General features: G+C 38.1%; 9 protein-coding genes, 1 non-coding gene and 3 pseudogenes across 10 annotated transcripts; 4 read left to right on the forward strand and 9 right to left on the reverse strand.

The window, feature by feature from the left end:
* Window positions 1-23991: 23991 nt before the first annotated feature.
* LOC116128869 lies at window positions 23992-26928 on the forward strand (annotated as a pseudogene).
* Window positions 26929-31209: 4281 nt separating this feature from the next.
* Window positions 31210-35293, forward strand: LOC116128807 (ubiquitin-like modifier-activating enzyme atg7). Its single transcript, XM_031414564.1, has 14 exons — window positions 31210-31345; window positions 31600-31817; window positions 31991-32182; window positions 32277-32331; window positions 32411-32505; window positions 32662-32851; window positions 32965-33070; window positions 33147-33291; window positions 33366-33524; window positions 33627-33815; window positions 33990-34190; window positions 34276-34391; window positions 34534-34693; window positions 35028-35293. Exons 1-14 carry the CDS (start codon window positions 31210-31212, stop codon window positions 35208-35210), a joined length of 2145 nt encoding a protein of 714 aa, XP_031270424.1. The 3' UTR covers window positions 35211-35293.
* Window positions 35294-35567: 274 nt separating this feature from the next.
* On the forward strand, window positions 35568-35638 carry TRNAG-GCC. The gene has a single exon. It is a non-coding gene; the product is annotated as a tRNA-Gly (tRNA).
* A 2652-nt stretch (window positions 35639-38290) lies between these two features.
* Window positions 38291-45876, forward strand: LOC116128870 (L-type lectin-domain containing receptor kinase I.8-like). The gene is made up of 3 exons (XM_031414641.1): window positions 38291-39109; window positions 42883-42892; window positions 43733-45876. The coding sequence occupies exons 1-3, from the start codon at window positions 38297-38299 to the stop codon at window positions 45739-45741; spliced, it is 2832 nt and encodes a 943-aa protein (XP_031270501.1). The 5' UTR covers window positions 38291-38296; the 3' UTR covers window positions 45742-45876.
* A 16308-nt stretch (window positions 45877-62184) lies between these two features.
* LOC116128871 (UDP-glycosyltransferase 76E2-like) lies at window positions 62185-62676 on the reverse strand. The gene has a single exon (XM_031414642.1). It carries the CDS (start codon window positions 62674-62676, stop codon window positions 62185-62187), a length of 492 nt encoding a protein of 163 aa, XP_031270502.1.
* Window positions 62677-62720: 44 nt separating this feature from the next.
* Window positions 62721-63698, reverse strand: LOC116128872 (UDP-glycosyltransferase 76E1-like). Its single transcript, XM_031414643.1, has 2 exons — window positions 63260-63698; window positions 62721-63046 (listed from the first exon to the last, which is right to left on the reverse strand). Exons 1-2 carry the CDS (start codon window positions 63696-63698, stop codon window positions 62721-62723), a joined length of 765 nt encoding a protein of 254 aa, XP_031270503.1.
* Window positions 63699-63710: 12 nt separating this feature from the next.
* LOC116128845 (APO protein 3, mitochondrial-like) lies at window positions 63711-67680 on the reverse strand. Its single transcript, XM_031414612.1, is given in 3 exon segments — window positions 63711-64996; window positions 65826-66209; window positions 67252-67680. Coding segments are annotated over 2 exon segments (1164 nt in total). The 5' UTR covers window positions 66206-66209; window positions 67252-67680; the 3' UTR covers window positions 63711-64212.
* Window positions 67681-67819: 139 nt separating this feature from the next.
* Window positions 67820-68570, reverse strand: LOC116128806 (18.2 kDa class I heat shock protein-like). The gene has a single exon (XM_031414563.1). The coding sequence runs from the start codon at window positions 68474-68476 to the stop codon at window positions 68012-68014; it is 465 nt and encodes a 154-aa protein (XP_031270423.1). The 5' UTR covers window positions 68477-68570; the 3' UTR covers window positions 67820-68011.
* Window positions 68571-79376: 10806 nt separating this feature from the next.
* Window positions 79377-79895, reverse strand: LOC116128816 (18.2 kDa class I heat shock protein-like). Its single transcript, XM_031414579.1, has one exon. The coding sequence runs from the start codon at window positions 79893-79895 to the stop codon at window positions 79431-79433; it is 465 nt and encodes a 154-aa protein (XP_031270439.1). The 3' UTR covers window positions 79377-79430.
* A 1157-nt stretch (window positions 79896-81052) lies between these two features.
* Window positions 81053-81513, reverse strand: LOC116128873 (annotated as a pseudogene).
* A 3038-nt stretch (window positions 81514-84551) lies between these two features.
* Window positions 84552-86024, reverse strand: LOC116128874 (UDP-glycosyltransferase 76E2-like). Its single transcript, XM_031414644.1, is given in 2 exon segments — window positions 84552-85429; window positions 85544-86024. Coding segments are annotated over 2 exon segments (1359 nt in total).
* A 10474-nt stretch (window positions 86025-96498) lies between these two features.
* Window positions 96499-96963, reverse strand: LOC116128817 (18.2 kDa class I heat shock protein-like). The gene has a single exon (XM_031414580.1). The coding sequence runs from the start codon at window positions 96961-96963 to the stop codon at window positions 96499-96501; it is 465 nt and encodes a 154-aa protein (XP_031270440.1).
* A 1170-nt stretch (window positions 96964-98133) lies between these two features.
* Window positions 98134-100614, reverse strand: LOC116128875 (annotated as a pseudogene).
* Window positions 100615-112075: the final 11461 nt, after the last annotated feature.

A 112075-nucleotide genomic window follows, 5' to 3' on the forward strand; every position in this document is an offset into this window, starting at 1 on the left:
TGACAAGGACAAAGGAAGGTATGCCATCACCTTGAGACATGATCAAATTCACCTAGTGACATGTCTCAAGTTGAGTGATAAGAAGTGGAAAGAGAACTTCTTCTTCTTGAAAGGCAAGAGAGTTTTAGGTGAGAGAGGGCAAGGCGACATACCTTTCACTTGGAGAGCCATAGGTGAGTAACTTTTTGCTTGTCTTGGTGCTTTAATGACTAAGTCTTGTTTTCCATGCCTTTTGTAGATCTCTCGTTCAACCAAGTCGAGCAGAGTGGTGACGGATTGGATGAAACCACAAGGGAAGTTCTCGCCATACTGAAAGAAGAGCGAGATTGGAGGTTGGTGTTGCAAGAGATGAACCTAAAGGGGAGTCATCTTTAAGCCGGAGTCAAAGCTATCCGAGAGGTATCATTTTCCCCTTGTTGAAGTGAGTGTGGCACATGATGTTGATTCGCTACTGCAATCACCTACTCTTTCAACACTCGTTTCTTCATCTTCTAACACTCGAAGAGTTTACCATTGTAGAAAGACTGATGAAGAAAGGGATCAACATCAGGATCCTGAGCGTGAGTTAGACAGTCGCTCAACGTCGAGCCAAATGGAATAGAGAGTTATTGTCGAAGGAAAAGGTTCTAGATGAGGAGACCTTTTTTATCCACCAACTAGACTAACATCGGTTGGGGCCAGGTCATTGTAGAATGTCCAGATTGATGAAACGAGTGATAAGCTAACTATCACCCTTCCAACCATGGCCTCCATCTATTCCGACGCAGCCGAGATGGGGAACCTGGCCAACTCCTTCTTTTTCCCAATAGACGAGAGTCGACTGACTTAGATGGTAGTGACAACTACAGTCGATTAGGAAGTCTCGTGGCAACTTCAGGTATAACTTGATTGTCACACCTTATGATTATGTTAGGTTGTAGATTAACTAACCAAGTGTTCATGTGCAGACTTTGTGCGGGAGCCTATTTGTGAGGAAGGTTGCGACTGCCTAGGAGGTGCGGATTTAGGAGCTGACTAAGTCCAATACAAACCTCTGCACGTGAGAGGCTGCAACCTAGAAGTTGGTGAAGGAGAGCACCTCCATGTTAGTGTATGCCCTAGGAACCAATCGTGTTGTCAGTTTAAGGACATTATATTTTGTAAATGTATGAATAAAAGAAAGTGTTCTTATTTCAAATGTTGATTTACTTCTTCATTTATATTATAATTAATATTGCATGTGAAATGTCCAGATGATACCAATCTTTAGAAGATCAGATCATCGAAGAATTCCCTATGCAAGTAATGTTAATTGGGCAATAACATTGCATAGTAGGCATGCTGAATGTCTCTATTGAATATCATGTGATGGTATTAGTGTAGGTGATCATAACAGGTATGTCACTAAGACATTAGCATAGATAAACGGTTAGTGAACTATTTATCGAAAACGACTGATTATGATGAATCACATGGACGTGGTCAATGATGCATTGTAGGATCGTGCTAGTGTACCACTGATCCTTAGACCTGAGACATCACAGTTGAATTCAACATAGGCTGTTAGGAAACGATCAAGTCATGGCAGTGGAAAACAAAAATATATAACAGTAGATCGTTCCCTTAGAATCAAGATCAGGGCACAAGTTTTCAGTTTATACGATAAATCAAAATCTGCAAAAAAATCAGATTAGAGTTAATAATTCATACACACATTTGGAGGCTCCTTCAACCTTGTCTCTAAATGGGTTTCGCTACCGATCCAAGAGTAAGATCAAACTAGTTGTAGTCCACATGAAGGTAACCCCAAGGAACTAAAGAGGGATTTACTAGATCCTCTTTAGCCTTAAGAACCAAGAACAAGAATCAAGTGAAATATTTGATTCAACCAAATGTAAAGTGGCGTGGGAAGAGAGAAAAAGGGGGCTAGAATTTTTAATCAAAAGTGATTGAATGAATTATTGTTTAATTCACAAAAATCTTGCACTTATATAGTGCACACAATGCCCTGTTCCATCATGGAATAGGCTTGGGCACCAACCCAAGCAACCCCTCTGTCCAAACAGCCCCATTTATATATTTTTATTTTTATTATTATTATTTCAATTCAATTCAATTAATATATATAAAATATATTAACATTTAACAATAACAATAATTCATTTAACTATATGCGTACACATATTTAAATATAATCTCATTTATTTAATTTTTAATGTCAAATTAAATAAAGACAACCTCAACAAATTAGATTGCACTGTGAGATTACCAAAATACCCTTTCGCCTAAAAAAATGAAAATGCCCTTCTCATAAACTGATTCTTAAATTATCTTCTATGTATGTGACCTGTAGCCTCCTCTTCATATCGACAGTGTATAGTATCGTGATTAACACCAATTAATCATCTCACTACACACAGACCAAGATTGGCCGCTAGAAAGGCATCATGGCCACCCGATAGATTCGGATTCAGCGAAGCAACTACCTGTCAATGATATGGTTACTATACAATCATATCCTTTCATTATCTGTTATCTCATCGAGATTGTGGCACAGAAATAGTGTCAACTTCAGTTACTCTCAATATGTTTGTATTCAGTTACTAGACCAATGACCGGAATAATTAATTGGATTGAGCAACAACTCAATCCCACTGTGATCACAGATTTACTGTTATTGTCATTAACTGAATTGCATCATGAGATAACTTCTCTCGTACCCGGGAGTGATGAATCTTCTTTCGATCCACCATAGTCTTGATACACTCCTCGATGAAGCCAATCACTACCATATTGACAGCTCTAAATAGAACTGTGTTGGGCTAGTGTCAAACAACACCAATCGGTGCACAAGGCGCTTTGGTGATCTTAAGTCTAAGGATGACATGCACCATCATTCATTAGAGGATTTTTTCCATAGACACTAGGGTTACCATTCATATGGAATCCTCTAGTGGGCTAGTCTAGTGAACTTACCTATAGCAAGCACTCATGTGTTGCACTAAGTTGTCACCAAACAACCTTGACAAGTGAGATTAGTCGCTGCCTTTTGATAGGGTCGTTCAACACTATGATACCCTTACCGTATTATATGTGCCCTTACTTCAGAATAATATTGGGGCTACGGACGTTTCTAGAATGACCACCATATATGCTCATAGGGTTTTCACTATCAAGATTTGAAACACCTGATACCCTCGTCACGGTTCTACCATTCTACGAACATGTATCAATATATATAACTATCGTTTACATGATATAGTAGATAATGTCTTTTATTGATTAATAAACATTACTATAAATAGTTAATTCCACAATAATTGATTGGCTCTAAGACACCTACTCCAACATAGGATGCATATGGTTCATATGGTGTATAAGCACGAGACTAGTCATGTCTTGTGTAATAAGCCGATTTGGTCATATGTTATTCATGTGTGAGGACGAGTGATGGTCAAGATGGGATTCGTTAACTCAAAATATTCCAATCTCGACTTCCTAGACAAAAGTCAATAAACATTGGATAAAGGAAATCTCTGGCCAGAGTATAATGAATGTCAGATGAAAAGTAATTTCATGTTGACAAGTTCCATTGTATCGATTGACAATTCGATTAAAGATTAAGTTAAGTGTTTTGACATACCATGGGCCATTCTTAATTGGGATTAGATGACGGAGGGATTTTACTACACGATACGTACGATTATAAATGGTTCATTGGAGTTTACACTTCATTTTGGTTTATGGGTTATGGAACATTTCTAGATGTCTACCATAATCAGTGGGAGTTTCGATTATAAAGAGTTATAACGAAACATATATTGGGCCCATGGGTAGATCACAGTGAACCAAAATGGTTACACATAAAACCAAGCTCAAGGAAAGAGAGTAATACATATCATTAATCAGATTAATGATGTTCGGACGTAAACAGTTGCATTCGAATTAACGTATTGGTGAGAAATGATTATCCATGGATAGCTCGCACTAACCAAGGGTAATAAGGATTTATTAAATATTATTATTGAATCGGATTCAATAATGGGGACAAAAGTGCATTGGTTTTATTCTAAAGAGTTAGAATATTTAATGGGATTAAAATATGGGCTAATTATGAATTAACCATAAAACCAAGGACTTGACATAAATGCTCTTTTCCAAGATTAATTTTAAATTGTTTGAGGACTTTCCAAGACAATTTAAAATTATACTTTGTGCCCATGGTATATAAACCAAATGTTATACCATTTTCAAAGAATCGAATCAGTTGAAACAAAATCACTCTCTCATTCTCTCTCACTCTCTTGGCTCTCTCTTCCTTGACTTGTGTGGATCACATTTTGAGGTTCTTCAAGTTCACTTGAAGAACTAAGATTTCAAGAAAGATGATTCAAGTGTTGAATAGCAAAGGAGTAGGTAATATTCCATCCTTACCTTGAAATTTTTTGGGCTTATCTGTTATGTTTGTGTTCTACCTTGCATCTATCATCTTGTTCATCCATTTTAGACCATTTCCATGTCCAAAATGCATGAATCCCAACACTCCAAGTTGCGGATGGTCAACGCAGAGTTGGAGGAGATGAAGATGAAGTTGGCCAAACAAGAGGAGGAATCGGCCTCTCTTAACGAGAGTGCAACTCTCAGAGAGCGATGTATGTCCATTGCCAAGGATGCTATCATCAAGGCCCATGCCAAACTGATGATGGACTTCAAGGTTGGGAATACATCTCATTAGAAGCTCGATGAAGACATTGAACTCTGGAGAAAGATCAAAGCTGAGTCGGCCAGAGAGGGAGGTCGATCGAACCAGATGATGGATTTTGCTTGGAATCAGGAGGGTACTCCCGCAGGGTAAACTGAACGTGAGATGGGTCCCGAGTGATGTTGCACCTCAAGATGAGTCAACTGGAAGGCGGTTTGCCAAGGGAGGAAAGACTCAGGAGGAGTCGGCTCGTGATGGTGATGATTTGGAGCATGATGCTCCTTGATATGTTTCTTAGTGTGTTGGACATTTTCCCTTTCAGTTATAAATTTTTGTACTTGTATTTTTAAGGCACATGATGTCTTTGTACATTGTATTTTGATTCAGCCAATGTGGCTTTTATATGAACTATCGATGTTTTCCATACTTATCTTTTTTCTAAGTGTGATGTTTCATAGTAGATGTGTGAAAGGTTTGACCCTTGTTAACCCTATTGTTGATGTTTTATGTTTTCAAGTTTTAATCATGGTAGTGAATCAAAGTCAAGATGAGCCGATTGACAATGAAGGGTTGAGTACCCTTAGGTTTAGTCGGGTGATGCTGAGTTAGAGTGAACCGACTGGGTGTGAGAAGGGTCAAGTGTCCTTAGGCCGAGTCAAACTAATCCAACTAATGGTGTAGAGTTTGAATTGCATTCAAACATAAGGTCTAGTGGCTGAATCAGTATGAATCGATTGAATTTGAGGGGTTTGAATGTATTGTATTTCAAACCCAATGCCTAGTAGTTGAATTGGACTGAACCGATTGAAGGTGAGGGGTTTGAATGTGTTGCATTTCAAACCCAAGGCCTTGTGGCTGAGTCGGTATGAATCGACTAAAGGTGAGGGATTTTGATTGTGTTGCATTTCAAACCTAAGGCCTTATGGCCGAGTCGATATGATCTGACTATAGGTGAATGAGAGTAAATGCTTGGAACTTTTACTGAATAATACTTTTATTAATTGAATAAAACATAAATGCCATAAGGTATAGGCTAACTCAGCCGATTGGCAGTGAAGGGAGTGGACATACCCACTTCCCTTTTGACATTTATTAAAAGAAATAGCTAAGTTTTAGCCCATCAGAAGTGGTAGCGTTTAAGGTAGATGGCATTCCAACTGTTGTTGATGTCTTTGCCTTCTAGAGACTGAAGTCTGTAGGTTCACTTTCCCACAGCTTTGGTGATCTTGTAAGACCCTTCCCATGTAGGAATGAATTTACTAGTGTTGATCTTCTTAGTGTTTTGGACGACTTTGCAAAGTACCCAGTCGCCTTCATTGAATGTTCTCACTCAGACATTAAGGTTGTAATGCCAAGCGATCTACTATTAGTAGATGGCATTTTGGATGTGGGCTTGTACTCAGAGTTCCTCGACGGTGTCAAAATTGTAGCAAAGGTTTTGGCTATTGGACTTCTCATCCAGCCATTGGAGTCTTGCTGATGGGACTGATACCTCGATTGAATGACTACATCCGAACTGTAAGCTAAGGAGAAAGGTGTTTCTTCTATAGATGATCGAGTCATGGTTCAGAAGGACCAAAGGACTTTTGGAAGTTCATTCGCCCATGCACCATTGGCTTTTTTGAGACGCTTTTTCATTATCTGCATGACTGTCTTGTTGGATGACTCGGCCTGGCCGTTTTCTTGGAGATATCATGGAGTTGAGAAGCTGAGCTTGATCCTCCACATCTCACAAAAGTCTATGAATTTGGAGCTGATGAATGGGACCCATTGTCGATGACTATCTCCTTTAGTATGTCAAATTGACAAATAACATTCTTCTAGATGAAGCCTTTTTACCTGTCGGTATCTAACTTAGGCAAATGCTTTAGCCTTAATCCACTTGGTGAAGTGGTCAGTGACCTTGAACATGTAGACTCGCTGACCAGGTGCGGTTGGAAGTTTGCCAACTATAAGGAAACGATCTAACCAACGCAGCGGAAAAAAAAAATTTTAAGCACAGTTTGATTCTTTTAAAACCAAGATCAAAGTACAGATTATATAGTTTATATGTTAAATAAAAACTTTTGCAATAATATGAACGATCAAAGTAAAGATTAGAGTTCATACGCACTTTTGGTAGCTCCTTCAAACTTGTCTCTAACTGGGATTTGCTACCAATTCAAAATAGAATCGAACCAGTGGTAATCCACACGAAGATAACCCGAAGAGCTAAAAAAGGATTTGCTAGATCCTCTTTAGCTTCAAGAACCAAATTGAATCAAAGAAAACTTTGATTTAATAAACCAAGGGTGGCATGAGAGTAGAGAGAAAATGGGAAAGAGGGCTGCTTCCTTTCAATGATTGAATAATCACATAAAATGAAAATTCTCTTTAAATCACAAAACACATGCACTTATATAGTGCATGTGAAATCCTATTCCAATGAGGAATAGGCTTGGGCTCTAACCCAAACATCCCATATGTCTAAACACTCCTAATCACGATATTTTATTTTAATTATTATTATTCTAATTAAAATCAATTAATATATTTATAAAATATATTAACATTTAATAATAATAATAATAATAATAATTCATTTAAATATATGCATACATATATTTAAATATAATCACACTTATTTAATTTTAATATAAAATTTGTTAAAATTAAATATAGGCAACAACCTCAACAAATTTAATTGTATTGTGAGATTACCAAAATACATTTTTGCCCTAAAAAACGAAAACACCTATTGCACAAACTAGTTCTTAAATTATCTTCTATGTGTGTGACCCGTAGGCTCTTCGTCATACCGGTAGTGAGTAGTATTACGATTAACATCAATTAATCGTCTCACTACACACAAACCAAGATTAGCCCCTAGCAAAGCATCATGGCTACCTGATAGATTCGGATTTAGCGAAATTGCTACCTGTCAACGATATGGTTACCGTGCAATCAAATCCTTTTATCATTTGTTATCTCACCGAGACTGAGGTACAGAAATAGTGTCAACCTCAGTTACTCTTGATATGTTTGTATTCAGTTATTGGACCAATGACTGGAATAATAAATTAGATTAAGCAACAACTCAATCACATTGTGGCCACAGTTTTAGTGTCATTGTCATTTACTGAGTTGCATCATGAGATAACTTCTCCCATACCCAACAGTGATGAATCCTTTATCAATCCACCATAGTCTTGATACACTCCTCGATGCAGTCAATCTCTACCGTATTGACAGCTCTGAATAGAATTGTGTTGGGCTAGTGTCAAACTACACCAATCGCCTTGATGATCTCAAGTTTAAGGATCACATGCACCACCATTCGTTATCATCTATATGGAATCCTCTAGTAGATCAGTCTAGTGAACTTGCCTATAGTAAGCACCTATGTGTTGCACCAGGTTGTTAGCAAACAGCCTTGACAAGTGAGATAAGTCACTGCCTTTCGACAGGGTCGTTCAACACTATGATAACCTTACCATATTATCTATGCCTTTGGTCAAAATAATAACCGAGCTATAGACGTTTCTAGAATGGCCACCATATGTGCTCATAAGGTTCTCATTATCAAGATTTGAAACACTTGATACCCTCATCACGGTTCTACCATTCAAAGGACATATATCAATACATATAGATATGATTTACACGATATATAATAAATTGTCTTTTATTGATCAATCAACATTTTTACAAAGAGTCAATATTCTACAATAATTGATTGGTTTTAGGGCACCTACTCTAACACCAACTATGTATATCCCCCGCTTCATGAATGGCCAAAGGGTGAGGATGGGGTTGAGTCGCTCAGGGGAAAGGTGTGATACTTAAGCAAAACTTTACAATTTTTGCATTTCTTCATATGGGAGGCTAAGTCGGATCGGATGGTGGGCCAATAGTAGCTAACTGTGATCACTCGATAGGTAAGGTTGCATCCCCTAACATGATTCCCACACTCGCCTTCATGGAGTTCGACGAGTATAAACTTAGCTTTTTCTAGAGTGATGCACTTGAGGTAAAGGCTGGAGAAAGATTTCTTGAGGAGCTGACCCTCGTGGATGGTGAATCTAGCTGCCTTAGCTCTAAGTCGGTGAGCTTAATTCTTATTAGAAACAAGTTCATCACTTTCTAAGTATTAGAGGATGGGTGTCATCCATGAGTTAGCCGAGTCGATGTCCATTACTTTAGAAGGTTCTTTGGGGGTGAGTGAGTCTTTAGGTTGGGGTTTCTTCCAATCGGCTGGCCCGAGAGAGGGATGGATGCTAAGGACGATCCTTGAAGAGCCTAATTGAGCCGAGATTGGCTAAGCCATCAACATGCGTATTTTTGGTTCTTAGGATCTAGGATCTAGGTGATGGTGAACCCTTCAAAGGCCTATTGGAGTTCCTTAACTAGGTTAAGGTGAGAAATCACCTCGGAGTCTCGAGCTTGGTAGGTGCCTTGGAGTTGATTGACTACGAGCTGGGAGTTAGACATGACTTTCAACTTTGTTATCCCTATGTCTTTGGCAAGCGAGAGACCAGCTATCAAAGCCTCATACTCAGCTTCACTGTTCGTGCACTTGAACCTATATTGGATGGCTCATTGGATGATGTCTCCCTTAGGTGTGATTAGTATTATAGCCAACCCACTTCCATTCATATTACTCGACCTATCTAGCAAGAGAGTCTAGTTTGAAGGTGTGACGCTTGTCATGCATAGTAACTCTCTCTTCACCTGAATGGAAGTGTTAAGTGTGAAGTCGGCTATGAAATCAGCTAACATTTGAGACTTGATAGTGGTGCGTGGCTAGAAAGAGATGTCGAACTCACTCAACTATACTGTCCATTTGGTGAGCCGACCGAGAGCTCTAGTTTGTAGAGTATTTTCTTTAAGAGAAGGTGGTAGGACAACTAGAGAATGGCACTAGAAGTAGGGTCGAAACTTCTTGGATGCATGGATGAGGGCAAGTGCCAATTTTTCCAATTGGTTGTACTGAGTCTTGGCGTCAAAAAGCGACTTGCTTACATAGTAGACCGGAAGTTGTTCCCACTGTCCTCCCAGACAAAGACAACTGAGATGTTGAAGGCTTGGAGAGGAGTGGAGGGGATGTCAAGTACCTTTTTAACTATTGTAGGCTTCTTCACAGGTTAGGGTCCATTAAAACTGCTTAGATTTTCGCAAGGCAACGAAAAAGTGGTGACACTTGTTGGTTGACTAAAAGATGAATCGGTTTAAGGCAACCACTCTTCCAACAAGGCATTAGATATCTTTGATGCATAAAGGTGAAGGGATGCTTAGGACAGCTCGGATTTGAACAGGGTTGGCTTCTATCCCATGCTGAGTCAACCTGTACCCAAGGAACTTTCTAGAGGAGACACCAAATGAACACTTGGCTGGGCTGAGCTTCATGTTATACTTCCTAAGGATAGTGAAGGCTTGATTGAGGTGATCAAGGTGCTACTCGGCTATGAGGGACTTGACGAGCATGTCGTCAATATACATTTCAATTATGTCCCCAAAGTTTTCTACGAACATCTTGATGACGAGCCATTGATAATTGGTCCCATCATTCTTAAGGCCTAATGGCGTCACCTTGTAGCAGTAGATGTCTCTTTCTATGATGAAGACGGTCTTTTCTTGGTTACCTGGATGCATGAGAATCAGATTATAGCCTAAGAAGACACCTATGAAGCTAACCAATTCATGACCGGCGGTGGCATCGACTAGCATGTCAATGTGACGGAATGGGACAGAGTCTTTGAGGCATACTTTCTTTAGATCCGTGAAGTCTATGCAGACTCGTCACTTCATATTCTTCTTCCAGACTACAACCACATTGGCCAACCAGTTGGGGTAGTGCACCTCTTGGACCAACCCATTGTTTAAATACTTGTCAGCTTCCTCATTGATGACTCGGTTGCATTCTGAAGTAAACTTCCTTCTCTTTTGCTTGACTAAGAGATGGTCAGGGTCTACTTGGAGGTGATGGACGATGGTATCAAGGTTGATCCATGTTATGTCCAAGTGGGACCATGCGAAGCAGTCATGGTTTTGCTTGAGGAACTTGACGAGCCATTCTCTTATCTCGGGCCTTAGTTAGGAGCCAACTTAGGTCTTCATGTTAGGATGATCTGGGTGTATTTGGATCTCATCCAACTCTTTCATGGATGGCTAGTTCGACTCTATTGGAAAAATCGAGTGGGACTGTAATTGCTATGAGTCATAGGACTTACCCTTAAAGGCGTTTTTGTAGTAGTCCCTTGAAGTTTTTGGATCACCCTTGATCTCTCTCACACCTCACTTGGTAGGAAATCTAATGGTTTGGTGGAAGGTGGATGGGACGACTCTCATGTCATGGATCTAAGGGCAGCCTAGGATGACATAGTAGGGTGAGGGTAATCTAAGACAAGGAAGATAGTCTAGCGATTTATCCCGTTAGTGTAGACAGGAAGGACGATCTCTCCAATGGTGTACTTCTGTTCAGAGTTGAATCCGACTAGGATGGTTGGATGCTTATTGATGTTCGATTCATCTAACCCCATGGTTTTGATAGCTTCTAGGAATAGGATGTTGGCTGAGGAACCTTCATTCACGAATATTCTCTTGACAAGAATATTCGCAAGTTGTACGGAGATTGAAAGAGCATCATGGTGTAGAGCAGTTAGGATGATTGGTTCATCATCTTCGAACTGGATTATCTATTTTGGTTGGTGTTTGTGAGGGTGAATGAGAAGAGCGGACTTCAGGGTGATGGCTGGCTCAGGCATGTCTTTTGGCTGATGAGTAGCTCACCCCACTGATTTTTGAGTCACCAGAGATGATGGTACAAGTGTCTTTCGGTGTCGGTTCTCAAGGAGAGGGAGACGTTTCTCTATCTTTTCTTCTTTAACTGATTGTGTTCTTGCCCTTGTCGGTCAATAGATCCCAAAGATGTCCCCTTTTCAATAAGGTTACAACCTTTAAACGAAGGGTTATGCAGTCAACAATGTTATGGCCATGATCGTCGTGGAACTCACACCACTTAGAGGTGTCTCCCTTGATCTCAAGATTAAGCTTAGCTGGCCACTTCACTATTGGTCCCATCCCTTTCATGATTGCTATTACTTGGGTCGGCTTTATGTTAAGGTTGTAGTCTAGGACTTTAAATGGGGTAGAATTGGATAGTCGGTTTGCTGGTCGAGTCGACTAACGATCATACGATCTCCAATTGTTTCAGTTGGAGCCGTGTAGTGGAGGTGGATAGTGTGGTTCATACTAGCGAGGTTCAAGATGTATGTCACTCTGCCTTTGATGTCAGTCATCATAAATAAGAGGTGTGTCTAGTTTGGTTCATCTTATAATCTTCCCATCTGATTTGAGTGATGGCTCGGGCTAAAGCATCCTCTATGGTGATACAACCATGTTTGGTAAGGTCCTTGTAGAGCTCTCCGTCAAGGAGTAGCTCTTTCTTGAAAGCGTCCACTACTATTTCAGGATTGCAAGATGGGATGGAGATCTTCTTATTGTTAAACCGACTGACATACTCTCAGAATGACTTTCCCTAATTCTGGTAGACCCTGTATAGGTCGATCGACAACTTTTCAAGTTTCTTGCTGCTAGTGAACCGTTTGATGAAAGTGTCAGTGAGCAGGGCGAATGAGCTTATGGTATTGTGGGGAAGATTGGTGTACCATTGGAGAGTCAGTCCTAAGAGACTAGAGTTGAAGCTTTTACATATGTATGCTTCTCTTAGGTTTCGAGGTATGGAGACGGCAAACATCCACTATTTGTAGGAGGTAATGTGATCATCTGGGTCAGTTATTTAATCATAGGGCTTCATGTTGGGAAAGGTGAACTTGTGGGGCATTTTGGCTAAGGCTATGTTACCCACAAAAGGTGAGTTGACATAATTGTTGGGTAGGCTTTTCTTGGCTAGGATTAGTACTTCGGATATACGCCTCAGCATAACTTCCATCTCAATCAACTTCTTGGCAAATACTTGCTTGAAGGGCGATACAGTGGATAACATGTCCTTATTGATGGTGTGATGGTGAAGTTGTTGACCACTACACACGTTAGGATGAGCCAAGTCAAAAGATGAAGCATGGGGATGATGGCCAGCATGGAGAGTTACCTAGGAGCTGGGGTCTCCATTTATCCTTTCTAGAAAGGTGGGGCTGAGTGTGACCGTTCGCGTGCTTCGGCCAACATGGATGGTGAGAGGGTTAGTTTATGGGCCACTCGACCCTTCATGATGAGTGAAGTTAAGTGGTGTTTGGTGGGTGTAAGTTTGTCCACTAGACCCATGAGGATGAGCCGAGACGAGCTGAGTGGAGTTTGGTGATAAGATGTGTCACTCACACTCACATGGATGGGGTGGCTAATGGTGGCGGATGTTTGTAGCTACAAATTGGGGATAATTTGAGTGATTGGGTCAAGGGTGAGTGATGGGTCAACTGATAGGGGTCATGTTTGCATGGCTAGGTCAGATGTGATTATTATGGTTGGAGTCGAGCCATCCATTAAAGATGACTGGAGTTGCGAAGACTGAGGGTCTGAAGCCAAGGTTCTGGGGTCTGGGGTCATGAGAGGTTGCATGGAATTCACTAGGACTTGAAAGCGGTTCTCTGGTACCTAGTTGAATAGGAAGTTGAGAGAGTAGAATTGAGTTACCTTTTCTCGTAGGGTTTGGTTTTCAGTCCGAATGTTGGCATTCTTGGCTTCAAGTGCCGTGACCTTGTATGTGTGCTACTGCATTAATGCAGTAAAACCTCAACCTTAGCCGCGAGGTCTGTAGAGGTATTGTCTGTAGTTTTAGCCATGATGTGATTCTTTGTAAAGCAAATTGTTGAAGGAAGGTTGATTGTCAGAAGCCTCATGGTGGGTGCCAAACTGTAGACAGCAAAAATCTCTGGTTATGAAGAATGACTGATCTTGTGAGGTTGAGGCCATTGAAGATCCGTTGAACCTACACACAAAGAAAAGAAGCGCAAAGCTTACGTAAAACACCGGCGTGGTGTCTGTCATAGGCACTCGGACATATACAAAGTTTAATCCTTCACAAGTGTACAAGTCGCTATCGCAACATAGTGCACGAGTAAGGGTCAATCCTACAGAGACTATAAGTGCTCTTGCAATCCTAGAAACTATGCCTTACTGAAAGCAACAAGATTGAAATAAAGAAAACATATAAACGACATTAAAGTAAACCTAAATCTAACTATCTACAAAGAATCCTAGGGCTCTAACTCCATCATAATTATCAAGCTACTTGTTCATCATCAACCTATTGTTCTCTCCACTCCATTCTAGGGTTCGTACATCATCGAATTCAACCTAGTACTTTCATCATTCAAACTAGCTAGTGGCATATAGCCTAGTCTAAACAACGAAGGAACCAATTCACATAGACACAAATCATCCATTCACATAACTAATCAAGATAGGCACGACGTCTCTCATTTCTAAGGTATTATTGCAGCCAGTCGGAATAACCTAGTGTTTCCATCAACTAAACTAGCTAGTGGTGTATAACCTAGTCTAGTAACGAAAACCCATTAGCATAAGACGGTCTTAATGATAAAAACCAATCTATACTCAAGCAGGGCTACAAATCAATCATTCCATGCACAATCTTCCTCATACAATCAATTAACTAACATCAAGGTTGATTAAGCCCTAATATCAACTAAAGATTGAATTTAAACACAATGAATGAATCTAGAACACGATTGAGTGGATCAAACAAATAGAATAACAATAAAACACAATCCTTTAATTAGATTACATCAAATCCCTAGAAAAACAAACTACAACAAAAAGGAAAAAAAACTATTACACCTGGAACCATAACCATGAAGAACAAGGGAGGAGGAGAAAGCTCCTCCTTTCCAAGAGCCCTAAGAGTAGATCAATCCCTCAATGTGTATATAAAACCTAAAACTTCCTAAAAAGGAACTAAAGTTGCCTTTATATAATTTTTAGACAAAATGGCAAACTTGTAAATATTGGTTGTCGAAATTAGGGTTGGAAATGTGACATTTTTACATTATGTGCGATTTGCGTTGCGACGTAGTTGAATTATGCCGCAGCACATTTGAATTGCACCGCGCTGCGTTTCTAGGCAATTTCTTTTTCGACAAAAACCATATCACGTCGTGATGTAGTTAAATGGCGCCATAGCGCCATTTGGATTTCACCGACATTGTGCTGCGGTGTCGTCAATCTTCGCTACGGTGTAACTTAGGTTGCATAGATTTGTGCCACGACCCAAGAAATCATGCTGCGGTGCAAGAAATCGTGCTGCGACGTGATTTGCAATTTACTCTTTTTCTTCAAGCCTTAATTTATCTGTACTTAAACAGGTCTAGGATGTCCGAACACCAACACGAGCACGAATAATCCATCTTTTTGCACCTGAACAGCTAAAAATACACACAACACCCGTGATTTCGGAAGATAATGAAACATACAAGGAATCTCATCATAAATCGTGCATTAAACCTTAAATTCCTTACAATTTCACCCTCAAATCACTAAAAAAATAAGTATTTTCAATACTCATCACACTCTAACGCTCAAGTCAGCAAGGCTAAAAGAGGCTATTTAGTGAGGGCTAAGGGGAGGAAGGGTTACCAAAGTTTGATTGGAGACTATAGCTACGGTGAAGGTGTATAGTTCTTAGGAGTAAGAACTTAGGAGGCAATAGGTGGTATTGAATATTGGATGCTTTATGAGAGGCAGGACCTCTCTTTTTATGGTAGTCATAGGATCTTTAAATCCTAATAGGACTCTGAGTCCATAATGGCAGAATTCTAGTGAATAGAAAGGTTTTGATTTACTTGCCTTTGAAGCAGTGAATGTCAATTCACATAAGATACAAGATCTTGGGTGAATTAGGATAAAAAACAAATAGGAAATAGATGTATCAAGGTTTGAGTAGGACTCTTAGAGCCTTAGTGGATATCATGGGCCAACGGGCCTAGGCCTAGACGAGCTAATGTTGAGGCCCAATTTGAGTGGCACAATCTGGAGAGAAGCTAGATTGGTGTCATGGGTATGGCCTATGACATGAACCTTGACGTAGGCCCAACTAGAATTGGACCATGGCCTTGGACCACATAGTAGATATTTCATGCTTAGGCCTGATGAGGCCCAAGACGAATTTTGGCCTATATAGGTACCTATCAGCATCAACAGCAAGGTGTGCTAATCACCTGGCACTATCATTAATAATAAGGTGCGTTGATCACCACCTATGTTATTATTATTATTTTTTTATGATCGGGGGCGTTTAGGCCAACTTACGCATATCTCAACTAATCCTCATGACCTTAGAATTATCGATCGAGTAAGAGCTCCAGTGGCTACATCTATTAACAACCGAGGAAGGACTCAAACTCAGGATCTCTTAAGTAATACGCCGAAAAGTCCCTATTGAACCACTCGGCCACCTAGGAGGTAGTTACCACCTATGTTAATTGCCTAGAATAGTAGGACAACTTGCATGAAATAAAGGGTTATCCAAGTGTGGCAATCGCCCATTGTGTTAACTACCTAAGCTGCATAACTACACATGTTGTAGTTGAGGGATCAAAAAAGGTAATTTAGTTTGTTCGTTGCCCCTTACTAGTAGCCATTATCAGCATTGTGATGATCACTTCGGCGTCACTCCATACTCCAATGGGCTTTCATTGACATATTGTTTGGATCTCAAGGCTCCTCATTTCACTATACATGTGTAATGTTGTTAGAGAGGTTCATTAGGGTTGCCAACTCACTATCTGTACACAACACAACAACATCAGGGAATGTTTGGTAGTCCTACTCTAAAAGGTTTAAAGTGTAACATATCACTAAAACTCTAGCACTATTTAAGAAAAATTGTTTTCCTTGCAAGGTAAGTAATTCAAGGGTTTCCAATTTTGGGTCATTGCGTCTTTGTCTTTATTGAACATTCCATGAAATTTTAGTGCGAAGACTGCACCTCCTTTTCCTCCATCTTTTATCTACTGAGGTCAGTTTTTACTAATCCTTGTTCTAAGCTCTTTGAAGAGCTTCTCCATTGTTCATCAATGTGTTGCTGACTTAAGCGTCGAAGAGTCCACGCTGGCAAAACTCTATGCAATTAAGTTGTTAATTGCTTTTTCATTATTTCTCAACCATTATAGTCATTACTGGAGCTTTTCGAAAGCTTATAGCACTTGAAAAGGTTCTTTGAAGCTTTAGAGAAGAAGGAGGAGATTTACAATTGCATATTCAGAAACCCAGAGTCCTTCCCTATCATCACTGGTTAGTGTTGGGAACTATTTTTTCGGCACAAACAGTAACGCATATAAATTATCTTTTAACAAGCATCAAGCAAGACAAAAATGTTGAATGATTTAAAAATAAACATATAGTACTAAACATTTTTTTTCTTTTTCAAAATGAAAACAACTACAGTGCCTAATTCTACATTCCGCTAGATCAATATAATCCTATATATATGAAAGAACCTTTGGGTTAAAAGTTAAAAACAATGAGCTATATATGTTTCATTCCTTATTCTCTTTTAAAGTTTTAGTTGGGCCCTTGTCTCTTTCTTTTCTTCTGGTAAGGTACAAAAAAGGACATGATATATATGGATCATGATGAGCAATATGGAAGAAAATATTCCATCTTTTTTATGTTTCTTTTTTGTCTGGTTTAATTTTTATCAATTTTTGATAAATGAGCAAAAGTTGAGAGAAAAACAAGACATGTACCAGGGAATATATTAGAATATGCATATATAATTACACATCATTTTAAATAATATGAGTCGGCAACAAAGTATGGGCTCTGCAATTATTGGGCCCATAATTGGAGGGTCTAGTAAATTAATACAATTTGGTTAAGTCTTCTTTTCAAAACATGATCTTACAATTGAAACTCATTCGGAAGTCGTCATTTGGAGTGTTTACCGATCGTTGGAATCAAGAATTCAAGAAATTCAGAAGACGTGACACAATCAGGTATTGCTATAACCCTTGACTATTTAATTAAGTATTTCATACCCTATGCGTTGATCTTGGGAATTGAGATTAAGAACAAATTATGTGATATGCTGTTTGATTGAATGTTGATTGAATTCATATGAAAATATCTACAGATCGATCTCTACCAACTTAATATTGTCTCAGAAGTCTCACTTGTAGACTGCATTGCAGCATCGGAAGGCGATGTGGGCTAAGAAAGAAGAACTTGTAGAGCTAATATCCGTAGCAAATCAAGCAAAATATTAAGAATTTGTTCTGGTTTAGTATTATCTGCGGCAAAGAAGATAATAAATTTGATTATAGATATAACCTGCAAAACTTCTAATATCTCTCCTGCCATATGCCGCTCTCTTAGAAGTTAGCGTGTGTGTTGGAACTTGGAAGATATTTACTTGTGCGCGATGGCTTCTATTGATAAACGCTGATTTTATATTTGTTTTCGTCACCCCCTTTTTCCCCCGCGGCCCCCCCATTACCCCTGTCATCTAATTCACTTTTTTTTGGTTTGTTTGCCTCTCTTTGGCGGGCTACGTATTCCTTTTCCCTTTTTCAGATTTTGGTCCTGTACCTACCACGATTTTCCATCGGGTTCCTGTGATTTCATACGCCCCGCCCCCGTTTCCCTTTCCATATCCATAGATATGTCTACGCCCCCGCCCTACCCTCCCTTCGGTGTCGGTGCCTTGTGCGTTTCCTTCCGACCCCCCCTATGCCGACATTAATGAATATAATCCTGAGCTTTCTCCAAAGTTCCACAGAGTGAATCTGCACAGGTGTCGATGATTTATTAAACAGCTAAACATACTAGTTATCATGAAATATTGGCTGGTTAAAGACGGTGACCACTTGAGCGAGTCGTCGATGACTGAACGATGCCGGAGTTGTAGTGACAATTGGAAGAGAGTGAGTGCACAAGAAAGACCCCATAGCTATTAAAAGAAAACATTCTCCGTAAATAATGGGCATTTGGAGAGAAGCAAGTTTTGTTTTTGCTCCGCTGTTGGAATCTTTAATACGTCAAAGTGTGAAAGGACACCCTAGTTGGCCCCCATGAAGTGATTGAGGGGCAGCTTTTCTGACCTCCAATATTTTTTGTCCTTGGCCTTCCTTGGAAGACAATCAAATATATTATTGCTTGAAATGCTGAGGAGTTGAGATTTCCGAATCGATATCATGGTTTGTGGTTCTAAGAGAGTGTGAACCCAAAAAAGGGATAAATAAATAGAACAACGAAACAGAGGGGCACTGTACGAATTTCGAGCCATATATTAACACATTCCAATTTTGGTCAATATCAAGAAATTCATAATTAATCAGTACTTCCATGTATTTTCCAGTAAATTTTTGACTATATCTCATTTTTGCTTTCACTAATAAATGGAACTCTATAAATTAGAAAGTTTTTTAGTTATTACATACAAGTTATGACTATTTCATGAGATTAATTTTTGAATTATCTTTTTATTTTTGCTTTTATCAACTTGAAATGGAATATTATCTATCCTCTGGATGAGCAGGTTCGATAAAGACTCTTAGTGTATTATTAAGAGTCTTGAGTTTGATCCTTTCTCGGTGCTAATGAGGTAGTCATTAGAACCTTTACCTAATCAGTAGTTCTAAGGTCCCAAAGGATTAGTGAGGTACGCGTAAGTGACTTGGACATCTTTGGTCATATAAAAACAAAATTGAAATGGAACCTTCTAAATTAATGTTTGTTTACACACATAGAGAGTATTCCAATCTCAAGTCAAAATTATGATATTTGAAGAAGAGACCTTAATTGTATTGTATTATAAATGTGAACTCCATTATTGAGTTCTTGGTTATTATTAAGTCTGAGGCCATGATCCATTCGTTTTCACTGAGGAACTTTGATTACATTAGAAAAATTTGATTGCCTGTTTTGAGTTAAATGTTGCGGGCTGCCGCTCTATGATCGAGAGTGGGTGGTTGTGGTTCTCTGCACAATTTTCTGAAAGAAGCTGCTGAATTTGGTCTTTGTCTTGATGAAATTGGTGAGATGATGAGTAGAGCTCGGCATTTGGGACCGGGCCAAAAGCCCAGCTCCAAAAAACCGGTCTAGGACGGTCCTTGGGAGGACGGTCCTAGGAGGCCTGGTCCCAAAACGGGACAGGCCTAAGGAGGAGGGCCCGGGCCTCCACCGGGCCCTCTCCAAGGCCGGGCCTGGGCCCTCCCCAAGGCCGGGCTGGGCCAAACTTTTTTTGTCTTCTATCAATTTAATCCTTTTGTAAAATTATATTAAACCCCTAAAATAGTATAAATTTAGGACATAAATAAAATTTTACAAAATTATTAAAACGTTGGCTGCCAACGGTAACTGACCAACGGTTACATTTATTATTTATATAATATAAGTTTTTTTTTTTTCATTTCCCCCCCCACAAACACACTATAAATACATAAAACCTTAATTTTTTTCAAATCTTCCATCTTATTCTTCTTCTCTCAATCTCTTACTCCAAATCTCAACAATTTCTCATTACAATTTATATTATAATTTTTTTATATTTTATTAATATCAATATTTTTCTTTTCAATTCATCATAATTCTCTATTTATTTTTTCATTTTAATTTTATATTTACAAATTTTAGTCTCCCCAAATGAGTTTCGTTCCACCACTGAGAATGAAGCCTTAACTTCCCTTCAGAGGATGCAGCTTTATTCCACACCAATTCAGCGGGGACGGGTGTCGACCACTTGGCGTATAGTAACCGGTGGCAAGCAACCTTCCCCGATCCGTCAGTACAGAGGGTTGTGTCCTATGTCTGGGATACTTCAACCCTCATATTACGGCCCAATGGAAAATAACTTGTGGTGTAATTTATGGAACCTTTTGACGATAGAGCGACCACCTTCCCTTTTTCCTTAGCTGAGACACCTCGTAAAGGCCCCCCATATTCGACAACATAATCTCCAAAAGTCAACTCCCCAATTAATCTCTACTGTATATTTCATCACCCTCTCCTTTATCGGACTCCTAACTTTCCATCTGGCTTAAATCTCTCTCTATTCAGACCTCTCTTAGTTTTTTCTCCTTTGATTTGGTCGAGAATATGGTTTTACTGAGCCTTTGTAGATTCCGTGTAGGAGGAGACTACAAGTTAGATCAGAGATTCATGACTATAAAATTTTAACAATCTTTAAAAGTTTTTAATACAACCTAAACAGCCATTTCAAAAATTTTAGGAATTATTTGATTTACTAGCTCAGCACATTGGTAGCTGGTGCTATAGATCAAAAAACTTTTCTTTATTTTTTAATGTGTACAGTACATTTCTTAGATCATATTGGGGTGTTACAACAAAAATTGATAGGTTTTAAACCATTATATGAAAAAATAATGTTGAAACATATTATTTTACGATTCTTGAAGTTTGCAAGAATATTTATTAACTGAGAGTTGCAGCGCTAACGCTGATAATGTAGCTGCTAACACCGCGGCAATATCTTTATTTAAAAAGAAATTGGATCGCTTGGTGAAGGCAAATTTTACACAAGAGATGTGCTTGTCACATCATCAATTTGATAGTTAAAGCAGGTTTAGATGCTATACATTCAAGGATTGAGAGGGTGCGTAGAGCTATCGGATTTATCGTCGGCGGTAGCAATAAAAGATGGCAGAAGTACGTCAAATATTGTAAGCACAAGGACCCACCGGTTCGACCTTGAAGTTATGTACAGACATGCCTATCGTTGGAACTTACCTACTTGATGTTGGAAAAAAAGCTTTGCCAACCGCGAAACAAATTACAGATTTCGTCAAACCGGAAGAACTATCCAGAGGAAGTTGTCACTATGATGATTGGGCGGTTTGTGAAACTTTTTTATTCATTTCTTAAAATTTTTATGATGCTACTAATACATTAAGTGGTATTCATTATCCAACTACTAATTAGTGTTGATATTTTAGTTCAAATTGTCTAAACTTTTTACTATAGAAGATAACATTTTTAGTGAAATTGTTTCAAGTATGAAAGAAAAAATAGAAGGTATATGGTTAGTAATTCATTATTTTGGATACGGCCTTTTTCTAGATTCTAGGTTTAAATTATCCGTAGTTAACGGTTGTAATTACGAGTTAGGCCATATTTGGACATGATTATACGTCTTATTGACTTACTTTAAACACAAATTGGAATAGGTTTTTTTCTTATATGAGAACGATACAATGGAAGTAGAAGGAACAGTGTGAAGCGGAGACGGCGGGATAGCCTTGAGCCCATCTCAAGGATGGACAGCAAGTGGCTGATAGTGTGGGACGTGGTGGAAGCTCCAGTTCTAGCTCCAGCTCGTACATACATAGATCAAATGAGGACTCGCTACTACAGGTGGACTTGACCTTTATGACGAGAAGGAGCAACTTGACATGGATATTCTTCAATGGTGGAACCAACAAGAAAGTCAATTCCCCATTATATCCCAAATAGCACGTGACATTTTTTATGTGCCAGTTTTACAATTGCATCCGATGTCAACATTTTCAACGAGTGGTCCGATTGTTGAAGACAGAAGATGTCTTTAACGATGAGATGATTGAAGTGATAACGTGTTTACGGAATTGGACTCATAGAGAAAGAAGACTACAACAGCACCTGAAGATCTCGAATTACTCGAACTCTTTAGGAATACAGATTTGAATAATGTAAACTAGTCTTGGACGATGAAATTGAAGATGAATAATTTAATAAAAAAAATTATTTAATGTTTATGTGTGAAGCGTGAATGTGTGAAATGTGAAAATTATATTTATGTTAAAAATAAAATTAACTATTAATTTATTTTTTTTAAAATTAATTAAATTTTTAGAAACTTAATATATCAACCCCTAAAAAAATACTAAAAACCCCCTATAAAATTTCGTTTGCCCCCAAAATATAAAAAAATTGGGGGGAAAATAAAATTTTCCAAACCCCATGGGACCAGTCCCGACCAGGCCTAAGGCTGGTCCGAATCCTGATTTTTCTCATGGGCCTGGGACCAGTCCCAGGCCATGAGAGACTAGTCCCATTGGGACCAATCCCAAACGGGCCCAGGCCCTTGCCAGGTATAAGATGAGTAAGGAATTTCGTGCCGTAGAGAGGAACCTAGTGAACTAGAGATTATTTGTATTGAAGCAAGGTGACTGGAGAGAAGTGTTTTCACCCCAGGCAGATATGGGAGGATGAGAGTTCTCAATTTGATATAGATTGCGAGGAAAAACAGAGTTTGACTTTGAGGTAAAGATTCAGTTTCAAACCTTTTCTCCATCGGCGGTGGTGAAGGAGAGAAGGAAGAGACTATTCCCCTTACTTAAATGGACTTTTGACCAATTACCCTTCTTATAACAAAAATACTAACAGATTTATATTGTGGGGTGGTAAAAAATTATTTGAAACTTTTTCGGTGGAGAAAGTGTCATTAGGCCAAACCTTCGGTGGGGGAAAAAGTGTTTACTTTAAAATTGTAATATCGATGTCTCATTTTTTTAATATTTTATGTTAGGCATATGTAGCTTTCACTATACTGTAACCAAAACCCTACCTAATGTATTATTTAACATTTTCATATCCAATATAATCGTATTATTTGACTTCATATTTATGAGCTTCGTCAACAAATTAGGTCTAATTGGTGATTGTCAACAGCATAATTCTACTCTGGTTAATTAAATGATCACAAATGATTTATGTTAATCATTTGACTTTAACTTTTATTGTATATAATTTGTTTTCTTTATATGATTTATCTTCATCAACAAATTATATGATTCTCTTGTCTCTTGCAGTTATGAGATATCTTGATCAAAGGGGGTAATTACTACTTTTATAATATGCTCACATATTAAAATATCTTTATTAAGAGATAAAAAGACTTATTAAATGTAATTTTTATCATTAGAAGATAAAACAAAAAGATATAAATATTTTGAAATATTTATGATGTAATTGTTGAAAATAATGCCATATATAAAAGCAACATTGTGAGACACAAAAGTGTCTCAAGTCTCAGGAAAAAAAAAAAAAAAAAAAAAAAAAAAGCCATTTTGCTCATAGAGAAGTCTTACTATCTCTTCAAAAAACTCTTCTGTGAATTCCAATCCCTTTGACCACTAATCTTGTCTCTTTTACCGTGAATATCATCGAAAGGTTCTTGATTCTCTCAAATATTCATCAAACTCTCAAACCAAAGTATCTGTCTTTCTTTAAACACCAAGAATCTCACGTTTACAAAGAGAGAACTAGAAATAATGGAAGAATTCAAGATCATCAAGAAGAAAATGTGGATTTTCTAGTTGATCTTTCTCAAACATCCTTCCAGCCTTGTTTTTTACGTAATGGAAAGATATTACCAAAACAAGAAGAAGAAGAAGATTTACCAACAACATCAAAGTTATTAACCACGCAAAACTTTCCTACTCAAAAACTCTCCTTTTGGTTTGCTCCAACTATTCGTCCTCTGGTCTACTCTTCGTTCGCAAATCCGGCTCTTAAGCAACTCTTTAAAATAAACATTTCTTATGGGCTGCTTATTCTTTTAATGCAAATTCTTCATTCGGGGATGTTTTGGTAAACTATATGATCCAATTATAAGTGGTTTTAATGGAGTTTTGCGAGGGGTGGGTCCTTGTCCAGTCTCAGACTCAGTCTTGGTATGGGATACCGAGAAAGGAGAGCTCGTCAAAGCTCTGCGAAAGAGGGAAAGAAAGAATTATCAGAGGCCAAAGCGATGGCTGCTTTGAAAGTCATAGTGAAGCTGAGAGGAGGAGAAGAGAGAGGATCAATGCTCATCTTGATACACATCGCGGTCTTGTCCCTTGCCATGGAAAGGTTATTTTTTTCATGTAGGTTTGATCAGAATTTTTGGTAGTATTAGTTTAGTTTATGTTTTTTTCTTAATTTGTTTCAGCATGTTGGTTAATTTTTGGAGCCCTTTAATTAAATCGTGGGGTGTAATTAAGCGTTCTCAGCTTTTGATCTGGGTTTTTGAACTTATAGAATTGCTCCCTGATCAATTTTCTCTTAGAAATTTTGTTTTGTGGAGGAACATCATGTTTGGTTGTAAGAATGTTAAAAAAAGAACTAGGATAACAGGAAAGTCGGATTTTTCATCGCTTAAAGCTCATTTAGAAAGAAAAATCTATCACAACTTTAGCTGGAGTAGTGTGGCTATTTGTAGATGACTGATTTTTCAGAAAAACAAACAAAACAGTAAACCTGATATTTAGTTGAATTTTGCCTCAATTTTTATCATATGACATAGTTTTTGGTTATAAACACAAACGGATTCTTGATTCTTATGCTACTTCAGTATGTTTGTCATGGCTCAAATGCATTCACTATTCTCTTATGATGTTTTGAAGAAGCCCTATTTCACCAGACTGTAGCTTGATTATGATATGAAAATTTCTCTGATTTTGCGAAAGAAAATCAAGTTTTCAGGTATACAAAAACTGCAGTTTCTTCTAACTTTTAGTGCATATTATAAGTCAAATCATAATGATGATTTTGTATTTATGGATCTATTTGTGGTAAAGTCAACTGTGATTTGGAAGATAATAAAAGTCAGCTGGGACAAAAAAATTCATTTTGATAATTATATGGATTAGCTTAATGGAAACCAGAATTCCTTCACAAATTAAAACATCAATTGTGGTCCCAAACTTAAAATTTATGAAAGTTAGTAGCATCTTATTGATTTTTGAAGCTGAATTGTATTTGTATGAGCATTACTTAATTAATTATGGGGTGGATATTAATGATTCTGAATGAGTGAAATCTGGTTCCTTGTTTTGAAATCACTCATTCAAGCTTGTGTACAGGATATATCTGGATTGAAAAATGTTTAGAAGTTTACAAAAAGAAAAAGAGAAGGCGGTCAACATGTTTGTGTCTATCCACTGTTAACTGCCTAAGGTAAGTGAAAAATGTGGGGGACAAAAAAGAAACAAAAAAAAAAAAAGAAAGATATGGTGCATGAGTGGTGTACATAATAGAATCTATTTGCGTAGTAGAATACACCGCCTTTGTTATTTTTAATACATTATTTGAAAGAATCCCAAAAAAATATAAAAGATTGCTGCCATAGAAGCTATACTGATGTTTGCTTAATTTTTTATGAAGTCAAAGACACTCTGTATGCTTGAATTGGATCTTGGGGAAGATTTGGACCCTATATATATATATATGTTATCTGCTGTGTCAAAGCTTAAAATTGTAGGAGTGGAAATGAGTATTAAAAAGGAAAGTGATGAAAATGATGGGATTGTGGGGCAACCTGCCAGCTCTTTCTTGTGGATCACTCGTGAGGTTGATGTCTGGTTTATTATAGATATATGGATTTATGGGGTAGAGTTGTCTTGTTTCTGATGAGATGATCAATATTATATTTTATTCTGTTGGAACGTAAGCAAGGAACAAATGGTCCTGATGGTTAAATTAATTTGGTGTTCACAGGTGGACAAAGCCACCTTGCTTGCTGGAGTCATAAACCAAGTGAAAGAACTAAAGAAGAATGCAATTGAAGCCAGCAAAGGTTATCTCATTCCCATGGATGATGATGAAGTGAAAGTTGAACCACATAAGGAAGCAGCAGGAGATGGATCTTTCTTATTCAAGGCATCGATCTGTTGCGACTACCGCCCCGAGCTTCTGTCTGATCTAAAACAAGCTCTCGCTGCTCTCCCACTAAAGATAGTAAATGTTGAAATATCAACATTAGGAGGTCGGTTGAAGAATGTTTTTCTTTTCACCAGCTGCAAAGAAGGGAACATTAATAATGCTGAGGCATCCCATCTTCTTGCAAATGCTGTTCACCAAGCCCTGAGTTCTGTCCTGGATAAAGCGTCTCCATCACCAGAGTACTCACCAAGAACAACACTTCCGAACAAGAGGCAGAGGATCTCTTTTTTCGATTCCTCCAGCTCTTCTTCTTGAGAGCTTAGATCTTGCTGGTGTTGACAGTGTCACAGTGTGACAATGTGCATAATCTATATAGCGGTTGTGTATTTATACGTGGCTGCATGAATTTACTGTTCCATTTAGATACACTTGTATTACATAACTTGAATAATTGCGGACAAATTAAGTTGTTCTGCTAAGACTCTAAAATGGTGATCAACTATTGATCATCATGCTGCCATCATGTATTTCTATGTGTAATGGACTCAGTTGAAGATTGATAAGTTCCCTTTGAATTTCCAATGGGATATAAATGCTCGTGGAGTTTTTATAGCACTATGTAAAAATCAATTAAATTCAGTCCATTCAAGTAATATTGAGGTATATATGAATTTGCAGTAAAATACAAACCATATGGAATGTTTTTTATTTTTATTTTTTATGTCGGGAGTATCCAGGTTAGCTTATACGTACTTCAACTAATCCCTTAAGGTTTTGAAACTATCAATTGGGTAAGAGTTCTAGTACTTACCCTTATTAGTAGGAATCGAGGAACGACTCGAACTTATAACCTTTTGAGTAATATACACCCAAGAGTTTATATTGAATCACTTAATCACCTAGAGATAATTAACCATATGGAAATTAACTTGTTGCTGTATTTTTTTTCATGAATTGATATAAAAATGCCATGGGGTTCTTTCGGCATCTGAGTCAAATAGTAAAAATATAGAAGTAAATGCATTCATCAAATATTATCATATGAAAAAGAAACTTATTACTCAATTATTATTATTATTATTATTATTATTATTATTATTAGAAAGCAAGTTACACTTGCGTAAGTAATGATATTCCATATATGAGAAAATAATTATTTTACCCTTTATTTATATTTTAAAATAGGCTAAAAATCACTAATTGGTAACTCCCTACTTTATTGGAAGTAACACCAATATGGCAACTATTGACATTTTATTAAAGTCCCCCCGAAACTATTAAAAAATGCACCATTCAGACCTCAAATGCCAACTCCGTTAGACTTCCATTGAATAGTTTTGGGAGAGTTTGATTAAAATGGCAATAGTTGCCATATAGGTGATGACTCCAAATAAAGCTTGGGAGGTTAGTGTCTTTTAATTATTTTTGCCCATTTGGAAACCATTGGGTGAGTATTATCAATTTTAGAATTTATGGGTCAAAGTGTTACTACACTAAACTATAAGGGAAAATTTATATCTATATCATAAATTGAAGAGGGAAGAATAATAAATATCAATTTGCCCTTTTTGGGAGAAATAGTCACTTGTTGAAAACATCAAGGTAAAAATTGTAATTATTTTTAACTTCAGAGTTACATTATATTAGAGGTGGGCATTTGGAAATGGGTCCAAAAACCCGGTCCTACCAGGCCTAAGGAGGAGGGCCCAGTCCCTCCACTGGGCCCTCTTCCAAGGCCCGAGGATCTGGGCCCAAATTTTTTTAGACTTTTTCGTTTTAGTCTTTTATATAACTACGTAAAACCCCTTATAAATTTTGAAATAAACATAAATTATAGTGGTTAAAAGGAAATTTTATAAAATTTATAAATAAATAAATTTTACTTTCTTTATAACCATTGGCAGTAGCAAACGTTCACATGACTGTTGGCAGTTCCCCCCCACCCAAATTACACTATAAATAACCCTAAAATCTTTCATTTTTTCTACACCACTCAATCTCTCATTCTTTCATTCTCTCAATCTCTCTACTCCAAATCTCCAATCAAATTCTCATTCAATTTATATTTATATTTATAATTTATTCATATAATTTTTTTATATTATTCAATTTTTTTCTATTTTTCAATATCATCTCTTATTCATATTATTATTTAATTTTTTTTCATTTTATTTATTATTTAATCATAAATTCATAATGGATTCCCAAAATGATGCATTTGGAGAATCATCCCCAAATGAGTTTTACGTTTCATCTACCGAAGAAATGGAAGGGTTCAATCCATTTTCACCCTTTCCTCCAAAGGCAACCACATTCGATCGAGACGAGATATAGCCAAACACATGCGAGCTGCGAGTCAACGAGCATGGGCATAGCCCAACCCCCTCGACCGTCAAAGAGGGTCGTGTCTGATGTATGACGACATTTCACCAAATCAAAACGGCCAAAGACAAATGGGGAAGGGGAAAAATCGTATGAGATATGTAATTTATGTGGAACCATTATTGGCGCTGAGAATGGGACTTCGATGATGCGACGACACGTGGAGAAGAAGCACCCCTAAATAATGCAATTGTCCGGTACATCTTCAACTGGATCAGGTAGACAAATTCAAACTCAACTTAATTTTAATCCACAATCCTCAACTCTCTCAACATGGCAATACAATGCAGATGTTGCATGAGAGAAAATAGCAAAATTCATAGTTGCTACGGACTCTCCCATTTATTTATCTGAAAATCCTTATTTTATTCACATGATTAAAACTGCATTTTGTCCAGCATATACCCTTGTTAGTAGAAGTACAAATAGAAGAGATATACTAAAACTTTATAACAAAATAAATAATAAACTTAAAAACGAATTTCAAAATTTTAGGAATATATCTATTGCACTTACATCAGACATATGGGCTTATAGATCAAAAACCGATTTTTTAACTATCACAGTACATTTCTTAGATCATAATTGGGGTTTACAACAAAAATTGATGGGTTTTAAACCATTATATGAAAAACATAGTGCTGAAACAATTTATTTTACAATTCTTAAAGTTTTGCAAGAATATTTATTAACTGATAGAGTTGTAGCGCTAACGCTTAATAATGCAGCTACTAACAATGCGACAATCTCTTTATTTGAAAAGAGATGGATTCGGGTGGTGAAGGCAATTTTTTTCATTAGAGATGTGCTTGTCACATATTCAATTTGATAGTTAAAGCAGGTTTAGATGTTATACATTCGAAGATGAAGAGGGTGTACGCGGCTATCGGATTTATCGTCGGCGGTAGCAATAAAAGATGGCAGGAGTACGTCAAATATTGTAAGTCAGAGGACCCACCGGTTCGACCTTTGCAGTTATGTACGAACATGTCTATCCGTTGGAACTCCACCTACTTGATGTTGGAAAAAGCTTTGCCAACCGCAAAACAAATTACATATTTCGTCAACCAAAAGCACTATCCATAGGAAGTTGTCAGCTACGATGATTGGGCGGTTTGTAAACTTTTTTATTCATTTCTTAAAATTTTTTATAATTCTACTAATACATTAAGTGGTATTTATTATCCGACTACTAATTTAGTGTTAGATATTTTACTTTAAATTGCTAAAACTTTTGCTAAATATAGATATAATAATGTTTTAAGGGAAATTGTTTTAAAGATGGAAGAAAAATATGAGAAATATTGGTTAGATATTCCATTCTTATATTGATTAGGCCTTAGATCTTAGGTTTAAATTACACGTAGTTAACTGTATAATTACTGAGTTAGGCCAGCATTTAGGACATGATTATACGTCTTATTTGACTGACTTTAAACAAAAATTAGATAGCCTTTTTTCTTTATATGAGAACAGGTACAATGGACGTGGAAGTGGAACGTTCAGGAGAGACAATCAGGACCCTTATGCAGACCTCCATCAAGGATCGAGCAAGTTGACGTATATGGAACCGGAAGTAGCAACTCCAGCTCGTACATACATGGACCAAATGAGTTGAATCGCTACCTACAAGTGGACATGTCCTTTATGACGATGAAGGAGAAACGTGACATGGATATTCTTCAATGGTGGAACCAACATGAAATTCGATTCCCCATTGTAGCCCAAATGGCATGTGACATTTTATCTGTGCCAGATTTTACAATTGCATCCAAGTCAACATTTTCAACGAGTGGCCGGATTGTTGAAGATAGAAGATGTTCTTTAACCGATGAAATGATTGAAGTGATAACGTGTTTACGGGATTGGACTCATGCAGAAAGAAGACTACAACAACACTCTGAAGATCCCGAACTACTCAAACTCTTTAGGAATACAGATTTGAATGATGTAAATATTGTTAACGATGAAGATGAATAATTTAATAAAAAAATTATTTAATTGTTTATTTGTTAAGCGTGAATGTGTTAAATGTGAATATTACATTTATGTTAAAATTAACTATTAATTTATTATTTTTTAAAATTAATTAAATTTTTAAAAACTTACTAATCTACCCTTAAAAAATACTAAAAACCCCTTACAAAATTTTATTTTACCCCTAAAATATATAAAAAGATTAGGGGGAAAATATATTTTTCAGGCCCATAGAACTGATCCTAAGGACTGATCCAGGTTCTAAAATTACTCATGGACCTAGACCGGTCCCAAACCCATAAGTGATGGGACCAGTCCCAAACGGGCGCAGGCCCGGGCCTGCTTGGGACTGGTCCTTGAACAGCTCTACATTATATTAAACTCTTATTTATGCTGACGTGACCAATCTAAAGAGAAGAGTTCTAAACGGAAACGAACCGGACACGAACACGATACCACACTGTTTAAGTTTTAACGATTTTTTTCTGTTGCTTCCACTTGCTCAAATTAAAGTAAACTAGCCTCAAGAACTCAATTTACTTTGAGGACAACGAAGTAAAAGCTACAGGACGATTATGGCTAACCAACAAGCAGGATCTATACTTCAATTCGCGCCGTTTCAGAGCGCTGTCGACGAGGGTTTCTGGCACAGATTGTCTTCTTTAAAGCTCAACAAGCTTGGCATCGACGACTCGCCCATTCCCATCACTGGTACTTTACTTTATTTTGATCCCTTTGATTAGATTTGAAATTTAGGATTTTCTTTTGTTTCTCTCAAGTTTCAATTTTTGTCCAATCAATTGGGGCTCAGCTGCTTTACTTTGTATTATCGTTTGGTTTTTGTTTCATGTATAATTGTTATAATATCAGTTTTTTCTTTCCAGAATTAGTTATTTTTATTTTCTAATTCTTATGGACTTACTTTTTTGTTGATTGTGTAACATACTTATAGCTGATTTTTGCAGGTTTCTATGCACCTTGCTCACATTCCCAAGTTTCCAATCATTTAACTCTTTTGATGGAATCTCTACCATCGGACTCCGATGAGGAGTCATCAGTGACGGCAACAAGTCATGGGAATCGTAATAGATGCTCTGTCCCAGGAACCCTTTACAACACAAATACTCTGGAAAGTTTCCGTGCCATTGATAGAGAAAGCTTGCTAAAGGAAGAAGCAAAAAAGGTAAATCACTTAATGGACTTATTCCTCAATTGCATACATGGGTTGCTTAGTATTTTACTACTAGTTTGTGTGGGTTGTCTTCAGTTTTGTGATTCAAATTGAGATTTATGTTTTAATTTTTATTAATTGACTTGATTTTCTGGCATGACAAGTTTAATATTGTTGATACTTAGATTTGGGAGGACATTCACTCAGGTAAAGCTATAGATGACAGTGCGGTATTGTCGAGGTTCGTGCTTATCTCATTTGCAGACTTGAAGAAGTGGAACTTTCACTATTCGGTTGCATTCCCTGCTCTCGTGCTTAATCCTCCAGCAACCCTGGTTGATTTGAGGCCAGCTTCACAATGGTTTAGCTCACAAGAGGTAATCAGATTTGTGAATCTTTCTGGAAATAAGGCGTTGAATGTATAGACTAATGTTACTCTTTAAATGTTTTGATATTCTCTGCAACATGTAGGCAGAAGCAGTGAGAGCAGCTTGTAATGAATGGCGTAACTCAAGCGCAACAGCTGGTATATTTTCTGTCATCATTTATGTCCTTTTTCCCTTAAATTATTGTTAGGAAAACCTCATCATATGATTCTGCTGCAGATGAGCCATTTTTTCTTGTCAGCATTGACTCAAATTCAAATTCTACTATTAGGCATCTAAAGGATTGGGAAGCCTTCCAGAATGATTGTCAAAAGGTTTGTCCACATAGAACTTCAAGTTCTTTTGAAAAAGTTGACTGTTTTCTGCCTACATAGAGTGATATTCTGGTGTTATCAACAACTAGGACAGTTCATCAGAATATGATAGATGGTTTCTTCTTTCTGAAAGCTACTACATATGGTTATTTGCAGTTGCTATTTGGTTTCTATGACCCGTGTCATCTACAAAATAATCCTGGCTGGCCTCTTCGCAACTTCCTTGCTCTTATTTTTTCGAGATGGAATCTGAAGTCAGTTCACTTTTTTTGCTATAGAGAGAATCGTGGTTTTGCAGATCTGGGTCTATCCCTTGTTGGCGAAGCTCTGATTACAGTTCCACAAGGTAGAGCGGCAGAAATTGGGTAACTGCTCTTTTCTGGTTGATAGTTCATCTCTTAAACAGTTTGAATGCATTTGTGCACTAGGTCATCTGATTAACTGCCAATATCCACTTAGGTTGGAGGGATCATCAATGTGTACCTAATGCCGTGGGATGGGAACTTAACAAACACAGGAAAGTGTATAGGTGTATTAGCCTTGCTAAGTCCATGGATCCTACTAGGTATGTTGTCTGCGTTGTGATTTTATAGTCCATAATACTTTCAGTCTGGTTTATATTAATTGAGTTACTTTTACAGATTGGCTATCTCTGCGGCAGATTTAAATCTAAAGTTAATGAGATGGCGCCAGCTGCCATCTCTGAATCTAAACATCTTATCTTCTATTAAGTGTCTTCTCCTTGGAGCAGGTACACTTGGATGCCAAGTTGCCCGTATGCTTATGGTGAGTGTTCAGAAATTTTTTATTTATGGTTTTCTTTATTCTTCCTATGTGTGCTAAAAAAATGTAATTTTCAGGCTTGGGGTGTCCGAAAAATTACACTACTTGACAATGGTAAGGTGGCAATGTCTAATCCATTGAGGCAGTCCCTGTATACAATGGAGGACTGCCTGAATGGTGGTGAATTTAAAGCAACTGCAGCAGTGAAAAGTCTCCAGCGGATATTTCCAGCCGTGGTAATTGGTTTTACCTGAGGCCTCTATATTCAAAGGCTCATCCAGAAAGAATTATGTTCACTTTCTGATGCTCTGCATCTGATGTGTCATTCCTTTTCTCAGGAAGCAGAAGGTGTTGTGATGGCTATACCTATGCCTGGACATCCAGAAGCTAGCCGAGAAGAGGGTAGTGTGCTTGATGACTGTAGACGCTTCCATGATTTGATTCTTTCTCATGATGTGATTTTCTTATTGACTGATACAAGGGAAAGTCGATGGCTACCTACGCTTCTTTGTGCCAACAATAACAAGGTCAATCTACTTGATCTTCTTGTAGAATTGTTGACATTTTGCACTTCATTTTTAGCCTCAGGCTTGGCACATTGACCATACGTATTTGTTTATTGACTCCACATAGTTTAATTAGGTATTATTTATTTGCCATGTTAATATTGGCTTATTCATTTGGCATTTATCTTTTTGCAGATCACGATAACTGCAGCTCTTGGGTTTGATAGCTTCTTAGTCATGCGCCATGGTCCTGGTCCTTTCAGACCTAACCATGATGTGAAAGCTGTACCTGTAAATGCTTTATCTGCAGATATGGGTAACCTTGGCTTAAATAATACAGATGGGAGGCAGAGATTGGGCTGTTACTTTTGCAATGACGTGGTTGCTCCAACTGATGTAACATTCTAGATTTGAAAGACTTTATGCTTTAGTTTTTTTGACTGTATCAACCTCAGTAATAACTCTTATGCTCTCTATGCAGTCAACTGCTAACCGCACTCTGGACCAGCAATGTACAGTTACACGTCCAGGGCTTGCTCCTATTGCTTCTGCTCTAGCTGTTGAACTGTTAGTCAGTGTCCTCCATCATCCTTATGGGTACACCCTTGAAAACTATATAAACTTCTCTGATTTTTGGAAGATTTTCCATAATCACAATGGTTTTGAGTAAATATATGTATCATTTAGCTTCCTTTATTTATTTGACTTGGCATTTTGGTGTTCAACTTCTAATGTGCAGGATTTATGCTGAAGCTGATTTTGCAAACTCTAGCAGCAGTGGAAGCAGTGAACAACCTCTTGGGATTTTACCGCACCAAATTCGAGGTTCCCTTTCTCAATTTTCTCAGATGACACTAGTCGGTTACTCCTCAAATAGTTGCACAGCTTGTTGCAGCACTGTAAGTATTGAAACTCTCCAATCTTGCATCGACTCAGAATTTTATTTAATCTTGCAGAATTTGTGTTTAGCCAAGTTAAAAGCTTTGCTGATTTTAGGCATGATGGGTTTGTGGATTTGCCTTTATCTCATTTAAATTACCATCAAAGATAAATTAGTTTTTAGTAAAAGTTTCCATTTCAGGATGAATGTGTCAAATTAAACTTTTGAAAGGTTTTGAGTCTTCTTTTGGCACGAGGTTTAATGCTTTTATGGTTCTTATTGTTAAACTTATTCTTTTCTAAATCAATTTTCCAGAATCCAGTTTTTAATTATGATGAGGATAAATATTTCAGGTGGTATCTGAATATCAGAAAAAAGGTACGGAATTCCTACTCCAAGCCATTAACCATCCTACCTATCTGGAGGATCTGACTGGACTAACAGAGTTGAAGAGATCAGCTAATTCTTTCAATCTAGATTGGGACAATGAAACAGATGGTGATGATGATGCTGATGATGATTTTGTTGAAATCTGACAAAGTTCCTCCCTGAATTGCTTCTTTTTCAGTACCTTATCAATTGTACAAAACTAATTCAAATAAATGTCTAAATTATTGTATATTTTTCAGCGTTAGTTTCATGAATTGGTTGTACTTGTACAGCCTTTATATATTGAATTATTTCCTTTTCTTTTCCATCGACATATAGTAATAGTAGAGATGGAGCAGCCTAGCTTGTGCATGGCGGATGCCAACTTGAAAGATTAAGCTGAAGATTTCATTTAAATTCAAGCATGTTATGTAGTACAAACTATTAAAGACCGTGTCGCAGCATCAGGATGATTTCCTTTTTCTTTGTTACACATTTAAATAAAGTTTCCCTTCGATCGCAAAGCACCAGTGGTCTAGTGGTAGAATAGTACCCTGCCACGGTACAGACCCGGGTTCGATTCCCGGCTGGTGCATCATCCTTTTTGCTTTTTAATTTCTATTTTTCTTTGATTCTGTTTAAGGTAATTGTTCACGTTTGATTCTGTTTCTTACTGATTTTCTTCCCAATTATGTTTTTTGACGGTTTTTCTTTATTTCTCTTTAAAGTAATTGTTCAAGTTTGATTCTGTTCTTACTGATTTATTCCTTCCTATGTTTGTTTATGTACTTTTTTTAATCCTTTTCCAAGGTACTATAAGTGTATTTCTATTTCTTACTATTTTTGTTCCTTAATACGTTTATTTATTTACATTTTACAGTAACTTATCAAAGAGGAAACATAACCTAAAAGAGCTTTAGCTTTTCATATTAAGTGAATTAGACTGTTCCTGCACTCATTTTTTCTTTACAGTAAAAGTCCCTCTCTTTGAATATAAAATAATTAAATATCACAACAAATAGTCTTTGGTCACAACATGAGAATCATTTGTCAACAAGCAGTTGGCCTTTGCATTTTGCATCTTCTCCCACTCACCTCTTTTTTTCAAGTTTCCTTTTTGACCAAACCTAGACTCAAACATTTATAATGATTCATAATGAGATGACACTCCATGGAAGACTTGGCAATATGGTTGTCAAATCTGTATCATATGATATATCAAAAATTTAATTTTTTTGAATCATGTATCGTGTATCATATCGTATCATAAGATACATTTTTTTTTTAAATTAATAAAATAATAAAAATTTTCTAAAAATTAATATCATGCTCCAAATTAATTAATTAATTTTGTGGTATTATTGGCTTTAAATTATGGTATTACATAACCAAAATTAATCAAAAAATTAAGAAAATCATTCATATCATTTCAAATATCAATATCAATATTTATATCTCCACTTGTATTATTATTATCATGTAAAATTGGTAACACATCTTTCTCTTCAATTTTTATATACAAAATAGGTAAATTTGGACATGTTTAAGTGAACCGAATTGGGTAACCCAAATCCAACCCGAAATTTTTTTGGAGCTTTCGGTCCAAATTAATAAAGTGGTATCGATTTGTTGCGATATCTTTAAGGATATGAACGGATACGTATCGTATCGTGAGATATATATTAACGTATCGAAAAGTTTATGATATACTCTTGATACGTATCGTTGATGACTCATATCAAATCATATCATAGGATATGTATCGTATATCGTAGGATACTAATAGTCGGACTTGGCATTTGAAAGAGAAAGGCTTTATCATAATTCGTCACTTCCATACAAGACTTTGAAATTCATCTAGAATGGAGTATATGAAGACTTTGCGTTTGAAAGAGAAAGACTTTTATCATAATTCCTCACTTCTCCATTCAAGACTTAGAAATTCATCTACAATGGAGTATATTTTTCTTTGTGTTTGCTTTTTTCTTTTGAATTTGTAATAACGAGGCAATTAACTAATGGGGGACATCTCACATTTCCTTTTACTTGCAAGTAAATTGAGTGAACATCTCCTCTGACTTCCAACAATATATCAATCTCATTTCATTTCCTCGACCTGGAGACTGGACTGCAATTCAAATTTGGTTAAATCAATAGAGAAATACATTTTAATAAACTAGGATAACATTTTAAATGTGACTAATTTAATATGGTAATACATTTATTAAACTTAAAACTAATTTTTAATAAGTTTCCATATACAATTCTACAAAAATAGTTAGAAGCAAAGGTGTTTTACTTTTTTTTTTTTTTTAATGACTGGGGGTGCTCGGACCAGCTTACGCGTATTCAACTAATCCTCTGAGACCGTAGAACTATTGATCAGATAAAAACTCCAATGGTCATCCCTATTAGGTTATTAGCACCCAAAGAAGGATTCGAATTCAAGCCCTCTTAAATAATACACTCAAGAGTTCTTATCAAACCGTTTGTCCACCCAAAGATAGTTAAAAATAAAATAAAAAATAAAAAAAAAGATGTTAGGCAGATGGTTGCATGGCAGCCTAAATAATCTTTTGCAGCCCATAAAATGTTGGGTCTTTCTTTGGTAAAACTTGAGGCATGGTACCAGGAAACTCAATTGCCTTTGAAAGCTGAAACACATGCTGTCTATATGATTCAGAACCTTATGAGAAGCTTCGCTCCACGAAGGCAGAAAAGCAACAGTTTTGTACTGTACAAAGTCTGCCACCATTCCCATTTCCAAGTCTTGCAGAAACTAAGTGGGTTTTACACTTTTTGTTTAAAAGAGTCTTAAACCCATCATAACCAATGCTGTTTTTGTCTGAAAAAAAATCATCCAATAACTTGGTTTGTCATTCCGTAATGCATTTTTTAGTTGTGGACATTAACACTTATCTCTGACTACTTCTTTCATCCATCTTTGTTTAATGGACTACTCTCCATTCCAATTCTGAATTCCATTTTTGCACGTGTCTAAAGCGTTGGCGACATATGGCATTACCATGGAGTTTTGCCAGTGGTTATGAGATTTTTTATAATGAGTAAAAATTGTCATCATCTATGAATTGATTTGAAGGATTGATGTGGCCAAAAGAATGGGGTTTTAGATCTTATCTACAAATATATGCAGAAGTATCAGCAACTCAAGTCAAGTCTTCAAAGTTTTGATGCAAAATGTAGTCATCGATTAAGGACATGTAAAACTTAACTTGTAATGGAAGTAGTTANCATGCGAAGACTAAGGCACAGGAACTTGGTACGACTCCTTGGCTATTGCAGGCGAAAGGGAGAACTTCTATTAGTCTATGATTATATGCCTAACGGAAGCCTTGACAAAATCTTATATGGAAATTTGAAGCCAAACCTTAATTGGTTTCAGAGGTTCCGGATTATCCGAGGAGTAGCTTCTGGCCTTCTTTACCTTCATGAAGAGTGGGAACAAATTGTTCTGCATAGAGACATAAAGCCTGCTAATGTTCTTTTAGATGTCGATCTCAATGGGAAGTTGGGAGATTTTGGCCTCGCTAGATTATATGATCATGGCAGCGACCCACAAACCACCAAACTGGTAGGAACCATAGGTTATCTGGCTCCAGAGCTTCTTAAAACTGGAAAAGCAACTACCAGCACAGATGTATTTGCTTTTGGAGCTTTTATGCTCGAGGTTGCTTGTGGAAGGAGGCCTATGGCTATGGAGCCTGGAGAGAAAGATTTGGTTAATTGGGTCACAGATTTCTTGAAAAGAGGAGCTATTATTGATGCTAGTGACCCTAGATTGGAAGGTATATACGTTGAGGAGGAAATGGAATTGGTTTTGAAACTAGGCCTCTATTGTTCAGACTCTAACCCAGAAACTAGGCCTAGCATGAAGCAGGGGATACAGTATCTGGATGGTGGTACTATGTTACCAAATACACCACCTGGTAGCATTGTCATTGGCGAATTCACAACACGTAACAAACCTCTTGACAATGTTGTGTCATTTCATTCACTGGTGGGTAGTTCTTCTTACACAACGACTACAAATGATTCAAGCCTTACAGTAGGTCGATGAGTCAAGAATTTGTTATGCAATGGCTTGATCTTTGGTCCATTCATGGCTGGGGAGTGGAGAAAAAAAATGCAATGAATAAGTGAGATATTTTCTGCTCATGTAACTTCTGTGCATTTTGATAAACGGTAACATTGCTTGTGTTCTAATTAAACTCAGCGAGGTATTCTGTAAAATAATCTGGTTTTTTGTTTCATAGATATCATTTTTAATGTTCTAGTTTGCTATTACTGGAATGCAAATGGCTCCGTGTCAATGTTAGAATAGGTAGCTCTTACATAACCATTAAAATACTATGACCCCATAACTGAGAATCAAGAAATATTTGTGCTGTAGTAGTTTTATGCAAAAGGAGTTTGATTAAATTAATAATTTAATGCAAAAAGATAAATTTTGTCTGAGATCTCTACTCATCATATTCTGCATATTCGAAATTAATAAACTGTTGGATATTCTGCTAATGTAAATGAGATTTGAAGCACAAAGTAACCCATAATTTTCTTATGTTTGATTCTAAGAGTATCTCCAAAGAACTTTTTATATAACTCAAACTATTTATTGTAAATAGTTTATCATAAAAATAATAATTCAATAAAGTCTTTATCTTTAAAATATAAATTAGAGAGTGAATTTGACTCTCTACATTTAAAGAGTTAAATTTCACTTTCTATCCTAATTTTAATTAATAAATTATATATTCCTATACATTTTATTTATTAATTCTCTTTTCCATTAAGTCTCTTTTTTTAAATTACAGAATATCTTTATTAAATTTAAAAAGTTTATTAGATTTGAATAAAAATTATATTTTTTATATTTAAAATTTAATAAAAATACTCTTCAAGATGCTCTAATATCACCTAACAATTTCAGTCTCATCGGAACAAAAACAGGAGAAGTATTTGCGTTGAATTCAACTTATACAAAAGCCACCATCTTTTAAAGTTCCAACCTATAGAAGGCTGGCTGACTTCTAACAATGATTTGCAAATAAAGGATACACAACATCAAAGCCTTCATTTTCAGTGCACCTCCAGAGGGATTGAACAGCTCTGCGGTACATCGAGCCGCCAGGTTTTACTTTCAGTAACCATTTCTGCCTTGCAATACTCTACCTAAACTTCATGCTAAAAGTGTAAATACGCAGCTATCAAGACCCTAGATTCAAAATTGTTGCTGTCAAGATTGATAATAAATGTGGTGAGCTGTCTAATTCCAGTCGTCATGGAGGCTTTTAATAGAGATAAATTTTAAATGATTAATGTTGATGCGTGATTTTGACATCAATTACTTTACACGTATAAAATGTTAAATGTGTCTTAAAAATAATAAGTGATTGACTTAAGATTTGAATTAAGGTCACAGTAATATACAAAGACTAAATAATAAATGAGACAGAGAGAATTTTATAGGATTCGTTTGTTTCATTATTTATCACTATTCTATCCCTATTCCAAATACAAATTCATGTTTATTTCTCTATTTTCAAAATCCTATCTTAAATTAAAAAACTTTTAAACCCCTATAAGTTTGTTAATTGATAAAAATACCCTTAACAAAATAATTTATAAATTAACAAAAACACCTCTATTCATCCATAGTTGTCAGATTCCGACAACCANGCCAAGGAGGATCTAGCAAATCCCTCCTTGGTTCTTGGTGGTTGTCTTCGTGTGGACTTCTTGGTTCGATCCTACACTTGGATCGGTAGCAAACACATTCAGAGACAACATTGGTGGAGCCTCCAAACGTGGGTATGAATCTAAACCTTTAGATTTATTTTTCTGCAGATTCATATTATGCATAAACTCTAAAATCTATGCCCTGATTTTGGGTTCTAAGGAACGATCCGTAGTTGTAAAAATTTTGTTTTCCGCTGCACAACCAGGTCGTTTCCTAACAGATATCACCTAACAATTTCAGTCTCATCAGAACAAAAGTAGGAGAAGTATTTGCGTTGAATTCAACTTATACAAAAGCCACCATCTTTGAAAGTTCCAACCTATAGAAGTAAGATTGGCTGACTTCTAATAATGACTTGCAAATAAATGATACACAACATCCAAACCTTCATTTTCAGTGCACCTGCAGGGGGATTGAACAGCTCTGCGGTACATCGAGCCCCTAGGTTTTACTTCCAGTAACCATTTCTGCCTTGCAATACTCTACCTAAACTTCATGCTAAAACTGTAAATACGCAGCTATCAAGACCCTAGATTCAAAATTATTGCTGTCAAGATTAACAAGAAATGTGGTGAGCTGTCTAATTCCCGTCATCATGGATTATACATAGGCTTGAATAGAGATAAACTTTAAATGATTAATGTTGATGTGTGCTTTTGACATCAATGACCTCGCATGTGTAAAGTGTTAAGTAGGTCTTAGAAATTACACATGATTGACTTGAGATTTGGATTAATGTCACAGTAACATGCAAAGACTAAATAATAAATGAGATAGTGGGAATTTTATAGTGGTTCAAATGCTTAGAGCGATTCCTACATCCATTATTCTCTTTTATATGAGTGTTCTTGGTTATAAGCTAAGTTGCAATAGGTCGCGAACTGCGAACATAAGTACAAGAGCTTGGAATTAAGAGAGAATATTAAGCCAGTCTCTTTCCCGTAGGTTGTCTTTACTATTTCCTTTTATAAAAATTCGAGATCCCAATTTTGTGAGAGGGAGTCTTCTATTTATAGCCACTAAATTCAAGGTAATGATTACAAGTCTGCAAGTGGATAGGTGTCATGCAAGTTCTTCCTTGCATCCTATTGGCCAATAACTTAGGAAATGTCCTTAAATTAATTATATGGGGCTTGGATAGGTGTGCGGACCGTACTCATTTATAGACTAAACTTGAGCTTGCTGAATTGGTGATAGCCGTATTCTCTCTGTCTTGGGGCGACGTGACAAATTCTAGACAGCGCAAACCCTTCTTGATCTCTGATTGGTGTTCGCTGATAAGTTGCACAATTTGAGTGTTTTTAGGGTTGTTTTGATGTTAGTTTAGTTCATTTCTCATTTTTTTCTTTGTTTTGTTGTTAGTTTTTATTAAGTTTGAGATATGAATGGTTAGTTATTGATTTGGATGGCTTTTGTATTTTTCAGGCTTTGATTGAGTAGATTGGAGCATTGGAATGAAATTGGGACTTAAAGCTCGAAGAAGTTGAGACTATCTAACATTTTTTAAGGCCATGGCTATACCTTGGTGGTTCACCATGGCCATGGTAGTGGAATTAAGATAAAACAAAATGACCAGAAAGCACCACGGCCTAGACTGTGGTGACTTAAATTTGGATTGATTCAATTGCCTTGATGATGTTTCAAATAGAGAAGTTAGGGTTTATTGCTTAATTCATATTCATAATTGTTTTATGGGAATAACCTTGCTCAACATATTAAAACTAGAAGCAATCTAATATAGATTTTAGGATTAATTTGTGGTCCACCTAATTCATAACCGAATAGGGTGAATTAGTTGTAAGGGATTGATGAATTTATGCTTCTTAATTTTAGAGTAAACGAATAGGGATCTGTATTAAGCTGAATATTTTGCCTGAATAAGGATAATTGGTCTTAAAAGAATCCTACCAATTCATAGCACAAACGGGTTAAGAGTAGTTGTCAAGCATAATTAGGAGGAAATTTGTACCCTAACTTCATTAATATTGGAAAGTTCTTCACATTGTTTATTTGTTTAATTTAGTTATTTTTAATCCATTAGTTTTACACTTTAAACTTTCATTTTCTCAAATAACATGTAGGTAGCTTTAGGTAATTACAAATATTTGCTTTGATCTCTGTGGGATGATACTGAAACTTATCACTTTATTATTTGAACATGACTAATGCACTTACTAGGGTTGATTTAGTCGCATCACTCACTGAGGTAAGCTTACATCAGCCCTGATTTTTTAGACATAACAATTGACATCCCTGAATCCTTAAAATTAATAATACTAGAATAACATCCAAAAAACCAAGAGATTAACATATAACAAAGATGTGGTTTGTTTTCAACCAAGTGGTTGAAGAACATGATATCTACAAATTGGTCTGAATTCATTTATATACTTGGATAGTCATGAAGAATAATAAAATTGACTTATATTGGTCGTTAGTATTTGTTGGCAGAAGATCAATTTTTTCTTTTTTGTGACCAAGGTATCTAGGTCAACTTGGGTGCACCTCAACTAATCTCCTGGATCTTGAAGTTGACAGCTGGATAAATTCTCTCAGTGGTCATCCCTATTAACAACCCAGGTAGTTCGAACTCATGATCTGTTAAGTAATACACTCAAGAGTCAAGAGCTCTAGTTGACTAGTGGGTGGGCCACCCAGTGGTGGTTAGAAGATCATTTTTACTTCTTCTGGAATTCATTAAGTGATGTGAATCCAGTTTAGACCCTTGAATTGAAATCCTGAGTTGGCAGGTTAATATTTTCTCCTATGTTCTTGCAGTCCAAGACTGCACTATCATAGACATAGATCAACATTTCAATTTTCTTTAAATAAATATTCATCTCTCAGAAATTTGAAACAACCAAACTAGCAGCAACACCTTTTTCCTCTCCACAAAACACATATTTTTCACCTTTTTTGTGATGGCTGCAGCTCTTCGATCGATTTATGTTTGGATGCTTTTCAATTTATCCTTCATTTGCTTGTGCTCATCTCTAAATGAAAACGTGTTCATCTACAATCATGGCTTCCATGAAGCCAAATTACATCTGGGTGAATTCTCAGAAATCCACCCCAATGGTCTATTGCAGCTAACCAACACTTCTGAGAGGCAAACTGGTCATGCTTTTTATCCATTCCCATTCAAATTCAACACATCTTCCCCTGAATCTCTTTCCTTTTCCACGAATTTTGTTTTTGCCATAGTTCCAGAATGGGTTAATAAGGGAGGCCATGGCATAGCTTTTGTCATCTCACCGTCTATGAACTTTACTGGCGCTGTTGCAGGTCCTTATTTGGGACTCTTCAATCTTAAAAACAATGGCCAGCCTACAAACCACATCTTAGCGATCGAGTTTGATACTATACAAAACCCTGAATTTTATGACATGGATGGAAACCATGTGGGAATTGATGTGAACGGCTTGATTTCTAATGAATCTGCTACAGCAACTTATTATTCGAATGAAGAACGGAAGAACAAAAGCTTAGTGCTCATGAGTGGAGATCCAATAAAGGTTTGGATAGACTACGATGGTGCTGAAAAATTAATCAATGTGACTCTCTCTCCTGTTCGAATCGCAAAACCAGAAAGACCTCTCTTGTCAACGCCCCTCAATCTTTCTGAAGTTCTCTTGGACTCTATGTATGTCGGTTTCTCAGCAGCAACTGGCACAACTACAAGTGATCATTATATTCTAGGATGGAGCTTCAACAGAAGCGGACAAGCACAAAACATTGATGTCTCCAAGCTTCCTCCTGTTCCTGCACACGGGAAAGCAAGTAAGAAACCTGCACTACTGATGATTGTTTTGATTGTAGTAGCGGTGGCTGTGGTTTTTATAGTAGTCATTTTAGCTGCTTATATTGTGTGGAAGAAGAAATATGAAGAAGTATGTGAAGACTGGGAAAGGGAATATGGCCCTCAAAGGTTCCCCTATAAGAATCTCTATAAAGCAACTAGAGGTTTCAAGGACAAAGAGCTTATTGGAAAAGGAGGTTTTGGAAAGGTTTACAGAGGCGTCCTTCCTTCTAATGAACAAATCGCGGTCAAGAGAGTCTCTCACGATTCGAAACAAGGGATGAAGGAATTTGTGGCTGAGATTGTTAGCATGGGAAGGCTAAGGCATAGGAACTTGGTGCAACTCCGTGGCTATTGCAGACGAAAGGGAGAATTTATTTTGGTCTATGATTATATGCCAAATGGAAGCCTGGACAAATTATTATACAGCAATACAGAGCCAAATCTTAATTGGTTTCAGCGATTTCGAATCATTAGAGGAATAGCTTCTGGCCTTCTCTACCTTCATGGAGAATGGGAACAAGTTGTTCTACATAGAGATATAAAACCGGGTAATGTTCTTTTAGATGCTGATCTAAATGGGAGGTTAGGTGATTTTGGCCTAGCTAAACTATATGACCACGATAGCAATCCGCAAACCACTAACCTTGTGGGAACTGTAGGTTATTTGGCTCCAGAGCTCATTAGAACTGGAAAGGCAACTACCAGCACGGATGTATTTGCTTTTGGGGCTTTCATGCTTGAGGTGGCTTGTGGAAGGAGGCCTATAGAGCAACAAGGTTATGGAGTGGTATATTTGGTTGAATGGGTAATCAATTGCTGGAAAAGAGGAGCTATCATCAATGCCAGTGATCCAAAATTAGAAGGTATTTATGCAGAGGAGCAAATAGAGTTGGTACTGAAACTAGGGCTGTTTTGTTCACACCCTAACCCCGCAGCAAGGCCTAACATGAGACAGTTGATGCAGTATCTGGACAGCGATGCTACACTGCCAGATATATCACCTAATAGCAGTTCAATGGATGTGTTCATAAATAGTAATGAAGATTCTAATAGTGGAATGTCATTTCCCACATTGTTTGAAAGTAGTTCTGCGCAGACCATGTCTACTTGTGATTCAGTCCTCATAGAAGGTCGTTGAATCAAATATCTTATTGCAATGGAGCCTTTCTTTGGACTAATCATGGTCCATGTAAAAAGAAATATTGTTTCTAAAACTTTCTGCGAGTTTCTCAAACTGATAGTTCTTGTATCATTTTTACTTGTTATTCTATTATGTGAGACAATCTGGTTTGACTTTCCAAATATTGATTTGTAAATAAGACTATTAAAAAACATATAGGAGATCCAAATTCTCATTTTCAAGCGCACCTGAAGAAAGGGGATTGAACTCTTAAAGCATATGAATTGACTTTTAACATATTTTGTGCCGCCAGTTTTACTTGGTACCTCTTCCGCCAATACCATGCAATACTCTACCTAAATTTCAAGCTAAAATTGTTTAATCATTGTTTTAAAAACCGGACCGGAGGGCAACCCACTCTGATGGTCAGGTCACAGTTCAACCGGTCCAACCGGTTGGACCGCCGGTTGAACCAATGGTTTGACAGGTTTAAAATCTAACAAAAACACCCCTGATAAATACCATCAGACCCTATAGGTTTGAAATCTAGCAAACACAACCCTAGCCAAATGCAAATCGGCGATCGATTGGGAGAGCAGCGGCAACACACCAGGGAGGGTAGATCGGATGATGGGGAGGGCGAATCGGCAGCTAGCAAGTAGAGGCATCGCCGGAAAATGGCAGATCAGTGGTGGAAGTCAATGGTCACAGTGGCTTTTTTTGGTGAGATGATTGGATCTTCGTGAACGACGGCAAGGGAGCTTGGAAGAAGGTAGATTGGTGGTTGAGGAAGCCTATCGATGCCGAAGAAGACCGATCAACATCAGGAAATGGAAGAAAAATCACGCGGCGAAGGTGGACGACGAAACATCATGCGGCAGCTGGAGATGAAGCATGACAGTGCCGAAGAAAGTCAGAAGGTGGTTTTCGACAATAAGGGAAGGTGGAAGGTTGCCGAAAAAGGGGAGGTCATTGCCGATTTGCAGTTGGCTAGAGGGTGTGTTTGCTAGATTTGAAACCTTTAGGGCCTGATGTGTATTAATTAGGGGTGTGTTTATTATATTTTAAACTTGAAACAGTTAAAAAGAATGACCTGACCCGAAGAAGGCCCCGGGTCCCTGTCTAACCGGTTAAACTGACCGGGCCAGTCTGGGTTTTAAAACCATGTGTTTAATACGCAGCTATCAATTACACGCAAGATTCAAAATTATTGATGTCCAGATATGAGTTCAGCTAATCTAATTCCGTCATCATGCTATCAGAAAGGAGTATATAGAGACTTGAAGTAAGACATTTAAATAATTAACATACCTAACTCCTTAAATAAAATAATATTATAATAACATCGCAAAAAAGAAGCAAGATATTAGCATATAATAAAGAATGGTTTTTTCCAAACAAGTAGTTGAGAAACAGTGTGATCTACAAATTAGTCTAAGTTCGCTTCCGCAGATTCGATGTATGATGTGATAGATATTAAACTAGATAGTTATGCAAAATAATAAACTATCTGGGTTCTTAGTATTTGTTAGTAGAAGATCACTTTCACTTCCTCCAGAATTCATTGAGTAATATGAATAAGTTTATATCCTTGAATTGAAATTGTTTAGAAGCCAATAAAATCAATTTTCAGGCTTCTAATTTCATAAGATAAAGAAGGAGTGATGAATTTGTGTAAAAGGAGAACAATTATATTCACTGAACTCAATTAAAACATACATCTAACATTCCTTTTTTTAGGTTTTAAAAGCGTAACTAAAATAATTTACAACAATAATTACAAGAAGTTATAGAGTAATAAAAACTGGAAATAACTTAATTTGATTTTATCTAAAATTGAAATTCTAAACCATGCCTCGACACAGTGCCTAGGCATCAAGCATTTTGGAATTTTAGTTCCAGTTTCTTCCTTGTGTGCCGCGGCATGCTTCCCTTCTACTTGTGTGCTGCGGCATTATGCCGCGGCACGATTCCCTTCTACCAAAACGTGTTCATTATTTAATAGATATGATCATTTTTTACTAGAGTTCTGTAAGCGTATGGAATCATACAAGTAATACAATCTGAGTAAACAGATATCAAATCCTAGAGAATTACTAGTTACCAACTACCAAAATAAACTATTCTATTAATAGTTGATTAATAAAAACTTTAAGGAATGAATCAAACTAAAATTAACAAATTAAAAGCAAACTAAAAGGAAACAGAATTTCAATAACAAATTGAATGTAAAGCAATATGACTAAACCTAAGGCATAAATTTTATACCAATTTACTCCTATGTATTGACAATTAATGCTAACAATATTAAGTTTTTTCTATAAGCCAAACTCCCTAAAATTCTAATAACTTTCTCTCGAACAATTATTAGATTAACCAAGCACGTAACCACATAATAGCTTGTGGGTTTAATTGAATCCACTAAACCTTTCAAAAATTTTAAAAAATTATTAATAGTTTATAGATTTTACAATTTTAACCCCCATTTAACTTCATGTTGACCCCACAAAATAAATTATTAATTAATACTGACACGACCCGTCCCGAATTTCCTCATCCCGTAGGATCCGGACGCTCCCACATGACTCGGATACCCGAGACGTGCTATGTAGAAAAACTGTGAAACTTGTTAAAAGACTTACTTTTTCTAAATAACATCATAGTATTTCCATTTCCAACATCTCAAAAATAAAAGAAAAAATAAAAATAAAACATACACCATCTATCGTTTTACAAAAGAAAAGATTTAGAAAAACTTGTGGTATTAGGTTTTCCACTTATACAACACATTCCGAAACATAAACAAAAGAAAATACATGATGAGAAACATGAGTTTTTGAAACGAAAGTCCAAAAATACAATACGACATAAATATAAAACACATATAAAAACATGTCGACGCGTGGCACAACCCTGAGCAGAGACTCACTGCTCGGCACGATCTCTGGAAGGTCCTGGTGAGAGGGGAAAAACATTTAAAAAAATGGTTGAGCGAAAAAATGGTTGAGCTGAAATACTCAGTGAGTGGGAAAAATCTAGACATTTTTCCTAGGAGAAGATTATGTGGCGGGATTAGACTGCAATTAAGAGAATTTTGGGGCCAGATATAATTTTAGAAAACTGTTTCAGTTTTTAAGAAAGAAAAACTGGGCAGTTCGCCCAAATGAAGAAGAAAACAAGAGCAGAGGAAGAAAAAGGAGAAGAGAGGAGAATGGGTTCGGCTGAAAATGGTAAGAGTGAGAGAGAATAGTGGAGGAGAGTGCAGGGAGCTTCGGCTGAGTTAGAATAGTGAGTGGATCTAAACCGTTTTCCTTAAAAACTTAAACTTATGCCGTTGCATGTCGATTTTCTTTTACTATCATCCATTGTTTTTGCAAAAATCTTTACAAGCATGATGTTTGTGAGATATTTATTCTAGTTTGCTTTTGGCTAATTGAGTTGAAACGTGTTGATTTTGTTGGTGGCCGAAATCTTGTTGTAAAAATGAAAGTTTACTGGTTTGTGTTGTTACATTTGCTTCGGCTGCATGCATAATATTGTATTGGTTGAAAATAGCTTGCTAGAAATTGATTTGAGTATGAAGCTTGCTAAAACTTTACCTTAGCATGTCCCGGCTGAGCAAGTTTTTGAGTGAAAGTGTCTCAGATCTGAATTTAACAAAGCTGATTTGTGTTGCATGTCACCAGATCTTTCCTAAAAACACAAGACTCATGGTTGTATATTAATGTCTTGTTGAGAGCCTTGTTATTTTGTGAAGACTGCTTAAATGGTTTTCTTTTACTTGTTTTTGGATGAATCTTTGAAGTGCTTGATTGAGTTTTTAAGTGGGATGCATTTGCTTGTTAATTGTAACCACTTGCACTCGGCTGGATACATATTAGGATGATGGTTGACTTGTGTTTTTGATGAAATTATTGTTGGGTATTAAACTGCATTCTTGACTGGACAGCATGTTAAAGAGAGGACTGAGATTTGTGATGTTGGTAAGTAATTTTCTCGGTAAAAAGGGAAAATGGGTGCTTTTCGTCAGTTTTGAAAGTATGCTTTAAAAACATGCATTTTACCCCTATTTTCCATGAAATCTCATATGTTGGCATGGTTTATCCTTATATGAAATATTCTTATATTATCATTATCATTATCATTATCATTATCATTATTATTATTATTGTTATTATTTTTGTTCTTGGGTTTTGTTGATGCGTGATTTAGACACCAACTAATTGACACGTGCGTAGCGTTGGTTGGGCTAGGAACACACATGAATATGGATTGTCAATGTGAAATAAATGCAATGAGAGTTTTTAAAGTGGTTCGGATGCTAAGGTAGCAAATCCTGCGTCCACTGATGTGTATTAATATGGTGGGTCAGGTCGCTAAAGCGGACTGACTTACAAATGATTGAACAGTCAATACAAAGCTTTGTTTAGTGAGAGAGAGAATACCAATGTAAAAAGGATCGAATCCCCTTAATGAAGGGGTCTTCCTCTTCTTATATCAAGCTAAATGCGTGTAATGATCATTAAATCCTTGGGTTGGTGTGTGTGTCAAGATGTAATCTGGCTTTACGTCCCATTACCCATTTTCCAAGCCGATTTCACGCGATTTGGAGCAGGTTAGCGGACACGTGGAAGCACCAGGGCGTTTGGCAGGCCTGACGTGCGCTTACCGTTCTGACGGGAGCAGGCCACGTTTCGTCACGCAAATCCACGTCAGCTTTTGATTTCTCAGGCATAACAGAAGCCCCCTAGTTTGTAAGGTTTGAGGGTCGAACCTTGGAAACTAAGTCATGCCGCTATTGGAGGTTTTGGTTGTTTCGACCTGAATAGAAGAAGCTCGGGACACGACCTTCGACGGACACGACCTCGCATAATTCTCGCCCAAACGACCTGACAATCGTCATTTCAACGACCTGGATTCGTCGGGCGCTCTTTTACGTGCCTTGGAGAGATTCAATGAACCTGCATCCACGCTGTCAGGCGCTCTGCATGTGCTGCAGTGTCTGCCAGAAGCATTAAATGCGTTATGCTGACTCGGCATCGTTTTGACAGCTTTAACTGCACAACACACATGAAACGACGACCCTCATTACGGCATTTAATGCGACGTGGGGTGCATTAAATGCGGGGAGAGAGAGAAGGTTGTCGTTTCGGTTCCGAGAGGTAGTAACCGTCGATTCGCAGTCCATATAAAAACTCACATTTTTCAGATGAGGTCACGAAAACCCCTTTTTCTTCGAGTGACAAGCATTTGCAAACCAGAAATTATTCTTTTCCGATCGGCGCTTATCAGGCAACTGAAACGAATTTCGGCCTCGGTTACGCATCCCAGAAGGTAAGATTCTCTTCTTCTTTTTTCTTTTTTCTTTTTTTTTTTTTTTTTTTTTTTTTTGCATGCGTTTGGTTGGTGGGCAACTGCGTTGGGTCTCCTGGTGTTCCGCCAGAGACGCGCCACTGTTGCCGGACTCGAGCCGTGGGTGGCGGCTTGAGTTACTGTTAGGGTTTTAGGAGTTTGTCCCCTGCCGCCGCACGGGACAAAATACGAAGGCCTAAATGACCATGTATGTTGGTGTTGCAGACTCTGGAATGGAACCGTCAACATCCAGACCCGAGGAAGGAGCCAGCTCGTCCTTGCGGGAAGTTCCCGAGGACCCATCCCTCGAAGTCTTCTCGGTTCTTACCCGAGAAGAGCTGGATAGGATTAAGAAACAGTTCGATGTCCACGTTGAGGTGTTCCTCGACCACACTAGGCCGTCACGGCGTCCTGCTGATGGCCTTGCTGCGATCTCCGAAGAGATCTTCAAGGGTAGAGGGACGATCCCCTTCCATCCTTTCATCAGGTTGGTCCTGGATCACTTCGGGATCGCACCGATGCAACTCACACCAAAAGCATATGTCATCGCCGTCACGATGTACATCGCATGCTGCGAAAGTGGCTTGGGCGAGCCAACGGCAGTGGAGCTCGGTGTCGCCTATTACCTTAAAAAGAATAGGGACAAGGATTCATATTACTTGTCCCGGCGACCTACCATCGCCGAGGGGATACATAGCTATCCCAGCAACGCGGGGGCCTACGAGATGAAATTCTTCTTTTTCTGCTATGATGACTACTGCCGCTTTCAGATACCAGGTAGGTTCTTCCTCGCTAGGCATATTATCTATTCGCATGCCCTATAATAATGACCTATATTCTTTTGCAGTCAACAGAACAACCAGCCAAGACTTACTTGACGACCTGGATAGGCTCGTATCCTTTGGAGTACTAGACGAGGAAAGCCGGGACGCGAGAAAGCTCGTGACAACCGCAAACTTGCGGAAGTACGATTTTATCAGCAACAACGCGTCTTTAGAACCCTTGGAAGGTAAGTTACATTGATTTCTGTCCTGGTCGCGGAGCAGTTTCGTTTACTAATGCACTTACATGCAGAAACTATGCCCCCAAAGGAATCCGAGCAGCCCCGCCGAGCACCGTTCGTCTTCCCTCGATCGAGGAGAGAGCGAGCGGTCGAAGCTGCTCGTCCTATTCTGACGCAACCGGTGCGAACTGTCGCACCTTCACAGCCCCCTGTGCATGAAGCGACCAGGGCAGAACAGGTCGCTCAGGCACCATCTGCGCGCCCAAGGGGCAAGGCTCCGGCTCAAAGGTCGAAGAAGAGGAAACAGGTTCAGGCTGAAGAGTCTGAGACTGAATCCGAGGAGGAACCCTGGAGGTCGTGAAGGGACTCAAGGAGGTTGGGCAAGGAACTGCAGGTGAGGCAATCACCGCCGACAAGGCGAAGGACATACCAGTGCTGGACTCGCTGGGGAGCTTGCCCGAGTACCTGCAGCCGATAGTCTATTCCCTGCTCGAGTGTGGACTATCGGAGTCTTACGATGAGTTCGCTGACACGGGCGACGACCTGATGACCACGTCGTTCTAGCATCTAAGCAAGGTAAACGAGCTGCTCTTAAAATTTTGTTCTGGTTCATTTCTAACCATTTCTTGCTCGCAGGCTCTACTTGCCATGAGGATGTCCATGGAGAGGACTCGGCTAGGAGCCGCGAAGGGGTCCAGCAACCTACAGGAGGAGGTCGCGAAGCTTAAGAAAAGCCTAGAGTCCGTCGAAGCTGAAAGAACACAAGCATTCGATGCGGCGAGCAGGTATCTGAGCCAAAAGGATGCTGCTCTACGAACGGTGGACTTCCAAAAGGCGGAGCTTGAGCGACGTGCGGAGGATGTGAAGGAACTCCAAAGGACAACTGTCAGGCTCTCCAAAATGGTCGGGGAGAAGGACCAGGAGATCCAGGCGACCTCCATATGGGCCCAGCAAGTTGAACAGGAAAGAGAGGCCTTCGAACAGCAGAGGCAAGCTCTTGAGGCCGAACTTCAGGAGAGTCAAGAAAAGATTGCTTCACTGACTGAAGAAATGCGGATTCAGTCAGAGGAGACGGAGGAAAAGGCCGCTGACTGGCCGATCGAGTGTATTTATTCCCTCCGATTGAGAAACCCAAATATGGACATTTCCGACCTCTCGGAGGGGTGGCAAGAGACTTTGCGGATCATGGCTGAGGAAGACGATCAGGCAGCCACGGCCACCCAATGACCCGACCAGGCAGGGGGTTCTGGTTCGAAGGGTCCCCCCGACCAGCCGTAATGTAATGAGTCAACTCCATTGTAATTGGGTCTAACTTTTGTTTGTACATAAATGAAGATACATTTTCTTTTCAATTGTAGTTCGCTTTTTCATACATAAGTTCAATTTACAATTCAGTTTACATAAACAATATTACATGCGAATTCTTACACGCGAACAGAACACATACGAACTGTTTCTAGCGAACAAAATTAAGCTTTATAGTAAAAATGAAATTAACATAAACTGATTTGAGAGCTGAGTTCGGGATTATTGATAGTATGGCCGGAAGTGTTCGGCATTCCAAGCTCGGGGTACTTTGGAACCGTTCAGTCTTTTGAAATGGTAAGTCCTCGGTCTGATTACCTTGTCAACCTGGTACGGCCCTTCCCAGTTGGGTCCTAGTACCCCTGCACTCGGCTCTCTGGTCCCTAGGAGAACTTCCTTTAGCACAAGGTCCCCGACCTGGAAGTCTCTTCGCTTGACCTTTGAATCGAAAAACTTCTTTGCTCGCTGTTGATAGGCTGCTATCCTTAGCGAAGCCTTGCTGCGATGCTCTTCAACAAGATCCAAACTTGCCCTCATAAGTGCTTCGTTTTCAACCTCATCGTACAAGTCCCTCCAAAGAGAACCAGTTCCCACCTCTACAGGGATCATCGCTTCGCAGCCATAGGCTAGTGAAAAAGGGGTCTCTGAGGTGGAAGTTCTTGGGGTTGTCCTGTATGCCTATAAGACTTCGGGGAGATCGTCAGCCCAATTTCCTTTGGCCGCCCCGAGCTTGGCCTTTAGGGTGTGTTTGATGGTCTTGTTGACTACTTCAACTTGGCCATTTGCTTGCGGTCTGGCGACTGAGGCGAATTTTTTATGGATGCCCAGCTCGTCGCAGAACTGTTTGAACTCCTCGTTGTCGAATTGCTTTTCATTATTCGAGATAAGGGTGTGGGGAATTCCGTAGCGGCACACTATGCTCTTGAAAACGAAGTCCTTCAGCTTTCTGGTCGTGATCGCGGCCAGTGGTTCGGCTTCTACCCATTTCGTGAAATAATCTACAGCGACCACAACATACTTGACCCCGCCCTTTCCAACTGGCATGGGACCGATAAGGTCGATCCCCCACATGGAAAATGGCCAGGGACTAGACATGGTTATCAGCTCGTGCGAGAGGGCTCGCGGAATGTTCGCGAACCGCTGGCACTTGTCACATTTTTTGACAAAATTGTGCGTATCTTCCTGGATCTGGGGCCAATAATATCCTTGACGAACAACCTTGTTCGCAAGAGATCGAGCAGCCGTATGGTTACCGCAGATCCCTTCATGAATCTCCCTCATGATGTAGTATGCCTCTTCACTGGTTACACATCGGAGAAGAGGGGCACTGAATCCTCTCCTGTAAAGCTGGTCCCCGATGAGTATGTAACGAGAAGATCTTACTCGCAGGACCCTTGCCTCGACCTTGTCACTTGGCAAGGTCCCATCCGTGAGGTACTGAATGATGGGAGTCATCCAGGAATCTGGTTGGGTCACGTTTACGGCCTGTTCGGTCGAGCTGGTAGTTAGAGCATCGATGAAACAAATAGGAATATTGTCTTGAGCCTCTGAGTCCAACGACGAGGCTATCTTTGCCAAGGCGTCCGCTATAGAGTTGCTATCTCTGGGGATCTGAGTGATTTCAAAGTGCTTAAACGACCCCAAAGCGGTCTTAGCCTCTTTCAGGTAGCGGAACATGTTCTCTTCCTTGGCTTGGTATTCCCCTAGAATTTGGTTGACGACCAGTATAGAGTCACTGTAAATGCTGATCGCGGTTGCGCCCATTTCCTTGGCAAGCCTCAACCCGGCGAGTAGGGCTTCATACTCTGCCTCATTGTTGGTCGCCTTAAACCCAAACCGCAGAATACCATGAATTCGAGCCCCCTCGGGGCTTACAAAGAGAAGACCCGCACCGGCTCTTTTCCTGTTTGATGACCCGTCGACGTAGAGGTTCCAGGTCGACAGGTTCTGCATACTTTCTTGCACGACCTCGCTAGGCTATTGCTCGCTTGGAAAATAGGAAAATTCCGAGATGAAGTCTGCAACAGCCTGCCCTTTAATGGTCGACCTGGGCTTATACTTCAAGTCGAATTGGCTCAGTTCCATGGCCCATTTGAGCAGCTTACCCGAGGCTTCTGGTTTCTGGAGGACCTGCCTGAGGGGGTAATTAGTCATAACGTTGATTGTATGGGCATGGAAGTAAGGTCGCAGCTTTCTGGAAGCGATCAGCAGAGCAAGGGCTAGTCGCTCCATTTCTGGATACCGCACCTCGACATCCGACAGGCGCTTGCTCGCATAGTACACTGGCCATTGCGCCTTTTCCTCTTCCTGCACTAAAGCCGCACTGACCATGAACTGTGAGACGGACAGATAGATAAGCAGGATTTCCTGTGGGAAAGGCTTAGAGAGGAGAGGTGGCTTCCCTAAGTGTTCTTTTATACTCTGGAATGCCTGTTCGCATTCGGGAGTCCATTCGAATTTTTTGTTCGCCTTCAGAACATTGAAGAATGGTAAGCAACGGTCTGTCAGCCTTGATATGAAGCGACTAAGTGCCGTTATCCAACCATTTAGACTCATGACCTGCTTCTTGCTAGTCGGGCTCTCCATATCGAGCAGGGCCTGGATCTTCTCGGTGTTTATTTCTATGCCCCATTGATTAACCATATACCCCAGGAACTTTCCCGATGACACTCCGAATGAACACTTGAGAGGATTTAGCTTCATTCTGTAGAGTCAGAGAATGTCAAACATCTCAACGAAATGCGCAATGTGTTCTGAGGCGACCTAGGATTTGACCAGCATATCGTCCACATAGACTTCCATTGTCTTCCCGATCTGGTCGGAGAACATTCGGTTGACCAACCTCTAATAGGTCGCGCCCGCATTCTTGAGACCGAAAGGCATAACTTTGTAACAGTATAGCCCCCGGTCCGTAATGAAGGATGTATGCTCCTCATCTAGCCCGTACATCGGGATTTGATTGTATCCCGAGTACGCATCCATAAAGCTCAGCAGCTCATGTCCTGAGGTGGCATCAACGAGCTGGTCGATCCTCAGCAGAGGGAAGCTGTCTTTCGGGCAAGCTTTGTTGAGGTCGCTGAAATCAACGCAGGTCTGCCACTTGCTATTCGGCTTCTTTACCAGGACCGGGTTGGCGACCCAGGTCGGGTAGAGCACCTCTCGGATGGACCCATTTCGGAGGAGGTTTTCCACTTCTGTTTTTAGTGCGGCGTACCGCTCTAGGTCCATCGCTCTTCTTTTCTAGCGAACCGGTCTAGCTTCACTGTTAATGTTTAATGAATAGCAGATAATGTCCGGGCTGATCCCGACCATATCTGCATGCGACTAGGCAAACACGTCAATGTTTTCCTTTAAGAAGTCTTTCAGCTCGGAAGCGAGCTGAGGGTTGAGACAGCTCCCAATCCTTAATACTCGGCTCGGCTCGGCTCTTTTGGATCAACTGAAACTTCGGTCAAATCCTCAACCGGGCCACTAGGAGGAATTTCCTAAACTCACGGATCTATGTTATCCTCCGCTGGACTGGGCTGTGGCTCGACCCGACTGATCGCCATAGCCTGGCGGGGCACACATCGCAAAATGCCCTTTCCCTTGTCTGCCATTTGTACTGCTTTTATATAGCATTCGCGAGATGCACTTTGCGATCCGCTTACTTCCCCTATCCCTGTTGGAGTGGGGAATTTCACCTTGAGGTGGTAAACGGAAATGACTGCCATGAAGCTTCTCAACAGAGGTCGCCCCAAGATTCCATTAAAGGCCGATGGGCAGTCCACGACCAAAAATTTGGTAACCTTAGTCACCTCGTCGTAGTCACCGAGGGTGACTGGTAGCTGTATTGTTCCTCTGGGGATCAGGTGGTCCCCTGTAAATCCGTAGAGAGGTATCGAGGCGGGCTTTAGTCGGCCTCGTCTAGGTTCATTCTATCAAAAGCGGTCTTGAACAGGATGTTCACAGCGCTTCCGTTGTCTACAAGCATTCTGCAGACATTATGGCACCCTATTAGGGGCGTGATCACCAGAGTGTCCTCATAAGGATGATGCAAGTGAGCTGCTTCCTTCTCACAGAAGGTGATCGATTCCTCCTTTCTAGCCTTTTGAGGTCGCTGCGAAGTGTTCATTACCCTAATCGGGTCGTGATATGCTTCGCGAGCGTACCTTTCCTGCGCTTCTCGCGTGTTTCCAGCGAGGTGCGGACCTCCGAAGATTATGTTAACACTGCTGTATCTGCTACGATCACGACGCTTTTTCTTTTGCTCCCCTTGGCTCTCTTTTGGAGAGTCATCAATGTACTCCTTGAAGTGCTCTTTCTTGATGAGCTCTTCGATAGCCTGCTTTAGAGCTCGGCATTCATTAGTGTGATGGTCGTTATCCCGATGGTAACGGCAGTATTTTTTGCTGTTTCTGGCCGTAGCAGGAGTTTTCATTGGTTCCGGCTCACCGAACAGGCTGGCCTCCTCGGATTTGTCAAGAATAGCAGATATAGACACATTCAGCGGAGTGTATTGAGCTTTGTCGCGGTCGCGACGAGGAACGGGAGCATAGGACTTTTTGTGCTCGTAACGGGGTTTCTTCCCTTTTCACTGATCATCAATATCTCCTTTGCGATCAGCTCTTCTATTTTCTCCCCGACTAGACATACTGCTGAAAGTGCCATGATCACGACGACGAAGTGCCGCCAATGAATTCTCTATTCGGAGATACTTTTCTGCAAGGTTGTAAAACCCGGTGAGGGAAACATCGTCCTCAGCCTGCAGTTCTTTCCACAAGTCGGTTTGCGGCTGAACTCCAGCTATTATAAGTGTTCGGACGGACTCTTCTGGAGCATGAGCGACCTTGTTGAGTTCCCTGTGGAAACGGTCGATGTAAGATTGTAGGGATTCGTCTCTTTCTTGCCTTATGTTGCTGAGGTAGCTCAAAGGCATCGAAAACTTCCAATTAGCTTGGAAGTGCCATAGGAATGTCGTGCTCATCTGAGGCCACGAACTGATCGATCCCGCTGGGAGCGACCTCAACTATCGCTTGGCGTGAGAAGTCAGCTTTACGGCCAAACAACGGATTTTGCAAGATCCAAAACCTGGTGGAGCTCCATCAGGTCGTTGAACTCATATAAATGATCCTGCAGATCATGGTTCCCATCAAACGGTCGCATATCGGGCATTCTGAACCCCGGTAGGAGTGGAGCGGCTAGTACTTCGGGAGAGAAAGGGGATGCAAAGGCGACCTGCGCCTGTTCATTTTGCTGCTCTCTTAACCTGTCCAGAGCTCGCTGTAGCTCCTCAATTTGTGGTAACGGAGCCAATTAGGGGTTGCTTTCACCCATGCAAGTTTGGCCTTCACAATTACGGTTCAGGAGGGTCCGTAGGTCGAACTCCTCTTCACCTCGGCCGGCATTTTCGGTCGCACTCGACACACGCTAGCTAGAGGCGTGTGAAGGCGATGGATCGAGCGGGGCATTTTCACGACCCTCGCGGTGGTACGAACCTCCCCATGAGGTGTGGGGACCACCCGCATGATAACGATCGGGATCGTTTTGCTGGCGACGATAAGAATCATCGCTCGCGGCATTTTTGCTTGGGTTTGCCTGCGACGTGGCATGGGACTACTCGGGATTCACTTTTTTGCCGAGTCTCAGCTTTACCGGCACCCTGCTCGGGGCACGATTTATGCTCGCTGGTCCCTGGGGGCCCATAGGCTGACCTTTTGCCACTTGCTTGCCCTTACGTCTATGCGCTGCAGTGCTCGCGGCATGGGCTATTGCCCTTTGCCGCGCTTTCGTGCGACCTGCAGGCGTCTTTGGCGGTTGCACCGCCCCAGCTGTTGTAGATGACATGCCTTGGTCCAAACGGTCCAACCTTTGGTTGACCGTCTGGAGAGTGTTGTCGAACCTCTCCAGGTAGTTTCTAATGGCAGGGTCAAGTTGTGAAGCTGCCGGGATATCCCCCGCAGCATTTTGTGAAACTGGAGCTTTTTCAGTACGCTGATTAGCTTGCTCTGGCTCAGATTGGCAGGCCATTTGCTGTTGTAAGACCAGTAAGTCCAAGATTCTCCTGATGAAGGGTAGACACTAAATCAGGGCCCTCCTTCTAGCGCCAAACTGTTGATGCGTGATTTAGACACCAACTAATTGACATGTGCGCAGCGTTGATTGGGCTAGGAACACACGTGAATATGGATTGTCAACGTGAAATAAATGCAATGAGATTTTTAAAGTGGTTCGGATGCTAAGGTAGCAAATCCTACGTCCACTGATGTGTATTAATATGGTGGGTCAGGTCACTAAAGCGGACTGAGTTACAAATGATTGAACAGTCAATACAAAGCTTTGTTTAGTGAGAGAGAGAATACCAATGTAAAAAGGATCGAATCCCCTTAATGAAGGGGTCTTCCTCTTCTTATATCAAGCTAAATGCGTGTAATGATCATTAAATCCTTGGGTTGGTGTGTGTGTCAGGATGTAATCTGGCTTTACGTCCCATTACCCATTTTCCAAGCCGATTTCACGCGATTTGGAGCAGGTTAGCTGACACGTGAAAGCACCAGGGCGTTTGGCAGGCTTGACGTGCGCTTACCGTTTTGACGGGAGCAAGCCACGTTTCGTCACGCAAATCCACGTCAGCCTTTGATTTCTCAGGCATAACAGGTTTAATTATAATTATAATGTGTTATATGAGCTTTGACTTTTAAAAGTGATATTTGCTTGAGGTAATTTTTAATCTAGGTTAAACCGTCAGTTTCTGAAATATGTTTAGAAAATTGCAATTTCACCCCTATATGTAATTTTTGAATATTATGTCATATATGTATGATTTATAAGCACATACGTAATATGCTCTTGACTTACACGTTACTTGAGATTATGCATGAGATTGTTGTGGTGCTAAAACCACCCTACGAAGTACCCATCCCCCAGAGTGAATGGGATGGTTGTTTCCATTGTATATTCATAGAATTATATTGTCGTTAGGATTTGCTTAAGAATTGTTGTATGTTATTATTATTTCTTTTTTAAGAACTTTTATAAACCCTCTTGATACATGCAAACCCATCATAATTTATTTCTTTGTTTTCACCCCTTAACGCAAACTTTAAAAACTAATAGAAATACCCCTTTCTTACAACAATACCATAAAATCAAATAGAAAGGAATTAAATAACTAAATAAAATTCATGCTATTACTAAATTAGAAAAGGGATTTTACAAATACTTTTTAAACTCTTTTCTTTTCTTTATTTCCTCTCTTTTTCTCTCATATAATATTTTTCTATTAGTTGGATACTCAAGAAATGCTACTCCTTTGGATTACAAGGTAAGATGATACTAATTTTATTTTTATTTTTTTACTTAAAATTATTTTTTTCCTTTTAACTTTCTTAATTTATGAAAGATTGTGAGTTATAGAGTTTTTATTGAATTTAATAAATAAGTTGGAAATAATTCCTAGATTTTGATATGAGTTTTGATTTAATCTTCTTTATGTTGAGGTATGAGTTAATTAATTGTTGTTTTAAGTCGGGTTTAATAAATTATGGTTAGTTATTGAGTTAATTTTGAATATAGTTTAAAGAATTGATGAAATTAAGTTGTAGAGATTTTGGGATTTGATTTAATTTCGATATATTGGTTAGTTGCTTGATATTTAGAGTTAGATTTGATGAATTTTCATGGGTTTATGAGTTGAATTTTATTGGGTTAGTAGAAATTATTTGAAAAACCTAAGTTTGTGTTGTTTTTTAATTGTAATTGCAAATAAATTATATTTCTGATAATAAAAATTCTTTTATTTTTTTTTAGTTATGGACAAGTTTTTTATCAAAAGAAAGTTTTCTAATGAGGAACCATCAATTGAACAAAACATAAGGTTTTACGATAGTGTTCACAATGAGCCTATGAAATCTAATTTAAGACAAACATATGTTAAGCTTAACTTGAGTAGTCTTCCTCCATATCCTGGATTAAGGATTAACATTTTAGAATATCATCCTAATGATAGAGACAAAGTGAGAAAAACATACTTGCAAAAAAGACCTTGCCAACCACACAATCATAATTTTAAAAAGCGAGCAATTGAGAATATGATGCGTCGTTTTAATCTCATTTGGTTTAGAAAATATGCAAATTGAATAGAGTATAGTGTAGAAAAGGAGGGTGATTTTTTTTGTGTTGTTATCTTTTTGAACATAAAATTAACATTGATATTATCTGTTGCAACTACAAGTGTTGAAAGAGCATTTTGTGCAATGAAGATTGTGAAAAATCGACTACGAAATCGAATAGGAGATTAATTGTTAAATGATTGTCTTGTTATATATACTGAGAGAGATATATATCTGATGGAATTGTCTATGAAACAATTATACAACGTTTTCAGAATATGAAATATCGTCGAAGATAATTGCATAATTGATAATTTGGTATATATAACTTTTAAAAGTATATTTTTTATGCTTATTACTTCAGTATATATTTTATTATAAATTTATTAACTTTGATGTTTTGAATCCACTAATTCAAAATACTAGCTACGTCACTGGTATTAACCCTTTATTACTAACTCAAGATATCCAAAATTATTGTAAATTTACCTATAAATTCTGATTATAAATATTCATGCTTATTACAAACAAAATAGCAACATCATTACTCATCCTCTAAAATTATTCTTTAACCAAATACAAATGAACTTGAAGAGAATGAATTATTCTTTTCAAAAATAAATATATAAAAAAGATAATAGTGATAGTAAGATTTTTGGCCATTCATGAAGCTAAGATGCCTGAAGACACTAGTTTTGATGGCAATTGCCATTAAACTGACGTTATAAGCTCTACTAATTCATCCAAGGAATTATTAGAAGATCCACCTTTCTTGATTTTTTCTTTCAATTCTGCTGCCTTCTGCCTCATCTCCTCCCCTTCTTTTTCCACCATCAGTCTCTTAATCGCTCTCTCTATCTTCCCTCTGTCCAAATCATTCTCCAACTCAAACCCATTTCTCCATACATGGCTGATGTACCTTGTGTTCACCTTTTGATCCCCAAAACATGGCCTACAAATCATTGGAACCCCTTCACTTATACTTTCAATGGTTGAATTCCAACCACAGTGGCTCCAAAATCCTCCCACAGCACCATGTGCCAATACTTCTTTTTGTGGTGCCCATTTCACTATGTAGCCTCTTTCTCCCACAGTCTCTTTAAATTCATCAGGCAACCAATCATTAGGTTCTGCTCCATTATCAGGATCCGGCCTAATCACCCACAGGAAAGTTTGGTTGCTGTTGGCTAGGCCCCAAGCCATTTCTGTTAGCTCTTTGGCATCCACGGATGCTATGCTTCCAAAACTTACATATATAACTGAGTTGTGACCTTGCTTGTTAAGCCATAAGATGCAACTGCTGTCCTCTTCCAGTAAGCTACTAGAGGACGCCAAGCAATTTTGTGCATAGGACCTATTGACAAGTTTGGAACTCGGAATTGTTGTTGATATTGTGCTAATGATGATTGTTCAAGGCAGTCCATACTATCCCAAACGATGGCTGAAGATGATCCTATATTGCTCAGTATAGCTATTAGTTGCAGAGTGGGATCTAAATCATCGAAAGTGTTTGATGGTAGATCCTTGAATCTGAGGAGATGAAGCCCAGGCACTAACTCTGTTGAGTTGGAATCTGCATTAAAAAAGTGGTAGTTTCAAGCTTCAGAAATCATCACCAGCGGAGCTATGCTACAAATTGATCTATAAAATTAAGACTTGAAATACTATCACCCTTTCACGTAAAGGAAACATGCTAAAATTATTAAATTAGTTCGTTGTGTTAAACTGTGAGCATTACAATTGTCACTAGCACATATTCAGTGAAAACAATATGGAGTTCTTATACCTTGTGGGGGAATGTAACCTTCCTCTTGGAGTCGAGGATATGCAAAGTACGTCAGCATAGTGGTAACACTACAAGTTTGTAAGATGTACATGAGTGCATCATAAATTATACAGGGGAGTTCGTCTTGCTGCTCCTGTTTTCCTATCATCTGACTTAGAAATTCCTGGAATGGGGCTCTACAGTTCAAGTTAAGACTTGACATGAAAGCTAAAAAATAACGAGCGATGTCAGGTTTGGATGATATGCCATCTGGTAGGGATTGGAAGATAAAATCAGGCTGATTGGAAGTTTGAGGAGAATTGAATTGGGCATGAGCAACTGTGATAGAGAAACCTCTGGAGTGAAGGATGGTGCCTAGCTGAAGCATGGGATTTATGTGTCCTTGGAATGGACATGGAACTAGCACCAGTTTTCTGCATCTCCACCCTTGTTTTTCCATCTCTCTCTTTTACTTTCTTCTTCTGTTTTTTCTTTTTTTCAGGGAGATTTTTCTCTGCAGCTACTTGAAATTTAGCCTCAAACAAGTAATGGCAATCAATAAAATTTCTAGGATAGCTACATATGTAGAAACTGCCAAAGGTATTGTTAATTTTAGCCACTCCTTTATTTGAACTTTTGTCTTTAAAACAGACAGAATCAAAAGATAATGCAGCTTTCTTGGACGGCAATGTTCAGGATTTTTTTTTTTTTTTTTTTTTTTGTTATCCTGATTTTGCCTGGTGTTCATGTTTTTACTTCTATCTCTTCTAGGCCTCTTTTAAATGTCAAGCAGAATACTGGAACATTCATTCCCGTCAACTAATTGAATCGATGATTTATCATAGGAATAACAAATATTGCGATGTTGGTTGCCGAAGAAGCTCGGAATCAGTGCCATATGGTTTCTGAGAATGCCGAGAGTATTAGATTTGATTGCTGAGTTTGATGCTTCAACCAATCTGATCCAATCAACTTTAGACAACCCACTTCTCTTCATCCAACTCAGGCACTGCAACATCGTCCCTCATTATGCCAGCATAATCATCAGTTACTTTTGCACCAGCCTGAGCAAACAGTTCCACTACAGCAGGCAACATACCATAGTATCTCTTCAAATCATTAACCAATTGTTTGCCACTTGTTAGATCCTGAACATGCCATACATACACTGGAGGAACCAAATCATCAACTGTTGCCTCCTGCCATGCATGTTGCCCATCCCTCATCTGGTGCTTATAAGCTTGGCAATTCCTCACTCTGTGACCCTTAGGCCCCACTTGGACCTCTGAACAGTATCCACAGGTTTGGACAGCATACTTCTGCATGAGTTTGGATGCTCCTGACCGCATTCTCTCCCATGCCTGTTTTCTTCACTTGACTTCTTTCTCTTACCCCAAAATCCACGTGTCTATGCCTTTGCCAGTTGCAACTTCTTTTGGGAACCTTTTCTCAAAATCAATAACTTTACCCGCAATATCGTAAGCAGGAAAAATCCTTCTCCTAGTAGGGTACTCAGGGATGTCAATGCCTGCTTGGATGCACAATTCAACAACTGCTGGAATCTGATCCACTTCAAGCCTCTCATTATGAGAAACAGCTCTCCCTGCCCTGTCATATAGATGAAAAGATTCCACAAGAGGCAAAACATGCTTCATATCCCCAATACTCCAAGTGTGTTCTTTGTTTGCTGGGCTACCTGCAACGTTGCATGTTCTGATCTTATGCGGTGGATGACCAACATGAACTTCTCCACACAAGCTACAAAAGACAAGTTTACAATCATAAAAAAAGTTTATGTCAAACCATCGATCAGATCAATCATAATAATAATAAATAAATAAAAAACCAGAATCTCCATTTACACTGCTTTATCCTTTCCACTTTCAAGTATATCACTGTACGTAATTTTGTTTTCAATCCGAGCTCCTCAGTTTGGACTTCAATAGATTGGGCTCACAAGAGAAGTAGGATTCTTCCATATCATATGCCTTCCTTTTCTTATATGGCTCATAAATATAGAGCAATGTTAGTTTTACAAAGACACATACAAAAAAGATATACAAAGATAATCCTCACCCTTGATTTTCATAATTTCTCTCTCTCTCTCTTTCTCTTTTTCCGTTTTTTCTTTGTTTTTTCTTCTGGATGATGTCACTTTGTAACCCTCTTTGTATAGGTCTTTGTAAGGATAGCATTTTTCCATAAATATATGTATAACACGCTTATCTTTTAAACTTTAGGCATCTGTTTCTAGAACAAGCTAGAACATGTAATACAAAGTTGCAATTAGAGGTTACCTATAAATTCTGATTATAAATATTCATGCTTATTACAAACAAAATAGCAACATCATTACTCATCCTCTAAAGGACCCCAGACAATACCCACAAAAAGATGATCAAAATCTACAACGCTCTACATTTTCTGTTACTTTTCGCACTCATTTAATAAAAACAACACAAATTCCACAAACCAAGGTACAGACAGCATAATTACTAAAAGATGATGCCTATCCACAACTTCCTATACTCAACTCAACTCAATAGTCTAGTCTCTTAGACAATGATTAAGAAAGCTGAGTGCTTACCTGCATGTATATATGGAGATACTCTCAACAATCTTTGAAACAGAAGCAAATAATTCAGTTCTGGCTGCATAAACTTCATGAGCAATTGGTATCAATTCCTTGACCAACAATCCATTTTCTGGAGGCCGTAGAATCTTCTCTTTCACCATCTGCCGCTGTTTCTTTTCCCTTCTAGCTAAACGCTTAAGTTCATTAATACTTGTGACCAATGGTTTCCGCTCATTTTTCTTTAGCTTCCTTGGGAACTCTGGGCGGATCGATCCAGTAGAGTACATACCACATGGATGCTTTAACTTATTTATACCAATAATGTTTGCATTAGAATTTTGCATAATCAAATCATGCAAATTCACAAGGCTTTGAATTCGTCTAGGCAGCATTGTTCTCATAAGAACTTGTTCTGGTATTCAAGATCAGACATTCTAATGTCAGAACAAGAAAGCAACCAGCAATTAAACAAGTGCTAATTTACAGGAAAAAAAATAAAAATGTAAACCCAAGACAATTGTGCCATATCGATATTATACATACAATTACCAGGCAAATAACTTTTGAAAAGCATTAAACTAATTTCATATACTTAAGGAATCATTTTGTTACAAAGTCTAATCAATAACACCACAACCATTCACAAATTATTCGAGCACTACATTGTGTGAAAAAGAATCAACAATCTTCAAGAGTATCCACTTATGATTCAACATTTTACACAAACTGGGCGTCTTATGACAAGTGGTACCACAGAGAATCATTATCAAGAAAAAAAAAAAAGAAAAAAAACTTCAAACACAATCCCATCAGTTAGCATGCATTTTGACAAACAGTTTACATGCAAAAGTGAAAATACGAACCTATAACATAAACTCTTAAGTGGCCTATAGGCTTGTTTCGTGGGTTCAACAAGACAACGTATCATGCGACTAGTTATATTCGGTTTCATATGATATTAAAAAAAAAAGTCAAAATACTAGAGAGCGTGATAATTTGTCAAACTACAATTTGCTGCACCAAACGAGTTACAATTTTAACGGCACAGAGTAAAGACAAGTAGGGATGGCTACGGGGCGGGGCCGGATTTCCAATTCCCTGTCCCCGTTAGATGAATCCATCCCCTCCCCGGACTCGGGGGAGAAATCCCCGAATTGTTATATTTTATTATTCTAACATTGAATAAGACCCAGATCAAACAACAGCTCAGGTTCAACACAAAATGCCGTTTCCCGTTGCGTCCTCCTACTTTCCGTCACTTTCTCAGCTACCAAACGGGAACTAAACAATTTAAAAACTAATCTTTCTACTTCCAGTATTCTCATCGCCCAAATTACAAAACCCATAAGCTTATAAAATCTTCACTTTTTTGCATTTTTTCTCAGCAACCAAACAGAAATAAAAAAAAAAAGCAAAATACATTAAAAACCAAACCAACCTTAAAGTTAGAGAGAAGACCCGATTCAATAGAGGGAAATATAGTTGATAGTAATTGGAGATACCATAAAGTGTTGGATTTTAGCTTGGGCAAATTTTAGGGTTTGAAGATAAAAAGCCGGGCTGAGATAGCAATTGCAGATACCTTGGCAATTAGAGATACCAAACGGGTTTTTAAGACTTTAAGGTGAAGAAAAGTCCTTAAATGGATCCCAAACATCCAGAGAGAAGGGATCGAAGATACTGCTGCGTTAGTTGCCAAAGAAGCTCGGAATCAGTGCCATATGGTTTCTGAGAATGCGAAAGTATTAGATTTGAATCATTTGATTGTTGAATATGATGCTTGAACTTCGAAGAATGGTCTCTGATGGTCTAAAACGAGAGGGTGTTAGGGTTTTTATTAGAAGAACGTAGAATTCTGGAACTTTGGTTAACATTAGTAAAATTAGTATTGGGTAACATTAGTAAAATTAGTATAGACTATAATCTACAATCAAGTAAGATCTCCATAATTCGTAAGGTCATCAAGGTTTATAAATAACGTTATTAAATATTAATACAGCCTTCAAATTACTGAAAACATTAGATCTTGTATTACGATGGTTGTTTAATACATAGTAGTATAGTACATCATTGAGTTCTTGACATATCATTACACCGAGTTACATTATTAATTCTTAGCAAAACTCCCTTGCATTCACATTAATTTTATACAGACAATCCATATCCATAGCATTGTTCTAAACAGAACATTCAGTGTTTTAACCAGAGATTTGAATGGCCTTCACGTCAGGTTTCTTAACCTCAACTTTAGGAACAGTAAGGGTCAAAACTCCATTCTCCATAGAAGCCTTGATTTGATCCATCTTCACATTCTCCGGCAGCTTAAACCTCCTGGAGAATTTCCCACTACTCCGTTCCACACGATGCCATCTGTCGTTGTTGTCCTCCTTCTCTATATTCCTCTCTCCGCTAATCTGAAGCATCCTGTCATCTTCGATCTCCACCTTCACTTCTTCTTTCTTCAGCCCAGGAAGGTCGGCCTTCAACACGTGAGCCTCCGGGGTTTCCCTCCAGTCTATCCGAGTGTTGACAATAGCAGAGGTTTCTTGAGGGAAACGAGTGGAGAGTGAAGAAAAGTCCTTAAATGGATCCCAAACATCCAGAGAGAAGGGATCGAAGATGCTGCTGCGCTGGTTGCCGAAGAAGCTCGGAATCAGTGCCATATGGTTTCTGACAATGCGAGAGTACTAGCTTTGATTGCTGAGTTTGAAGCTTCAACTTCGAAGAATTGTCTTTGATGGTCTAAAACGGGAGTGCGTTGGGGTTTTTATTAAGAATAATGGTAAATTCTGGTTTTTTCGCGCGCAATCTCTTCTGTTTAGTTAATGAAGCCTCTGGGGCCTTCTGGTAAATTCGCGAAGTTCTAAAGTTCCGGGCTTGCCAGAAAGTTCTAGACTTTCTTCTGATATAGACTCTCAAGTTAAGCTTTCATTAAAGGCCCAAACCTCAAATGGGTAAAAGACTTTTATTATATATTTTCCTTTTATCTATTATTTTTCACAACTTTTAAAAAATTCATAATTTATTCTTCAAATTGCTTTAAAAAAAAAAAAAAGGCAAAATTTTCAATTTAACGGATTATATTTATCACGGTAGAGTTTTCTTAGAATTATTGGAACTTTTTTTGGAATACATAATTCTTTACTTAACCGTTTGTTGACAGAAGGAGTATAGAAAATATAGATAACTTATATAGTAATTAAGAACACAAAATCTTAGTTTTAGGAGACTTACAAGAAAAAAAAAATAGATATTTACTATCTATATTATAATTGCCATATATCAATGGATCTTTATAAATTTAGAAACTGAAATAGGGAAATGATTTAAGTCTATTAATCTAGATGAACTAAATATTAGAAAAATTGTGTAAATAAAAAACATATTCATGTCTAAACGGGTAATTTTGATATTGAATGGGTTTAAAAGGAGATTTTAAAATAGAGTAAATGACTTTTTCTCACCCAAGGTTTGGTCTAATGACATTTTTCTACCCGTCAAGTTTCAAAATGCCACTTTTCCCACCCATCAATTTTCAGAACAACACTTTTCCAACCCACTGTTATGTTTTGTTAGAAAAATCTGTTATGTCACATGGTATAAATAATGTAAAGACAAAATTACCCTTCTTTCTCATTCGCCACCTTTGATTCCAACGACTGGAAAAACAATTACCACCAACAACCACAAACACTCTAAACCAACTTCACTAGTCGATTTCCAACAAAACAACTCCAACAATTACACCCAAATCATCAATCAAGCAAAAACCCTAGGAAAGGAAGTAGTAATCAGCGACGTTCGGCGGGCAAACGGGATGGCTTTGTTGGGGGTTTTGGAGAGGAAGTGTCGTGGGTGTGTAATCATGGAATTAGAATCAATTATCAAGGTGTAATAATATATATTATATATATATATATATATATATATATATATATATAATATATATATAATTTCCTAATATATATGTGAATGTTAATATATATGTTATATATATTTTATTGCAAATAAAAAATTTGGGTCCAAAAATATATAGAGTAAAAGTAAAACCATAATCATAAAATCCCCAAATTCTCCGTGGGCCAGGCTCGGGGATTCCCTTACACCCTCCTCTCGAGGATGAGTCGGGTTCAACAAATTCCCTTAGGCCCTTGGGCTGGGCTCGAAGACATGGGTCTCTAGCCCCGACCCGACCCGTGTCCATCCCTAGCTTTAGTCACTATGTTTATCATTGTGTTTATTACTTGATGACCAAATTGAAATACTAAATTACCCTTATGTAGTTTAGGCAGTTAATATATATGGACCCAAGTGTCACTTTATGACTCTTTTGGGTCCCAAAATTAGGACTAAAATGTACTTAACTCATTAAATATTGCTAAGCGTTAATGTCAAATCTAAGTACTTGAGTTGTCATTTTAATTTGGGAGTTGCTATTCTTACAAAGGAGCTTACAAAGGAGGCATACAAAGTTAATCTCCACCCTTCATCTTCGTCATTTCTCTCTCTCTCTCTTTCTCTTTTTCCGTTTTTCTTTTGTTTTTTCCTTTACTTTGTAAGCTACTTTGTAAACTTCTTTATAAGGATAGACTTATTGTTTTAATTTTCGTCTAACGGTAGAGAACTTATGGGTAAACAAGAGAAAATGCTCTTTAATTACTTTACATTGAGCATAAGTAAAATCAATATTGACCATTATCTGCAATTAAAATAAGATATGTATAAAAATTTAAGGTGATTAAGGTTTGGAAAGGAGAAATAGAACTTTATTATAGACATTTAATCAGACCGCTATCTCATTAACATCATATATAAAGTCTCTAGTAAAGTTTCAACCAATATTAAAATAGATATTGTTGATACTCGTTTTTGGCACCAACGAATTGTCACGTGCGTAACGTTAATTGGCTGTTAAGTACACGTGAAAATGGAATATATAAAGCGAAATAAATGCAAAGGGGGTTTTTTAAGTGGTTCGGATGCTAAAGTAGCAAGTCTTACGTCCACTGATTTGTATTGATATTAGTGTGGGTCAGGTCGCAACTGCGAACTGACTTACAAAAGAGTTGGAAAAAGCAAATGTGTTTACAGGAGAGAGAGAGTGTTTCTCAGTATGAAAATGGCCGAATCCCCTTAACGAAGGGGTCTTCTTCATTTTATATCAAACTGAAGCGTGTAATCATCATTAAATCCATGGTTTGGTGTGATTGTCAGGATATAATCCGGCTTTATGTCCCATTTTCCCTTTCCCAAGCTGACTTCGCACGACTTATTGTAGGGAAATGGACGCGTGTGTGCTCCATATCATTTGGCAGGTCTGACGTGTGCGTGTTGCTCTGACGGGAACAGGTCACCCTTCACGTGACTTTCCCACGTCAGCCCTTTATTTTCCCGTGGCATAACAGAAGCCCCCTAGTTTTTAATGTTTGAGGATCGAACCTTGGAAACTAAGTCATATTGGAGGATTTGGTCGCTCCGACCTGTATGGGATGAGCTCGGCACAGGATTTTTGGCGAACACGATCTCGTGCAATTCCCTGCCTAAGCGACCTGACAATCTTCATCTCAGCGAGCTGGATCCGATGGACGCTCCTTTCTGTGTCTTAGAAATTCAATGAACCTGGTCCTGCGCTGTCAGGTGCTCTGCACGCGCTGAAGCGTTTGTCAGACACATTAAATGCATCGTGTGCTGACCCGACACCGTTTTGACAGCATTAGTTGCGCAACGCGTTCGAAACGATGGCTATTATCACGGCATTTAATGCGACGTGGGGTGCATTTAATGCGGGGAGAGAGAGAGAGTGGGCTGTCTTTTCGTTTCCGAGGGGTGGTAACCGCCGATTCGCAATCCATATAAAAACTCGCATTTTTCAGATGAGGTCACCGAAATTTATTTTGCTTCGAGTGACAGCCCTTTGTAAATCAGAAACCATTCTTTCCCGATCAGTACTTCTCAGGCAACTGAAACGAGCTTTGGTCTCGGTTACTCATCGCAGAAGGTAAGATTCTCTTCTTCCTCTTTTTCTTTGCATTTGCTTGGTTAGGCGATGGCGTTGGGTCTCCCGGTGTTTCACCAGGGACGTGACGCCGTCATTGGATTCGAGCCGTGTACGGCGGCTCGAGTTACTGCTAGGGTTTAAGAGTTTGTCCCCTGCCGCCGCTCGGGACAAGCACAAAGGCCTAAATGACCGTGTCTGTCGATGTTGCAGACTGGAATGGAACCGTCAACATCCAGACCCGAGGAAGGAGCCAGCTCGTCCTCGCGGGGAGCTCCCGAGGACGCAGCTCTCGATGTCTACTCGGTTCTCACCTCCGACGAATATGCTAGAATAAAGAGGCAGTTCGACATCCGCGCTGAGGTGTTCCTCGACCACACTAGGCCGTCACGGCGCCCGGCTGATGGCCTTGCCGCGATCTCTGAAGAGATCTTCAAGGGTGGAGGGAGGATTCCCTTCCATCCTTTCATCAGGTCGGTCCTGAATCATTTCGGGATCGCACCGATGCAGCTGACGCCAAACGCATACGTCATCGCTGTCGCGATGTACATTGCGTGCTGTGAAAGTGGCTTGGGCGAGCCAACGGTAGTGGAGCTCAGCATCGCCTATTATCTCAAAAAGAGCAGGGACAAGGACTCGTACTATCTGTCTCGGCGACCTACCATTGCCGCGTGGATACACAGCTATCCCAGCAATGCGGGGGCTTACGAGACAAAGTTCTTCTTTTTCTTTTACGATGGCTACTGCCGTTTTCAGGATCCAAGTAGGTTTTCTTTCGCTGAGTTCATTATCTGCTCGCTTGATCCATAATAACGACCTGTTTTCTTTTGCAGTTAACAGAACGACCAGCCAAGACTTACTCATCGACCCAAACAGGCTCGTATCCTTTGGAATACTGGACGAGGAGAGCCGGGACGCGAGGAAGCTTGTGACGACCGCGAACTTGCGGAAGTACGAGTTCTTCAGCGACAAGGAGTCTTTAGAACCTCCAGAAGGTAAATTATACTGGTTTCTTTCTGGTCGTAGAATGATTTCGTTTACTAACGAACTTAAATGCAGGAACGATACCTCCAAAGGAATCCGGGCAGCCCCGCCGAGCACCATTCGTCTTTCCTAGATCGAGGAGTGAGAGGGCGGCCGAAGTTGCTCGTCCAATCCCGGCACAGCCGGTGTGAACAGTCCCGGCTTCCCAGCCTCGTCCTGTGCAAGAAGCGACCAGGACGGGACAGGCTGCTCAGGCGCCAATTGTTCGCCCAAAGCGGAAGGCTCCGGTCCAGAGGTCGAAGAAGAGGAAGCAGATTCAGCCCGAAGAGTCGGAGACCGAATCTGAGGAACAGCCTCTGAGGTCGCGCCAGGAACCCAGGAGTCGGGCAAGGAGCCCGTGGGCGAGGCGGTCGCTGCTGGCAAGGCGAAGGACTCATCGGTTCTAGACTCGTTGGGGAGTCTGCCTGAATACTTGCAGCCAATAGTCTATGGCCTGCTCGAGTGCTAGCTGTCGGAGTTGTACGACGAGTTTGCCGACACAGGCGACGACCTGATGACCACGTCGTTCCAGCATCTGAGCAAGGTAAACGAGCTGTACTTGAAATTTCATTCTGGTTTATTTCTAACTCATATCTTGCTCGCAGGCGTTGCTCGCGATGAGGATGTCCATGGAAAAGACGCGGCTAGGGGCCGCCAAGGGGACAAGCGACCTGCAGGAAGAGGTCGCAAAGCTGAAGCAGAGCTTGGAGTCCGTTGAAGCGGAAAGAACTCAGGCGTTTGAAGCTGCGAATAGGTATCTGATCCAAAAGGACGCTGTTTTACGAACAGTGGACTTCCAGAAGACGGAGCTCGATCGACGTGCGGAGGAAGTCAAGGAACTTCAAAGGACAACCGCCAGGCTCTCTAGGGAGATTGGCGAGAAGGACCAGGAGCTCCAAGAGACCTTCGCACGGGCTCAGCGAGCTGAAGAAGATAGGGGGGCCTCCGAACAGGAAAGGCTAGCTCTTGAGGTCGAGCTTCAGGAGAGTCGGGAGAGAGTCGCTTCTCTGACTGTAGAAATGCAAAATCAGTCTGAGGAGATGGAGGAGAAGCCCGCTGACTGGGCAATCGGGTCCATCTACACCCTGCGAGCAAGGAACCCCGATTTGGACTTGTCCGACCTCCCGGAGGGTTGGCAGGCGACCTTGCGGATCATGGCCGAGGAGGACGACCAGACTGCCGCGGCCGCCCAGGGACCCGACCAAGCAGGTGGCTCTGGCTCGAAGGAATCTTCCCGCCCAGCCTTAATGTAATGAATTGTCTTCATTGTAACCGGGTCTGGACTTTTTGTTCATAAATGAAGACATATTCTCTTTACAATTGCATTTCGCTTTTTCATATATATGTGCACTTTACATTTGCGATTACATATAAGTTCTTATGCGCGAACAGAACACATGCGAACTGTTTTGAGCGAACAAAGTAATACTTAAAAGAAATTAACAAAACTAAGAGCTAAGTTCGGGGTTACTGATAATATGGCCGGAGGTGCTCGGCATTCCAAGCTCGGGGTACTTTGGAGCCGTTCAATCTTTTGAGATGGTAAGTCCCCGGTCTGATCACTTTGTCGACCCGGTATGGACCTTCCCAGTTAGGTCCTAGTACCCCCGTGCTCGGCTCTTTGGTCCCAAGGAGAACTTCTTTAAGCACAAGGTCCCCGACCTGGAAGTCTCTTTGCCTGACCTTTGAGTCGAAGAACCTTTTCGCTCGCTGCTGGTAGGCTGCTATCCTCAGCGAAGCCTTGCTGCGATGCTCTTCGACCAGATCCAAACTTGCTCTCATCAATGCTTCGTTTTCATTCTCATTGTACAAGTCCCTCCGAAGAGAATCAGTTCCGACCTCTATAGGGATCATTGCTTCGCAACCATAGGCTAGCGAAAAAGGGGTTTCCGAGGTGGAGGTCCTTGGAGTTGTCCTGTACGCCCATAAGACTTCGGGAAGATCGTCAGCCCAATTTCCTTTGGCTGCCCCGAGCTTGCCTTTAGAGTGTGCTTAATGGTCTTATTGACTGCTTCAACTTGGCCATTCGCTTGCGGTCTGGCGACTGAGGCAAACTTTTTATGGTTGCCCAGCTCGCCGTAGAACTGCTTGAACTTCTCATTATCGAACTGCTTTCCATTATATGAGATGAGGGTTTGGGGAATTCCGTAGCGGCACACTATGTTTTTAAAAACGAAGTCTTTCAGCTTTTTGGTCGTGATCGCGGCTAGCGGCTCGGCTTCGACCCATTTTGTGAAATAGTCTACCGCGACCACGGCATACTTGACCCCTCCCTTTCCAACTGGCATGGGGCCGATAAGGTCGATCCCCCATATGGAAAACGGCCAGGGGCTAGACATAGTAATCAGCTCCTGTTATGGGGCTCGCGGAATGTTCGTGAACCGTTGGCATTTGTCACACTTCTTGACAAAGTTGTGCGCATCTTCTTGGATCCGGGGCCAATAATATCCCTGGCGAACAACTTTGTTCGCAAGAGATCGAGCTACTGTGTGTTACCGCAGATCCCTTCATGAATTTCCCTCATGATGTAGTCTGCTTCTTCACTGGTTACACATCGGAGGAGAGTGGCACTGAACCCTCTCCTGTACAGCTGATCCCCGATGAGTGTGAAACGAGCAGACCTTACTCGCAGGACCCTTGCCTCAACCTTGTTGCTCAGCAAGATCCCATCCTTGAGGTACTAGACAATGGGAGTCATCCAGGAATCTGGGGGAACCACATTCACAGCCTGTTCGTTCGAGCTGATGGTTGGAGCATCGACGAAACGAACAGGAATGTTATCAGGAGCCTCAGAATCTAATGATGAGGCTATCTTTGCCAAGGCGTCCACTATAGAGTTGCTCTCCCTGGGGATCTGAGCGATCTCGAAGTGCTTAAACGACCCCAGAGAGACCTTAGCTTCTTTCAGGTAACGGACCATGTTCTTTTCCTTAGCTTGGTATTCCCCTAGAATCTGGTTGACGACCAGCATAGAGTCGCTATAAACACTGATCGCGGTTGCACCCATTTCTTTGGCGAGTCACAACCCGACGAGCAGAGCTTCGTATTCGGATTCATTGTTGGTCGCCTTAAACCTGAACCGGAGGATACCATGAATTCGAGCCCCCTCGGGGCTTACCAAGAGAAGACCCGCACCGACCCTTTTCCTGTTTGATGATCCGTCGACGTAGAGGTTTTAGGTCGACAGGTTCTGAATAGTCTCTTGCCCGACTTCGCTAGACTGTTGCTCGCTTGAGAGATAGGAAAATTCCGAGATGAAGTCTGCAACATCCTGCCCTTTGATAGTCGACCTAGGCGTATACTTTAAGTCGAACTGGCTCAGCTCCATGACCCATTTGAGCAGTTTACCTGAGGCCTCCGGTTTCTGGAGGACCTGCTTAAGAGGGTAACTTTTCATTACATTGATCGTATGGGCATGGAAGTAAGGTCGCAGCTTTCTGGACGCGACCAGCAGAGCGAAAGATAGTCGCTCCATTTCTGGATACCGCATCTCGGCGTCCGATAGACGCTTACTTGCATAATATACTGGCCACTAAGCCTTTTCCTCTTCCCGTATTAAAGCTGCACTGACCGCGAACTGAGACACGGACAGGTAGATGAGCAGCGCGTGAGCCCGTGGGCGAGGCGGTCGCTGCCTGCAAGGCGAAGGACACGCCGGTTCTAGACTCATTGGGGAGTCTGCCCGAATACTTGCAGCCAATAGTCTATGGCCTGCTCGATTGCGAGCTATCGGAGTCGTACGACGAATTTGCAGACACGGGCGATGACCTGATGGTCACATCGTTCCAACATCTGAGCAAGGTAAACTAGTTGTACTTGAAATTTCAGTCTGATTTATTTCTAACTCGTATCCTGCTCGTAGGGATTGCTTGCGATGAGGATGTCCATGGAAAAGACGCGGCTGGGGGCCGCAAAGGGGACGAGCGACCTGCAGGAGGAGGTCGCGAAGCTGAAGCAGAGTTTGGAGTCCGTTGAAGCGGAAAGGACTCAAGCGTTTGAAGCGACGAACAGGTATCTGAACCAAAGGGACGCTGCTCAACGAACAGTGGACTTCCAGAAAGTGGAGCTCGATCGACGTGCGGAGGAAGTCAGAGAACTTCAAAGGACAACCGCCAGGCTCTCTAAGGAGGTCGGAGAAAAGGACCAGGAGCTCCAGGCGACCTTCGTACGGGCTCAGCGAGCTGAAGAAGATAGGGAGGCCTCCGAACAAGAAAGGCTGGCTCTCGAGGCTGAGCTCCAGGAGAATCGGGAGAGAATTGCTACTCTGATTGAAGAGATGCAGAATCAGTTAGAGGAGATGGAGGAGAAGGCCGCGGACTGGGCGGTCTGGTCCATTTACACCCTGCGAGCAAAGAACCCGGATCTGGATTTGTTCGACCTCCCGAAGGGTTGGTAGATGACCTTGCGGATCATGGTCGAGGAGGACGACCAGGCCGTCGCGGCCGCTCAGGGACCCGACCAGGCAGGTGCTTCCGGCTCAAAAGATCCCCCCGACCAGCCTTAATGTAATGAATTGTCTTCATTGTAACCGGGTCTGGACTTTTTGTTCATAAATGAAGACATATTTTCTTTACAATTGCATTTCGCTTTTTCATATATATGTGCACTTTACATTTGCGATTACATATAAGTTCTTATGCGCGAACAGAACACATGCGAACTGTTTTGAGCGAACAAAGTAATACTTAAAAGAAATTAACAAAACTAAGAGCTAAGTTCGGGGTTACTGATAATATGGCCGGAGGTGCTCGGCATTCCAAGCTCGGGGTACTTTGGAGCCGTTCAATCTTTTGAGATGGTAAGTCCCCGGTCTGATCACTTTGTCGACCCGGTATGGACCTTCCCAGTTAGGTCCTAGTACCCCCGTGCTCGGCTCTTTGGTCCCAAGGAGAACTTCTTTAAGCACAAGGTCCCCGACCTGGAAGTCTCTTTGCCTGACCTTTGAGTCGAAGAACCTTTTCGCTCGCTGCTGGTAGGCTNTAGTGTAAAATATAGATAGACACGCTGTCTCAGGTTCGATTCTCTATCTGAGCATATATTCGACTTCAGTGAAAAGCTGTAAAAATTAGTCGATTTACGCAAAAACTGGCTCAGATACCTTGGTTAAAAAAAAAAAAAAAAAAAAAAAAAGCAAATTATTATGTTTGTTGAAATAAGTTCTAATGAATGATTCATATATACCATGCATATTTCTTATGGAAAATGCTACGTTTATAATATAATCTCACAACCACTTTTTACAACTCTAAAGTGTTAACAGCTTGACACTGTCACATCAACTCCTATCATACTCAAGGCACTATAAGAAATAAATAGTTGTTCCTTCAGAAGGAACAGTCAGAACGACTATTCCTTTATCCTTATTCCTTATGAAGGAATAACCATCCCTTATGAAGAAATGGTTATTCCTTCTTAAGGGATGGTTGTTCCTGAAAAACCATTTTCCTTATCTTGTTTCTCTCCTATCAATTCCCTTCTTCAATTTCGTTCTTCTTCTTGGAACAACGTATTACTTTTCGCTCTTCTTCTTCTTGGAACAACCTTGTTCCTAAAAGAATAGTTCTTTCAGGTACATCCCTTCCTTATGAAGGAAATAACTATTCCTTGCATAAGGAATGATTGGTCATTCATAAGGAATATTATTTCTTCTGTGAGAAACAATCATTATTTCATAAGGAATGATTGTTCCATTTCTTTAGTTCAGTCAAAATCATTTTGTGTTTTAAGTATAGCGGAATTAATGTGACAATGTCAATTCAGTTACCATATCAAGATTATGAGCAAAATTTGTGAGAACGTGTTATTGACGGTGTATTACTTCTTTCTTATTTGGATGGCAACGCTTTAAACCCAATGGAAATGGAGATTATCATAACCACCCTTAAGATTTTTGAATATATCGCTGGAATGACAACTTTTCACAGTTTCTCGAATAGGCCATACTCCTTTGCCTAACTTTGAATTAATTCTTTTGTTTCTCCCCTTTATAATCACATTAGTAACGTTACTAATACACTCTTCAAATTACTGAAACGTGAGTTCTTATAATTTTTTAGATATTAATTTTACAATAAATAATGTATCATTATATCTTGACATTATCTAATAAATATGTGATGAAAATATGTTTGAAACCATAAAATATGCCCAAAGGTAACTATGAAAAACACCTGTTTTATAATGTTGCTGAATTTCAGATCTATACAAAGCCTTAAAACGGTCAATTATGTTATTCAATGCCTTGCTCCTGAACTTTATGCCCAAAAATCAATAGTAATATAAATTAATCAAGAAAAAATTTTTCACAACATATTATATTTCAATATTACAACGATTTACATTATCATTTCTAAGCAAAAACTGAAACTCCATTGCATTTACATGAATTTCATAGCGACAATCCACAGCATTTTTCTTAAACAGAGNAAAAATCAATAGTAATATAAATTAATCAAGAAAATTTTTTTCACAACATATTATATTTCAATATTATAATGATTTACATTATCATTTCTTAGCAAAACTGAAACTCCATTGCATTTACATGAATTTCATAGCGACAATCCACAGCATTTTTCTTAAACAGAGCATTCAGTGTTTTAACCAGAGATTTCAATGGCCTTGACGTCTGGTTTCTTAACCTCAACCTTGGGAACAGTAATAGTAAGGACTCCGTTCTCCATAGAAGCCTTAATTTGATCCATCTTCACATTTTCTGGTAGCTTAAACCTCCTGGAGAACTTCCCACTACTACGTTCCACACGATGCCATGTCTCGTTCTTGTCTTCCTTCTCTACATTCCTCTCTCCGCTAATCTGAAGCACCCTGTCATCTTCAATCTCCACCTTCACTTCTTCTTTCTTGAGCCCTGGAAGATCGGCCTTGAACACGTGAGCCTCCGGGGTTTCCCTCCAGTCTATGCGCGTGTTAACAATAGCAGAGGTTTCTTGAGGGAAACGAGTGGAGAGTGAAGAAAAGCCCTTAAATGGATCCCAAACATTCAGAGAGAAGGGATCAAAGATACCGCTGCGTTGGTTGCCGAAGAAGCTCGGAATCAATGCCATATGGTTTCTGACAATGCGAGAGTATTAGATTTGATTGCTGAGTTTGATGTTTCAACTTTGAAGAATTGTCTCCGATGATCTAAAACGGGAGAGTGTTAGGGTTTTTAGTCTGATGGAAAATTCTGGTACTTTCGTGCGAAAATCTCTTCTGTTTAGTTAATGAAGCCTCTGGGGCTTTGTGGTAAATTCGCGAAGTTAATAATTAGACCTCCTCTAGGTTTCAATTTTCCACATGTGAACTGTCTCATTTTCTGTATTTAAGTGATCCCGTTGATTCAGTAGGTATTGGTGTTCATTTGGTCCTGATGTTTTTCAGTGCTCTGTGTTGATTTCTTTCTGGCGGGTCCGCCATGCATGGCACAAGAAGTTAGTGAAGAGATGCTCAGATATAGAGATGTGTGCTGAGATTTTGAAACAGCTTGGGCAGGCTGTGAATGGCGTCTGTAAAGGTCACGTTACTGTGGATTCGTTTGAGAATTGCATGGAGGACTTCGTGGATGGCTCAGATTTTATGGATTACTTCAAGGCGGTTTGGTGTCCCAGGATGGGTAGGTCTCTTTTTCAATCGTCCCTTTAAAAAAAAGAAAAAAAGAAAAAAAGAAAAAAAGAAAAAAAGAAAAAAAACCTCTAAAATTGTTCTTTCTTCTCTGCTGAACTATTGGTTGAGACCATTGCAGTAGCGTGCTATTTCTTCTTTGCACTGTAATGGTAATACGGATATATATATTGAGAGTTACAAATATATGTTGTATTTCAACAAGCAATATATGTTTACGTTTCCTTCTTTTGGGGTGGAAAATATGATCTGTTCCATGTGAAGAAGTAATTTTTTCATATATTTGCAGAATATTACTTGTCACTTTGATATTTCTAAACATGTTTCATTCTATCCAGTGTCCATATTCTGATTTACGAGGACCCAAGTGTTACTTTATATTCTGATTTATGAGGACCCAAGTGTTACTTTATGACTGCTTTGGACTAAAATTTTTATGCCCAAAAATCAATATATAAATCAATTAATTACTAAAAATCCAGTATCATATTTCAAATTTACAACGATTGGCAATATTAATTCTCGGCAAAACTCCATTGCGTTTACATGAATTTCATATAGACAATCCATAGCATTGCTCTTAAACACAACATTCAGCGTTTTAAACAGAGATTTCAATGGCCTTGACGTCAGGTTTCTTAACCTCAACCTTGGGAACAGTGACAGTAAGGACTCCGTTCTCCATAGAAGCCTTAATTTGATCCTCTTCACATTCTCCGGTAGCTGAAACCTCCTGGAGAATTTCCCACTACTACGTTCCACGATGCCATGTGTCGTTCTTGTCTTCCTTCTCTATATTCTTCTCTCCACTAATTTGAAGCACCCTGTCATCTTCGATCTCCACCTTCACTTGTTCTTTCTTGAGCCCTGGAAGATCGGCCTTGAGCACGTGAGCCTCCAGGGTTTCCTCCAGTCTATGCGGCAGTTGACAAAAGCAGAGGTTTCTTGAGGGAAATGAGTGGAGAGTGAAGAAAAGTCCTTAAATGGATCCCAAACATCCAGAGGGAAGGGATCGAAGATACTGCTGCGTTGGTTGCCGAAGAAGCTTGGAATCAGCGCCATATTGTTTCTAAGAACGCTAGAGTATTCGATTGATTGCTGCTGACTTTAGGTGAAACAGTGGCAGGTTATTGTATATATCATCCCTGTTTTTTTTGAATGCAAAACATGGCATATTTTCCAGCCAGGGCTGTCTCAATAATATTTGTGGCCCTAAACAAGAGTTATTTTAAGAACCTTCTAATAATATAAGTATATATTAAAAAATTATTTTAAATTTATTTTTCTTGCCTTTTGAGATATAAAATCACTAATTAAATTTTTATATTCAAGTTTAGAAACTAAATCTTTTTTAATTAATAATATAGCTAAATTACCTAATCTTTCTTGTAACATAGTTGAACGCAAATAAGTTTTTATTAACTTTAATTTTGAAAAACTTCTTTCTGTTGAAGGTACAGTAACAGGAATAGTTAACAGTATTCTATAAGCTATCCATGCATTTGGAAAAGAATTTACCTTTTTTATAAAATCTAGTATTTCAAGTGGTGTTTTAATTTCTACGTTTATAATTTCTTTTAAAACTTTTAATTCTGAATATAAATCTAAACCATCAATATCAGAGAGCATGTCATGTTTTAAAAAGTTTTTAAGATTTAAACAATATTTCAGCAAACTATCATCATTAAGCAATTTTAACTTTTCTATATTATAAATGAAACCAAAATTATTACTATATATTTCAAATTGTTCAAACCTACTTTGAAGTGAGGAAATGGCATGATCAACTAAATATGTGAAATAATTTATTCTAAAAGATTCTTCAGCAGACAATTTCATCTCTTCGTTTTCATTCTCATCAAATTGTTTATTTTCTTTTTATTATACATTTTTCATAAAATTTTGGTTCTATATTCATTTGCTCTGCAATCTCTTTAGTAGAAATTATAGAAGATGTAAACCCATTTTCTCTATATTTTTTAAAAAATGAAACAAGACCTTTCAACTGATCTGTTGCAACAACAATGTCCATATTTTTAGATTGTAAATATTTACTAACCACATTAACAGCAAATAACATTTCATACCAAATATTCATGTCTAATAGAAATTCAAAATTTTCAATCTCATACGTTACTAAAGAAATAGCTTCACTTTTTGTTTTAGGATCTTCACTAGTTTCTGCTAATTGATATAAAACATCTCTTATTTGTGGAGTTTGAAATTTTATTGCTTTAACACTTTCAACACGACTTTCCCAACGTGTTTGTGATAATGGCTTAAGTGTCAAATTAGAAACATGATCTTGCAAAATTTTCCATCGTTTTGTAGAAGAAGAGAATAATGAGTATATACGTTGTATCACTCCAAAAAATGTAATAGCATTAGCACATGAATTAGCCATATCTCAAAGAACTAAATTAAGACTATGACAACCACATGGTGTATAAAATGCTCTAGAATTTATATCTAATAATCTTTTTTTACACACCTTGATGTTTATCTTTCATATTAGACCCATTATCATATCCTTGTCCTCTCACATTATTTACATCAAGTTCAAGATTTTTTAATATACTTGTGAGAACATTAAAAAGACCTTGACCAGAAGTATCATCTACTTTTATAAAATCTATAAAGTACTCTTCTATTTTTATTGGACTTATTAAAATATCTACACATTTTAATATAAGTGACATTTGTTCTTAATGACTTGTATCTGGGGTACAATCAAGTATAACTGAAAAATATTTTGATTCTTTGATTTTTTTTAATAATGGTACTTCTTATTTCTAATGCTAAAATATTTATTAACTTATTTTGTATATTATGACCAAGATAATGAGTATGAATTTCTTCATTTTGAATACGTCTAAGTTGTTTTTGCATTATTGGATCAAACTCAGCAATCATTTCAATTAAACTTAAAAAATTTCCATTATTTTCTTGATAAATCTTCTCATTTGTACCACGAAATGCCAAATTATTTTTTGAAAGATTTTTTACAATCGCTATAATTCTTAATAATACATTCTTCTAATGCTCTTTCTCTTTATTTATTTTCTCTTGTAAATATTTATCAATTGTTTTGTTTTTAAGCAATCTCATCTCAACATCAACCCAAATATTCATATTTATAGCATGTTCATTACTTATTTCGAGACTTTTAAGCTTGACACTAAGATTTTTCCAATCTCCACACCCTTCAAATCCTAGTAGACATTTATATTCAAAGAATAAATAATTTAGAGCTCTTAATATTTTGCTAAAATAAAAATAATTATAAAAATTAAGAAGGAATTTTAGCACCTGATTTATGCTCCTGATTTTGCTTTTTGCTGTGCTAATACTCAAAAATCTTATATTTTTACCCTGCATAAAAATAATAATGTAAATCACTTAATCAAATATAAAGTAAAATCAGTTAACAATGCTAAGAGTAAAATGATTTAAAACTTTTAATATTACCTTGCATAAAAATAATAATATAAATCACTTTCACTTCATAAATTCATGTAATAAAGATAAGAAAGGAGAGACAATAGATGAGAAATGAGAGACAAAAGAGTAAAATAGATGAGAAAGGAGAGACGAGAGTAAACTGAGGTAGAATAATAAGAGTGAAAGGATGAGAAAACCTTGAATAAAATGAAGTTTATATAAAAGATGTGATTTGGGGGAGAGATGAGACGTGATTTGACATTTAAGAGTTGGAGAGTTGCGTGATAGTGTTTCAAATTGCAACGGAAAAGTGAGCCGCCATTTGTGTTTTAAGTTTAAGAGATAGGCATGGTTGATTGGATGGGAGAATTGATGGGGATTTAGAAATTATTATATTAAAAAACTCTTAAAAAAAATCATTTTGGGTAGAGATAGAGGTTAAAGGTAGGCATAGGCGAGTAAATGCAAAATGGTGGGATTGATGAAAAAAAAAAATTATAAATATATTAAAAAGTATTTTAAAATATAATTTTGGGGGCCCTAGGCAGCTAAGGGTTAAGCCGGGCCTGTTTCCAGCCTTCGTTTATCTCTCTTTCATCAGTTTATTCTCTTGCAAAACCAACAGAACTTCATTAACTAAAATAAGCAATCAAATACAATCAAAGTGACTTGATGAATTTTACTAACTCATTCAAGGAATTATAAGAAGAGCCACCTTCCCTAACGCAAAGTTGAATCTTCTCCTTCAATTCCTTGGCATTCTGCCTAATCTCCAATCCTTCTTTATCAACCATTAGTCTTCTTACTTCTCTCTCTACTTCCCTTCTATTCAACTCATTCTCCATTTCCAATCCCACTCTCCACACATTACTTATATATCTTCCATTCACCCTCTGGTCTCCAGAGTTTGGTCTACAGATGATTGGAACACCTTCACTTATACTTTCCATTGTTGAGTTCCATCCACAGTGGCTCCAAAACCCTCCCACTTTGGCATGGGCCAACACTTGCTTCTGGGGTGCCCATTTCACAATGCACCCTCGTTGTCCGATAGCTTCTTCAAAACCTTAAGGCAATGACTCGATCCATTCTGAGCCACGCTCTGAGCCCGGTCGAACCACCCATAAGAAAGGCTGATTGCTGTTGGCTAGGCTCCATGCCATTTCAGCTAGCTCATTCTCATCAATCTGTGTTATGCTTCCCAAGATTACATATATTATTGTGTTATCATTAGTTTGCTCGTCAAGCCATCTCATGCAGCTGATATCTTCGTCGAACAAGATACTTGATAAGGCTGGAGCAAATTTATGCAGAGGGCCTATGGAGAAGCGTGGAATGTGGCATTGTTGTAGGGTCCTCGCCAGTGATGATTGCTCAAGGAAGTCTATTGTGTTATAGATGATAGCTGAAGACTTTCCAGTATTGCGCAACTCTTTCACCACTTGTGTCATAGTTTCTAATGACCCGAATTTCGAAAAAGGTAGATCCTTTAACATGAGGGGATAAAATCCAGGCACTATGTCTTTTGATCCAAGACCTGTAATTTGAAGTGTTGTTAGATACTATTTGCATTATAATCTCAAGTGAAGTCTTTTAATGGAAACCAAAAGTTTCATTAAAAAATTTTAAGCAAGCAGACTTTGGCACATACCTTGGAAGAAATTGTTACCTTCTGCCTGTGGGACAGTGGCATCGCGAGAAATGAAGGCGGTTATACCCCCTGTGCGCAAGATAATGCTCAGAAGCTTCATCTCATTAGCCACTACTTCAGAGAAATACATGAGTTCACCATAGATGATGCAGGAGATTTTCTCTTCATCCGAATTCTGTTTCTCCATCAACCGAGCCAAACATTCTTGAAAAGGAGCTTTGCAATTGACATTGAGACGCAAAATTAAAGCTAGTATATTCCCTGAGGAGAGGTCGCTATCATACGCGGCATACGAGATGGTTAGGAAATTGAAATCAGGGTGATTTGAAGGGTTGGGGGAATTAAATTTGGTGTGTGCAACTGTGATGGAGAAGCCCTGAGAGTAAAGAATGGTGCCCAGTTGAAGCATTGGGTTGAGGTGTCCCTGGAATGAACCTGGGACCAGTACCAATCGGTCACTTCTCTTTCCTTCATTCTCCATCTCTCGGTCTGTGATTAGAACTCTGTATTAATTGTAAGTTAGAATCAATTTCTAGTCTCAGATAGTCAGATGCATTGAGCTCTTTGAAGTGACAAAAGCAAATAAATTGCCATAAATTATTTTTGTATGGCTCTTTACCTAAAAAGTCTATATGTCAATTTAAGCTAGGGCTAAAAGAGAAGTCGCTATTATTTGGCCTCCACATATATTCTACCTCTAAGTTGATAATGAGCAACATTGTTTAATGCTAAAATCAAAATCCAATGATCAATACATTAATATTTATTTCTCATATTAAAAATCTTAAAACGTCTGCATCCTATAATTTTCATGAATATATGTATATACTATAGCTGGTAATTGGATTTCTAATGGACGAATTTTACCTACAATGTGAGGAGTTCGAATCTCCCTAAAAGCAATTCATAGCCAAGGATATTTACCCAAGTCCAGATTGAAAAATAGTCTTATATCTTCAAGTGTGAGGACATGGAGGCTTTAAAAAAAAAAAAAAGTTTGATGGGTGAATTCGTGGTCTAGAAATGGAGATTATCACATCACCACCATATTTAAGAAAAATTCAATCTTTTGGAGAAAAGTGAATTGATTAGCATTGAAGACTTAAAGTCTTTGTCGGATTGAGCATAGTTGCGTGGAAATTAGGTTGGGAACTATGGGGGTGTTTGGTTTGTGGAATAAACCCATTCCCTTGTTTGGTTGGACAAAATCTGGATCACAATTTTTTTTAGATGATAAACCCAAAGAACCAGAGAAGATTAATATCTATAACCTTCTTTGGAGAGCATCTCCCCACAGGTCAGAGAAGACTGATTCAAATAGAGCTAATATCTTAGATTGTGTTGAAGCTTGATGTTGACACCAACGACTCGTACGTGTAAAGTGCTAAGAGAGTCTTCGAAATTACACGTGACGGATTCATGAGATTTTAATATGGTGTTGAGATTATATATGTTGCAGAAACATAAATAAAAGATTGACAAGAGAGGTTTTTAAAGTGGTTCGGATGCTTAAAGAGAATCCTACATCCACTGTTATTTTGCTATTTTATGATATTGCCTGTAAGGCATACAAAGATGGAGAAAAACTTTGTTTTGGAGAAAAATAAGAAAGCTCAAATCTATGCCTAGCTTTCATATGTCCAGTCTCCCCTTTTACGAAGAGAGGTGCCCATTTATATACCTTTGAGGTCAATGTAATGAGTGCTTTTGCAAGTTGCCTTGACACATGGAGAACTCTCATTTGTCCTTATTTTAAAATGAGATAGAGTTGATATAAATATCTATGAGGTGGTATGGGCTTTACAGCTAATACACTTTGTCTTTTAGGCACTTGTTGAGCTGACATCAGCGTGATTTTTTAGGCACAACATACTGAGAGAGAGAGAGAGAGAGGAAAAGAAGATTGATATTTACATTTTACAAGTTCAACATACAACATTAAATATTATGCACAAAAGACTTAAAAGAGTGAGGTTTAGAAACAACATGCTGTAGAATTTGAACATACATATAAGGGTGTCCAAGCCTATGGCATAACAAGGTATCTTTATTAGAAATATTGGTACACTTGTTTGTGAATTATAACAAGAAGAACCTTTTGGAGATAAAAAAAATGGTACACCAAAATGAGAAGCCTTCTTACAATAAGATGGAAAAACAATATTAGTACTTGAAGAAGAAATTGTTAGAAAACGCGAAAATTCAACATCCAAAACGACTACAAGATCATGCGTAGATAGTAAAACAATGAATTAACAGATTTAAGGTTTTAAGAATACATGTCTGAGCCATGATGTGTGCAAGATTTGTTGAATCCTTGTCTGGTCTTCCTCATAATATATTGAAGTATATATAACTCCTCGAAAGACTTATGTGGCATGTTAAACGCAGGCCAAATGGTTCATAGCTGACATATGTTTATATATGCAGAAACTAGTAATAAAATATGAGAAGTTTTGATCAGAACTAGCTACAGTTCAATAAAGTTGAAGGAATATGCATTTTGCATCCGCATTTCATCACAGAAAGCAACATGCGGAGGCCTGCAATGAGAGATCGATTTCTCTTATTTAACCACAGGAGGCATAAATTAATGTGTGCTTCAATGTTTTATAACATTTAAAGACATAATGGTCCAATTTGGAGCTAAGTTTGCTTGTCTAGCTATAAAAAATTGCACGGCATGAAAGCAAATAAAAATTATAACCATCAAAGTCTGCATTGCTGACAATTGCATAAAAGACATCCTCGGGTTACAAATTACAACTTGTTGATGCTTGATTTTGACACCAATGACTCACACGTGTAAAGTGCTAAGCGGACTTAGAAATTACATGTGATATAGAAATGTGTAATAAAAGAATAAATGAGAAGCGGTTTTTAAAGTGGTTCGGATGCTCAAAAGTGAATCCCACATCCACTATGGTTGTATTATGATAAGAGCGTAATTTAGATATTTTTATTCCTTCCATAATATGTTTTTGTTATGTTTTATGCCTAGTTGAGCTGATTAGAGCTTATTTTGTAAGTTTGGCATTTTTGGATAGACTTTAGGAAATAATTGAGAAAAGATTAGGAAATTCCAGATTTTCCAGATTTTTCGTTATTCTGATCAGTACTACGTTTTTCAGGTTTTTTAGGGAGCTAGATTCCTCGATTGCAAAAGTGTTCTTCAAAGAAATTAAAGTAGACGAATTTCAGGAAGGTATTATGGGCGAGAATCCAAGTTTGTTTGGGTTCTCAGTAGTTTTACAAAACCGGACCTGGAATCCTAGTCGCAGAAGGATTCCTTAGTTGAGTATTGGATCTTCGAACGGGCCTAACTGGAGTGTCAGATATCGAAAAAGGGTGATTCAAAAGCCCAGATTCATCTACACATCCTGGACTACAATTTTTATGAAGTGATAGAGCCCAGAAAAGATCGTTTACATTGCGAGAATCCTGGTGCAAGCTGGAGACGAATTCTGGAATCCATATCTGATAAGATTTTGTCAAATCTGGAAGTCTATCTCTAGGAAACGTCTGGAAAGAAATTCCGTGATTCCTGGGAAGAATTAAGGAAAAACATGTTATTTAATTAGAAGTTTTTAGGTTAAACGGGGGAGAGGACAGTAGGTTTGATTGTTCAGAGTTTTTGCTTTCTAGATCAAGATGGTGGCTAATTTCCTTCTTCAGTTCAAGGGATTTTGAAGCCTAATTATGTCATTGGTGTAACTTAACTTCAGTAACATTGTTCTCATCTCGTTTGTTAAGAATTGTTTATGTATTCTGATTTAATTGTCTGTGATTCTTGATTGAGTGATTTAGTTTTGGCTGCTAAATTGTTTAATCAGAATTTACCTGTTAGAATTAGGAATTGTGATACGTAATCGTCCTTTTTCTATCAACGAGTGATGCATGATGATAGCTGATTATGGACAAGTTTTCGGTCTATTGTCTTGAATAACATAACCTAAGTTAAATAATCCGAGCTTGTGTGATTGTTGCTAGATTGATCTATTTTCCTAATTCTTAAGGCTGCCATTAAATTAAATTTAGAGAGGTTGTTCTAGGTTGTTCAAGGGTTAGTATCTACTCGAAGAGCTTGTTTCAGTAGTGACAAACTAAGGGAGAATTTGGGTAACAGAGCTTGTTGTTTCCTAGGGTCAGTAGTTCCATAATGACGAGATAGAACAGTGTTACGGTTACTTTATGTCCAATGCATGTTTAGGTGGATATTGAATCGAGAACTGTTGTTTAACCTGATATTTTTTATCTCTGTTGCTTTAGTTTGCCTTGATCACAAACCCGTTTTATTACTGTTGCCAGGTTTACTGTTTAGAGTTTAATGCATTTTGCTGTTTTTATTATTTTAGAATATAGAAATAATAGAGTCATTCTGTGGGACGCCCCTTGCTTGCGTTTATACAATTCAAGAGTTAGGTTAGTAAGGTTAATTAATCTGTGCAGTCAGCACGCTACCATATTAATAGATGGTACAGTAGGTTGCATACAGCAAGCTGAATTACAATCTCGAGAGAATCAAAATATATATATATATATATATTATAATATATATATATATATATAGAGAGAGAGAGAGAGAGAGAGAGAGAGAGGAGAGAGAAGAGAGAGAGAGAGAGAGAGAGAGAGTGTATGCTTCTGAAGACTAAGATGAGTCAATCCTGTAAATGAGAGAGGAGCCTTCTATTTATAGTTTGGGGTCAAGGTAGTAATCATGATTCTGCAGTCAAGCAGGTGTGGTACAATCCTAACCCGCTTCCCATTGGTTGTTTGCATGGGAGACATCCTTAAATCGCATAGGGCTTGGATGGTGGATAATTCCTAACCACTCACAAGCTTGACATTACCTACCACACACTGACGATAGCCTTACCTCTTCCGTTCTTCGCGATGTGGCAACGTCTAGACGACACAAAGCCTTCTTAAACTCGATTGGCCCTGCTAGTTTGAGCTACATCAACCCTGTTTTTTAGGCATAACACAACCATAATTTATTGAGCTACATAAGCCAGAAGAAGGTACACATCCTAAATCCATCTCTTTTAGAAACCTTTTATTCTCTGGAAGGTTCCTTTGTAATACCTATTCCCAAACTTTGAAACTTTTCAATATGTTTTCTCTACAAGTTCATATTTAATAAAAAAATATTGGTATATATTTTCTCCATACAAATCTATGAAATCACTTTGATAGTTTTATTCTGCAACAAGTAGAAAAAATATCTAGCCCAAATTCATTGAACTCTTTGAAGTGACAAAAGCAGATAAATTGCCATCAAATTGTTGTATGACTCTTTACCTAGAAAGTCTATATGTCAATTAAGCTAGGGCCAAAAGAAAGTCGCTATATCTGGCCTCCAAAATATTCTACTTCCAAGTTGATAATAAGCAACATTGATAGTAATTAATAAGCAACATTGTTTAATGCCAAAATCAAAACCAAGATCAATACATTAATATTTGTTTGTCATGTTAAAAATCTTAAAACGTTGCATCCTATAATTTTCGTGAATATATGTATACACTATAGCTAGTAACTGGACTTTTAGTGACGAATTTTACCTACAATGTGAGGAGTTCAAATCTCTCTAGAAGCAATTCATAGCTAGGGATATTTACCCAAGTCCCGACGAAATTAGTCTTGCGTGGAAATTAGGTTGGGAACTATGGGGGTATTTGGTTTGGTGGAATAAACCATTCCCTTGTTTGGTTGGACAAAAGCTAGATCACATTTATTTTTAGACGATAAACCCAAGAGATCATAGAGAAGATTAATATGTAAACCTTCTTTGGAGAGCATCTCCTAACAGGTCAGAGAAGATTGATTCAAATAGAGAGAGGAAAAGAATATTGATATTTACATTTTACAAGTTGAACATACAACATGAAATACTATGCACAAAAGACCTAAAAGAGTGCGGTTTAGAAACAACATGCTTTTGAGTTTGATCATATATATAAGGGTGTCCAAGCCTATGGCATAACAAGATATTTTTATTAGAAATATTGGTACACTTATTTGTGAACTACAACAACAAGAACCTTTTGGAGACTTAAAAAACGGTACACCAAAATGAGAAGCCTTCTTACAACAAGATGGAACAACAATATTTGTACTTGAAGAAGAAACTGTTAGAAAACGCGAAAATTCAACATCCAAAACGATTACAAGATCACACATGGATAGTAGAACAATGAATTAACAGATTTAAGATTTTAGGAATACATGTCTGAGCCATGATGTGTGCGAGATTTGTTGAATCCTTATCTGGTCTTCCTCATAATATATTGAAGTATATATAACTCCTTGAAAGACCTATGTGGCATGTTAAACGCAGGCCAAATGGTTCACAGCTGACATATGTTTATATATGCAGAAACTAGTAATAAAATATGAGAAGTTTTGATCAGAACTAGCTACAGTTCAATAAAGTTGAAAGGAATATGCATTTTGCACCCGCATTTCATCACAGAAAGCAGCATGCGGAGGCTTGCAATGAGAGATCGATTTCTCTTATTTAACCATAGGAGGCATAAATTAATGTGTGCTTCAATGTTTTATAACATTTAAATACAGAATGGTCCAATTTGGAGCTAGGTTTGCTTGTCTAGCTATAAAAAATTGCACGGCATGAAAGCAAACAAAAATTATAACCATCAGAGTCTGCATTGCTGACAATTGCATAAAAGACATCCTCGGGCTACAAATTACAACTTGTTGATGCTTGATTTTGACTCTAACGACTCATACGTGCAAAGTGCTGAGCGGACTTAGAAATTACGTGTGATATGGAAATGTGCAATGAAAGAATAAATGAGAAGCAGTTTTTAAAGTGGTTCGGATGTTAAAAAGCGAATCCTACATCCACTGTAGTTGTATTAATAGATGGTCACAGTCAAGTCGCGTACAACGAGTTGAGTTAAGAGAGAGAGAGAGAGAGAGAGAGAGAGAGAGAGAGAGAGAGAGAGAGAGAGAGAGTGTATGCTTCTGAAGACTAAAGATGAGTCAATCCTGTAAATGAGAGAGGAGCCTTCTATTTATAGTTGGGGGTTCAAGGTAGTAATCATGATTCTGCAGTCAAGCAGGTGTGGTACAATTCCTAACCCGCTTCCCATTGGTTGTTTGCATGGGAGACATCCTTAAATCGCATAGGGCTTGGATAGGTGGATAATTCCTAACCACTCACAAGCTTGACATTCACCTACCACACTGACGATAGCCTTACCTCTTCCGTTCTTACGCGATGTGGCAACGTCTAGACGACACAAAGCCTTCTTAAACTCTGATTGGCCCTTGCTAGTTTGAGCTCACATCAACCCTGATTTTTTAGGCATAACACAACCATAATTTATTGAGCTACATAAGCCAGAAGAAGGTACACATCCTAAATCCATCTCTTTTAGAAACCTTTTATTCTCTTGGAAGGTTCCTTTGTAATACCTATTCCCAAACTTTGAAACTTTTCACATATGTTTTCTCTACAAGTTCATATTTAATAAAAAAAATATTGGTATATATTTTCTCCATACAAATCTATGAATATCACTTTGATAGTTTTTATTCTGCAACAAGTAGAAAAAATATCTAGCCCAAATTCATTGAACTCTTTGAAGTGACAAAAGCAGATAAATTGCCATCAATTATTGTTGTATGACTCTTTACCTAGAAAGTCTATATGTCAATTTAAGCTAGGGCCAAAAGAAAAGTCGCTATTATCTGGCCTCCAAATATATTCTACTTCCAAGTTGATAATAAGCAACATTGATAGTAATTAATAAGCAACATTGTTTAATGCCAAAATCAAAATCCAATGATCAATACATTAATATTTGTTTGTCATGTTAAAAATCTTAAAACGTTCGCATCCTATAATTTTCGTGAATATATGTANAGAGTGTGTGTGTGTGTGTATGCTTTTGAAGACTAAAGATGAGTCAATCCCGTAAATGAGAGAGGAACCTTCTATTTATAGTTGGGGGTTCAAGGTAGTAATCATGATTCTGCAGTCGAGCAGGTGTGGTACAATTCCTAACCAGCTTCCCATTGGTTGTCTGCACGGGAGACATCCTTAAATCGCGTAGGGCTTGGATAGGTGGATAATTCCTAACCACTCACAAGCCTGGCATTCACCTACCACACTGACGATAGCCTTACCTCTTCCGTTCTTGCGTGATGTGGCAACGTCTAAACGGCACAAAGCCTTCTTGAACTCTGATTGGCCCTTGCTGGCGTGAGCTCACATCAGCCCTGACTTTTTAGGCATAACACAACTATAATTTATTGAGCTACATAAGCCAGAAGAAGGTACACATTCTGTATCCATCTCTTTTAGAAACATTTTATTCTCATTGGAAGGTTCCTTTGTAACACCTATTCCCAAACTTTGAAACTTTTCACATATGTTTTCTCTACAAGTTCATATTTAATAAAAAAGATATTGGTATATATTTTCTCCATACAAATCTTTGAATATCACTTTGATAGTTTTTACTCTGCAACAAGTAGACAAAATATCTGGCCCAAATTCATTGAACTCTTTGAAGTGACAAAAGCAAATAAATTGCCATTAATTATTTTTGTATGGCTCTTTACCTAGAAAGTCTATATGTCAATTTAAGCTAGGGCCAAAAGAAAAGTCGCTTTTATTTGGCCTCCAAATATATTCTACTTCTAAGTTGATAATAAGCAACATTAATAATAATTAATAACCAACATTGTTTAATGCCAAAATCAAAATCCAATGATCAATACATTAATATTTGTTTGTCATGTTAAAAATCTTAAAACGTTCGCATCCTATAATTTTCGTGAATATATGTACACACTATAGCTAGCAATTGGACTTTTAGTGGACGAATTTTACCTACAATGTGAGGAGTTTGAATCTCTCTAGAAGCAATTCATAGCTAGGGATATTTACCCAAGTCCCGATCGAAAATTAGTCTTACCCCTTCAAGTGTGGGACATAGAGGCTTTAAAAAAAAAAAAGTTTGCTGGTTGAATTCATGGTTTAGAAATGGAGATTAGTCACATCACCACCTCTTCAAAATTAAGAAACATTCAATCTTTTAGAGAAAGGTGAATTGGTTAGAATTGAAGACTTAAAGTCTTTGTCGGATTGAGCATAGTTGCGTGAAAATTAGGTTGGGAACTATGGGGGTGTTTGGTTTGGTGGAATAAACCCATTCCCTTGTTTGGTTGGACAAAAGTTGGATCACATTTTTATTTTCAAACGATAAACCCAAGAGATCACTAGAGAAGATTAATATGTATAACCTTCTTTGGAGAGCATCTACCCACAGGTCAGAGAAGACTGATTCAAATAGAGAGAGGAAAAGAAGATTGATATTTACATTTTACAAGTTGAACATACAACATGAAATACTATGCACAAAAGACCTAAAAGGGTGCGGTTTAGAAACAACCTGCTTTTGAGTTTGATCATATATATAAGGGTGTCCAAGCCTATGGCATAACAAGATATTTTTATTAGAAATATTGGTACACTTATTTGTGAACTACAACAACAAGAACCTTTTGGAGACTTAAAAAACGATACACCAAAATGAGAAGCCTTCTTACAATAAGATGGAACAACAATATTAGTACTTGAAGAAGAAACTGTTAGAAAACGCGAAAATTCAACATCCAAAACGATTACAAGATCACAAATAGATAGTAGAACAATGAATTAACAGATTTAAGGTTTTAAGAATACATGTCTGAGCCATGATTTGTGCGAGATTTGTTGAATCCTTGTCTGTCTTCCTCTCTAAAAACTACTCAAAATGACAGCTTTCAAATGGGTAAAACATACATTAATTAGTTTCGAAAAAGGGACCTAGCCAGTACATAATGTTTTACTGGTCTCTCTCATTATGGACCCAGTAAACCCCAAAGCCCACACTTCTACTGTCAACCCACATTATTTAATAATGAAGTATATTAAGCTATAATTTATGATCACAATAAGCTTGAAAAATTTGTAGGATCTTGATATAGGAAATTTGGCAAGATTGTAGAAAAATCAGGATATTCCTTTAGGATAACATTAGATCAAACCACCCCTTGTGGCTTGTTAGAGTAAATAATGGATTAAGGAGTCAAAAGGCCAAGGGGTCTTATGTTCAACTTGTAGTAATGCCAAGGGGTGACCATCAATTACCATACCCAAAAAAAAAAAAAAAAAAAAAATATGCTCAAGAGATTTCACATTAAAAAGAGATCTTATTTCTTGTTCACTTTACCTATGGAGCTTCCTCCAAAAATCTCTCTTTTCATAGTATTTTCTAACTTCTAAAATTAATAGTAAATTAACCTTTCACAAACATGTTTGCTGTGATATCTCATGTTTCATCAAACAGGTATATATTTATATATTTTATTAATCCATATTTTAAAATCTTAATTTGTTTAACTAAATCACAATTCAAAAATTATATTATAAGAAATTCTCAAAATTATTTTTGAATTTTTTTTTTTAAAGTGAACTTTGCTATATTGATTCTAAGCCGTGACAGATCGTGTAATTAATTGTCAACTGTTCCCCTCTTCTTGTAACTTACATTAATTTAATTAAGTGGATCATACAAGTGATACATAAAAACTCTAGAAGATTTGAATGAATAGATGGCTAGTCCAAGTTTTCGTTCTGAGACTGGAATGATCATAAATTGGGTTTGACAGAAGCTCAGAGGCGGAGCTCTAAGGACTGCTGGAGACTTAAATCGCATGTAAGTAGATAGTAGTACCAAACAAGAAGATAAAAGATAGGACCTTACTGTTTCTCCTTTTTTAAAATTATTATACTTGCTTTCCCAGAACAACAATTAAAACCAGAAAAGAAAAGAAAAATTAACATACATTATTATTTATTAGCAAAACTCCATTGCGTTTACATGAATTTCATATAGACAATCCACAACATTGTTCTTAAACAGAACATTTGTGTTTTAACCAGAGATTTCAATGGCCTTGACGTCAGGTTTCTTAACCTCAACCTTGGGAACAGTAACAGTAAGGACTCCGTTCTCCATAGAAGCCTTAATTTGATCCATCTTCACATTCTTCGGTAGCTGAAACCTCCTGGAGAACTTCCCACTACTACGTTCCACACGATGCCACGTCTCGTTCTTGTCTTCCTTCTCTACATTCCTTTCTCCGCTAATTTGAAGCACCCTGTCATCTTCGATCTCCACCTTCACTTCTTCTTTCTTGAGCCCAGGAAGATCGGCCTTGAACACGTGAGCCTCTGGGGTTTCCCTCCAGTCTATGCGGGTATTGACAAAAACAGAGGTTTCCTGAGGGAAACGAGTGGAGAGTGAAGAAAAGTCCTTAAATGGATCCCAAACATCTAGAGAGAAGGGATCGATGATACTGCTACGTTGGTTGCCGAAGAAGCTCGGAATCAGTGCCATATGGTTTCTGACAATGCGAAAGTATGATATTTGATTGTTGAGTTTGATGCTTCAACTTTGAAGAATGGTCTCTGATGGTCTACAACGAGAGTGCGTTGGGGATTTTATAAGAAAAATGGAAAATTCTGGTACTTTCGCGCGCAATCTCTTCTATTTAGTTAATGAAGCCTCTCGGGCTTTCTCGCTAGAAAGTTCTGGACTTTCTTCTGAAATGGGCTAAAAAATTAAGCTTTCGTTAATGACCCAAACCTCGAATGGTAACAATAAGGTCTGTTTGGTTTGTTATTTTGGATAGGATTTTATAAATAATATTGGGTAGTTGAGTAGGGTGATTATTACGAGGTAAAATTTAAAAATTAACAAAAAAACCCCCCAGGTTTGTAATTTAACTAAATACCCTAATATATAAAATTTTTGTAAAATAACAAAAACACCCCCACCCACCCACAGTGTCAGATTCCGGCCACCACCGTTGGAATCTGGCGTTACGAGGTAGACCGATCAGAATTGGCCGGTCGTGCGTTGATTTGGGGGATTTGGCCAGCTACAAAAGGCCAGATCTGGCTGTTAGCGACGACCAAAGATATGATTGTCGTTGACCGTCAACGACAGTCATTTCTTTGCGACGGCCAGATCGGCGAATTACCAGCTAGTTCTAGTCGTTTGTATGCCGTTGTGATAGATTCCGGCTACCACCGACAGTGGTTGCTGGAATCTGGCAACTATGGGTGGGTGGGGTGTTTTCGTTAAATTTTAAACTTTTTTCTGGGGGTGTTTAATTAAATTTATAAACTTAAGGGGTATAAAAATAATTGAATAAAATATAATAGTATTTCCTAAATAATGAAACAAATAGTTATTTTAAGAATAGGGTATGAAATAATAAACTAAACGGATCCATATTATTTTTATAAAGAAATTTTATAAAGATTTTCATACAAAATGAGCTGGCAAAAAATAAATGAAAAAGTAAAACAAAAAGTAAAACTTATTATATTCACTCTTTCATTCATTTTTTGCCATATCACTTTGTATAAAGAATTTTGTAAGATTTTTTTATAAGTATAATATTACTCGATGGGTAAATCTTTAATTATTCTAAACAAATTGACATGACAATGTCTTGTAAATTGATGAACTTCATAAACTGAAATATACAATCAAATACAATCAAAGTGGCTTGATGAATTTTACTAACTCATTCAAGGAATTGTAAGAAGAGCCACCTTCCCTAACGCAAAGTTGAATCTTCTCCTTCAATTCCTTGGCGTTCTGCCTAATCTCCAATCCTTCTTTATCAACCATTAGTCTTCTCACTACTCTTTCTACTTCCCTTCTATTCAACTCATTCTCCATTTCCAACATCACTCTCCACAAATTACTTATATATCTTGCATTCACCCTCTAGTCTCCAGATGATTGGAACACCTTCACTTATACTTTCCATTGTTGAGTTCCATCCACAGTGGCTCCAAAACCCTTCCACCTTGGCATGGGCCAACACTTGCTTCTGGGGTGCCTATTTCACAATGCACATTCTTTGTCTGATAGCTTCTTCAAAACCTTCAATGAAAATCCATTATGAACCACGCACTGAGCCTGGTCGAACCACCCATAAGAAAGGTTGATTGCTATTGGCTAGGCCCCACACCATTTCAGCTAGCTCATTCTCATCAATCTTTGTTATGCTCCCCAAGCTTACGTATATTATTGTGTTATCATTAGTTTGCTTGTCAAGCCATCTAATTTAGTTGATATCTTCGTCGAACAAGATACTTGATAAGGCTAGAGCGAACTTGTGTAGAGGGCCAACTGAGAAGAGTCGAAGGTGACATTGTTGTAGGGTCCTCGCCAGTGATGATTGCTCAAGGAAGTCTATTGTGTTACAGATGATAGCTGAAGACTTTCTAGTATTGCGCAACTCTTTCACCACTTGTGTAATGACCCAAATTTCAAAAAAGGTAGATCCTTTAACCTGAGGGGATAAAATCCGGGCACTATGTCTTTGGATCCAAGACCTGTAATTTCAAGTGGTGTTAGATACTATTTGCATTATAATCTCAAGTGAAGTCTTTTAATTGAAACCAAAAGTTTCATTAAAAAATTTTAAGCAAGTAGGCTTTGGCACATACCTTGCAAGAAATTGTTACCTTCTGCCTATGGGATAATGGCATAGCGAGAAATGAAGGCGGTTATACCACCTGTGCGCAAGATAATGCTCGAAAGCTTCAGTTGATTAGCCACTGCTTCAGAGAAATACATGAGTTCATCATAGATGATGTAGGAGATTTTCTTTTCATCCGAATTTTGTTTCTCCATCAACAAAGCCAAACATTGTTGAAAAGGAGCTTTGCAATTGACATTGAGACGCAAAATTAAAGCTAGTATATTCCCTGAGGAGAGGTCGTTATCATACTAGGCATTCGAGATGGTTAGGAAATTGAAATCAAGGTGATTTGAAGGGTTGGGGGAATTAAATTCGGATTGTGCAAGCAATTGTGATGGAGAAGCCTTGAGAGTAAAGAATGGTGCCCAGTTGAAGCATTGGGTTGAGGTGTCCCTAGAATGAACCTGGCACTAGTACCAATCGATTACTTCTTTTTCCTTGCTTCTCTATCTCTCGGTCTGTGATTAGAACTCTGTATTAATTGCAAGTTAGAATCAACTTTTAGTCTCAGATAGTCAGATGCCTCACTGAATATCGGTTCTAGATAACCTGACAGATCTAATTGAGTTGTATATGTTGGTTATTTAAGCATGTAATTTGGTTATACGGGAGAGAAAAAAAGATTGAAAAACCAGAGAGAGGAAGAACTTGTATTAGTTCTGATATATTGCAGAAAAAAATACAGTAGATTTTTATAAGTATACAGACAACTGTTGTACCTAATCACAAACATGTTTTAGTCCCAATAACTTCCTAACCATACATTCTTATCAACCCTGATTACATCACATTAAATTGATACAAAGTTCGTAACCAAATGCAAGCTGAATTCACCAAAATATATCACTTCGACATGCCTATAGACCAGCTACGTGAACTACTCCAAACCAGCTTCCAAACTTCAAATTCTTCTCTTTTGCTGCCAGATCACAGCTCTAGCATAATCCAAAAAATTGTTTCAAGCAGAATATCACTTCTTTGAACAATTCTCCTTGATATTTTTGCTTGAGACACCAAGTTTAAGCTTCAAGTCATCAAAGTTGGACTTACATAAGGACTTAGTAAATATGTCAGCCAATTGTAGTTCCCCCCTGCAGTGTGTCAATCTGATTTCCCTAGATTGCTCAGCCTCCCTCATTGCATGAAACTTGATTTTTATGTGCTTGGTTCGACCATGCATGACTGGATTCTTTGCCATAGCAACAGCCGATTGATTATCACAAAATTTCAGTAGGCTCACACTATTTTACCTCCATATCAGCCAGCAAATTTCTCAACCATATGGCTTGATTTACTACAGCAGCAGCTGATATGTATTCAGCCTCTATAGTGGATTGAGCCATTATTTCTTGTTTCTTGGAAGACCAACAAAAGGCACCATAATTCAGTAGGAAAACATACCCTGATGTGCTTCGTTTGTCATCACAGGAGCCTCCCCAATCATTATCTGCATAGCCTATCAATCTAAAATTTTCAGATTCCATGATCTGCAGTTCCTCTAATGAATCTGAGCACTCTCTTGGCTGCTTTAAGATGCTCCTCACTTGGTTTACTCATAAATCTTGATAGGAGACTAGTGGCAAATATGAGATCAGGTCTTGTTGCTATTAAATATAACAAGCTCCCAATCATTCTCCTATAATCTGTCTCATGCACCAGGGTTGCTCCATCATCTTTGCACAACCTTTGATTTTGCACCAAAGGTGTGGCAACCGACTTGCATTCATCCATTCCAAACTTCTTAAGCATCTCATTAGCATATCTCCTTTGATAATTGAAAATGCCATCTTGAGATTGATGGATTTCATTCCAAGGAAATAAGTCATTTCTTCTAAATCAGTCATCTCAAACTCTTTGTGAATTGCTTTCTTGAACTCTTTAACCTGAATAGCATTGTTTCCTGTCACCAACAAATCATCTACATACAAGCAAACCATGATCACATCTTCATTGGCTTTCTTCACATACAAAGTATGCTCATTTGGGCTCCTTGCATAACCTAGGCTGACTAGGTAGTCATTGATTCTGCTATACCAAGCTTTTGAAGCTTGTTTTAGGCCATATCAGGCCTTTCTCAGTAAGTACACCTGGTCCTATTTCCCCTTGACTTCATGTCCCTCAGGTTGTTCAACAATGATCTCCTCATCCAGCCAACCATTCAAGAAAGTTGACTTGACATCCATTTGATACACTTTCCACTTGAATTGAGTTGCCAAAGCAAGGACTAACTTGATTGTATCATGTCTAGCAACCGGGGCAAATGTGTCTTGAAAGTCCACACCATGTTGTTTTGCAAACCCTTTCACCACTAACCTAGCTTTGTGCTTCAAAACTGAACCACAGGGTTTTATTTTTTCTTGAATATCCACTTTATCTGGATCACTTTTCTCCCGATAGGCCTGTCTACAAGCTCCCATGTTCCATTCTTTTCTATCATGGACAACTCCTCCTGCATAGCAAGCCTCCATTCCTTTGACTTAGTTGCTTCATGATAAGATGCTGGTTCAAGCATTGCAACATTGCATCTCCCATAAATCTCAGTAAGAGGTCTGGTTCCTCTGACTGAAACTTCTTCTTCTGTTTTAGAATCTGCCCTATCAACTTGCTCTCTTTGCTGTGGCCGTGCATCAACCTGAATTTTCTTCTCTTCCCAATTCCACACTAACCTCTCATCAACCTTTACATCCCTTGAAACCACAACCTTTCTTGACTCTGGAATGAAAACCATGTATGCCTTGGATTGAAGGCTATAATCAACCAGAATTCCAGCCCTTGCTTTGTTATCAAGCTTTGATATTTTGATGGTTGGTATGAGCACATAACATATACTCCCAAAGACTCTTAGATGTTCCACTTGAGGCTTAACTCCATACCATGCTTCAAATGGAGTTTGATCCTTTAAAGCCTTGGTTGGAAGCCTATTCAGCAAATACACACTAGTATTGACAGATTCTGCCCATAACTCCTTCGACAACTCTTTTTCAGTTAGCAAACACATGGACATCTCCATCACTATCCTATTTTTCCTCTCACTCACTTCATTTTTTTGAGGAGTGTGGGGATAGTTAAACTGATGCCATATTCCAACCTCTCTACATGTTGATTCAAACTCACTTGAGGTGTATTCACTCTCATTATCACTTCTCATAGCCTTGATCTTTACTCCAGCTTGGTTTTCAACTTTAGCTTTGAACCTCTTAAACACAGCAGTAACTTCTCCTTTTTGCTTTAGGAAGTACACCCAAGTCATTCTTGAATGATCATCAATAAACAAAGTGAAAAATCTGGATCCATTTAGGGATGGGGTTTGTATTGGTCCACATACATTAGTGTGCATCAATTGAAGCTTTTAGTAGCTCTCCAGGCCTAGTTTGTTGGAAAGGCTGGTCTGCTAAGCTTCCCTATTTGGCATACTCTACACAAACCCTCTTTCTCTTCCATTTCGGGTAAGGTGTGTACCATACCTTTAAGTTTCATTTGCCTAAGGCCAGCATAATGGTAATGACCATATCTTTTATGCCATAGGTCTGTGTCATCTGAATTCACTATCACAGTATGAAATTCTGATTTTTTGAGTTCAACAGGGAAGCTCTTCCCTACCATTTTAACATGCATCATCACATTTCCCTCATTATCTAATATTATGCAGGTTTTGTTTTCAAAATGTAGGATGTAATTTCTTTCAAGCATTTGTCCTACACTAAGCAGATTTTGGTTGATTTCAGGAGCAAACAACACATTGTAAATAATTTTTGTACCTGTCATAGTCTGCGTAGCCACATCTCCCATGCCTTTAACCTTCACAAGTTCACCATTTCCCACCTTTACACTTGACTGGTATGCTTGATTCAGCTTTACAAAATTCTCCAGATCAGGCGTCATGTGGTTTGTACATCCACTTTCGATCAGCCAAGTTCCAGCATTGAACTGAACAACATAGCAGGATGCCACAAATAACTGCTTAGATTCTGAATTCTGCTATAGATCTTCAGCCGTCTGTGTTGCTGTATAGGCTGTTGTGGTTTGTTTTTGTAGACCTTTTCAATGTGGCCTAGCTACTTGCATGCCCTTCATTGAACATTTGGTCTAAACCAGCACTTGTATTCAGCATGGTTCTTCTTTTTGCAATGGGAACACGGTGCAAAACTCCTGAAACTTACTGGTTTGTTCCACTAATTGTTTACTTTCTGCTTTCCCCTCTTATCTCCTATAAACTTCTTGTTTCCTCCCTAAGTTGGCTTGCTCTTTTGCTGGACAATCAATGCAGCTTCACCACTGTCCTACTACCTCAATTTTCTTCTTTGCTCTTGAGCTTGAAGAGCATGGACAAGTTTAGTTAAGGTGATTTGAGACAAGTCTTTGGAATCCTCCAAAGAAGATTTTTTATTCAAACCTCTTGGGTTGGCTTACCAACACCTTTTTAACAATTCTTTTATCAGTTATCTCTTCCCCTAGCAATCTTATCTTGTTAACCACATTTATTAATCTATCTACATACTCTTTAACCACTTCAACCTCTTGCATTTTCAATGTCTCAAACTCTCTCCTTAGGTTCAAGACTTGCATGTTTCTGGTTTGGCTACTTCCTCCAAATTCTTCTTTAAGTTTGTCCCAAGCTTCTTTTACTGTCTCACAAGCCATTATCCTTGTGAAGACTTGATCAGTGATTGCAGCATGTAAATGAGACAAGGCTCTTGGAGCTTTTGTAGTCTCTTCTTCATGGAGTCTTATTTGATTCAAGGTTGGATTTGGTCCCAATTGTGGCAGCTGCTTCTCTTCTTCTACATACTGCCATAAACTCTGACATCTCAAGTAAGCCTTCATCTTAGCAACCCACATATGGTACTATTCCCCATTGAAGGTTGGAGGCAAGAGTGAGGCTGAACTTGCTGCCATGAAGCCTGGTTTTCGGTGAGGTAAGGACTAACAGAGAGTGTACCAAGCTGAAGGTTTTTGTAGGCCCTTTAAGATCAAAGTAGAGCTCTGATACCAGTTGTTGGTTATTTGAGCATGTAATGTGGTTATACGAGAGAGAAAAACCAGAGAGAGGAAGAACTTGTATTAGTTATGATATATTGCAGAAAAAAATACAGCAGATTTTTATAAGCATACAGACAACTGTTATACTTAATCACAAACATGTTTTAGTCCCAATAACTTCTTAACCATACATTCTTATCAACCCTGATTACATCACATTAAATTGATACAAAGTTTGCAACCAAATGCAAGTTGAATTCACCAAAATATATCACTTCAACATGCCTACAGACTAGCTACGTGAACTGCTCCAAACCAGCTTCTAAACTTCAAATTCTTCTCGTTTGCTGCCAGATCACAACTCCAGCATAATCCAAAAAATTGTTTCAAGCAAAATATCACTTCTTTGAACAGTATATTATTGATAAAGGAGTAATTTATAAATACAGAACTCATCAGCACTGACCATCTTAATCAATAATTAAACAATGCACGTCAAATTGCGTACAAGAACAGAGCTTTCCATTTTTGGCATTGATGCACAACTAGAATGAAAATGTAATGAATTTTATTTGCTTTGGCTGTATTTGGCCTAGGTTTGTGAGACTTTCATCACCTCACATGCCCTGATGCTTTTCTTGAGACAATTCCATGCCTTATCCTGAATTCTGATTTTGGTTACCTGAAAGCCTAGGATGGTTTTTGGCTGGACCCTTCAAACTGTCATTCGAGATGTGGCTCATATTCTTTGATGTGAAAATGGAGCTTTCAATTTTGCAGCAGTCTCAGAAACTAGTGTATTCAATTGAATTGATAGTCGATATTACAAAAAATTAATTAAGCAAACCTTTCAATTTTTTGAAAACTACATATGCTTATCCTCTTATTCTTGCTCTTGCATGTTTATGATTTGACTAAAGAGTCCAACACCTGTGGTGAAAAATCGAAATAGTATTAATTAAGATCTTTAAGATTCAGTTGAGCTCAAATTGGTACAAACAGTCAATATCATTAAAATATTAGACAACAATCGATCTTAGATTATATGGGTATTTCAATATGTTACTAGTACAGCTCTACTTAGATCTAAGTGATAGCATTTGATCTGCTAATTCATTCATTGAATTGTAGCAAGAGCCACCTTCCTTCAGAGAGAGGTTTACTTTCTCTTTCAAATGCATAGCCCTCTTCCTCATCTCCTCTCCTTCTGTGTTCACCATGAGTGTTCTTACAACTTTCTCTATATTCCCCCTCTCCAACTCATTCTCCAATTCAAGGCCTACTTTCCACACATCACACACATACCTCACATTCAAGTTCTGATCACCAAAAAATGGCCTACACAACATTGGAACTCCTTCGGAAATGCTTTTGAGAGTAGAATTCCAACCACAAGGGCTCCAAAACCCTCCCACAACACCATATGTTAGCAAGTGATCAGATATATGTAGTGGAAAAATGCTTTAATCCCAAAATCTTGGTATAGATTATAATGTTTACATGTTCATAAAAAAATCTGTATTAAAACAATATAACAGTGAATCCATACATGATTAGATTTACTTACGTACGTTTGGAGGCTCCTTCAAATGTCTCTGATTTGATTTTGCTTATTGATTCAAAGTAGAACCGCACAAACGATGATCCACACGAAGATAATCAGGAGAACTGACTATTGTTTTGCTAGAACAAATAGAAGGCTTCAAGAATCAAGTAAATCAAAGAATAAAAATTCTTTGATTACACTTTGAAAAACGTGAGAGGGAGAGTGAAGGTGGCTAGGGTTTTGTTTTATTCAATGAATGAAAAATTGTTGTGTTATGTTTTAATTAAGTTTCACTTATATAGTGTCACTTAATTAAAGCCCTAATCCCAATAGGAATTGCCATGGATGTCTCAAGTTAATCCATCCTTGCAACCAAACACACCCTTTATGGTATTGTAATTTATATATATATATATATATATATATATATATATTATATATATATAATATATATTAACATTTAATTTAATAATAATAATCTATTTAAATATATACGCACATATATTTAAATATAATCTCATTGATTTTAATTTTAATATTAAAATTAAATACAGGCAACAACTTCAGTAAATTTAATTGCATTGTGAGATTACCAAAATACCCTTTCATCCTAAAAGACGAAAATACCCATTTCACAGACTGATTTTTAAATTATCTTCTAAGTGTGTGACTTGTAGGCTACTTATCATATCGACAGTGAGTAGTATCACGATTAAAACCAATTAATCGTCTCACTGCACACATACCAAGATTGGCCCCTAGCAAGGCATCATGGCCACTCGATATATTTGGATTCAGCGAAATAGCTGCTTATCAACAATATGGTTACCGTGCAATCAAATCCTTTCATCATCTGTTATCTCATCGAGGATGAGGTACAAAAATAGTGTCAACCTCAGTTATCCTTGATATCTTGTTATTTAGTTACTAGACCAATGATCGGAATAATAAATTGGATTGATCAATAACTCAATCCCACTGTAGCCACAGATTTAGTGTCATTGCCATTTACTAAATTGTACAGTGAGATAACATCTTTCGTACCTGGGAGTGATAAATCTTTTGTCGATCCACCATAGTCTTGATACACTCCTTGATGTAGCCAATCACTACCATATTGATAGCTCTGAATAGAACTACGTTGGGCTAGTGTCAAACTACACCAATCAGTGGACAAGGCACTCCAGTGATCTGAAGTCTAAGGATCATATGCACCACCATTCGTTAGAGGATTTATTCCATAGACATTGGGGTTACCGTCCATATGAAATTCTATATTGGGTTTGTCCAGTAAACTTGCCTACAGCAAGCACCCATGCGTTGAACCAGGTTGTCAACAAACAACCTTGATAAGTGAGATTAGTTACTATCTTTCGACAGGGTCGTTCAACACTATGATAGCCTTACTGTATTATCTGTGTCCTTGGTCAGAATAATACTGGGGCAACGGGCATTTCTAGAATGGCCACCATATGTGATCATAGGGTTCTCACTATCAAGATTTGAAACACTTGATACCATCATCACAGTTCTACCATCCTAAGACATATATCAATACATACAGATATGATTTACATGATATAGAATAAAATGCATTTTATTGATTAATAAACATTATTACAGAGTCAATTTTACAATAATTGATTGGCTTTAGGGCACTTACTCTAACAATCTCCAACTTGCACTATAGCCAATCATTATTGTATTTAATATTGAATGACCTTAAGTGTTTTTCATGCTGCTGTTGCGACAGAGGCTTCGTTAGTGGATCGGCAAGATTGTCATCACTATGCACTTTATTAATTTGCACAAATTTCCTCTCAACCATTTCTCTGATGAGATGAAACCGTTTGAGTATGTGTCTGGACTTCTAATGAGACCATGGTTCCTTTGCTTGAGCTATTGCTCCATTGTTGTCGCAATAGACATTTACTGGTTCACAATTGACATATGTTTATATATGTAGAAAATAGTAATAAGATATGGGAAGTTTTGATCAGAATTAGCTACAGTTTAATAGAGTTGAAAGGAATATGCATTTTGCATCCGCATTTCATCACAGAAAGCAGCATGCGGAGGCTTGCAATGAGAGATCAATCACTCTAATTTAACCATAGAAGGCATAAATTAATGTGTGCTTCAATGTTTTATAACATTTAAAGACAGAATGGTCCAATTTGGAGCTGGGTTCGCTTGTCTAATGGATAATTGGCAATAGACGTAAAAAATTGCACGACATGAAAGCAAACAAAAATTATAACCATCAAAGTCTGCATTGCTAACAACTGCATAAAAGACATCCTCGGGTTACAACTTACAACTATAATTTATTGAGCTACATAAGCCAAAAGAAGGTACACATCCTGTATCCATCTCTTTTAGAAACCTTTTATTCTCCTTGGAAGGTTCCTTTGTAATACCTATTCCCAAACTTTGAAACTTTTCACATATGTTTTCTCTGCAAGTTCATATTTAATAAAAAAAGATATTGGTATATATTTTCTCCATAAAAATCTTTGAATATTATAGTTTTTATTCTGCAACAAGTAGACAAAATATCTAGCCCAAATTCATTGAACTCTTTGAAGTGACAAAAGCAAATAAATTGCCATCAATTATTTTTGTATGGCTCTTTACCTAGAAAGTCTATATGTCAATTTAAGCCACGACAAAAAGAAAAGTCGCTATTATTTGGCCTCCAAATATATTCTACTTCTAAGTTGATAATAAGGAACATTGATATTAGTTAGTAAGCAATATCGTTTAACGCCAAAATCAAAATCTAATGATCAATACATTAATATTTGTTTCTCATGTTAAAAATATTAAAATGTTCGCATCCTATAATTTTCGTGAATATATGTATACACTATAGTTGGTAATTGGATTTCTAGTGGACGAATTTTACCTACAATGTGAGGAGTTCGAATCTCTCTAGAAACAATTCATAGCCAAGGATATTTACCCAAGTCCCGATTGAAAATTAGTCTTATATCTTCAAGTGTGAGGACATGGAGGCTTTAAAAAAAAAGTTTGATGGGTGAATTCATGGTTTAGAAATGGAGATTAGTCAGGTTACCACCTCTTCAAATTTAAGAAAAATTCAATCTTTTGATGAAAAGTGAATTGATTAGCATTGAAGACTTAAAGTCTTTGTCGAATTGAGCATAGTTGCATGGAAATTAGGTTGGGAACTATGGGGGTGTTTGGTCTGGTGGAATAAACCCATTCCCTTGTTTGGTTGGACAAAAGCTGGATCACATTTTTATTTTTAGATGATAAACCCAAGAGATCACTAGAGAAGATTAATATCTATAACCTTCTTTGGAGAGTATCTCCCCACAGGTAAGAGAAGACTGATTCAAATAGAGATGATATCTTAGACTGAGAGAGAGAGAGAGGAAAAGAAGATTGATATTTACATTTTACAATTTGAACATAAACATTAAATATTGTGCACAAAAGACTTAAAAGTGTGAGGTTTAGAAACAACATGCTTTAGAATTTGATCATATATATAAGGGTGTCCAAGCCTATGGCATAACAAGATATCTTTATTAGAAATATTGGTACACTTATTTTGTGAACTACAACAAGAAGAACCTTTTGGAGATTAAAAAAATGATACACCAAAATGAGAAGCCTTCTTACAATAAGATGGAACAACAATATTAGTATTTGAAGAAGAAACTGTTAGAAAACGTGAAAATTCAACATCCAAAACGATTACAAGATCACACCTAGATAGTAGAACAATGAATTAACAGATTTAAGGTTTCTGGAATACATGTCTGAGCCATGATGTGTGCGAGATTTGTTGAATCCTTGTCCGGTCTTCCTCACAATATATTGAAGCATATATAACTCCTTGAAAGACCTATGTGGCATGTTAAACGCAGGCCAAATGGTTCACAGCTGACATATGTTTATATATATAGAAACTAGTAATAAAATATGGGAACTTTTTATCAGAACTAGCTATAGTTCAATAGAGTCGAAAGGAATATGCATTTTGCATTCGCATTTCATCACAGAAAGCAGCATGCGGAGGCTTGCAATGAGAGATCGATTTCTCTTATTTAACCACAGAAGGCATAGATTAATGTGTGCTTCAATGTTTTATAACATTTAAAGATAGAATGGTCCAATTTGGAGTTGGGTTTGCTTGTCTAGCTATAAAAAAAATTGCACGGCATGAAAGCAAACAAAAATTATAACCATCAAAGTCTGCATTGCTGACAACTTCATAAAAGACATCCTCGGGTTACAACTTACAACTATAATTATTAAGCTACATAAGCTAGAAGAAGGTGCACATCCTATGTCCATCTCTTTTAGAAACCTTTTATTGTCATTGGACGGTTCCTTTGTAATACCTATTCCCAAACTTTGAAACTTTTCACATATGTTTTCTCTGTAAGTTCGTATTTAATAAAAAAGATATTGGTATATATTTTCTCCATAAAAATCTTTGAATATTATAGTTTTTATTCTGCAACAAGTAGACAAAATATCGAGCCCAAATTCATTGAACTCTTTGAAGTGACAAAAGCATATAAATTGCCATCAATTATTTTTGTATGGCTCTTTACCTAGAAAGTCTATATGTTAGTTTAAGCTAGGGCCAAAAGAAAAGTCGCTATTATTTGGCCTCCAAATATATTCTACTTCTAAGTTGATAATAAGCAACATTGATAATAATTAATAAGCAACATTGTTTAACACCAAAATCAAAATCCAATGACCAATACATTAATATTTGTTTCTTATGTTAAAAATCTTAAAATGTTCGCATCCTATAATTTTCGTGAATATATGTATACACTATAGCTGGTAACTGGACTTTTAGTGGACGAATTTTACCTATAATGTAAGGAGTTTGAATCTCCCTAGAAGCAATTCATAGCCAGGGATATTTACCCAAGTCCCAATCGAGAATTAGTCTTATACCTTCGAGTGTGGGACATAGAGGCTTTAAAAAAAAAAAAAAGTTTGATGGTTGAATTCGTGGTTCATAAATGGAGATTAGTCACATCACCACCTCTTCAAAATTAAGAAAAATTCAATCTTTTAGAGAAAGGTGAATTGATTAGCATTGAAGACTTAAAGTCTTTCTCGGATTGAGCATAGTTGCATGGAAATTGGGTTGGGAACTATGGGGGTGTTTGGTTTGGTGGAATAAACCCATTCCCTTGTTTGGTTTGACAAAAGCTGGATCACATTTTTATTTTCAGACAATAAACCCAAGAGATCACTAGAGAAGATTAATATCTATAACCTTCTTTGGAGAGCATCTCGCCATAGGTCAGAGAAGACTGATTCAAATAGAGAGAGGAAAAGAAGATTGATATTTACATTTTACAAGTTGAACATGCAACATGAAATATTGTGGACGAAAGACGTAAAAGAGTGCGGTTTAGAAACAACATGCTTTAGAATTTGATCATATATATATAAGGGTGTCCAAGCCTATGGCATAACAAGATATCTTTATTAGAAATATTGGTACACTTATTTGTGAACTATAACACGAAGAACCTTTTGGAGACTAAAAAAAGGGTACACCAAAATGAGAAGCCTTCTTACAGTAAGATGGAACAACAATATTAGTACTTGAAGAAGAAACTTTTAGAAAACGAAAAATTCAACATCTAATGTTGATCTTGATAATGGAATTCACCTTTCTAAAGTTCTTCATATACCAGACTTTAAACGCAACCTGTTTTTTGTTTCTAAATTCACTGCTTCTAACAATTGCTTTATTGTTTTCTATCTTGATTTTTGTCTCATTTAGGATCTTTGCAATGGCAAGTTGAAGGGGATTGGTAGACATAGCCATGGCCTATATTTTTTTGATTCAAACACGAAAATTTCATCCCTATTATCAAATATAGATCTATTAAATAAAAATGTTTGTAATGCATCTACTGTTTTACCTTCAAACAATAATGTACCTTTTGATGTTAAGTTGAATAAAACTTTGATTTCTCCATCTTTGTTTATGACTGCAAATTTATCTATTAGTCCTGAGTTGTGGCATCAATGTTTAGGACATGCTTCGTATTCAGTTTTGCAAATTATGCACCATAAGCTTAATATGTCTAATCCTCCACCTTGTGCTGTTTGCCTTTTAGCTAAACAAACCAAGACTCCTTTTCTACAATGTAACACCCACATCAAGGTACATAATTTTACTTATGCCCTAATACCCTTAGTTGGATTTCTTTGAAGTTACTTTAGACAAATGTGAAGAAAATTCCTTAAAACTTCATTAGGGGTAAAATGGTCATTTCACTCTTAATTAGATGAAAGAGTGGGGAGTGAAAAGAAATAGAATAACATGGAGAAGCTAATAAAAATGAGGGTATTTTAGTAATTGACTAAAGGAAATAGATGAAATTTCATAGAAAGTGCAAGGG

This window comes from Pistacia vera, unplaced genomic scaffold (genome assembly GCF_008641045.1).
Source record: "Pistacia vera cultivar Batoury unplaced genomic scaffold, PisVer_v2 Contig204, whole genome shotgun sequence".
NCBI lineage: Eukaryota > Viridiplantae > Streptophyta > Magnoliopsida > Sapindales > Anacardiaceae > Pistacia > Pistacia vera.

What these genes read in the sequence shown, in the direction of transcription:
- LOC116128807 (XM_031414564.1), top strand. Translation starts at nt 31,210, where the DNA reads ATGGCTAACCAACAAGCAGGATCTATACTTCAATTCGCGCCGTTTCAG. An exon ending in TCTGATTACAGTTCCACAAG is followed by an intron (nt 32,852 to 32,964) that starts GTAGAGCGGCAG and finishes ATATCCACTTAG; the next exon opens with GTTGGAGGGATCATCAATGT. An exon ending in ACGTGGTTGCTCCAACTGAT is followed by an intron (nt 34,191 to 34,275) that starts GTAACATTCTAG and finishes CTCTCTATGCAG; the next exon opens with TCAACTGCTAACCGCACTCT.
- LOC116128870 (XM_031414641.1), top strand. Translation starts at nt 38,297, where the DNA reads ATGCGAAGACTAAGGCACAGGAACTTGGTACGACTCCTTGGCTATTGC.
- LOC116128871 (XM_031414642.1), bottom strand. Translation starts at nt 62,676, where the DNA reads ATGGCTTGGGGCCTAGCCAACAGCAACCAAACTTTCCTGTGGGTGATT.
- LOC116128872 (XM_031414643.1), bottom strand. Translation starts at nt 63,698, where the DNA reads ATGGAAAAACAAGGGTGGAGATGCAGAAAACTGGTGCTAGTTCCATGT. An exon ending in AGGTTACATTCCCCCACAAG is followed by an intron (nt 63,047 to 63,259) that starts GTATAAGAACTC and finishes TTTTTAATGCAG; the next exon opens with ATTCCAACTCAACAGAGTTA.
- LOC116128806 (XM_031414563.1), bottom strand. Translation starts at nt 68,476, where the DNA reads ATGGCACTGATTCCGAGCTTCTTCGGCAACCAGCGCAGCAGCATCTTC.
- LOC116128816 (XM_031414579.1), bottom strand. Translation starts at nt 79,895, where the DNA reads ATGGCATTGATTCCGAGCTTCTTCGGCAACCAACGCAGCGGTATCTTT.
- LOC116128817 (XM_031414580.1), bottom strand. Translation starts at nt 96,963, where the DNA reads ATGGCACTGATTCCGAGCTTCTTCGGCAACCAACGTAGCAGTATCATC.